This window comes from Taudactylus pleione, unplaced genomic scaffold (assembly GCF_031769625.1).
Source record: "Taudactylus pleione unplaced genomic scaffold, aTauple2 ptg000547l, whole genome shotgun sequence".
NCBI classification, from domain to species: Eukaryota; Metazoa; Chordata; class Amphibia; order Anura; family Myobatrachidae; genus Taudactylus; species Taudactylus pleione.
The window spans coordinates 3596981-3713325 of NW_028284949.1; the positions used below are offsets into that span (position 1 = coordinate 3596981).

Here is a 116345-nt window from a genome sequence, read left to right on the forward strand (position 1 = left end):
CCTAACCCTAAATCCCCCCGGGGGTGCCTAATCCTAACCTCTCATCCCCGACTAAGCTTGCATATTTACCGCCGTTCGGGCTTCCGGTGGTCAGTATGCCGACGCCGATATCATGATGTCCATCGGGCTATCGGCGTTGGTTCTATGCCGAAAGGCGGGATTCCGGCGTCAGTATTTTGACTGCCGGCATCCCGTCCGTCGGCATATCAACTTCATCCCCATTCAGGCATATCTGATCGGCCCTACAGCACAGCCAAACACGATATGTCTAGCAGATATATTGTTTCATCTGACTTACTGTACGACCGACCGACTGATAGGTCACCTGCAGAAGCTATTGAATGTGACGTCACAAGTGGGCGAGAATATTCAAATGTTCTGCTTGTCACACCTATCAGCCGGACGATTGGCCTTACAAATTATTAAATCAGTCGGTGTCTTTAGACAACCACTCTTCGACCAACCTTGAAATTACAGATGTTTTTGCAATGATCAAAAAAAAATAAATTAGCTTCAGAGAGTGCTGCCTGAAATTTCCTCCAAATTCCCCTAAGTCGTATTGCAGGTATCTTAATGGTAGAATACTCTGACTGCAGATTCTGAAGGGAAGAGGCCTTTAGGTGAAGTCCTTATACAAGAAAAAACAGTGATGTGCCAGATGAAAAATAAGGAGAGTTATTGTGAAGCTGATTCAGAGATGGACGCAGTTGCACAGCCATTGTCTTTTATGCAGTGGCTGTGCTACAATATGCAAAAGTCACAGCAAGCATCGTAAGTAATAAGATGGCCACTGCTGGCTCCTTTGATCCTATGCTGCATCCGGAGATGCAGCCATAGGATCAACTGCGTGACAATCGGACATCTGAGTAACCCTCAGGTTACCCACGGTGTCTGGTGTAATCATGCTGTAGAGGCTAGTTTGTCTGTGTTGGAAGACACGGATCCTGACCTCCGCACGCCCACAAAACGAGGCTGACAACGTCCTAGTTTTGTAAAACTGTTGCCCCCAAATGGCTGCAGCATCCAGGGCACTGTGAGCGATATCGCACCCATGTAATTTCTGGAGTGCTTTAAGGTTCCGAGGCTTCACCTAGTCATGTATAACCTGGACCTCAACTGGATCCATGAAGAAACCCTGAGCCGATATCACAATCCTAAGAAGGAAATTTGAGATCACACTTCTCCAGTTTGGAATAACGTTGGCTGTCACTCAACTTTGACAAGACCTGATGACGGTGCTCTTTCTGGGATGACCAGTAAATCAGTACGTCATCAAGATAGACTACCATGAATCTCCCCAAAAAAAATCTCTGAGTACATCTTGGAACATTGCGGGTGCATTTCCCAGGCTGAACGGCATCACTAACTACTCATATTGGCTAGTATGACTGTTGAAGGAAGTCTTTCATCCCCTGCAAAAATCGGCATGAAATTGTAGGCTCCTCTGGCACACATTAGATGATATGTCACCCGATTTGGTGGATCGGGCTGACATATCTTCCACATTGGCAAATGTGTACCCACTATGTTGGACCCTGTTCATCAATCTGTCAATGTGATGAACAACCCCATGCAGTCAGTGGAGCCGGTGCCTGACTTATCGGGCGGGCGGCCACCAGAATGTGTAATGTGTACTAGCCGCCTGATATGTCATCCGTTGCATCGTGAGTCAGCATTGTTTTCTGTTGCATTGTGGGTCGTCTGATGTGTACCCATCTTAAGATCAATTTTCAAAAATAGTAACGCCTTTTAATTGGTGGAACTGAGGAAGCAAAGGCAAGGTGTATTTATTTTACTGTCTATACAAGGTCTGAGACCTCAAACTTTTTAGGCCACAAAGAACAATCCTGGAGAACAATCCTGGAGTTTTGCTCTGGGAGCAAGGTTTTTGGAGAAATAATAAGGCTAGTACAGGGAAAGAGAATCAGCTCATTCTTACTGTAGACCCTGGCAATCTTAGGAAACCCATTAAGAGAGACTGTTTGGATGGGCAATGTTAGACAACCTTTGGAACAGTTGACTACCCATCAAATAATTATTCCAGCAGCTCAGTCAATTGTTGGTTTATGCAAGGATAGCCACAGGAAACCCTAACATCATAAGGCTACTAGGAGAATGAATTATGCAAAAGGAACTAAACTCTGAATGTAAACATCACACAAACAGTTCAAGAGGAGCAATCTTGACCCTAATTGGCCCTCCGGAGAGTAAATTATTGTCCAACCCAACAATGGAGATAGAGGAGATGAGAGACAACTTCTCAGTGAATAATGTTGCCTGCTGCACCATTGTAAATCAAGGCTGCCAGATCACTGTGTCCATGCGTAGTAGATAGTTTGACTGGCAACTATGAGGAACTAGTTGCAGAATGCGGACGGTAAACATCAGACACTTTCCTCCTGTTTCCCATTTTATTTGGGCAGTTGTGGACCATGTGCTCATTTTTGGATCAGTAAAGACATAGACCATGATGTGTCTAATTTGTTCCTCAAAGGAGAGCAGTGGGGACCCTATCTGCAAAGGTGAGGCACAGAAGGACTCCCATTAATCAAAGTGTTATGCGAAGTCTCTCCCTTAACCAACTATCAATACGGATGGCCAGATGCATGAGTTTCTCCAGAGAAGTTGGCACATGGTATTGAAACAGTGCATCCTTAATCTGCTCAGATTACTCGAGTCTAAACTGGCTTCTGAGAGCAAGGTCACTCCATCCGCAATCTGTTGCCCAGTCCTGGATTTTGTTACAAAACTTCTCTACAGGTTTATGCCCCTGGCGAAGTGCCCAAAGATTCACCTCTGTAGATGCTACTTTGTGAGGAATATCATATACTGTAGTTGGCCAAAAGTAGTAAAAAAATGTATCCATAGAGCGAAGAGCAGGAGGTCTGGAATCCAGACTGAAAACACAAATCTAAGCAGGGAGATTACTATTACTCCTTGCTGCTCTTCAGATCCTGAGGAACTGGGTTATCACTTGAAATACAATTTACAGCTCTCCCTAAAGTTGCAGAACCGCCTCCTATCTGCAGCAAACCTAATTTGGCAAATTCAGTTAAGGCTCAGCAGCGAGAACAATGACAGACAAGACAACACTGAGAAGCTAGTTCCTGTGATATCACTCACTGCGACAAACTGAACCGCTTCCATGAGTTCTTGCGCCTGAATTGTAAACATCTGACCAAAAGTGATAGCTTCCATTTCCATGGCGTTGGACCCAGAGTAGGCTGGTTATAATGTTATGAACCACTGACCTTGTACATGGTTCAGAAAACTTCTCAGCCTGGTTTGGTACCACCTATTTCAAGGGTGCAGAGTCTAACATAGCGTAGGTGTTCACCAATGATGCCATAAGGGAGCTGCTGTGACTCAACCAGCAGGAGCGCAGGTCCACAGTGCAGAAGATTCTGAGTTAAAATCCCACTGAACACACGTGTTTTTAAAATTTTTTATTGCAGAACCATATTCCACATAACCAGCTTCTGATGTCTGTAAGGTGACCATGGCATATGTTGGTACAGATATGTGGCCTTAATCGCTATTATTCAATTTATCTACCTTACATAGGAAATCTTTCCAGGATGGCATGGCGGCCTACTTATTCCACGACATGGGATAGTATAGAGTTAGGAAGGACAATGTTTAAACTATGCTACCAATATACCATTTCCTTCCCATGCCATTTTTTAATGACTTGCTGTTATTGCCCAGCCAAACTTGAACTTGATCATCTAAGGAATTAACTTTCGGAATAATTTTTTTTATATATAATATACCATTGGATACCCATCAGAACCAAGGGCTTACATTGATTTTTGTGTCTTTATTTCTATTTTGATCTCTTAGTACCAGATCTTGATTGAGCCTCTGAGAGGAAGCTTCACTTAATTTAGGTAATTTGAATGATGACAAATCCAGCTGAGTCCTGGAAGAGGTGATAACTATTTAGGAGGCCGACTCAAATGTGGACACAGCCCTTCTGTGGCTTTATGCAAATGCTGCTAGAAAGTCCTTCCCTGGTGTACATCCGTGTGTGTATGAATGTACATCAGGGGCAGTACACGCTGAAGCACCACATGGCGTGTCCTTAGATGCCATCATCAGCCGCAGCATCCAAACTTGCACCAGCTCTATGGCAGGTGCAGATTTATCATCTGAGTATGGCCTCCAAATGTAAAGGATTGAGCGTCTGTGTACGGAAACACTTCAGCAACATGTCCATAAGACAGACCATCTCTGTGCTTCTGTTTAGCCACCGTCCAAGAAAGCCCAGCACTTTTCTAAGACAACTGATACCGTGCGTCTCAATAACAGCGCCTTTGTGTTTACACTCTGTGTAATGCATGCGCCTCATCTCTTTCACGATCAGCATTGCCAGTGGCAAGGACTGTAGTGTGCTTATAATCCAAGCCTTCCATGTATGCTACTTTACAATTTCCTTTACAACCAAATTCTCTTATATAAGTAATTTGAGGATTATACTAGAATTCTATTTCAGTCATTCTGACTAATGACCTAAACTTGGATCCGCCAATGTTCCGCAATAGCACAGGACAGGGATGCCATTTATACCTATTCATTTTCACTTTCTCTATTTAATCTCTGCAAGTGAAGACAGCTGAAGAACCAGGCAGGAATCCTATGTTTGTAGAGTAAGTATTTTGTTGGACTGGTTTTCTATCATTGATACAGAGCAAAGTTGTTATTTTTCTGCTGTGGAAAAACACCGAATAGGATATTGTAGTGGTTTTAGTTTTTCCAAAAATTGTGTTGGAGACTAATCGAACCTTATTCAAGGTAACATGCTTAAAAGTAAACCAAATGAACTGTCAATGAACCTATACACTTTGCATCGCCAAAAATAGTTGAGTTGTTCGAAGATAAATTTTAAGGAGTTCTCATTATAACAGTGTACACTATCTTTTTTCTTTCCAGTTCTACTGCACCAAGTAGATCCCATTTTCCCTGTTCCCATTGGAAGGGTGGCTAGATACCCTTCTTCTCGTCATAGGCTGCAACCAGTAACCAGACTTATACAGTGACTCTGTATCACCAACTACTCCCTCTGGTGAGCAGGCAGAGGTTACCTTTTCTAAAATGTCTGGTCAGCTATATGGTAATGATGAGAATTAAATGGAGTTTCATAGGAATTATCAATGCTTTGGTTTCGATGGTTTACTGCAAGATGATGAGGTTCCAATGTTTTGCCACAATCAATAGTTTTGTTCTGTTGGCTCACTGTAATTGGCTCCCACAGCTGCCTTTCCCTACCTAATGCAGAGAATTTTCTATCAGACATGCAGCACAGGAGCGGGTAGCTTGGCCGGCGGGCGGTGGCTCTGAGTCTGTCACTGTGTCTATGATGTGACGGTGACACTCAGCATATACCTGCGGACAGACTGCCTACCGATGACTAAGTGCCCTGCTGATAGGCTAAGCTCAGAGACAGTCGGGGCAGTCACAGGTCGTGAAGCAATGTGTGATCACTGTTGAGCATGAAGCACAGCAACAGCAAGCCCAGCACTGCGACAGGAGAAGAGAGTCAGCTCAGCCAGCCCTGCCGAAACGACGAGGTGTCTATGGTGGAAACACTCCAGCAAATATACACAGCATCTTCCTCCAGTATTCAGGACATAGCTGCAGAATTTGCAGAGAGATCTGTACATTTGTCCATGTATAAGGTGGAACTGTCCTATCAGTTCTGGATGACTGACAAAGACCAGCTAGAACAGATTACAGACATACGAAGACACTGATCCATCAGAAAGCCCCTCCATAACCATTAAATGATTCAAAATAGAGGCTTTAATTAACCACATGTGGCAGTGTCTTCCTCCATGGAATACATTTCCTGATTACTGACCATTACCATCAGATACATCACCATAACAATATAATTAGAGGTATATAAACTACTTCCTGTCTTATATCACCTTCTTCATCATTTCCTCCCCATACCATTTCCTTTACATGCAAGTGATCACTAACACAGCAGATGTGTCTACATCAGTCAATTTATTGCAAGTTTACAAGAGTATGATTTCACTCTGTTGTAAGACTCGTAATGTAATTTATTGAATATTTAATACTTTAGTTAACTTTATATTAGGTATTATTGTGTGAATGTTTTGCTGATAGAATTAATGGATTAAAACAATAATGTGGGTGGTGCTGGTAATCTGTACCTAATAAGAGTCAGAATGGTAACAGCAGCACAGAGTATTCCAGCTCATCCAACTCCAGTTGACATGGATGCAGCTAGGTAACAGTACAGAGTAATGATGTGAGGCTCCTGCCATACTGGTGCAGTAACGCTGTGCTGTGTCGTGCGCCTGTATATGGGTAAGAGATCATACATCCAATGTTTAGAGATATGAAGCATCCTGGCATGTTCCATTATGTGTAGTCTGTACGTATTAGAGTCATCCAATTGCTGTCCTGGATTACTGCTGTGGTATAATATGGTCCTTTCATAAAATGTAAATCGTAAACATAACAGTCCTGTGACGTCCAGTTATTCAAAGTCATCCCTTTTATTATTGTTTTATACAAAGTATTATAAAACATTTAATTTTGTGTTACGTATTATAATTTGCAGGATACAAATACTCGCACAGTGCTGTAATTCATTCCCTGACACATACATACAATAGAGATGACACATTATCGAAGACATGTGTACCCACAAAATGCAAAACTGTTTCTTGAGAAGAGATAATGACTGGACAGACCAGTGTACCCATACAGGTATTTATCTGAGAGCAAATCCCCAACATCACAGCAGCGTCACAATGACAGGAGAAAAGTGTGGAACACATGGAAGACAAAATCTTTTTAGTTTGATTTTGAGAAATGGAATATTAAGACAGTCACAGCATAAAAATACTAAAAGCGTAATATGATTTGGCTTCCTTACATTTGGCTAAACTTAATCTTTTAATACACGATGACCCTCCCCTTTCCCCCCTATCTGATACTCCTGTATTTTTCTTTCTTTATTATATCTTCCTTTTGTTATTCAATATAATTATTGTTTCTTATATAACTTTGAAATACTGGTTTCCAATCTGTATACATTTTGAAACTGATATGTTGGCATTTTTATGCTTCTGTAGATTTGGACGTTTGCTCTTTGGAACCTTTAATAAACACAGATTGCAAAAAAAAAATACTAAAAGCAAAGTTATTAAAAAAAAAAAAAAATACTAAAAGCAAAGTTATTAAAAAAATAAAAAATAAATACTAAAAGCAAAGTTATTAAAAAAAAAAAAAAAAAACCTGCTGAACCAGAGCCCAGGAATACAAAGAGCTTGTGCAGCCCCAATACATACCTGTAATTTCTAATACCCAAAGTGACAGCATAATACAGCTTTAAGTTAGTTTATATCCAATTCTCAAAGAATCATAGTAATTGTCGTGTCTGACTAATCAATATTGACCCGGATTATGCGTATCATTATTACTTACCTTGCTCACATCTGTACTCATTACTCTTCTAGGGATATTGGGAGTTTAAAGCACTTAATGGACTTTACCGTTAGTTAGCTATAACCAGACCAACAGCCAGCAGCTTCCTGTGTCCCAGCACATTAAAAGATCTAATAATGTACAAAATAAGTAACCATGATTTTAATGTCCTTTTGGAATAATCCAAATACAGAGGATCTAATTAGAAGGAACAAGATATCTGACAGCTCTATGGAGATTAGAAATCCATGTTCCAGGGAACAGGGCTGGTTATTTAAAATGTTAAAAATAAAACAAAAAAAACCCTTTTTTTTTAATTATGCTGTGACTACAGGCACGGTGCAGTGACTTGTTAAAAAAAATCCTATTATAAGGGAATCCCCCAGGTAATATTTTACATTCTTTTTGCTTGTGGTCTTCATTTAAGTGAGCTGAACCAATACAGTAAATTTACACACATGCGCAACAGAGAAATAATGGGAGGGTGAACCAGATCAGAGAGATGCTAAATCTGCCTAGTATCAGCTAAGACTCCACAAACTCCTCACCTAACAATGTTATAGGACAGGAGAAAACCACAACGAACATTCTCAATCTTAAAGGGTACACAACTATAACACATTAAAGAGGCAATGCAGAGAGAAACACCTCATGGTTTAATCTCCTTCATGTTTAATTCAATTCAGAACCTTCAGTCCTACTGAGATGAGTGGAAGGAAGTAAAATTTAGGGGCTTATGTAATAGGGTGCTAGCTTGTGCCGCTACGGGAATGCGAGTGATCCCGAATTTTTAAAGCAACAATAATTTTAAAGGCAAAACCAAGCTGGTGTCGCTTTTAAAATTATTGCCGTTTTCAAAATAAGGAAAACACTTGCATGTATTTCCGCAGCGGCTCAAGCTTGCACACTATTACATAAGTCCCTTAGTATGGCTCTCTTTTGACAACATAAAAATATCCTAATAAATTTGGATTGCTAATGTTGGAAAGCATTAAAGCGTGGTTGATCAAGGTTTCTAGTACATATCAATGTTTCACAGTATTAATGTAATAAGCAGAATTCATTTTTCATTAAAACATTAATAGAAAAAAATATATAAAAAAGTTTTTTTTTCTTTTCCAACCTTGCCAGGGGAACACAACCAGAGAATATTGGATCAAGTGAAATCATTTTATAGATTACATATCTTATTACATGACCCATCTCACACTGACAATTACAGCCAAGTGATCACATGATTTATAGTTTTCCACTTCCAATATTACATCCCCAGCAAATTGTCAAGATGACAGACTACTTAGGACCCTATATTTTACAGCAAGTGGTCTAATAAAATCTAATAGAATAAGGAAACAAAGTCATTTACATGGGGAATATGCTGCAGCCTTATGTTGGTAATATTCATTCCAGCTAGGAGTGGGTTTTATCTAAATTGTGATATATTAATATTTAGTATGAAAATGTAAGTTGTCCCTCATTAAGCAGTTACAGCAATCTAAAAGATTGTATTCATGCTTTAAAAATGTTCAATAAAATTATATTACTGCAAATACCGCTGCAATTTCTATATTTCTAGACACTCATATACTGTACATAGTTTTTCTCCTGTGTGAAGTTTCTGATGACTAAAAAGAGCGGATTTCTGTGTAAAACATTTCTCACACTCAGAACATGGAAATGGCCTCTCACCTGTGTGAGTTCTCTGATGGTCATCAAGTGTTCCCTGACGTGCAAAACATTTCCCACATTCAGAACATGAATATGGCCTCTCACCTGTGTGAGTTCTCTTATGTGCAACAAGTACTGACTGCTGCGTAAATAATTTCCCACATTCAGAACATGAATATGGCTTTTCACCTGTGTGGACTCTTTGATGATTAATAAGCTTTGATTTCACTCTAAAACATTTCCCACATTCAGAACATAGAAATGGCCTCTCACCTGTGTGAAGTCTCAGATGTTTATTAAGATCTCCTTTCTTTGTAAAACATTTTCCACACTCAGAACATGGAAATGGTCTTTCACTTGAGTGATTTTTCTGATGCTTATCAAGTGTTCGCTGACGTACAAAACATTTTCCACATTTGGAACACTGAAATGGTTTCTCACCTTTGTGCACTCTCTGATGTGCAGCAAGTGTTCCCTGACGTGCAAAACATTTCCCACATTCAGAACATGAAAATGGCCTCTCACCTGTGTGAATCCTTGTATGTCTAGTAAGATCTCCTTTCAGTTTAAAACATTTCCCACATTCAGAACACAGAAAAGGCCTTCCAACTGTGTGAATCCTCTTCTGATGTATAGAAAGACTTAACTGCTTTGTAAAACTTTTCCCACATTCAGAACATGAAAATGGTTTTTCACCGGTATGGACTGAACTGTGTGTAACAATACAGGAACTATCAAGGGAACACTTTTCAGTATTAGAAGGATCAGATGGTATAGCTACACTGTGATATGCTGGGTGTATACTTGGGGTAATGGTGTTTTCTCCTGGACAATCCTGTGAGAAGTTGTTATAGTCAATTTCACAATCTGGAGATAATATGAGATGTCTTCTCGAGTTATTCCTGCTGTTGTGTCCATCTGCTGGGAACAGAATAAATATATGGGAATTAGCATCCCTGCAGCACTATACCATACTGTGTTACTATAATAAGGCGTGCATTGCTGTACCCCAACATTACCATACAGTCAGTGACCTCATCATTGTCATGTCTCAGTCTGTGGCTGAGGAAGTCAGAGAGTAACTAGGTCCTATTACATGCTATGGTGTAACACTGCTGTTTGCCTTATGTTACATGTTATGATAAGTAGTGATCACACTAGACACAGGCATGTATTTGCTGATGTTTGTCATGAGGAGGTTTAGGGTGTAGGAGTAACACTGGCCGGGGAGTAGTCACTAAATAGGTCACAGGGGGAGATGTATCAAACCTTAGAGAGAGATAAAATGGGAAAGTTGGCCATAGCAACCAAACAGCTTCTGTCATTTTACAGGTTGTGATAAATTATAGAAGCTGACTTGTTGGTACCTTATCTCTCTCTAAGGCGTTATACACCTCCCTATAATGCTTGATTTATCTCCACCCCAATACCTTTTATTACATACTGTGTATGATGGGTGCAACATCTGGGCTTGGCACTGAGAGCTCTTGCACTGACCCATCTGCTAAACTGTAATAAAAGATACAAGTAGCTAAAACATTCACTTTTAACAAAGTACAGGCATGGTCTATACATTACCTTACACACAGGTCATACCAGCTGTATCCTGCTATGTCCTCACACTCTCCGTATCTCCATCTCAGTATATGTAACAGAGTGCACACATGGTCTATACATTATATCACACACAGGTCATACTAGCTGTATCCTGCTGTGTCCTCACACTCTCCGGATCTCCATCTCAGTATATGTAACAGAGTGCATGCATGGTCTATACATTATATCACACACAGGTCATACTAGCTGTATCCTGTTATGTCCTCACACTCTCTGGATCTCCATCTCAGTATATGTAAGAGTGCATGAATGGTCTATACATTATATCACACACAGGTCATACTAGCTGCATCCTGCTATGTCCTCACACTCTCCGGATCTCCATCTCAGTATGTGTAACAGAGTGCAGGCATGGTCTATACATTATATCACACACAGGTCATACTAGCTGTATCCTGCTGTGTCCTCACACTCTCCGGATCTCCATCTCATTATATGTAACAGAGTGCATGCATGGTCTATACATTATATCACACACAGGTCATACTAGCTGTATCCTGCTATGTCCTCACACTCTCCGTATCTCCATCTCAGTATATGTAACAGAGTGCACACATGGTCTATACATTATATCACACACAGGTCATACTAGCTGCATCCTGCTATGTCCTCACACTCTCCGTATCTCCATCTCAGTATATGTAACAGAGTGCAGGCATGGTCTATACATTATATCACACACAGGTCATACTAGCTGCATCCTGCTGTGTCCTCACACTCTCCGTATCTCCATCTCAGTATATGTAACAGAGTGCACACATGGTCTATACATTATATCACACACAGGTCATACTAGCTGCATCCTGCTGTGTCCTCACACTCTCCGTATCTCCATCTCAGTATATGTAAGAGTGCATGAATGGTCTATACATTATATCACACACAGGTCATACTAGCTGTATCCTGTGGTAACCTCACACTCTCCAGATCTCCATCTCAGTATATGTAACAGAGTGCACGCATGGTCTATACATTATATCACACACACGTCATACTAGCTGCATCCTGTGGTAACCTCACACTCTCCAGATCTCCATCTCAGTATATGTAACAGAGTGCATGAATGGTCTATACATTATATCACACACAGGTCATACTAGCTGCATCCTGTGGTAACCTCACACTCTCCAGATTCTCCATCTCAGTATCTGTAAAAGATTGCACGCATGGTTTATGGTGTTCATTCTAGCACCCTGCACCTGTTTTTCCTGCCTGGGGTGTCACTCTCTGCTCTGGTGCTTCCATCACACTCTGGTCTCTATCTAAAAAGTTTGTTGAATCAGCTGAGTGTGTTAGAAGCATCAGAGCAGAGAGCAACACCCCAGGCAGGAAATAGGAACTGCACGGATTCTGATAGGTGCAGGGTCTCAGAATGAACACTGATCTAGTCATTATCTCACACATAGGTCAGATTGGCTGCATCCTGCTGTGACCTCACGCTTTCCGGATCTCCATCTCCGTATCTGCAACAACACCTGCTTGTATCTCTCTAGCAAGGGACATCTCGACTGGAGGTCAGATACACTTAAGAATCTAAGGGCACTAATGTGAACAGGCAAATGAACAAGCCAGATTCAAATGAACCACCAAAAACCCACTGGAACACAAAGATCAACTTTTTAAATCCTTGGGTCCCACCAGTGCTGTCGCCGTGGACCTCCAGGCAGTAAATGTATTACAGATGGGTCCTCATACACTGTGGCTCTAGTTGTGGAAAACAGCCCCACTTGGCATGCCAGGCAGGTCCCGTGTGACTTGGTCACGGGAATGTTCTAATCTGAATGTATTATTGAATGTAGATACCACTCGAGGAAAATTTACAGAAAAAGGAAGCATCATTTAATAAAATAGACAATCCCGGTATTATGTGTTTTGCTAAAAGTGCACAAGAATATTGAGAAACCACCAGGGAATGCGATAGTGGGAAGCATTAACTGTGTCACTACTAACTTGTAATGTCTTCAAACCATCATCTCCAACCTTTACTAATTAAGACCCGGACTTATTTGGAAGACACCATTTCGTTGTTAATAACTTATCTAATGTAGAATAGGAATCAGTTTGATTGTTAGTAACAAGGGCTGTGACCACATTATATACCATAATATAACATTATCTTGGTTTACGAGGGGTTGGTGTATTTTTTAAACAAAAATAGCTCTGACCAGAAAACAGACAATTTATTTTGGAGTAGACTGCCTTTACCCTTTGGAATAACTTTCTGGTAGGAAAGACATTTCTACCTTCAACTAACCGGCATGGCGATGGGCACTATACTAGCTCCCAGATATGCTATTTTATTTATGGCACACTGAGAAGATTGATCAGTATTCATTTAGAGGGGTGATAGGACATATTTAGATGCATTTTGTACTCAACTTAATTTGAACAACAGAAATATTGAAATAACCTTTAAGCCAAGAGGTCAATTTCTTTAACTATATACATAGAGAATAATAGTCGTCACACTAAAAACTACATCAAACTATATGGGATATGGCCTACGGTTTCTAAATTTTGCTGGCGTTTATGCCACTCTGAAGGTACGATTTTTCATATTTTTTTGGGACTGCCCCTCTTTACGCCCTTTTTGGACAGAAGTATTTTCCCTTATACAGGAAGTTTAAGGTCTCACATTGCCTCTAGATCCCTCTCTAGCCCTTTTACATTGGTACCCTCCCACTATTCCCAAACCTGCTCGTTATGTTCTTGGTCATATTTTAATATCTGCTAGGGCTACAATAGCCCAACATTGGAAGTCCCCTCCCCCCCCCATTTGCCAAAGTTGTTGCAAAAACTCAATTTCATTCCGAAATGGAGACTAGGGATGCTAGTTACTCTAAGGCTCCATCTTCACCTATTGTAAAGTGGTACCCATGGCATATCTATGTCACTGATGGTAGAGGTGCCCCCTCTGCGAGAATTAGCCCTCTGGACCCGTCTTCCCCTTGCAATCTAAATGAACCTCCCTCGGGAGATTCAGATGTTTAGTCTATCTATTTGCTATATTTTGTATTTTACCCCCTATGCCCCCTTTTCTCTGTACCCCATTTTTTCTATTTTATTCTCAATAAAAAATTATTGATGGAAAAAAAAAAAAAAAAACACATCAAACCAACAGACTGCAATTCATACATTAATTATGACAGTAACCATCACCATAATTGGTATAGAAGCATTCCCAATCGTCAATTTGAAAGACTCAAGCGGAACTGTTCAGATTTAAGGGTTTTTGACAGTGAATTAATAAAAATTATGGTTGGGCAATTCATCGATAAATGATATAGTCCTAAAACTGTACGTCAAGCCCTGGAAAGAGAAGGGATATGGAAAGGGAGCAAGCCCTAAATGGTCAACAAAGGAAGAAAGAAACCAGCCCACTCAAGTGAGCATTCATTAATATATATACTAGCAACCCGCCCCTGGCTTCACACGGGAACAATTTCATCTCACCACAGCCCCCTGCATCTCATAACAACCTATGCAATGTCACCCTGCATCTCACCACAACCCCCTGCATCTCATAACAACCTATGCAATGTCACCATACATCTCACCACAACCCCCTGCATCTCATAACAACCTATGCAATGTCACCCTACATCTCACCACAGCCCCCTGCATCTCATAACAACCTATGCAATGTCACCCTGCATCTCACCACAACCCCTTGCATCTCACAAGTGTCACCACAACCTCTACTGCTGCTGCCCTGCAGCTGGCTGGGACTTGGCCACAAGGACAGGAGGATCATAGATGAGAGATTTGTATTGCAGCTACCGTGAGTATTATCAGCATGTCCCCGGGCCTGGGGCACCTGTGTATCTTTCCGCAGCCTCCATGCACACCCATCCCAGCTGCCAAATATGGAGATGAACAATGTCCTTTTTGCACAATGTACCCTGTACTTCCTGGGCTTCCTGTTGAGCTTCTTCGCCACGGTGCCCCCTTTCCAAGAACAGAGCTGACTTCCATGGGAGGTGCCTCTTGTCCATCGAGGGTGTGTGGCTGAATGGGAACATCACGCTGGACAGGGAGCACTTCACGATGGAGAAGTGGTGGCCAGAGTCCGCCTGCGAGTTCAGTGTAGGGATGAACATCGGAATCGGATGGTTACTAACCATCAATGCTATTGTTCTGATGGTAGTGTTTTTACCATTTGCTGTGCTCTCGCAACCGGGACGATGGTGGACCAGTGCGCATGTGAACGATGGAGCCGGCTCCGTATTGCGCATGTGCGAGACCCGGATAGCAACGGGCACTCCGTTGCTCCAGGTCTCGCAACAAAGGGGGCGAGCTGTCGATGTTGAGTGACAGCTCGCCCCCTTTGGTGGGCGGGCCGGGGGAGTGCCTGCCCAAACGGAGGCGTTCCCATGTGACCGCCTCCGTTTGGGGGCGGCCACACTGACATCACGAGTCTTGACCATCGCGACCATCTTCCTGGCCACTCGCTATAGCTGTGGGTGGTCACCCACAGCTATGCGAGCTGCCAGGAGGCCGTTCTAAAAAAAAAAACAGCACGGCCCTGATTCAGAGCGAGCGCTCTGTCAGAGCGTCCGCCTCTGAATCAGGGCATATATCCGAAGAGGAAACCGCAAACTAAGAAGAACCAAAAAGGTGGCTGACTGGGGATATCAGACTTGTTATATACCGAAGCGGTGATCAGGATTCCAATCAGCTTAAAGAAACCTTAATGAGCTCAGAAACGTGAGTGCGATTACCAGTAACCTTAAGCCGGGTATCCACTACCCAATTAAACAGAGCGATTGAATGATAACGACATCGTTATCGTTCAATCGCTTCTTAATCGGGCAGTTTAATGTAAAAAATGACCAGCGATGCGCGCTCCCGCTGGTCGTTTTTGACATCTATCATCACCCGAACATGCTGATCAATCTGACGATAACGACAGATTGGCCATGTTCGGGGATGAGGGAAGGTGCCTACACTGAACGACTGATCGTACAGTGTAGGCACAGCACAGACTGTGAAACGACTACAATGTCATAATCGTGCAGTCGTTTCACAGTCTGCTAGTGGATGTGCCCCTTTACACATAATTAAAGGAAAAAAAGATCTCACTATGGTGCAGATTCAATTAACTGCGATAGGCTGTGGTTTTGTGAAAAGTTTACACTAGTGCAACCACGGTTTTTGCACGTGCAAATTCTCCATAGACAAAAACCAGCGAAAAGTTTTCACATCTCAGAGTAGGTGAAAAATTGTGCAAAACCCCTATTTTTTCCTAAAAACTTTGGGACCTGGGGCCTGATTCAGACCCGCTCGCAAGCGGGTCGTTGGTGGGGTGCCGCGCGCATGTGCAAGCCCCGGAGCGAGAGAGAAATTCTCTCGCTCTGGGACTCACTACAAAAGGGGCGGCTGTCGATGTTGATCGACAGCTCGCCCCATTTTGTAGGCGGTTAGAGGGGGGGTGGATACACAAACGGAGGCGTTCCCGAAGGAACGCCTGCCATTTGTGGGAGGCACCAACACAGATAGCAGCGCTATTGATATATACACATACAAATAAATATTGAAATTCAATTGGTACCAGTAAAATGAACAGTATATATTTATTAAAAATTATACGATATTTACCATATCAATTGAAATGTAAAGTGAACATGTGCAATAAAAACATACAATCTCACCCACAACTTTGGATTAGAATGTCCCGATGGTGGCCGACTGATGGGTAAGTGGATAGGCCCTTATAAGGTTTGCAAAAATGAGGAATGCAGATCTTTATAGCAGCCTATTTCTCCTGGTATCCGCTTGAGGAATGTCCCTTGATCCAATCACTGGGTCCTCAATGGTACGGTATCCATAGGCAACACGCTGTAGTCCGATGTATTATGCCTCCTTTTTGGGCTGATCTCTTCAACTGCAGGGAGCTCAATTGGGACAGAGTACTGCGCTTGTATAGGTGTCCGCTAGAGGAAATTCCCTTGAGATAGTGGATCAATATAGCATGTCCTCAAATGGTGCGGCATCCATCAGCAAGCAGCTGACTGTAGATGATAAACAGTTGCTCCGTAATTCAGTTATTTAGTCCCAAGAACTCAATAAAGCAGTGGATTGAGTCCACATCAAAGTCGGTGGTGAGATAGGTAATGGAATGAGTTCTAACGCGTTTCACTGCATCCAGGTGCAACTTTATCAAAGGGACTAAATAACTGAATTACGGAGCAACTGTTTATCATCTACAGTCAGCTGCTTGCTGATGGATGCCGCACCATTTGAGGACATGCTATATTGATCCACTATCTCAAGGGAATTTCCTCTAGCGGACACCTATACAAGCGCAGTACTCTGTCCCAATTGAGCTCCCTGCAGTTGAAGAGATCAGCCCAAAAAGGAAGCATAATACATCGGACTACAGCGTGTTGCCTATGGATACCGCACCATTGAGGACCCAGTGACTGGATCAAGGGACATTCCTCTAGCGGATACCAGGAGAAATAGGCTGCTATAAAGATCTGCATTCCTCATTTTTGCAAACCTTATAAGGGCTTATCCACCTACCTATCAGTCTGCCACCATCGGGACATTCTAATCCAAAGTTGTGGGTGAGATTGTATGTTTTTATTGCACATGTTCACTTTACATTTCAATTGATATGGTAAATATCGTATAATTTTTAATAAATATATACTGTTCATTTTACTGGTACCAATTGAATTTCAATATTTATTTGTATGTGTATATATCAATAGCGCTGCTATCTGTGTTGGTGTTTTCTATTGTGTAGGGATTGACGATCCCATATCTCAGCAGCTGCTAGATTAACAGCTCATTCCAGCGCATACCCATTTGGGTATCCCTCCCTTTCTCATTTGTGGGAGGCACCCTGACATCACTAGTGATGTCAGTCACTCTCCACTCTCCACCAGTGATGTCCACTCTCCACCAGTGACATCACTGGTGTCACTCTCCACCAGTGATGTCAGTGGAGAGCTACCTGCTCTGTTAGAGCAGGAAGCTCTCTGGGGCTTGCGACGGACTAGACCCTACCACAAGGGTCTCGTCGCAAGCCTCGATGGTCGCGACCATCATCTGGCCGCTCGCAAAAGCTGTGGGTGGTCACCCACAGCTTAGCGAGCGCCCAGGAGGCCGCAACCCAAAAAAATGCCCTGATTCAGAGTGAGCGCTCTTAAAGAGCGTCCGGCTCTGAATCAGGCCCTTGGTTCAGAACCCCTTGGACACCGTCCTTAATGGTTAATTAGGGAAAAATCTTTTTTTTTTAATCAGCCTAATTTTCCCAATAATGAAATGTCATTTTTGGGATGAAAAAGTTAAAAAAAGTGTTGAAAAATGGGTTTAAATCAGGGCTTGACAAATTTTTCTAAAATCTAGGAGCCAGGATGAAATTGTACGAGCCAGACCACCGCCCCCCCAAAAAAACTTACCGGAGTAAGTATGGAGCACAGCTCTGTGTGTTATGCAACCTTTATACACACTATACTAGTCCACAAAATGGTCACAGTTGAATGGATACAGTAAAATGGAGGCTCCCTCACTGCTCTGCACAGCTCCCCTGCTCCAACGCCCAGCCCCCAGTAATAACGGACCACATTTCACATAAAACTATGGTGCCAGAAAGTACAACAAAAGCCCCCTCCCCTCATAGTCACTCTACTATCCCTCTGAAGCCACTCCGCAATCCTTGGCCACACATAGACCCTACTACCGGAGAGCTCTATGCAGCCGGAGATAGCAGGGATCAGAGCAGGCCAGGATGGAGAGGAGTAGAACAGGCTGGGACGGACAGAGGCACAGCAGTCACCGCTGGCAACACTCAGCACATGCACTCCCTGTGCATGATATGAACACCGCAATACTATAGGCACGAATCTCTGCCGGAGCTGATGACGATCTGCTTCCTCCCTCACTGCAAAATCTGGTAGCCAGGCAGCAACATCTGGTAGCCATGGCGACCTGGCTCCCGGGATTTGTCGAGCCCTGGTTTAAATGACTGGGATAGGTATTTTGGGGGCTACACGGATGGCCCAGGTGTTTTTGGGATTGCAGGTGCACTTTCACTACAGCATTTATTTATTTAAAAATGAATTTATTTATTTATGAAATCCCGGCTGTCGGGTTAACGCTGATCAGAATACTGATGGCAGCATCCCGACAGCCAGAATCCCAACACCCATAGAAAGTATTTTTCTAACCTCTACCCCAACCCACCCCCCCGGGTCTGACCCTAACCTCCCTCCCTAGTGTCTATACCTAACCTCCCCCTCCCCGCACCCTAATCCTAACACTCCCTACCCGGTGCCCAACCCTAACCCCGCTACCTAACCCTAACCTCCCCCTGACACCCAGATACTTACCTTCAGGATGCTGGCAGTCGGAACACTGGTGCCGGGATGCCGACTATATTCCTGTTACCAGGTGTTTGCCTTTTTATGAGATACAAGCTGATTTCCCCAATTTCAGCTGTACTTTTCGCACATTAATCAATGAAGAATTACCGGGTGAGTGTCACTTTGCCTCTTTTGTGATAGCAGGAATGCGTCACAAGTGTCACATTTGGATGAAGGGTGCGAAAATTTTGCACATGCGAAAACTTTACGTTTTGTCATCTAATTGAATCCGGCCCTCAGTATATAACTTTCTATTCATATATCATCTGAGAGACTGAAGGCTACTCTGATCCACACAGACATGGAGTGGTCGTAAAGCACAAGGTTCGGATTGTTTGTATTAAAATCTGCATTGCTGGTTTGCACTAATCAATCTGATGTGCAACATTAGTATATCTGTGCGCCCTCGGTATACGAAGGGTTACGATACAGCGCCCGCGGCTTTTTCTCACGCCAAGTTCTGTTGCGCTTCACCTGCGACTTTGTACATGTTTAAACCTAATTCCTGTGCGGTTAAAGCTGCAACCCAGCGTCTCTAGTGACTGAGAAAAAGACGTTGCGCTACACCTCTCGGAGCGGCTCATTCACAACGTATGGCGTATGGACACATAGAGTATAATGACACCTATGTAAATATGCAAAATAGGGAGCTGAGTTTAGATATGTAAGCAGATGTGGTTTATAGCTCAGGAAAAACAGTTATTATTACCATCCATGATCATTGATAATGTCAGGCAGTAGTTGTCGGGAAGGCTCGTGTGTAACATCAAACAGAATAGCACTCAGTAAGGATCATGGTTAATGTCACATGGTAGGACATGGGGAGGATCATGGGCAAATGTCATATTTGTAAGTGACAGGGAAGAACAACGATATCATGTGAGAGGGAGAGCAGGAGTATAATAGGGGCTGATGGCTCCTGATGTATGAGATACACCAGAGTGTGGGGAGGAGACTGGTCAGATCTCTGGGCTGGTAACACACAGTGACATGATGTGAGGGGGATAGCAGGAGTATAATAGGGGCTGATGGCACGTGATGTATGAGATACACCAGAGAGTGTGGGGAGGAGACTGGTCAGATCTCTGGGCTGGTAACACACAGTGACATGATGTGAGGGGGAGAGCAGGAGTATAATAGAGGCTGATGGATCCTGATGTAGGAGATACACCAGAGAGTGTGGGGAGGAGACTGGTCAGATCTCTGGGCTGGTAACACATAGTGACATAAGATGGCTCCTGACTCTCCCACTGGGCAGATACTTTTCCTATTTAGTCTGTAGTGACAGAGGAGGGTGTAGGATAAGAGATTGCTGTAGTGACAGAGGAGGGTGTAGGATAAGAGATGGCTGTAGTGACAGAGGAGAGTGTAGGATAAGAGACTGCTGTAGTGACAGAGGAGGGTGTAGGATAAGAGACGGCTGTAGTGACAGAGGAGGGTGTAGGATAAGAGACGGCTGTAGTGACAGAGGAGAGTGTAGGATAAGAGACGGCTGTAGTGACAGAGGAGGATGTAGGATAAGAGATTGCTGTAGTGACAGAGGAGGGTGTAGGATAAGAGATGGCTGCAGTGACAGAGGAGGGTGTAGGATAAGAGATTACTGTAGTGACAGAGGAGGATGTAGGATAAGAGATGGCTGTAGTGACAGAGGAGGATGTAGGATAAGAGATGGCTGTAGTGACAGAGGAGGATGTAGGATAAGAGAATGCTGTAGTGACAGAGGAGGATGTAGGATAAGAGAATGCTGTAGTGACAGAGGAGGATGTAGGATAAGAGAATGCTGTAGTGACAGAGGAGGATGTAGGATAAGAGAATGCTGTAGTGACAGAGGAGGATGTAGGATAAGAGATGGCTGTAGTGACAGAGGAGGATGTAGGATAAGAGATGGCTGTAGTGACAGAGGAGGATGTAGGATAAGAGATGGCTGTAGTGACAGAGGAGGATGTAGGATAAGAGAATGCTGTAGTGACAGAGGAGGATGTAGGATAAGAGATGGCTGTAGTGACAGAGGAGGATGTAGGATAAGAGATGGCTGTAGTGACAGAGGAGGATGTAGGATAAGAGATGGCTGTAGTGACAGAGGAGGATGTAGGATAAGAGAATGCTGTAGTGACAGAGGAGGATGTAGGATAAGAGATTGCTGTAGTGACAGAGGAGGATGTAGGATAAGAGATTGCTGTAGTGACAGAGGAGGGTGTAGGATAAGAGATTGCTGTAGTGACAGAGGAGAGTGTAGGATAAGAGATTGCTGTAGTGACAGAGGAGGGTGTAGGATAAGAGATTGCTGTAGTGACAGAGGAGAGTGTAGGATAAGAGATGGCTGTAGTGACAGAGGAGGATGTAGGATAAGAGATGGCTGTAGTGACAGAGGAGGATGTAGGATAAGAGATGGCTGTAGTGACAGAGGAGAGTGTAGGATAAGAGATGGCTGTAGTGACAGAGGAGGATGTAGGATAAGAGAATGCTGTAGTGACAGAGGAGGATGTAGGATAAGAGAATGCTGTAGTGACAGAGGAGGATGTAGGATAAGAGATTGCTGTAGTGACAGAGGAGGGTGTAGGATAAGAGATTGCTGTAGTGACAGAGGAGAGTGTAGGATAAGAGATTGCTGTAGTGACAGAGGAGGATGTAGGATAAGAGATTGCTGTAGTGACAGAGGAGGGTGTAGGATAAGAGACTGCTGTAGTGACAGAGGAGAGTGTAGGATAAGAGATTGCTGTAGTGACAGAGGATGGTGTAGGATAAGAGATTGCTGTAGTGACAGAGGAGGGTGTAGGATAAGAGATTGCTGTAGTGACAGAGGAGAGTGTAGGATAAGAGATGGCTGTAGTGACAGAGGAGGATGTAGGATAAGAGATGGCTGTAGTGACAGAGGAGGATGTAGGATAAGAGATGGCTGTAGTGACAGAGGAGGGTGTAGGATAAGAGATTGCTGTAGTGACAGAGGAGAGTGTAGGATAAGAGATGGCTGTAGTGACAGAGGAGGATGTAGGATAAGAGATGGCTGTAGTGACAGAGGAGGGTGTAGGATAAGAGATGGCTGTAGTGACAGAGGAGGGTGTAGGATAAGAGATTGCTGTAGTGACAGAGGAGGGTGTAGGATAAGAGATTGCTGTAGTGACAGAGGAGAGTGTAGGATAAGAGATGGCTGTAGTGACAGAGGAGGATGTAGGATAAGAGATGGCTGTAGTGACAGAGGAGAGTGTAGGATAAGAGATGGCTGTAGTGACAGAGGAGAGTGTAGGATAAGAGATGGCTGTAGTGACAGAGGAGGATGTAGGATAAGAGATGGCTGTAGTGACAGAGGAGGGTGTAGGATAAGAGAATGCTGTAGTGACAGAGGAGGATGTAGGATAAGAGAATGCTGTAGTGACAGAGGAGGATGTAGGATAAGAGATGGCTGTAGTGACAGAGGAGGATGTAGGATAAGAGATGGCTGTAGTGACAGAGGAGGATGTAGGATAAGAGATGGCTGTAGTGACAGAGGAGGGTGTAGGATAAGAGATTGCTGTAGTGACAGAGGAGAGTGTAGGATAAGAGATTGCTGTAGTGACAGAGGAGGATGTAGGATAAGAGATGGCTGTAGTGACAGAGGAGGGTGTAGGATAAGAGATTGCTGTAGTGACAGAGGAGAGTGTAGGATAAGAGAGTGCTGTAGTGACAGAGGAGGGTGTAGGATAAGAGATTGCTGTAGTGACAGAACAAGGAGAATATGTGACTGTTCTGTACTTAGTGATTATTACTCACCTGTGCTGATAGCTGTAGGGATTTCCTCCTCCTTACACTGATAATCACTAATCACATACGTCTCTTCTTCCTCTTTTATATCTTCAAGTTTAATAATAATTAGGTCTTTCCCCTAGAATAGTAAATATATCAATGTAAGAAATCTTGAGTTACAGAACAGAGGGGCTGATTCAAACCCGCTCGCAAGCGGGTCAATGTTGGCCCAGTGCGCATACGTACGACGGAGCCGGCTCCGTCGTGCGCATGCGCGAGACCCGGATAGCGACGGGCAAGCTGTCGCTCCGGGTCTCGTACCAGAGGCGGCGTGCTGTCGATGGTGAGTGACAGCACACCCCCTTTGGTGGGCGTGCCAGGGGCGTGGCTGCCCAGACGGAGGCGTTCCCGTGGGAACGCCTACCGTCTAGGGCTGGCCCATCTGACATCACAAGTGATGTCAGTGGGAGTGCTCTCGGCTTTGATAGAGCCGAAAGCACTCCAGGGCTTGCGGAAACGAGACCCTACCACAAGGGTCTCGTCGCAAGCCCGATGGTCGCGATGGTCTTGACCATCGCGACCATCTTCCTGGCCGCTCGTTATAGATGTGGGTGGTCACCCACAGCGGCCTCCTGGCTGCTCGTTATAGATGTGGGTGGTTACCCACAGCTATACGAGCGGCCAGGAGGCCGCTCTAAAAATGAAGGACGGCCCTGATTCAGAGCGAGCGCTCTGTCAGAGCGTCTGGCCCTGAATCAGGGCCAGAGACCATACAGAAGAATATCAATGTATAATAATATCAGACCCACACAGCTGCTGTACAGATGATACATTGCGGAGTCCCTCTGGTATCTGGGGGTTATGGGGTAAGTAACAAGCATTACACGTGGTAATGACCATACTGCACTGAGGAACTGATAGGACAAAGCCCGACTGAGCTGGGTATATATGTTCACATGTTATACACACAAATACAAAGGCGGAACTGTGGGATGTGACCTTGGAGTCCTAGTATCAGATGATATGGAGGTCAGCGGGCAATGTAGTCATTAGGAGACAGTCTCAGCAGGTAGTGTAGTCAACGGGGAAAGTGGGGGGCGTAGGAGTATACTCGGTTATATTATATATCAGTAGCAGGAAGCTGGAGGTTATATGATCACTGTATAGGTCACTGGGAAGATGAGAAATCTATGTGCCTAAGAATATACTGGTTTGTGTTATAGGAATGGGTGGATCCAGTAACTGTGACTGGTAAAGGAGAGATTGGGAGATGTGTTATGCATTATTACTGGGACCACTCGGAGCTGTGTGGGACCCCCTGTACTCATATTTACAGCTGCTGGACACAATTCCCACCCACTGCTGAGGTAAGTGTCTGACAGGATGCTAGGAAGTAGCCAACTAAATATACATTATATATATATATACCTACCTGATCCTCCTGTAGGACACTGTGATTCTCCGCTGCATCATCCTGGGAATGAAGAGGACGGGGACATCTCTCTGGGGTATTCCTGTTACTGGCTCCATCTGTAGGAGACACACAGTGACTGATTACATTGTATATATGTGATTATCAGATGCTGTGTATGTAAGTGGCCCCACAGCTGCTCTCCCCATTACAGTACATGACAGTCTCCTCTTACCCAGTGATGTGAGGGTCCGGTGATTCTCCATCATCACGTCCTTGTACAGACCCCTGTGTTCTTCTATATACTCCCACTCCTCCATGGAGAAATAGACAGTGACATCCTCACACCTTATAGGAACCTGACACACACAATGATACAGTCATCACCCAGACACATCCCCTGGTGTTACTGTATAATGTCCCATTCCCAGCAGTCACCTCTCCAGTCATCACCCAGACACATCCCCTGGTGTTACTGTATAATGTCCCGTTCCCAGCAGTCACCTCTCCAGTCATCACCCAGACACATCCCCTGGTGTTACTGTATAATGTCCTATTCCCAGCAGTCACCTCTCCAGTCATCACCCAGACACATCCCCTGGTGTTACTGTATAATGTCCTATTCCCAGCAGTCACCTCTCCAGTCATCACCCAGACACATCCCCTGGTGTTACTGTATAATGTCCCATTCCCAGCAGTCACCTCCCCAGTCATCACCCAGACACATCCCCTGGTGTTACTGTATAATGTCCCATTCCCAGCAGTCACCTCTCATCCCCTGGTGTTACTGTATAATGTCCCGTTCCCAGCAGTCACCTCTCCAGTCATCACCCAGACACATCCCCTGGTGTTACTGTATAATGTCCCATTCCCAGCAGTCACCTCTCCAGTCATCACCCAGACACATCCCCTGGTGTTACTGTATAATGTCCCGTTCCCAGCAGTCACCTCTCCAGTCATCACCCAGACACATCCCCTGGTGTTACTGTATAATGTCCCATTCCCAGCAGTTACCTCTCCAGTCATCACCCAGACACATCCCCTGGTGTTACTGTATAATGTCCCATTCCCAGCAGTCACCTCTCCAGTCATCACCCAGACACATCCCCTGGTGTTACTGTATAATGTCCCATTCCCAGCAGTCACCTCTCCAGTCAGCAGCTGAATGATCTTGTTGGTGAGTTCCAGGATCTTCTGGTCATTGTGTCTCTCATGTATCAGTGAGTGAGGTGGAGGCAACGTGATGGGGCTCTGGGTCCTGCTCAGTCCTCCTGACAAACCGGGATGTCTGCTGTTTTTCTCCCGCCAACCAGATGTCTTCATTACTATATTATCCTTTGTATTGAGACAGACCGTAATAAATATCACTTTATAAATTACCAAAAAAACTCTCCTCTCCAGTCAGGTCCCTATGTTAATAATATAAATAAGAGTGATATAGTGATGTCACTGTGACACTCCCAGACTCCCCTCACATCCCCAGTCAGGTCCCTGTTTTAGTAATAGAGATAATAGTGATGTCACTGTGACACTCCCAGACTCCCTCACCTCCCCAGTCAGGTCCCTGTTTTAGTAATAGAGATAATAGTGATGTCACTGTGACACTCCCAGACTCCCTCACCTCCCCAGTCAGGTCCCTGTGTTAGTAATAGAGATAATAGTGATGTCACTGTGACACTCCCAGACTCCCTCACCTCCCCAGTCAGGTCCCTGTGTTAGTAATAGAGATAATAGTGATGTCACTGTGACACTCCCAGACTCCCTCACCTCCCCAGTCAGCAGGAAGATGATCTCCAGGGTCAGGTTTAATATTCTCTCAGTCATGTGATGTCTGTCCATCCTCAGCGAGACAGATGAGCTACACAGTATACTCTGTACATAGGACAGAAATTGACAATCAATAACAGAGATAAAGGCAGGTTTCTCACTGGTCTACACCATTATTATGCAACAATTTAGTGCGGCCGCGCCCTTCCTAATTTGAAAAGGGCAAAATGCTCTCTGCCCTTTTAGCGGCACCCTGCTAAAACAGCCTGCCCTGAGCACTCCCCACCTGCAGGACGCAGTGTCCCGCGGGTGGGAAAATCTGCGGCGATTAATCACAGCCGGGTGAATAGATGCAGTACGTATGTGAGGGGAGAGCTTGGGGGAAGCCCAGCACCTCTGTAAGTGCTATGCATTCCCCCAAGTATATCAATTTGGAGGCAGGTCACAAGGACATCCCTATGGCGTGCACAGGGGCTCTCCCCCGACACCCTCAGCGTCCTGCTCTGCACGCAGTCTAGCGGGAACACTAACAATTGGGCATTGACTGATCAACTCCCAGCCCAAATGCCTGGACCTAGAAACATGAAAATCGGGGAGTACTGTAAATGCCTACCATGACGTAGGTGCCCACTAAGAAGGGATTTTTCTAAATACGACTCCTAAGGGGGTGAAAGGGGCAAAAATGTTTGCTCCCCCTGCAATGTCCTGTCTGTGGCTGCAGAACAGTTCATATTCAAACACAGTCACACCAAGTGCTGCCAAACATCACTGGCAGTTGGTGTGGCTCCCCTTTTTGAATAGTGAGGGAAGGGAATGTGTTACTACACAGGTGTGGGAGGGTAATGTGTTACTATAGCAGTGAGGTAGGAGATGCATTACTGTAGAGCTGAAGGATTAATGTGTTACTGGAGTGGTGAGATGGAAACAGTAAATATCTAAGGTCTACCAGGGTGAAGCCGGGTACATCAGCTAGAATATACTAATAGAATGTATCTTTCACCCACTATTTGCCTAGTTAACTATTTAAACCATGTTGAATGGCAGGGGTGACGCACAAGTCTGGCCTACTGGCAGGGAGAAAAGTTCACATTACCCAGGTATTCTCACACTGTGACCCCGGAAACACAGACCTCCCACCCACTAAGACCTCCTACCCAATCCAACCTCCCACCTTCACTGCACACAGCCCGACAGACCTATCATCCATTCCGCACACAGCCAGACAGACGTTACACCCACTACGCACACAGCCAGACATACCCCCACCCACAGCAAGGCAGACCTCCTACCCTCTCTGCAAACAGACCTCCCACTCACTCTGCACACTGCCAGACCTCCCACCTACCCCGCACACACAGCCAGACAGACATCCCACTCACTCTGCACACAGCCAGACAGATCTCCCACTCACTATATACACAGCCAGACTTCCTACCCACAGCCAGACAGACCTCCCACTCACTCTGCACACAGCCAGACAGATCTCCCACCTACCCCGCACACAGCCAGACAGACCGCCCACCTACCCAGCACACAGCCAGACAGACCTCCCACCCACTCTGCACACAGCCAGACAGACCTCCCACCCACTCTGCACACAGCTAGACAGACCTCCCACCCACTCTGCACACAGCTAGACAGACCTCCCACCCACTCTGCACACAGCTAGACAGACCTCCCACCCACTTCGCATGCAGCCAGACAGACCTACCACTTACTCCACACAGTCAGACAGAGCTCCCACCCACTCTGGACACAGTAAGACAGCCCCCCACCCATTCTGCATGTAGCCAGACAGACCTCCCACCCAGTCCGCACACAGCCAGAGAGACCTCCCACCCAAAGCCTGACAGGCTCCATGCCCATTCTATAAACTCACTCGCTTCTACATTACAAATTCAGCCCCCATGTCTTTGTAGCAGGTTGGGTACGTTATGTAGACACTCACTATCTCCACAGTGAGTATGCATGCACGGTTACAATACCCAAAGTATCCTTACATCAGGGTTGGGATCCCGGCGGTGGCATTGTTATGTCGGCAAACTCACTGTTGACATAGTGAGTGACAACGTGCTGACCGCATCAATTTAGGGGCTCATATACCCTCACTCCGCTATTTTTACTGATCCCTTCCTCAAACTTTACACTGTACAGCCCTAGGTGACCCCTATCCTCTATCAGTACAGGGCACCACCCCCTGCAACGTGAAGAGGTCACAGCACCAAAGATCCATACAGAGGTGACCATCTTCCTATATGTTACATGTCATAGATTTATTCCCAGAGAGAGGAGAGAGGACAGACTATGCCCCCATACACCACTGACCACCCTGCAATAATAACAGCTGGCTCCCTGCAGTAAGAGGGGGATGTACTGGCATAATGTACAGGTTACACAGCACCAGTACATGTGTGACATCCCTGCTGCTCTCATACTACGTACATGAGCCATTAGTTATGCATTGCAATATGGATATGGGGGAATAACAAGGCACAGACAGATAATAATTGCCAATTATAGATGTATTACCCTTCTGCCAGTCGCATGAATGACTCCTCACTGCTTCCTCCTACTCACCTCTGACACAGGAAATGTTATTTCTAACTTCCGGTGTATGCGTTCCACAGGATCTGAGCGTTCAACATAACATTCGGTTTGTGCGTTCCAACTGGCTCGAGGATTACAGTACAGGGAAAGCGGTGTGTTATGGGAGATGTAGCCCAGGTCTCTGGTGCCATTAATATTCAGTAACAGACAGACTTCAACTCCCAGAATGCATTGCGATTAGAGAAATATTTGCCCTCTCACACAGCGCCCTCTATAGCGGTACTGCAGCCTTCTCCCAAACATCATTACTCCGCCATCTAGTGTCCAACTAGATAACTGCAAATAATAATAATAATACACCCGGTGCTCTGTTTCTGAGCCACACCTCCTCTCCCTGATAGTTACATCATTTATTAATTTTTATGCTCATCATCATCATCATGTGACCCCTCCAGGTCATACTTACCTACTTTTAAAAAATCTTTTCCGAGAGATTGTGGAAGCACAACCTATGAGCGTAGCGTTAAAGTGGGCGTGTACTGCTACATCCGAGAGGCGTGTCATAAAATCGACTTACATCCAAATGTAAATGACCCCGAAAGCAGTTAGAAAGATCTACGCGTTGATGAAAACACACTGGTTAAATGCCACAGACTAACGGAGCATTGTTGCATGCTTTTATGGCCACAGTCTACCCATCTCCTAATGACTACATCCAGCAGGATACTACGCCATGTTATAAGCCACAGGTCATCTCAAGCTGTTTCCACGAATGTGACAATGGAGTCAGTGTACTCCAATGGCCTCCACAATCGCCAGGTCTCAACCCTATAGCGCAAATTTGGGTTGTGGTGAAATGGGAGATTTGAGGTATGATTGTGCTAACAACAGTTCTACAGTAAACATGTGATGCTATCATGTCAACATGGAATAGAATCTCTATGGAATGTTTCCAAGACCTTGTATCCATGCCACAAATATTTCAGGCTGTTCTGGGAACTAAAGGGTGCCCTTACCCAGTACTAGAAAGGTGTACCTAATAAAATGGCAAATGTGTGTGTGAATGTTTATTTATAAATATTCTGTAAGTCCCAGCGGTCCACAGGGCAAGATATGATCATGTGTTGTCTCATGAGATCATGGAGCTCATTCAGAGTCGGTCATGAGCGCTCACAACCAACTCGATATTGCCCCACAGCGCATGCGCGAGACCCGGCTAACAAAGGGCGTTTCGTCGTTAGGGTCTCGTAGGAAACGGGGCAAGCTGTCGATGTTGAGCGACAGCTCGCCCCGTTTGCTGGGTGGGCCGAGGGCGCGCCCGGCCAAACGGAGACGTTCCAGTCGGAACGCTTGCCATTAGGGGGCGGCCGCACTGACATCATTGCTGATGTCAGTGGGGAACTTCCTGCTCGAACAGAGCAGGAAGCTCCCTGGGGCTTACGAGTGCCTAGGGTCTGGTCGTAATCCCCGATGGTCGCGATGGTCAAGACCATCACCCATGTCGGTCGTTAGAGCTGTGGGTGTTAACCCACAGCTTAACGATCAACAAGGAGGCGGCCGTTCAGGATGCAAGCGGCCGCCCTAATTCAGAGCGACCACTTGCATCTAACAACCGCCTCTGAATGAGGCCCCATGTCTCCTTGTAATTCTAGACAAGAATATTTCTTGAGTACTTGTTACTGTAACTCTTAAATGAAAGCTTAAAGTGCTCGTCATTTACTGTTACATAATAATCATGTTATTCTTAAGTAGAGTAATTCTGCCATCTACTGTTTATCTCATAAAAAATTTTATGTTATCAGGAACCTATATAAGGTGTGGGTTAGATTATTGGGAAATGTATAATAGTATCCTGATCCTCTGCAATGGGGGGTGGCTTGGAGGTTAGATAGTTTTGACTGTGATTTTTGCACAGAGCCATATGTATTCAACTGTATTCATATCTGTAATCAAGGTAAGTTCATCGATTACTAAATTTTAACTTTTCCCATGGGTCCACCAACACCCTAAATACCAATGGCAAGAAACCAGAAAAAAGTGGCAGCATCTACTCTTTAACCAAACAATAATCTCCAATCCCCAAATATGGAATAGGAATTAATTAAATGATCATGCATTGTGAAAACCATACAATAATATAAATACTGGCATACAAGTTATAGTAACCAATTCATGTATCAAAATAAAAAAGCACAATGTGTCCAAGTGATATAAAAATCCCACTGCTGAGAATACAAACACTGGGGGAGATTCAATTGTTCTGCCAGCGGATTGTTTTTTTTTTTAGACGCCCGACAGAGCAATTCAATTGTTGCTCTGTCGGGGCGCGATAGCCGCCGGCGCCGGCATTTCTGCACGCACTCAGGAGTGCATGAGCAGAAATGTGACTGAAACACCCTGGTTAGGGCAATAGTACCTGGAAGCCCAGTGTTAATAATCCAGAGCATAACTGAGGGCGCAAATCTCCTGTTCATAAACTGTGATAGTCGTTCCAATAATAAGGGTGGCTCCACTGACCATCCAAAATGTCCCAGAGTTTCACAAAGCCGATACTCAATCAGGGTAAGATGACAATGTAGCAATCTACAGACACTTCTATACAGTGCTCCTATTAGACATTAAGCCCAGCGGGTGTTCTGCCACTTACTGCCGCACCTGCCATAGAAGCTCCCGTCAGGTCCGTGCGGCCATACACGTAGGCCCCGGCAGGCTTGCTGTGGGCGCCTCACCTCAGGAGGAAGCCGGAAAGGAGATGAAGCAGCTGCGTTTAACAGGAGGTCTGATGGTAGCAACAAGTTTCTCACTGAGAATTTCTTCAGAAGGAAAACATTACCTAAGGTCAGGGCAGACCACCAGTATCACTGAATAGCATACAAGCAGGTCAGGGCAGGCAGAGTTCAATTGTAGTCAATGATTCAGGCCTAGTTGGTATGGAGACAAATGTCAATATAACAACCAGTATATAGAGACTTGGACCTATGACAGGCAATAAGTGTCAGGATATGCTCCTATTACATAGACACTAATGGGCCCAATGCACCTGCTCATTCAACTAGGCCCCAGAGACAAAGCAGCCAGCGGGACACATAAATCCCAGCCAGAAATGCACATTACTACCCCGAGATGTTAGTTACTATCAGGTGTACACGGCTAGGTAATTTAAGACAAGGCCACTCTTCATCAATTGCTAGCGGTATAGTGGGTCTAAATCCGGACTTGCCACAGCAAAATAGAAAATATTTAGCGAACAAGCTTTGTGCCACAGGAGCCCCCTTTCATACTTCCAGTAGTAAGAGAGTGTGGGGTGTCCCCTTATCAGTAGCCCCCTCACACAATCTTCTTCATAGTCCCTGTACAGGCCACAGTAAACAATATATGAGGTATTATAAGACACAGGCCAGGAACGTACCAGAACTTGCATAGGAAGAGAGGCAGACAATGAGAGATATGGTAAGACCTTACCTTTGTTATCTCTCTTTCTTCGAAGTCCATAGGGTCCACAGGGTTGACCTTGGGGTATAGCTGGATCTGGATCCACGGGCACCACGCAGTTAAAGCGTTAGCTCCCAGGATGCACTGGGTCCATCCTCCTCTATACTCCGCCCCTGAGCCACAGGAACCTCAGTTGGTAAGTAGCCAAGGCCGGAGGAGGAAAAACAGAGAGAAGGAAGACTGGGACACACAAGAAACCATACTCACAGAAAGGGAGACGGAAAACCGGTGACCAGCCACACAGCCCATATGAAGCCAGGTGCGTCAGGGCACAAAATAGCTGCCCACGAGGGGCCCACAGACCAAGTAAAATGAGCCTTAACAGAGGCTGGAACAGGCAAACCCCCCTGTGTATGAGCCTCACAAATAACCAAACTAAGCCAACGGGCCAAAGTTTCTTTGTTGGCAGGCCAACCCCTCTTGTGAAAACCAAAGAGGACGAACAAAGAATCAGACTTCCGAATGGAACTAGTCCGGTCCACATAAACTTTGAGAGCACGGACCACATCCAAGGAAGCCTCACCAGCCGAGAGATCAGGTGACTGAAAGGCCAAAACAACAATTTCCTGATTAATGTGGAACTTAGAAACCACTTTAGGTAGAAAACCTGGACGAGTGCGAAGCACCGCCCTACCCTGGTGAAATATCAGAAATGGAGGACGACAGGAAAGCGCTCCCAATTCTGACACCCTCCCGGCTGAAGCAATCGCCAGGAGAAAAAGTCTTAACAGTCAACCACTTGAGTTCCACCGACTCAAGCGGTTCGAATGGAAGAACCTGGAGGGCCCGAAATACAACCACCAAATCCCAAGGAACCACTGGGGGAACAAAGGGAGGCTGAATCCTGAGAACACCCTGGAAAAAGGTGTGCGGACATCTGGTAGTGGAGATATCCTTCTTTGAAACCACACAGATCGTGCAGACACATGAACCTTCAAGGAAGCTAGGCGTAAAGCTAGGTCCAACCAGACTGAAGGAACGCCAAAATCCTAGAAACACGAAACACCTAAGGATCATAGTTCCTTGACTCACACCACCGGAAATAAGTATGCCATACTCTGTGGTAAATCCTGGCGGAGGCAGACTTACGCACCTGCAGCAACGTGCTGAGGACTGAGCTGGAAAAACCCCGGGACCTTAAGACGGCTGTCTCAAGAGCCACGCCGTCAAAGACAGATGACCCAGATCAGGGTAAAGGCAGAGACCATGAGACAACAGGTCCCGACGTTGAGGTAGAAGGAACGGAGCGTTGATGGCGAGGCTCCGAAGATCGGAGTACCAAGGATGTCTGGGCCAAGCCGGAGCCACCAGCAGAAGCTTGCTGCCGTCCTGTTTGAATTGCCAAAGGACCCAAGGAAGTAGGGATATCAGAGGCAATAGATATGCCAACTGAAAGGTCCATTGCACCGACAGCGCGTCCACCAGGCTTGCGTCGGCATCTCTTGTCCTGGACCCGTACACATGCAACTTGTGATTGTGTCAGGAGGCCATGAGTCCCCACTTGTCCACGAGTAATTGAAACACCTCTGGGAGCAGCGACCATTCCCCGTGATGCACGTCGTGATGGCTGAAGAAGTCCACCTCCCAACTGAGGACTCCTGGAATGAAGACTGCTGAGATGGCCAGAAGGTGGCACTCCGCCCAAGACAGGATGCGTGACACATGACATCGCTGCTCGACTGCGAGTCCCCCCTTGATGGTTGATGTACGCCACCATGGTGGCGTTGTCAGACTGAACTTGCACGGCCCTTCCTCGAAGAGCGTGACTGGACAACTGGAAGGCCCTGTACACAGCCCGAAATTCCAGAATGTTGATCGGGAAAACTGCTTCTTCCGCATTCCACCGGCCCTGAAGTGAGTGGGCCTGTCACCCCAACCACGGAGACTGGCATCTGTCGTGAGCAGAACCCAGTCCGGGATCCAAAAGGGGCGACCCTTGGTGAGGTGAGATGTCTGAAGCCATCAAGCTAGCGACAGGCGCACCTCCGGAGACAATACCAGCATCTGAGTTTGGATATGGTGTGGTAACCCGTTCCATTTGGATAGAATCAGTCCCTGCAGGGGCCTGGAATGGAACTGGACATACTCCAACATGTTGAACGCCGACACCATGGACCCTAGAACCCTCATAGCCGAGTGAACAGACACCCGGCAACTCCTCAGGCAACTGCGCACTCTTAGCTGTAGGGAGGAAATCTTTTCTGGAGTCAGAAAGATCCTTTGCTGACGAGAATCCAGAAGGGCTCCCAAATGAACCATCCTTTGTGACGGAATCAGGGAGGACTTTTTTCAGATAATCAGACACCCGTGCGCTTGCAGACAAGCGATCGTCAGGTGCAGATGTTGTAGAAGTACCTCCGGAGAGCTTGCCAACAATAGGAGGTCGTAGAGATATGGCAGAAGCCGTATACCCTGGCTCCACAGATGGGCCGCCATGACAGGCATAATTTTGGTGAATACCCTTGGAGCCGTGGAGAGGCCAAAGGGCAGAGTCTGAAATTGGAAGTGGTGCTGACGTATAGCAAACCGCAGATACCGCTGGTGTGAAGGCGATATAGCAACATGGAGGTAAGTGTCCTGGATGTCCAGGGAGACCATGTAATCTCCCGGTTCCTTAGCCAGAATGATGGAACGTAAAGTTTCCATCCTGAATTTGGGCACTCTGAGGAACTTGTTCAGCGACTTTAGGTTGAGGATAGGCCGATGAGACCCACTTCTCATACCCAAGCATCTGTGGTGGTAGTGCACTAGCACTGGGCGAATTAACGAAGTTGGCCTCCCACTCTGGGATCCCCCAGAGGGAGGCCCATCCCATCAGACTGAAGATTTATCCTCTGGCTTGGAAGCAGGGCGTTTAGCGCTCCAGGTTTGCTTCTTTGGTTTAGGGGCGGCCTTGGTTGCCGACTGCCTCGGGAAGGACTGACACTTGGACTTCCCTTGACTTCGAAAGGACCGAAAAGCAGAGTCCTAGCCTTAGAAGGCGCAGCCGCCGATATTAGAAAAGCTGACAGACTTTGCCAGGGTATCTACAATTTTGTCCAGGTCTGGGCCAAACAATATTTCCCCATAAAAGGTAAGGCCTTCAGGCCCTTCTTGGAATCCGCATCCGCTCTCCAAGAACATAGCCACAAAGACCGGCGAGCAGACACAGCTGCAGCTGATACTCTGGAAGTCAGAAGACTGGCATTCGAAGTCGCTTCATCAATATAGGAAGCGGCATCCCTCATCTGTCCCACTAAAGCTCTCTGAACCTCCGGAGCTTCCTCAGGAAAGGTATCTTCCAGTACATTAGCCCAGCTCTCAATGGCTTTGGCCACCCAAGAGATGGTCATGGACGGACGGACCACCACCCCCCCTGAGAATAGATTGATTTTAAACCTATCTGTGGTATCCTTTAGGGATGAAATGGAAGGCATAGGCAAGATAGCACTCTTGATTAAGCGAGTAGCATGAGAATCCACCGCAGGCGGAGTTTCCCACTTTTTGCAATGACTTACAGGAAACTGATAACTTAAGACGCTAAACGTTTCTGCGGCTGGAACCTTTTACTAGGTGACTGACAGGCCTCCATCATATGTTCAGTCAGTTGGTCAGATAGAGGAAAAACAGCCAAAGTCACTTTTGCCTGTTTGAAATTTGGGTATTTGGATTTAGGGGCTGGTGCATCATCCTCTAAATCAAGAAATGATAGCACTGCCCTTACAAATGCCGGCACATCAATGAAAGATTTAGTTTCCACTTCCCAGACAGGGGAATCCGAGTCAGAGTCCTCAGGCAAATTCCCATCATCTGAGGACGCATCCGAGTCTGACAGTTGCGTAGACTGGGACGACATAACATGGCGTTTAGATGCCTTCTGAGGCTTGTCACTCCGTAGCATAGTTTGAAAGGCTGAAGATGAAGCCGCCAAACTCTGGACTGAACTGGAGAAGACATCCACCCAAGGTGGTTGACCCGCCTGAGGGAGTCCCTGAAAGGGAATGACGGACTGCTGAGTCATTGGAGGAGACTAAATTTATATAGGTAACCCCGTATATGGACTAACAGTCTAAGGCCCAGGGGAAGACTGCAATAATTGCGGTATACCCTGAGAAGGGAGGATGGCTGGTTGGGGTAACCCCATATGGTGGACAGCAGCCGGGACCGCCAAACGGTCCGCGATGGATGCCAGCACCTGAGAAAACGCCGCCCAAGGAGGGTCCTGTCCCGAATTTGGGGGGTTCAAGGGGCCAGGTAACTGATGGCACTTCACACACAGCCCATCCTGTGATAAATCCTCATTTACCCCTGCTACGCAGCGTCTGCAGGAGAACAGAGTGGGAGCCGCAGAGCGCTCAACTTCCTCATCAGACATATATATACACACTGTATATAAATCCAGAGTATTTCCCAATATAGGAAAAAACAGAGGGCACTCACCAAAGTAGTAACGCTTTTCATGTAATCATGTAGAGACAATCCAAGCAGCACCATAGTATCGTCAACGTTTGATTCCTGTAAGACCTTAGTCAAGACTGCAGCATATTATTCATCGTATAGCCAAACAGCAGCACACATCCAGGAGCATGCTTGTCGGACATAGTTTTCCCTATATTGGGAAATACTCTGGATTTATAGAAGGACCGGTTTACTGGTTTGGGAGGCTGCACCCTGCTGCTGGGGCTCTGTGATTTTATATATATATATATATATATATATATATATATTATATATATATATTATATATATACATATACACACACACATTCAAAAGTTTGGGGTCACTTAGAAATGTCCTTATTTTTGATAGAAAAGCACTGTTTTTTTTCAATGAAGATAACATTAAATCAATCTATGCATTGTTAAAGTGGTAAATGACTATACTACCTGCAAATGTCTGGTTTTTGAAGGAATATCTACATAGGTGTATAGAGGCCCATTTCCAGCAACCATCACTCCAGTGTTCTAATGGTACATTGTGTTTGCTAAGCATGTTAGAAGACTAATGGATGATTAGAAAACCCTTGTGCAATTATGTTAGCACAGCTGCAAACAGGTTTGCTCGTTAGAGAAGCTATAAAACTGGCCTTCCTTTGAGCTAGTTGAGTATCTGGAGCATCACATTTGTAGGTTTGATTATGCTCTCCAAATGGCCAGAAAAAGAGAACTGTTATGTGAAACTCGACAGTCTATTCTTGTTCTTAGAAATGAAGGCTATTCCATGCGAGAAATTGCCAAGAAACTGAACACTACCTACAATGGTGTGTACTACTCCCTTCAGAGAACAGCACATACAGGCTCTAACCAGAGTAGAAAGAGAAGTGGGAGGCCCCGGTGCACAACTGTGCAAGAAGACAAGTACATTAGTCTCTGGTTTGAGAAATAAAGACGCCTCACAAGTCCTCAACTAGCAGCTTCATGAAATGGTACCCACAAGACGCCAGTGTCAATTGATACAGTGGAGAGGCAAATCCGGGATGCTGTCTTTCTAAGCAGGTTGGCAAAGAGAAAGCCATATCTGAGACTGGCCAATAAAAGGAAGAGATTAATATGGGCAAACGAACACAGACATTGGACAGAGGAAGATTGGAAAAAAGTGTTATGGACAGACGAATTGAAGTTTGAGGTGTTTGATTTGAAGTGTTTGGATCACACAGAAGAACATGTGACTGTACATATTCCTTCAGCAATTCACGAATATATGCATGCTTAGGTCTTTCATTATTATTTTCATTGCAATTAAGAGTATAAAGAAATGATTCAGAATATATATAGAAGTTGTAAGTTGCAGAGGACCGTCACATGTGTCGAATGGCCTCAGGCCTAGAGATGAGGTCTACCCTCTCTCTAAAGTAGGCAGGTGTGTGTCTGAAGCAACAGTAATTATCGGTTAATATTGTATAATCTAAAGGTATAAGTGTTATTACAGAAATAGGTATAAATTAGAACTGATGAAAAGCATTTCTTCTCTAGCAAGACAGAATAATGGGTTAGTTGAATATGAACAGACTAGGAGACAGTAGGTCCCAGATCCGTATAAACAAGAAGGGAGTTAATCAAGATAGCCTTGGTTTGTAAGAAGCGGTCACCAGTATTTTGAGAACGTAGAAAGGAGATTATAGGTTTTGTTATGATTAAAACATATTATCAGTGAAATGTTTAGTGTGCATGAATATTGAATTAATTAATATTCGCCATTTTTAGAATATGTCAGTAGCAGAGAGGAAAAAAGTATAAAAGATTGATCAAAGAGGGGAGGGGTCGGTCAGTCAGGTTGAGCAGGAGAGATCGTAGGTCGAGAGAGTCGCGGGGCGCTGGGGTGTAAGTATAAACAGGGCTGACTGTCACCTTGTGGGTCTAGGCTAGGCATTAAAAATAATCAGTTTGTCACTGCTGCTGAACTTATGTTTTTTTTATGTTGTAAGTCTGCTTTGACAATAATACATGTATAATAACTTGCTTTTAAGTAAAACATTGTCATTTATTTTAGAGTTGGTATTGGAGTGAATTATTTCATTTCTTCTTATAATAAGTAAGGTTTATAAATAATATCCAAAACACATCGCGCTATCAAACATTTGTGAGACGCAGAACAAGTGAAAAGATGCTGGAAGAGTGCTTGACGCCATCTGTCAAGCATGGTGGAGGTAATGTGATGGTCTGGGGCTGCTTTGGTGCTGGTAAAGTGGGAGATATGTACAAGGTAAAAGGGATTTCGAATAAGGAAGGCTATCACTCCATTTTGCAACGCCATGCCATACCCTGTGGACAGCGCTTGATTGGAGCCAATTTCCTCCTCCAACAGGACAATGACCCAAAGCACACCTCCAAATTATGCAAGAACTATTCAGGGAAGAAGCAGGCAGCTGGTATTCTGTCTGTAATGGAGTGGCCAGCGCAGTCACCAGAACTCAACACGATTGAGCTGTTGTGGGAGCAGCTTGACCGTATGGTACGCAAGACGTAACCCATCAAGCCAATCCAACTTGTGGGAGGTGCTTCAGGAAGCGTGGGGTGACATTTCTTCAGATTACCTCAACAAATTAGCAGCTAGAATGCCAAAGGTCTGCAATGCTGTAATTGCTGCAAAAGGAGCATTCTGTGACAAAAGCAAAGTCTGAAGGACAAAATTATTATTTCAAATAAATAACCTTGCCAATGTCTTGACTATATGTTCTATTCATTTTGTAACTTATTTGATAAATAAGTCAGTTTTCATGTAAAACACAAAATTGTCTGGGTGACCCCAAACTTTTGAACGGTAGTGTGTATATATACACACACACACACACACACACAGGTATATATAAACACTATTGGGAAGTCCAGTGGCTCACTCCTGGCGCACCCACAAGCATGCAACACACTGGTCCACAGATATGGTACCGTGTAGCACACAACTGTATGTGACTTACCTCACAAATACATTAATTTATATAAGTGAGATCAGAGAAAAGCCCTTCCCACACACACCTGCCAGGGCCATAGGAGAAGAAAAGGGATAGGTATAGACTGACAGTATATTGAAAAAAAGCACAGTCAGCACTAGCAAAAGTCACATAGAAGTTAATACTCACTGAACCTTGTCACTACAATCAACCTGCCCTTATTCAGTGTCTGGGAGGGCTATAGTGCTGTGTACGCTGTCCTAGCAGGGGAGAGGTACACCAGGGGAACCGGTCCACGCGCTGCCCGAGAGATCTGCGCTGCCACTATGAGAGTAGGATGGCCGCCGGAGACCTCAGAGGAGGAGTGGTTGAAGGAGGAAGCAGTTCAGCGACGCCACACCCGAGCGGAAAGGCGCGCTGAGCTGAGGGGAGTAGCCGCTAGACAGGGAAAGCTGCCTCCCCTGGCTAGCAATTAACACCCGGGACGCCGGCTCCCGCTGCCAGCCTAACTCCCTGGTGGTCTAGTGGACAGGTGGGGTATGCCTCCAGAGAGGGGGAGCCCGCCGCCACTGCTAGCGCCTTCGGTCTGTCCCCAGAGACCGGAGGCAGGAGACTGCATGCACTCGCAAGCGGTGCCCCGCGTCTTCCCTCTCCCCGGCGATCTGGCAGCAGTCATGGGATTCCCCCAGAGCCCGGCTAGTATAGACATTGGGGTCCCGCCGTGATCCCCAGATCTGTACTGGCATCGCGGCGCCGGCGTGGTGTAGGAGCGGCGGCTTGGACGTCCAATGGACAGTCCAACGCTGCCGCTCTGAAGAGTTAAAAAACAAATAAAATTAAAAAACTCTTAAAATAAATTAAGCTTAGGGGCTGCTAATCAGCCCCCCTGCGCTAACGGTGATCCGACTCTGGCCGGGCACCAACTTAAACTGAGGTGCCTGTGGCTCGGAGGCGGGGTATAGAGGAGGATGGACCCAGTGCATACTGGGAGCTAAAGCTTTAACTGCGTGGTGCCCGTGGATCCAGATCCAGCTGTACCCCAAGGTCAAGCCTGTGGACCCCCTATGGACCCTAAAGAAGAAATAAGATTTAATAATGATGTCTGTGTAAGGCGTTACATATATTACACATACTGCAACTCTCTCCCAACATATCCCATTAAGTCGGTAACTGGAGGGTACAGGTGGTATGCTATATAACAATATAGGTCAGATGTCTGATCTTTGCCAGCTGCAAACATGCAACAAAGACCGAGCTCTTTTTCTGGACCAAGTACTAAACTAAGAAAGCCCCTGTAATATGCAATTAGCACTCATTAAGCCCACATCCTGCATAACATAATTATCATGGTGCTCTTACAATCTGGTATGATTTCTCAGCTTTGTAACTTCCTCCTCCTCCTCTTCTCAGTAGAACCTTTTGTTGTGAATCCCAGTGGAAGAGGATTTGGGTGTGTGTGTCCCCTTTTTTTAATATTTTTCTGTGATTTTACGATCATCCTTTCGGGCAATTTCTCCTCCCCCTCTTGTCCTAAATGTCTAAAAAGTAGAGATGGGCATTTCGGTTCTACTCTGTTCCGGATCTGAAAAATTGCACTTGATTGGCTGACTCTCACATGTTTTGGACAGCCAATTGGATAAATCCGAACTAGCGCTTATTTGGCAAAAAGAACCAAGTAGAACCGAACCACATATCTCTACTAAAAAGTGTTTTCCGTATATGGTTTACATATTTCTTTCAAGTATTTTTATTGAAAGGTTTTCAATAACAAAACAACAAAGTATATGGTTCATATTTACAATTTTTTATTCCCTTTTGTTCTTGAGACTATGTTAGTTTTATATATTTTGTTGTTTCAATTGCTGTTTGGGATGGACCTGTTTCAGTTTTGTTTGTTTTTTTATGTTGTGTTATTTCCTTTGCAAGTGTGTCAGTCTGTCCCCTTGCTTTTATTTTTTTTCTATTTAAAACTATAGAAAAAAAAAAATCTCATGGAACTTAGACCATACTTACTAAGGAATGTCCTGAGGTGCCAACTCCCACCCATCAAAAGCTATGCCATCTGCAGACACATCTATGCCCATTAACCCACACGAATACCAGCACAAATGGCAACGTGTTCACAAAAACGTTGCTCGGCATAACAAACTTTCTACTTCAGGGTCCATAGGGGGTCCACAGGGTTGACCTTGGGGTATAGGTTGGGAACCAAATCCGGGCACCACGCAGTTAAAGCTTTTAGCTCCCAGGATGCACTGGGTCCACTCTCCCTATAACCCCACCCCCAAGCCAGAGGCACCTCAGTTTAAGTTGGTGCCCGGCCGGAGTCGGGTCACCGTTAGCGCAGGGGGAGCTGATTAGCAGCCCCTAAGCTTATTTTATTTTTTTAGGGACAAAGTTTTTTCATGGACTTTGGACTCTTCAGAGCGGCAGCGTCGGACTGTCCATAGGACGTCTAAGCTGCCGCTCCGTCACCCCGCTGGCGCTGAGACGCCAGTACAGATCTGGGGATCTCAGCGGGACCCCAGAGTCTGTACTAGCCGGACTCTGCGGGCGCCCAGGACTGCTGCCGGATCCACGGGGAGCAGGTAAGGTCGCGGATCACCGCTTGCGGTGATCCGCGCATTTCAAATGCAGTCCTGTGCCTCCGGTCTCAGGGGACAGACCGGAGGCGCCGGCAGTGGCGGCGGGCCCCCCATACCCCGTGTGTCCACTAGACCACCAGGGACTTAACGATCGGTGCAGGGAGCCGGCGTCCCGGGGGTTAATAGCCGGCCAGGGGAGGCAGCCTTCCCTGTTACAGCGGCTCCTCCCCTCAGCTCAGCGCGCCTTTCAGTATCCATAGTCTGGCGTCGCTGAGCTGCTTCCTCCGCGGGCCACGCTTCCTCTGAGGTCTCCAGCGGCCATTTTATCTCTGTGGTGCAGCAGAAATCTCTCAGGATGGCAGTGAGTCCAGTCCCCCTGCGTACCTCACCATCAGGTCAGTGTACACAGCGCTGTAGCCTTCCCAGACACTGAATCTGGGCAGTTGAATGCAGTGTAATAGTGCAGTATATTATATGACATGTTTATGTATATATGTATATATCTGCATTGTATGTGACTTATGCTAGTGCTGACTGTACTTTATTCTCTCACCTGTCAGTGTATATCTATCCCTTTTCTTTATCTGCCCTAATACAGCTGTACTTAGGGTGGTTCTGAGACCTCACATTTATATACTTGTTAATATTTGTGTGGTTTGTCACATACTGTTGCGTGCTGCACGTTGCCATATTTTAGATGGAACTGTGTGTTGCATACGCTGAAAATGGGTCCCTGCAGCTAATTTTTGGCATCAGTCAGGACCAGTATAGTGCTGCTTAATATTTCCGCCAAGATTGGTCAGATATGTCTGACCAGGAGATAGAGCGTTATACTGCACCCATTTTTACTATCCTGCAAGTCATGTGCTGCAGGTGTTAGTGCGGAGGATTTGACTCATAAAGGGTTCTGTATGTGGCGTCATCTGGTGCCGGCCTCTTTCACGACCCCCTTGGGCGGTTTGTTTTCTCGGGATCCTCTCAATTGCGGATCGCCGGGCGGGCCCCATTGTTGTACCTCACTTGGGGTTACTTCACCATACTGCCCTTTTCATCTCAGGGTATCTCGCAGCTTCTTGCACTCTTCCCCTGTGACACAGACTACCGCTCCCTGCAGGGGTTTTTCGCAGTATATGAATTCCCCCTGGTGCCACAATAGTCTGTCATTCCCCTTGCAGGGATTACCACAACAGCCACCCTGGGTGGATGTCGTTTTCTACGAAACGCTAATTGGCGTGGTTGACGCCCTGTGGTTACTTCCCAGTTGGCTCTGCCGTGAACTGGGTACTGTTCGGGGCTCTTTCCCTCTTACACGGGGGGAAGCCTATTTCAGGTATTATTATCCCTGCTTTAGGGCTGGTAGCAGGTCCATTCTGGTTAGAGTGAATGTTGACCTGCACCTGTATCATACACCCTCAGTATTGCGTGCCTTCGGGTTACCTGTTGCTGACTAGCGGGTGGATCGCATAGCGGGACTCTGGCTGTTGCCAGATAGGAGGTGTTACAACAGTGTTTGGCCTCCTGTCCCAAATTCCCTGAGGGTCATCACGAGCCCCTCCTGGGGGGGATGGGCGTGTTACTCGTCTGATTACAGACGTTACTACGCCTCCCATTCCTGCGTGGTCGGATTCTTCGGATCCGTAGGTGGTAACTCTGCCTGAAATCAGTATACTTGCTTTCAGGAGTTGTTACCCATCCTACCATGGCTATAGCATGGTTGGTTAATACTATTGCATATTGGGTTGATGCATTTGTAACGTTTTTTCCCCTCCAACACGTCGGGGGTTCAAATGTATTTGGTCGCTCATGTAATATATGCAGTTGTCATAGGTGGACATGCCTATATTGGATACCAGTCTCCTAACTTTCAGAGTTCCGGCTGCGACTGTATCCTCCGTAATACCCTATGGCTGCGCTCTGAGAATGCAGAGGTGCAGATACCATCTTTAGGGTTGATATTGTTTGGTCCTGACCTTGACAAGATTGTAGTAACATTGGCAGGATTACTAACGACAAGTTTACCGCTTTCAGCTATGCACACTACAAGGCCTCAGACTAAGTCTGTTAAGTCTTTTTTGTCCTCTGGGTCAGCCTAAAGGTCTGTTTCTTCGTAGACTGTCGGCATCTACAAGGGCCGACATATCCAGTACCGAGCAGGCCTGGACTGCCAGCCGATCCTGCTTCTGAACCTACGGATATCTCTTCAGTCTGACGGGACAGGCCTACAACTGGGAGATACCGATTTTCTCAGTTCGCCCGGTATTAGTGTCAAGTTGCCGCGGCTACATGGGTAGGAGGGTACGCCCTCTTTACAAGGGCCTTACAGATCCAGAAAGCTATGCAGTTGTTGCGGTAAGCGGAGCTAATTGGGCCATCCCCACTATCTCAGTGAGGGACTGGTTGTTCTGTTTTCTTTCTGGTGCGGTGGCTGAATGGTCCTCTTTGGCCTGTTCTCTGTCTCAATTCCCTGAACCAGTTCCTAAAGCTACCTGGGCTCAGGAGGAAATCCCTATGCTCCATCATACGATGTTTGGAACCTGGGGACTTTAGGGTATCACTGGATATACAGGACGCGTGCCTACGGGTACTTACAGAGACCTTTCCTCAGCATGGGCTGTTTGCTGTATCACAGCAACACTTACAATTTTTCGGGCTCTGCCTGTTGGGACTGTCCTCAGCCCCACAGGGGTTTACCAGCGTTTTGGATTTTCTGACAGTTCTTCTGTTCAGTATATCCCAATGCTCCTGTACCTGGACGGCCTCCTGCTCTTAGCGGGATCACCGGGGTACTTTACGGCCAGGTCAGGATGACTGTGGCTTCTTCAGGGTGCAGACGTTTAATCAACGGGGAAAAAGTCCTCCCTGCATCCCTCTCTGGGTATTCTTCATCTAGGATCCCTGCTGGATTCTCAGAATCTGAGAATTCTTCTGGCGTAAGACGGAATCTCCTCTCTTCCATTAGGAGTACATGGTTGTCTGCGCAGTCGACAGATGTCTTTACACTCTGGGATGCATGGTGGAATGGGCTCAGTTCCATTCCAGGCCTTTCCATAATTGGCTCATCTCCAGATGGAATGAGTTTTTTCTGTCGGATAACTGTTCAAACGATGATGCTCTCTCCGGAGGCAAGTCGGTCCCTGTCCGGGTGGCTATGGCCATCTCGTCCAGGGTTTTCTTTGCTAGGGACAGTGTCTGGACCGAATCCTTTTCAGTGCAGTTGGACATCTGTCGATTCCACCCTGTCAATTAACTTACTCTGGCATAACTCTTGTTTCCCGGTGAACCTGAAAAGGTTCAGTCCGACAGGGTCAGGACAGTGGCTTCCTTTTTAGCAACACTGTTCGTTGGGTGGCAATGACAGGTATGTCACATATTCGGACATAGTCCGAGGGTCTCCTCCCAACCATCTCTGCAGCGTTCATTTCAGGAGCTCTCCATTGGGAAGCGGGAGTCCTCAGCCGTCACGACGTGCATCCCGGGGACTAGTCTCTTCCCCAAGAGAGGTTTCATCTCCTGGTGAGCAGGGGGGGCCCCCCTGAGGTGACCCTCATGGCCTTCTGACTCTATCACACTATGGTGTTACAGTTCAGCTCTGGGGATTCTGAAGCAAACTTCAGCGACTCTTTGTCGGTGAAGTGGTCCTTCCACTTTGTGTACCTGTGTTCTCCGGTTTCCCTTCTTCCTCGAGGTCTTTGGAAGTGTTTTCAATCGAGACGGAGATGCTTTCCTGCTGGTGGCTCCTGATTGCCCCAGATGTCAGGGGTACTTGGATCTTCGGAGTCTCTACATCGATACTCCATCCCTGATGCTTCACTGCCCGGACCTGTTGTCTCAGGGTCCTTGGTTTTGCCTTGGACCTGGGTCGTTTGTCTTTGACTGTGTCCTTACAGTGGTCTTACGGCTTCCCTGGCTTTGTCATCGTTGGAATGATTAGAGCACATGGATCAGCTTTTGCTGGGACCTACCACAAACTGTGGCAGCCATAAATCTTATGGTATTGTACCTGTCGATACGATCCTCCGGTGTCCAGGATCTCCAGATATTCTGGCATTCCTTCCGGCTGGCTTGGGTTTCACACTTGGCCTGGTCTTCCTGACAGTGCGGATCTCTACACTGTCAGTATGGTTAAGATATGGAATTGCTTCACTCTGGTATCCAGTTCATCCTTTGGAGTGTTTTCTTGATTATGCCTCCATTTGTCCTCCCTAGGGACTCCTTGGGAGTAAGTAGTGGTTCTTCGTTACCTCCGGGGACAGTCAATGGAACCGCTGGTTGTGATAGCCATTACATGGTCTATTGCTTAGGCTCTCTCTTTCTCTCAGGGTGTTTATATCAACCAGGAGAGTGTCTGAATTGGGAGCGTTCTCATGTGGCTCCCTCTTCTGGAGGGCATCATGTCAGGGTGGGAGTTGCTCTCGCCCTGTGTTTCTTCTTAGTGGTTTTCAGGTTCCATATTATTCTGGAACTTATGGTACGGCCATTCTGTCCCCAGTCCTCTCGGCTGGTGTGGCCTCATTGACTGTGGTCTGGCCTCTTTGGATTTATGTGATCCGTTCAGGTTCCTTACGGAAATCGGACTCCTTATTGGTGGTCTGAGATTTCTGGTTTTCACAGGAAAGGATGGCCGGCCTATAACCAAATGTTGACTTGGATGGCCTCGTAGGTCTTCCTCAGGGGCCTACCCATGGGTAGGCCTTCCTGTTGTTGATGCTTGTTTTTTCTCGGGCCATGTGACCCTCGTGTGCGGCTCGCTGTGGCGCCTCGGCTGTTTTGCCTTACTAGGTGGCCACGTGGTCTTCTGTCCACACCTTTTTAAGGTTCTAGGCATTGGTTTCCTTTGCCTCTCAGGATGCTTCCTTTTTGGCGACGGATTCTCCTCTCAGCACAGGAGCGTCCCCACCCTTGGTTGAACTGCTTTGGGACATCCCCAAGGTCAACCCTGTGGACCCCTATGGACCCTGAAGTAGAAAACAAGAGATATGGTAAGAACTTACCTTTGTTATCTCTGTTTCTACGAAGTCCATAGGGTCCACAGGGCGCCCGCCCTGACGCACCTGGCTTCATATGGGCTGTGTGGCTGGTCACCGGTTTTCCGTCTCCCATTTCGGTGAGTATGGTTATTGAGTGTTCCAGTTTTCTCTCTCTTTTTCTCTCCTCCTCCGGCCTTTGGCTACTTACAAACTGAGGTGCCTCTGGCTTGGGGGTGGGGTTATAGGGAGAGTGGACCCAGTGCATCCTGGGAGCTAAAAGCTTTAACTGCGTGGTGCCCGGATTTGGTTCCCAACCTATACCCCAAGGTCAACCCTGTGGACCCTATGGACTTCGTAGAAACAGAGATAACAAAGGTAAGTTCTTACCATATCTCTTGTTTTTGTTTGGTGCTTTCCAAATATCCACCTGTGTGACAGTAATTTGGAGACTACAGACTAATCAAAGGAACCATTTTACATCTTCAGTTACAGCATGACCAAACATGGTGTATTATATGTTAGGACCCAATATCTAAAATACTTCCAGCGATTCCGTTCAAGGTCTATCAGCTCATTGGAATGGTTTGTCACTGGTGTGAGCTCTCTGATGTTTAACAAGATCTGTTTTCTGTGTAAAACATTTCCCACATTCAGAGCATATAAACGGCCTCTCACCGGTGTGAGCTCTCTGATGTTTAACAAGCTCGGATTTCTGTGTAAAACATTTCCCGCAAAAAGAACACAGAAATGGTTTTTCTCTTGTGTGAGTTCTTCGGTGTATAATAAGATGCGATGGGTACGTAAAACATTTCCCACACTCGAAGCATGGAAACAGATTCTCACCCGTGTGAATTCGCTGATGCGCAGACAGTTCTGATTTCTGTGCAAAACATTTCCCACACTCAGAGCATGAAAATGGCTTCTGAACCATGTGAGTTCTCTGATGTCTGACAAGGCCCGATTTAATTACAAAGCATTTCCCGCACTCGGAGCAAGAAAATGGCCTCTGGCCCGTGTGATTTCTCTGATGTCGGACAAGGCCTGATTTCTGTACAAAACATTTCCCGCAGTCGAAGCATAAAAATGGCTTCTCCCCCGTGTGACTTCTCCGATGTCTGACCAAGAGAGAATAATGTCTAAAGCATTTACCACACTCAGGACAGGGAAATAGGTTATCCCCTGTATGAGCTGTACCCTGTGTAACATTATTAAAGTTATCTGGAGAACATTCCCCATGATTAGAGGAGTCAGATGATCTATGTGCACTGTGATGTGCTGGATATACAGTTAGGGTAAGTGGATTTTCTTCTGGAGATTGTCCTGTGATGTCATCTTCTATTATAGAACCTGGATATAAAAGGAGATGTTCCTCCGAGGTATTCCTACCTTTGTGTCCATCTGCAGGAAAGAAAGAAAATGTAATGAAATAGACCTTCTTATACTGGGGTAGGATCTTGGGGGGGGAGGGATGTATGAAAAGGCGAAGCAGCATCACCGCATGTTATGTGCACTGATACCGCTTCTCCCCGATGTATGATCGGGGGGTTGCGCGGTAAATGACATTATCAGCACTGCTATCTACAAGCGCTGATCAGCAGGGCATGTACTGTATGAACGGTCAGTTCGCCTGACCGTTTCATCCGCTGTTAACAGCTACAACCTAGCACTGCCCTATTCCCACAGCAGGTGTACTTGCTGTTGGCTCCAGTGCTGCGCACGGGGATCTCGCGCATGCTCAGTGGAGTCGACCGTGACTGAGACACAGCGCATCAGCACTAGGCTGATGCGCTATGGCCTCAGACAGGGATCACCGGAGGAGAGGTTAACACTCCCTCGCTCCGGCCGATGAGATATTCATACATCTCATCGTTACTGCTTCCTGCTGAGACCGTGGTAAAGAGGCGAAGCAGGAAGCGAAATAGCGGCACGTTAGGTGTTGCTATAATACATCTCCCCCATAATGCCCTAAGCTGTCCATATGGTGAGTCTGTGATGTACAGTTGTTACATATGCAAAGTACAAAACACTTTATTACCACTATAAATGCAGAATATAGTAAATATGACTTTTTGTTGCATAGACAACACATTGCCTTAAAAGTGAACACAACTTTATTACTAAGAACACTGCACACAAAGTGTCACCCACATTGCAAACTGACATTGGATAACTCCGGCCAATTTACAGACCTTATCGTGTAACAATTTTGATTGGTACACCAGCCAGCGTCATAGGACAGGAAGCCCCACTAACCAGTAACATTGTAGCACCAAAGTACCCAACTACAGATGCTCTCGTGAGAGTTTTTCAAGTTCTTTACTTTGACTCATTTTTATTGTGTTTTCCAATGGTGTATGCAATAGTGTGCGAGTTCAGTTGTGTTGTGCCCAAATTCTATAGATGACCCTGTAAGCAGCATGTTTGCAGAAGCCTGCACAGATCAGTGTGATCCGTGCGGTGCTGTTCTGTGTGTACATGTACAGAAAGATACAAATCTTGAAAAATATTTGCATGGGGTCTGTCCTCCTCCTCCCCTCCCAAAAGCATAACCAGCACCAGGCTCTGAGTCGGTCTTGGTCCTAAAAATAAGGAGAATCATTTGCGTAGTGGTGCCCCTGTATTTTAAGAATCAGTACCGGGCTCAACTAGCACGGGGTAATGTCACAGACAGGGGACACACTTGACGGGGTCACCCGAGCCATAGCATTAACCACTCCCCTTCCCCCAACTAGTCAGTCCATGCCGGGGATTCCTCGGGAAGTGGGGATACCACCAATAAATGGACCCTCCAATGTCTACTCCAGGTGTGGGATGAAGCCCAGGGCTATCCCACGCACCCCTGGGCAATGGGTGTGGGGTTGATGAATATCAATATTAGATATAAAGTAATATTGTCACGGGATCAACAAAATGAGACTGAAGCCCCTGTACTGGGATGTACAGAGGTGTCCTCATACACCTAGCCTCAAAACGCCATACGAAGTGAGACACTCAACGCAACTGAGACGCACTAAGAGGGATTTGCGTACCTCCTTTTTCTTTAAATTTTGCATCTTACTCGCATACAAGACACAGCTAAATACCACTCACAGTGTACTAGAGATGCTGCTCTGCAACTTTAACCACACAGGAATTAGTTTTAAACACGCAGATGAAGCACAACGGAACTTGATGTTAGAAAAAGCTGCGGCCGCTGCGTCGTAGCACTTCTTACACAGATGCACAAGTGTCGCCAATCAAATTGATTAGTGCAATCTTGCACTGTCGTTTTGTCGCGTAAAGTTCTTTTATTTTGACGTGCTGCAGAGTCGCCTGAGACCTGGTGACCCAAGAGGGGCGGTTTGCCACGACTAAAGCCACAGTGTACGAGGACACATCTGTATGAGATACACCAGTGTATGGAGAAGGAATACACCAAAGAGTGTGGGGAGGAGACATGTCAGACCTCTGGGCTGGTAACACAGTGATGATGGGAGGGGGAGAGCAGGGGGTATATTTACTAAAATGCAGGATTTTAGAAGTGGAGATGTTGCCCATAGCTACCAATCAGATGCTAGCTATTATCTTCTAGAAGGTGCTAGCTAAATGTTTGGTTGCAATGGGCAACATCTCCACTTCTAAAAACCCGCAGGAGGGACTTATAGTTCCTGATGTATGAGATACACCAGAGAGTGTGGGGACGAGACTGGTTAGATCTCTGGGCTGATAACACACAGTGACATGATGTGAGGGGGAGAGCAGGAGTATAATAGGGGCTGATGGTTCCTGACTCTCCGACTGGGCAGATACTTCCCTTATTAGTCTGTAGTGACAGGAGGGTGTAGGATAAGAGATTGCTGTAGTGACAGAGGAGGGTGTAGGATAAGAGATTGCTGTAGTGACAGAGGAGGGTGTAGGATAAGAGATTACTGTAGTGAAAGAGGAGGGTGTAGGATAAGAGATTACTGTAGTGACAGAGGAGGGTGTAGGATAAGAGAGTGCTGTAGTGACAGAGGAGGGTGTAGGATAAGAGATTGCTGTAGTGACAGAGGAGGGTGTAGGATAAGAGATTACTGTAATGAAAGAGGAGGGTGTAGGATAAGAGATTACTGTAGTGACAGAGGAGGGTGTAGGATAAGAGAGTGCTGTAGTGACAGAGGAGGGTGTAGGATAAGAGATTGCTGTAGTGACAGAGGAGGGTGTGGGATAAGAGATTGCTGTAGTGACAGAGGAGGGTGTAGGATAAGAGATGGCTGTAGTGACAGAGGAGGGTGTAGGATAAGAGATTGCTGTAGTGACAGAGGAGGGTGTAGGATAAGAGATTGCTGTAGTGACAGAGGAGGGTGTAGGATAAGAGATTGCTGTAGTGACAGAGGAGGGTGTAGGATAAGAGATGGCTGTAGTGACAGAGGAGGGTGTAGGATAAGAGATGGCTGTAGTGACAGAGGAGGGTGTAGGATAAGAGATTGCTGTAGTGACAGAGGAGGGTGTAGGATAAGAGATTGCTGTAGTGACAGAGGAGGGTGTAGGATAAGAGATTGCTGTAGTGACAGAGGAGGGTGTAGGATAAGAGAGTGCTGTAGTGACAGAGGAGGGTGTAGGATAAGAGATTGCTGTAGTGACAGAGGAGGGTGTAGGATAAGAGATTGTTGTAGTGACAGAACAAGGAGAATATGTGACTGTTCTGTACTTAGTGATTATTACTCACCTGTGCTGATAGCTGTAGGGATTTCCTCCTCCTTACACTGCTGATCACCCATCACATACGTCTCCTCTTCTCCCTCTATATCTTCTATTGTATCATCATTCAGATGTTCACCCTAAATAATCCACAACACATGAATATTGTCCGATTTATTAGAATCAGATTAAACCCTCAATGACCGAAGTATATAGGACCAGACAGTGTTTCATGTTTTCTATGTCAGTTATAATAAACTTTATTGTGTAACTACTTCTGCTCGTCATAGCGATTTGGTCATTGAGGCACTGGGACAAATGAGGCTCTTTTATTAGAAAAGATGAATATAATGTGCATTGTACAGGGGGAGGAGGGAGACTTGGCAACAACAAACAGGTTTCCATGGTTTTTACTTTAATATAGACAGTATGTATAAATACTCAGGTTATTTATTGCACATTATTAAGCTCAGTAATACACAGCCTTCATTTACAGAAATGCCAGATGCAACATTTACTTGCTTAATATCTCTCTATATAACTTTACCTTAATATCAATCTGCCCCCACCCTTAAGGGCCCACAAAATAATGAAATAACACATTTGACAAGGTTTGGTGTGATGAACTGAGATTACACAGAAGAATATCCGCACAAGTAGTCTAAAGATCACATAGTGATCATCATTAGTCTATAAGGCGTTAGATGCCATAGTCAGCATGACAAGCCACAATGCAGATTAAACATAGTAACAAGTATATGCAAGGAAACTAAACACATGAGACAGAATACAAAGAAGGCCCTACCTGTTACAGCTTATAGTCTAGTGGTAGAGTAGACAAAATTAGAGCTAATTGTATAAGAATGGATGAACAGCGATAGGGAGTAGTCTCAAGGGGTTTTGAGGAACTGCCTGAAATATTTGAGGTTGGGAGAGTCTGGTCAGCCATAATAAGGAAAGTGGGGACCTGCTCGAGAGAAGTCTTGCAGGCTGGAGAGGTGGTTATCAAAGGGGAGGACAGGACCAGGTCAGAGGCTGATAGGAGAAAGGTAAGGTTATAGTGTATATCATGACGCAAGTTCTGGAGGTAATGTGGAGCCAGTAACAGGATTTAGAGATTGCTCTGCAGATGAAGAGAGGCGGGATAAAAAGATCAATCTTTCTATTGCAGTTATGATGGACTGTAAAGGATACATACAGATGAGGGGGAAGAGGTTGCAGTAGTCAAAACAGGAAATAATGAGAGAATGAACAAGGGTTTGGGAATGTCCTGAGTCAGGAAGAGGCAAATTTTGTCAAATTATGAAAGAGTGAAAAGGACTGTGTGAGGGACTGGATTTGTGGGGTGATGCTGAGGGCAGAGGTGATAATGACACCAAGGCAGTAAGCTTGGATTACAGGGAAGAGCATGATATTTTTGACAAACAGGCAGTGGGGGAGTATAGGAGGAGCACAATAAGCACCATTTTGAACATAGTGAGTACGAGGCAGACAATCTAATGGAGATGTCAATGAGGCAGAGATGGGACAATTAGATGGAAATGGCAGTGAGGCAGAGATGGGACAATCAGATGGAGACGGCAGTGAGGCAGAGATGGGACAATCAGACGGAGATGGCAGTGAGGCAGAGATGGGACAATCAGATGGAGATGACAGACATGGGACAATCAGATGGAGATGAGAGTGAGGAAGAGATGGGACAATCAGATAGAGATGAGAGTGAGGCAGAGATGGGACAATCAGATGGAGATGAGAGTGAGGCAGAGATGGGACAATCAAATGGAGATGAGAGTGAGGAAGAGATGGGACAATCAGATGGAGATGAGAGTGAGGCAGAGATGGGACAATCAGATGGAGATGAGAGTGAGGCAGAGATGGGACAAATCAGATGGAGATGGCAGTGATGCAGAGATGGGACAATCAGATGGAGATGGCAGTGAGGCAGAGATGGGACAATCAGATGGAAATGGCAGTGAGGCAGTTGGACACAGATAAGAGAGGAGGAGATAAGTCAGGGGAGGTAGAGTTGAGTGTTATCTGCATAGAGGTTGTAGTGGAGGCCATAGGAGCGTATGAGATTACTAATTAAATATGTAAAAAGGAGAAGAGCAGAGGGGCGAGAACAGATCAATGAGGGACCCCAAGAGATAAGAGGAAGAAGAGGGAGCACGAGTCAGAAGTAGAGACACTGAAGGACTGTGAAAAGACATAGGTGAACCAGAAGAGGACAGTGCTATGAAGGCCAATGGTTTAAAGGGGGTCTATAAGAAGAGGGTGTTTGACTGTGATGAAAGTGGCAGAAAGGCCAAAGGATATGAGCGGGGAGAAGTGATCTTTTGTCGTAGCCAAAAGGAGATCATCAGTCACTTTGTTGAGTGCAGTATTTGTGGAGTTTAGAGGACGGGAACTTGGTTGCTAAAGGCTGAGAAGGGAATCGCTAAAGAGAAATGGGGTCATGTGCTGGTAGAAAAGCTGTACAAGCAATTTGGTAGAGAAGGGGAGCAGATAGATGGTACAGTAGCTGAAGAGCGGTACATCTGAATCTTGGTATATGGTGAGACCCTCAGTTCCATCTACCTGATTCCACTGTGGGATACTGTGTTTTTCCTCTGTATGGTCCTGCGAACAAAGAGGACGGGGACATCTCCCTGGAGTATTTCTGTTACTAAATACATCTGTAGGAAACACAGTGACTGTTACATTGTATATATGTTTATTTACACATAAGGCTATTAACCAAACTACACTAACATACATCTCTTCACTTATCTCTAAATATCTCCCAAGTCGACCTCCTCGCTCATCCACACTAAGACTTTCCTCTAGACTCTAAACCTTCCAGCGTTCCCTGGAATCTCACCTCTTCAGGCAGCTTATCAGATCCCAGAATCACCGACATAACCTCCTTAAGCTATCATTCCTGTGTGACTGGATCATACAATCCACCAAGAACTACTGCAATCTGGCTGGACCAATATGCAATATGTAGCACTTATCCTTGTGCATCAGAGCCTATTTCTCCAATAGATTGTAAGCTTGTGAGCAGGGCCCTTCTTTGCCTGGCTGTTATTACCCAGACTTGTTTTATTATTGTTTTGTTCCCAATTGTAAAGAGCAACAGAATATACTGGCGCTACATAAGTAACTTATAATAATAATAAATGTGATTATCAGATGATGTGTATGTAGGTGGCCCCTATAGCTGCTCTCTCCATTACAATAAATGGCTGTCTCCTCTTACCTTGAGATGTGAGGAGCTGGCGATTCTCCATCATCACGTCCTTGTACAGACCCCTGTGTCCTTCTATATACTCCCACTCCTCCATGGAGAAATAGACAGTGACGTCCTCAAACCTTAAAGGAACCTGACACACACAATGATACACACACCAGACACATCCCCTGGTGTTACTGTATAATGTCCCATTCCCAGCAGTCACCTCTTCAGTCATCACCCAGACACATCCCCTGGTGTTACTGTATAATGTCCCATTCCCAGCAGTCACCTCTCCAGTCATCACCCAGACACATCCCCTGTGTTACTGTATAATGTCCCATTCCCAGCAGTCACCTCTCCAGTCATCACCCAGACACATCCCCTGGTGTTACTGTATAATGTCCCATTCCCAGCAGTCACCTCTCCAGTCATCACCCAGACACATCGCCTGGTGTTACTGTATAATGTCCCATTCCCAGCAGTCACCTCCCCAGTCATCGCCCAGACACATCGCCTGGTGTTACTGTATAATGTCCCATTCCCAGCAGTCACCTCCCCAGTCATCACCCAGACACATCGCCTGGTGTTACTGTATAATGTCCCATTCCCAGCAGTCACCTCCCCAGTCATCACCCAGACACATCCCCTGGTGTTACTGTATAATGTCCCATTCCCAGCAGTCACCTCTCCAGTCATCGCCCAGACACATCCCCTGGTGTTACTGTATAATGTCCCATTCCCAGCAGTCACCTCTCCAGTCAGCAGCTGAATGATCTTGTTGGTGAGTTCCAGGATCTTCTGGTCATTCTGTCTCTCATGTATCAGTGAGTGAGGTGGAGGCACCATTATGGGGCTCTGGGTCCTGCTCAGTCCTCCTGACACACAGAGACGGCTGTTGGGTGTCTCACACTCTACAGATGTCTTTTTCATTACTGTATGATCCTGTGTATTGAAGGAAAATAAAAGCACAAAAAGTAAATGCCTTTCATCGGTTCATAGATCCACCACTTAAGGCTTATATACCAAAATAAACATATACTCTCATGCATTAGTACTTCCAAAAAGTAAAAATGAGTACTACATAAAGCATAAATCACAAGTAAGGGGCTGCTCCACAATCTTCTTGGTTCATAATCCTGGCCTAAACCCTGAGCTATGTGATGCTATGAACTGGGAGGAGTGGAGAATGGGAACAGTTGCATGAACCAATAATAAGAAACACTTTTTCTCATTGGTCCTGCTACTCAGACCCTCTTCGGCTGCCATATAAAAGTGCTGAACAGAGAAACTCCAATGGCCATGTGAAAGCAAAGTTCTACCAAGCTCAGAACCAGCGAGGGGGACCGATGATTTATGGTTTGTATCATTTAATACATCTTGCGTGCAATCTTTCTTGAATATAATTGTCCTTGAAGTATATGGATTGGTTAATTTACTGGGAATAACTGTGCAAGTAAGTTTAAAGGTATAGCATTAGTTAGAATTATTAAGGTATTAAATAATCAAAATAGAATATTTGCTACAAGAGTATGCTATTAATACTGGAAACAAAGCACCCCCCTTCCCCAGACTTTCATTCCTTTCAACTGTCATGTAGCTAATAGGTCTGACTTACTGCATCACTGCTTCAATGTGATTATTACATCGCCATTACTAAACTGTCATTAATTAATTTACTGGTCTCTAAAATCACACAAAATACAAAGTTAACAGACTAAAAGTAATAGAGATAATAGTGAGGTCATTGTGATATTCACAGACTCCCTCACCTCCCCAGTCAGGTCCCTGTGTTAGTAATAGAGATAAGAGTGATGTCACTGTGACACTCCAAGACTCCCTCACCTCCCCAGTCAGGTCCCTGTGTTAGTAATAGAGATAATAGTGATGTCACTGTGACACTCCAAGACTCCCTCACCTCCCCAGTCAGGTCCCTGTGTTAGTAATATAGATAATAGTGATGTCACTGTGACACTCCAAGACTCCCTCACCTCCCCAGTCAGGTCCCTGTATTAGTAATAGAGATAATAGTGATGTCACTGTGACACTCTCAGACTCTCTCACCTCCCCAGTCACCTCCCTGTTAGTAATAGAGATAATAGTGATGTCACTAAGACACTCCAGAATCCCTCACCTCCCCAGTCACCTCCTTGTGTTAGTAATAGAGATACGAGTGATGTCACTGTGACAATCCCAGACTCCTACACCTCCCCAGTCAGGTCCTTGTGTTAGTAATAGAGATAATAGTGATGTCACTGTGACACTCCCAGACTCCCTTGCCTGCCCAGTCAGGTCCCTGTGTTAGTAATAGAGATAGTAGTGATGTCACTGTGACACTCCCAGACTCCCCTCACCTCCCCAGTCAGGTCCTTGTGTTAGTAATAGAGATAATAGTGATGTCACTGTGACACTCCCAGACTCCCTCACCTCCCCAGTCAGGTCCCTGTGTTAGTAATAGAGATAATAGTGATGTCACTGTGACACTCCCAGACTCCCTCACCTCCCCAGTCACGTCCCTGTGTTAGTAATAGAGATAAGAGTGATGTCACTGTGACACTCCCAGACTCCCTCACCTCTCCAGTCAGGTCCCTGTGTTAGTAATAGAGATAATAGTGATGTCACTATGACACTCCCAGACTCCCTCACCTCCCCAGTCAGGTCCCTGTGTTAGTAATAGAGATAAGAGTGATGTCACTGTGACACTCCCAGACTCCCTCACCTCCCCAGTCAGGTCCCTGTGTTAGTAATAGAGATAAGAGTGATGTCACTGTGACACTCCCAGACTCCCTCACCTCCCCAGTCAGCAGGTAGATGATCTCCAGGGTGAGCCTTAATATCTCCTCAGTCATGTGATTTTTGTCCTCGCCCATCCTCCTTTAGACAGAAGATATAAATACAGATCTGCCTACAGACGGGATAAATATAGAGAACAAATTAGATAAAGACATTTATACAAAACTATAAGAGGAACATTTTGTTCGAGCTATATGGGGGCATTATGTGTTGATAGAATTAGTCAGTGGATGTTCTGGACAAGGCAAATTATGGTAATTTGTGTATAATGTGCACAGGATTTACAGTGTTGTCGTCTCACTTGTTACAAAATGACATATTTAACAAAACACAGGACTATGAAACATCCAGTTTTATCACGGTGTGTCATACCATGCATCTACACCATTTCCCAGTGTACTAATCTCCACCTTCCCAATGCACTACTGTCTTGTTTTTTCCTGTCACTGTAAGCTCCAACTGTGCACCAGTTGTAGGGGAATAGTGTCTGCCACCACCAGGCAACCTCATCAGCACCAGGAACTGCTTCCTCTCCTGGGCAGTGTGTGTGCAGCCTGCAGCAGCTCCCCTCTTCTGCAGGGAGCGCGACGTGACGTCACGGGGTCAGCGTCGCACTCCCCAGCAATCCTGCAAGTAGGAAGAACTGTCCCACGCCGCCGAACTCTATGGTCTTGCTCGGCAGCGCAGTGGCAACCCCCACTGCTGATGGCGGCCCTGTGACCCAAGTGCAGCTGCTGCAGCACCTCTTTGCTGGTGATCTTGGTTGGTTCCCTCCGACTGCATACTTAGGACAGACAACGGACTCAGGATGCTGGGTTCAACAAAGAACTGCCAGGTAATGAATCAGAGTTTGCTCTTCTGATCTGCGCTAACTTGTGCATCTATGTCTATTGCCTGCTGCATGTTATTTGTGACACACGTTGTTATATACTCTATATATTAAGTATTCTGAATCGTTGACATGTTGGCTCTCTACATTTTTTGTTATTTGCTCTACTTTCCACACTGTACAGTGCTGCAGACTTTGGTGCCACTTTATAAACATTAATAAATGTGAATGTGTATATAGAAAAAAACAGGACAGTGATAGGGAAGGTATATGTAATATATTAATACCATGTGTACAGTGACCCCCTTACCCAACACATAGAGAAGAGTCAGAGGACCCATCTACCATTAATCACTAATATTCCCACATAGGAGGACAGATCACATATTGACACTTCCACAGGACACCATAGTCTGCTCCACCTGTATTACATAAGGACATTATAGTCTGCTCCACTTGTATTATATTCTTAGGACATGATAGTCTGCTCCACCTGCGTTACATTATCAGGACAACATATAGTAACATGGCACTACAACCTGCTCCACGTCTGTTCTAAAAACAGAACATAGTCTGCACCAGCTTGATCATATTCGCATATATGATATGCTGTGGTGTGTAGCAGGACACCACAGTCTGCTCTACCTGCTATGACGTGCACTAGAGTATGCTCCACCTGCTATTATCCTATAATAATAATAAATGTCAATATTAGCTGCTGTTACCGATGATAGCAGTATTCAGATGCTTTCTCCAATTCCTATTTTAGTGGGGTGCTTGCATATTACCCGGAACCGAAAAACGACATCCACACTTCCTATATGTGCGTTCCAGCTGTTCTCCTGAGCTCTGATTGGGCAGAACTCTGACAAAAGGTCAGCCACGCCCCCATTTATCTCCGCCCCCTGTACACCAAACATGGGCACTTGACGTCACCGGGGTAGAGCTCCGCTAATAGTTTCCCTGGATACAGACACTAGAGGTACCGTTTGATCTCAGAATTGTCCTAACAGCTGTCCTTCATACCAGAGAGAGACCGGCCATTTTCTTGTGGTACGCATCCTCTGCAGGACATGAATGAAGGAGAAACACAGAGGCACTCTCTCATTCTGCAGTCGTCACTGAAATGCATCATCTAACCGGGTAAATACAAAAGGCTATATTTCATATACACCAAGACCACAGTGGTCTTTTATATGGTGGTAATAAGAGGGGTGTCATACAGGGGCATTGTGAGGCGAGGTGTTGGGAATATATATCAATGGGCAGCAGATTCCTAGCTGTTATATAACAAATGCTCTGCTCCTGAACTTAACAAACATCCTCCTGTTCCAGTTCAATGGCCTGGACTCCTCACCAATGGGTTAGTGGAACCTTAGTGCTCTGGGTAAATTGTATGCGGAGCTTTGTGTAATGGGTCATTGGGTCACATTGTGTGTCAGGTATATGGTAACGAATGCTATGTGGCTATGCGGTGGCATGATGACGTATATTGCGGCATTGGATAATGCATGTATTATATTTTGGGGACCTTGTTCTATAGTATATGGGTGGGTCCACCATACAATCCGTTTAAACCAGGACACTCATGGATCACACAGGTTCTGTAGCTGATTACAGGCAGGTGAATCGCAGGCTTGAGATCAGACAGCCTCGCAACCTGTGTAATTCACAAATATATCAGTTTAAAAGGTTAGTATAGTAAGCATATATGTGATAGACAGCTGGGTCTAATATGTACAATTGAATTTTATTTTTACCATTCATTTGTATTACTGTTATGCTTCATCTATCTATACTATAGTTTGTAGTACAATATATATTGTTGCGTCATATTTGCGCAGACCTTATTTTTTGGTAGCCAATGTTCAACACCGACCTTGAAATCTAGTGGCTAGTGTACAGTATAGTTCCCATTTTCTTGTTGCTGGTTCTACTCAGCCATCAGTCTGGGTTTGCTGATACATAATTAATACACAATTCTTCTACTGGCCAATAAAGTTCATTCTCTGGAGGCTAGTAGTCAATGCAGACCCAATAATCACAAATTTTGATCTCCATCTCCAAGACACATTGGGGGAGATTGAATTGTTTTATTGCACCTTATCTCCTGTCTAAAGTGACACTGGAGATTGGGGTGCGATATTCAATTGATTTTGGGCGCCCATGCATGTCGGGACAGGGTGTAGCCGGTTTTAGCTAAACCCATCTAAAGTCCTGCTTTGCCCAAATTGCAGATTTATCACACATTTCTGATCGCCTGCCCACAGCTGTGCGTGCCCGAACAGAGCAACAATTGAATTGCTCTGTTGGGTGCCCAGCACCATCAGCCGAGGGCGAAAACAATTGAATTCCTTCCATTGGGCCTAATTCACAGGTGGACACAGTGGAGACGTTGGACGCAAGCAGCTGATGTTTTCAATATGCGTATGAGTTACCACTCTTAGGCCTGTATTTAATTTGAAGCGAAAAGTCCAGATCCGCGATACTTTTTCGCCGATGACGTAATTTTCGCCTGTTTTGCTTTTACCCCGTATTCAAGTTGAAAGACTTTTTGTCTAGGCGGAAAGTCAATGCGCAATGTACTAGGTGAAAAAGTTTCGCCTATGAATAGCAGGTGGTAAAAAGTGCAGAATTGGGGTTTTGGGGTGCAACGTTGCGGGAACCCTGCAGCCTTCAGACAGTCCCCCAAAGGTAAACTGTGTCAAAAAAAAAAAAAAAAACACTTAAGGACACCCCAAAAAATGACTTTGAAAAAGGGGGCAAAAAAAAAAAAATAGTTGGGGTGCAAAGTTAAAAATTAGCGAACTTGACTCTGGGGGGTCCCCAAGTATGCCCCAAGTGTTTTTTTCATTGCAGGTGCTTGTGGCAGGTGGATTTTTCACGATTTTTTTCAACTTCACTTTAGCAACTTTTAAGTATGCTGACCTCCATTTTCAAGGACCCCAAATTTGCTGGGATAAGTTATTTTCTGGATAAAATACTCCTGAATACTATTTTGCACTACGTATAGAAAAACGCTATTTAGCAGCTATTGAGCCCGTTTAAAAACACCAAATACCTTCAGCAAGCCAAATCGGGGAGTACCATAGTGAACCCCCATGTCAGAACATCTTTTAGGGGGTGTTGGGCTGATTTCCCCACTTCTGACAGTACTTTCCGCCTGTTCGAGTTTCGCCGGGTCCCGTTTTTGTGTACTTTCAAATTGAATACGGGGATGCGCGCGATACTTTTCCGCTTGCAAAACAGGCAAAGTAGGCGAAAAGTCCAGGCCGCGAAAAAGTATCGCGGCTCGGCTCATATTGAATACGGGCCTAAGACGCAGATGAAAATTGCGTGCAGAGAGATGCGATTTTGGTAGTTGTTTCTTTAGGAAATATGTGTTTACAGTCTTGAGGATGTAGCAGAGTTTCTGTACACACGAGTGAATGCCTTACAACTACGAACAGCCCAGAGGAGTGGCTTTATTGAAGATAAAACAGGTACTGCCGTACTCACTGTTATACACACCTGTAGTGGAGCAGAGCGGGGTGTCATATAGCTCACCAGTCGGTGAGTGTATGTAGGTTGCGGTGCAGGATGCTGGAACAGCAGTTATATCGCAGATAGACACGGGTATCACTGGAGCTAAGTGGAAGACATCTGTCTTCCACTGTAGTACTCTAATCACCCCCCAAAAAAACAAGATGGCCCTGCACATGCTCAGTAGTAACCTCAGTGGCCATCTTGGTACAGTGAATGAAGCTTCCCTGGGGAAGCAGCAACATGGAGTCTCCGCAGTAGCGCACTCCACCTTCAACTGGTTCAGGGAGGTAACCGGAACGGGGCTAGCTAGACGTGTGGTGTGTTATGGTCAGCGACTGCATCTAAAGGCGCAGTTGTAATGACACGGACGACCATGTTTAGATAGAGAAATTGCAGTTGCCCTGTGGTGTTCAATTCAATGTTGCGACTGATGGTGCACTTTAGCATGCCCTGGGACCGAATAGAGCTGCTGCTAGTGGACGCCTCAGTAGGCTGATCATCTATTCTAGAATCCTATATTTATTTTTGTTATTCTCTGTTCTTAGATAAAGCAGTAAAGTCATGTGAAAGTCATACCCACTTAAATGGAAAGGGCCCTGTATGCACCACATGATGGAGTCGATGGACCAGGGCAGTCACATAACTGAGAGGATATTAAATCTCACCTTCGAGATCATCTACCTGCTGAGTGGGGAGGTGAGTTAGTCTGTGACTGTCACAGTGACCTCATTTGTTTATATTACCAGAGCAGATACTTCGCTGGAGATGAGAGATTCCTGGATGGTCACAGTGATGTCACTCTTCTGTCTATTAATAAAACAAGAACCTGATTGTTGAGGTAAAGGATTCTGGGAGAATGACCGTGACACACTCTAAACTCCCCTACTACAATCGTCCTATTCTGGATGCAATCACAAAGGTGTTATAACTCCAGTGGGATACAAAGTTGTTCCAGTCATATTATATGTTTGTCACATAAGTAAGACATCTGGGATGGTGGCTCATGCCAGGAGCTAAACTTCCCTGTGAGCCCGATATTTTTTCCTTATAATGTTGCTTTTTTTTCAATACACAGGATTACACAGTAGTGAAGAAGACATTTGGTGAGCCTGCGGCACCCAGCATCCGTCCCCGTGTGTCAGGAGGACTGAGCAGAACCCAGAGCCCCATCATGGTGCCTCCATCTCCCTCAATGATACATGAGAGACACAATGACCAGAAGATCCTGGAACTCACCAACAAGATCATTCAGCTGCTGACTGGAGAGGTGACTGCTGGGAATGGGACATTATACAGTAACACCAGGGGATGTGTCTGTGTGATGACTGTATCATTGTTTGTGTCAGGTCCCTATAAGGTGTGAGGACGTCACTGTCTATTTCTCTATGGAGGAGTGGGAGTATATAGAAGGACACAGGGGTCTGTACAAGGACGTGATGATGGAGAATCACCGGCCCCTCACATCACTGGGTAAGAGGAGACTGTCATTTATTGTAATGGGGAGAGCAGCTATGGGGCCACCTATATACACATCATCTGATAATCACATATATACAGTGTAATCAGTCACTGTGTGTCTCCTACAGATGGGGCCAGTAACAGGAATATCCCAGAGAGATGTCCCCGTCCTCTTTATTCCCAGGATCATACAGAAAAGAATCACAGTGTCCCACAGGAGGATCAGGTAGGTGGATTTGGGGATCTAATCAAACTCCAAAGTGACTCTTTACTATAGAATCTGTATAAACACTGATGTATGATTTTGTTTTTTGGATATTTAGGGTAAATCTCTATTTAATATTAAAGTAGAAGTTATAAAGGGAGACGAGACATATGAGAGAAGTGATCAGCTGTGTAAGAAGGAGAAAATCCCTACAGATATCAGCACAGGTGAGTAATAATCACTAAGTACAGACCAGTCACATATTCTCCTTGTTCTGTCACTACAATCTCTTATCCTACACCCTCCTCTGTCACTACAGCCATCTCTTATCCTACATCCTCCTCTGTCACTACAGCAATCTCTTATCCTACACCCTCCTCTGTCACTACAGCATTCTCTTATCCTACATCCTCCTCTGTCACTACAGCATTCTCTTATCCTACATCCTCCTCTGTCACTACAGCCATCTCTTATCCTACATCCTCCTCTGTCACTACAGCCATCTCTTATCCTACATCCTCCTCTGTCACTACAGCAATCTCTTATTCTACACCCTCCTCTGTCACTACAGCCATCTCTTATCCTACACCCTCCTCTGTCACTACAGCAATCTCTTATCCTACATCCTCCTCTGTCACTACAGCCATCTCTTATCCTACACTCTCCTCTGTCACTACAGCAATCTCTTATCCTACACTCTCCTCTGTCACTACAGCAATCTCTTATCCTACACCCTCCTCTGTCACTACAGCAATCTCTTATCCTACACCCTCCTCTGTCACTACAGCAATCTCTTATCCTACACCTTCCTCTGTCACTACAGCAATCTCTTATCCTACACCCTCCTCTGTCACTACAGCAATCTTTTATCCTACACCCTCCTCTGTCACTACAGCAATCTCTTATCCTACAACAATCTCTTATCCTACACCCTCCTCTGTCACTACAGCAATCTCTTATCCTACACCTTCCTCTGTCACTACAGCAATCTCTTATCCTACACCCTCCTCTGTCACTACAGCAATCTTTTATCCTACAACAATGTCTTATCCTACACCCTCCTCTGTCACTACAGCAATCTCTTATCCTACACCCTCCTCTGTCACTACAGCAATCTCTTATCCTACAACAATGTCTTATCCTACACCCTCCTCTGTCACTACAGCAATCTCTTATCCTACACCCTCCTCTGTCACTACAGCAATCTCTTATCCTACACCCTCCTCTGTCACTACAGCAATTTCTTATCCTACACCTTCCTCTGTCACTACAGCAATCTCTTATCCTACACCCTCCTCTGTCACTACAGCCATCTCTTATCCTACACCCTCCTCTGTCACTACAGCAATCTCTTATCCTACACCCTCCTCTGTCACTACAGCAATCTCTTATCCTACACCCTCCTCTGTCACTACAGCCATCTCTTATCCTACACCCTCCTCTGTCACTACAGCCATCTCTTATCCTACACTCTACTCTGTCACTACAGCCATCTCTTATCCTACACTCTACTCTGTCACTACAGCCATCTCTTATCCTACACTCTACTCTGTCACTACAGCCATCTCTTATCCTACACTCTACTCTGTCACTACAGCAATCTCTTATCCTACACCCTCCTCTGTCACTACAGCAGTCTCTTATCCTACACCCTCCTCTGCCACTACAGCAATTTCTTATCCTACACCCTCCTCTGCCATTACAGCAATCTCTTATCCTACACCCTCCTCTGTCACTACAGCAATCTCTTATCCTACACCCTCCTCTGTCACTACAGCAATCTCTTATCCTACACCCTCCTCTGTCACTACAGCAATCTCTTATCCTACACCCTCCGCTGTCACTACAGACTAATAAGGACAATGTATAGTGAGGAAGTCAGGAGCCATCAGCCCCTATTATACTCCTGTTCTCCCCCTCACATCATGTCACTGTGTGTTACCAGCTCAGAGATCTGACCAGTCTCCTCCCCACACTCTCTGGTGTATCTCATACATCAGGAGCCATTAGCCCCTATTATACTCCTGCTATCCCCCTCACATCATGTCACTGTGTGTTACCAGCCCAGAGATCTGACCAGTCTCCTCCCCACACTCTCTGGTGTATCTCATACATTAGGAGCCATCAGCCCCTATTATACTCCTGCTCTCCTCCTCACATCATGTCACTGTGTGTTACCAGCCCAGAGATCTGACCAGTCTCCTCCCCACACTCTCTGGTGTATCTCATACATTAGGAGCCATCAGCCCCTATTATACTCCTGCTCTCCCCCTCACATCATGTCACTGTGTGTTACCACCCCAGAGATCTGACCATTATCCTCTCCCCACACTCTCTGGTGTATCTCATACATTAGGAGCCATCAGCCCCTATTATACTCCTGCTCTCCTCCTCACATCATGTCACTGTGTGTTACCAGCCCAGAGATCTGACCAGTCTCCTCCCCACACTCTCTGGTGTATCTCATACATCTCAGTTCAGGCCAGGGAGCTTCAGTCTGAAGAGAAGATGATATTTATGGGCGAAATATTGTTAAAAATATTTTGCCCCAAAAAATCTTCTTCTGTTAGTTGGACAATCATATTTTTAAACAGTAATTTATAAAGATTTAATATTTTAGATATATTTTTCCAGAGAACTCCTGAAGGATTACAAATACTGAATCAAATAGTGCATTTGACATCAAAATCTTGCCTTGTTTTCTTTGTTCTTCTAAATAATTGTTTTCAAGATTGTCGAATAGCACCTCCATAGATATACTATTAGATATATGTAATAATCATATACTATGGGGAATTATTAGAACCTACTAACAGATACAACAAACTCTGGTTTTGAAATTAATAGCACAATCGGTGCGGGACCATCCAATATTGTTTGCATAATTGACTCACAACTGTCAGTATAAAATCTTACCCATGGTGGTCCCCGGTTACTTTAGCTACTATGTGTTTTTTACAGATGGATCCAGTAACAGAAATACCCCAGAGCGATGTCCCCATCCTCCTAATTCACTGGATTGCATAGAGGAAAAATACAATATCCCACAGGATACACAGGTAGATGAAATTACAAAATAGTATTTCATAGTATAAATAAAACTAAAATACCAAAGTTATAGACACTCTATGAACACAAAACTATACTTGTACTCTCAAATATGCATCTGCACACTTTTGGTTTTCTCGTCTGGTTCTTGGGTTGCTTGTATCTCAAGAGATGTCCAACTTAAACTCTGGCGTATAGTTCTACTTAACCGACGGACAACGAGCATATAATAGAGACTAGCAGCCAGCGAGGGCAGGGTCACTAAAGTGCGTCTTTACATAAATGGGAGGTGTTGCTTAGATCAGCCAATCAGATTCTGGCTATCATATATTCGGTACATGCTAGAAAATGACAGCAAGTATGTGATTGCTATAGGCAACCCTCTTCACTTTTGTAATCTTGCACTTTAGTAAATCTGCCCTCAAGCTTAATTGCCAGTGGGTGAGTAGCCATACTGCGGGGTGGCCCACATTACATGACCAGATTTGCTGATGAGCAGTGCCCCTAAATAAAGGAAAATAGGTGCTGCAGCATCTCCTCAGACCATTCAGAGCCCTAAACTGTTCCTTTTGCTGTTGAATTAGCCTTGATTACGTTAAGAGGGAGATTTATCAGATCTTCTAAATAAAGGCCCCCATACATCAGAGATTGATTGCAGCAAATCGTGCAATTTGCAATCGATTGTGTATAAAAATCTTTCCCTTTTTCAATCGATTGCAGATTGCAGAATTGCCACAATCGATTGAAAAAGGGAAAGATTTTTATACACAATCGATTGCAAATTGCACGATTGCTGCAATCAGTCTCTGATGTATGGGGGCCTTAAGGCAAGTGTAGGTGTTGCCCATAGCAACCAATCAGATTGTAGCTGTCATTTATCTAGCGCATAAAGTGACAGCTAAGATCTGATTGGCTGCTACTAGCAACACCTAAACTTGTCCTCTTTCGAAGGTTTGATCAATGCCCCCCACATTTGGAGTCTGGCTTGATATGTACCACGTGATGACCTGCATCATAAACTGAGCTTGTGATGTCACTCAGCTTTGGCTAGTACAGTTACTTAGCTGTATGTGAGCAAGATGTTTATTGAGTGTTTCTCTCTCCCACTATACTATATCTGCATGCTCTGATCACAAATGCTAGGATAAGCTTAATCTAGCCAACATTGTATAACTATAGAATACAAAAATAGTCGTCCAATAAAAATTAGGTCTGTGCAGGCTCGGATTAGTTCGGATTTTCCCGTCAAAAATCGGGTCTTAGAAAGAGGCAAAATGTCATCTTTTATGGACAAACATCATCATTCCTGGACAAAAGTCCATGAAAGATGACGTTTTGCCTCTTTATGAGACTCAATTTTTGGCTGGAAAAATCGGAATTTGGCGGGGTAATCCAAACTAATCCGAGCCTGCACATCCTGAATAAAAATGCACTTTGATATAAAGGAAAATATAGTTTATTGGCATTATCTGATGACGTTAAGCTTAATCATTACAGTTAAATATTATGAGGTCTCTGCGGGTCACCAGATGAATGTGTAGGGTTATAACTAGATTCTACTTATATGCAAGGTGAGTTGATACCACCTGGGAATGTCCTCAATTATTTGTCCAGGATAATACTATTTGGAATAGAAGAGCTGCATTATAGAGATTAATAGGCCCTCATTCCCATTCAGAATACCGAAGAGGTCATTTGTAATTGCATCCGAAAATGTAATAGTGTCCCTAAAGTATAGCGTATGTCAGGAGAGCCGAACAAGTGTGAAAATATAGATTTACTTAACATTTCCACAGACACAGACCATATGGTCCCGGTTATCTTATGAACTACTGTATGAAGGTATAAAACTGTAGCACAAATTGCTGTCCTGTAACACCTTATTCCTAGACAGGCGTGGCTATGGTGTGTGTGAGTGTATATGTGTATGTGTATATATATATATATATATATATATATATATATATATATATATATATTATTTATAAAAAAGTTTTCACTGGCAGGCATTGGCGTAGATATAGTGTGTGGAGGGGGTGCTGTTGCTATTGGGCCCAAAGGCTTAGGGGCCCCCAGACCCAGCTCATATAGTTGTCTACCAAGTTCTCATAATTGCCTGCTAAGCAGTAGGGGCTGGCCAATTGCCCGCCTTGAAAAGGGGGACTCATCAGCGCTTATATAGATGGCGATCTCTGGCCCTGATTCAGAGCCGGACGCTCTGACAGAGCGCTCGCTCTGAATCAGGGCCGGTGTTTTTTTGTTTTGTTTTTTAGAACGGACTCCTGGCCGCTTGCATAGCTGTGGGTGACCACCCACAGCTATAGCGAGCAGCCAGGAAGATGGTCTTGTGGTAGGGTCTCGTGGCCGCAAGACCCAGAGAGATTTCGGCTCTAACAGAGCCGAAATCTCTCCCACTGACATCACTCGTGATTCAGTGGGGCCGCCCCCAAACGGAAGCGTTCACATGGGAACACCTCCGTTTGGGCAGCCACTACCCCGGCCCACCCACCAAAGGGGGCGAGCTGTCACTAAACATCGACAGCTCGCCCCCTTTGTTGCGAGACCCGGAGCGACGGAGTGCCCGTCGCTATCCGGGTCTCGCGCATGCGCACGACGGAGCCGGCTCCGTCGTGCGCATGCGCACTGGATAACCATCGACCCGGTTGCGAGCGCACAGCGCTTGCTACCGGGTATGAATCAGGCCCTCTGTCTTTACCTCTCAGTAAAGCTCCACACTGATATGATGCATCTCCCGCAATCCCGTTTCACCTTCACGGCAGACGGCTCTGCATTGTCGGAGAGTAGGCTTCTGGTTGATTACAGCTTTTATGAAGTGAGCTGGGAGTGAGGATCGAGTGTCGAGATAAGGACTGTCCCAGAAAGGGACAGTGTGCTGAAATTAGGATCTCCACAAAGTGGTTTCTCCTACATTAGGAAGTGCCCCCTCAGGTAGTAGCTGGTTGGTCATAGAGGTAGGAATTTTTCTGCTATTCTTGTTTTGAAAAACACTCCAATTTGTGGACAATCATTGCTCATTATATCATCCTATTTCAATAATGTACTGAGCATTGAGACAACCCCTGATGAAGTCTCATACGAAGATGAAACGCATAGGGTAAAGAGGCTTTGAGATCCACTAAGTATACACGATCAAACTCTGAACCCTAGGATAAGGGTGGAAAAATCTTATACGTTGAGAGTGGAACGTCGGCAACTAACTGTGATGTCATTTGAATTGTGAAAAGTGTGTTTTATACAAATACATTTTTAAAAAAGATTTTTTTCAAATTGAAGTACAGCCCTACGGTATTATCTACTGTATTTTGGGTATAGTACCGTTGGTATTCTTATTTGTTGGGGCAGGTTATGTAACTTCTAGATACTAGATACCCCCTAGAACAATTTAATCTTTGTCAGTCACCACAAAAGTTCCAGATAATCAGAAACAGAGAGTTTTAGTTTGTATATGCGCCCTCTAGTGGTTTGTTTGTGAAAAAAAAAATAAAATTCTATATATTTATATTGTACCTAGCAGGTCATTGTGACATAATTGCTGATTCTGATGGGCCTAGTTACGCACCTTCTGATGGGCCTAGTTACGCACCTTCTGATGGGCCTAGTTACGCACCTTCTGATGGGCCTAGTTACGCACCTTCTGATGGGCCTAGTTACGCACCTTCTGATGGGCCTAGTTACGCACCTTCTGATGGGCCTAGTTACGCACCTTCTGATGGGCCTAGTTACGCACCTTCTGATGGGCCTAGTTACGCACCTTCTGATGGGTCTAGTTACGCACCTTCTGATGGGTCTAGTTACGCACCTTCTGATGGGCCTAGTTACGCACCTTCTGATGGGCCTAGTTACGCACCTTCTAATTGGCCTCTTCTCCTTTGTCTCCTTGTCCCCTTCCGCAACTCTGCTACTGCACCACTACCTGCTTCTACAAGAAACGAGTTTCTATCCCAACCTATCTATCTATAGTTTATCCATACTCTGTACTTAAGCGATGGATGGCTGTTGTGTATTGTACTTAAGCTATTTATTTGTTTTTAGATCTGCCCCATGTACAGTGCTACATAACTTTAGGATGCCTAATAAAATACAACTTAACTATAGTAATAATAAATCTGTGTGCAGTGATACTGTCTTTGTGCACTGATCTGGCCACCTTGTTTCAAAGAAGTTTGTCCCAATACTCACAGCTGCGCAGAGTATGTCAGGAGCCAGGTATGCTAATCTTGTGACCTGTCAGCTTATATCAGTGAGGACTGTGCTGCCCGTGACGGGGGCCGTGATGTGAGGAGGGAAAGCAGGAAGCCACAGGCCGGGCTCTAGTTAGCGCAAGGAGCAGGGTCCTCCAACAGCACCAAATAGGGATGTGAGGCTCCTGAAGAAATTAGATTGTGGTTGTCAGACCTCTGTCTTGTTATACATTTTATTTAATTGTCTGTCTGTTCTGCCTGTACTATTTAAAATAAAAATAATGAATAAAATAATGAAGTTATTTTTGATTAAAGTAAATTTTACTCTGCTGTGTTTATTTAGGGTGAACAACTGATTGTTATTAAAGTAGAGGGAGAAGAAGAGACATATGTGATGGGTGATCAGCAGTGTAAGGAGGAGGAAATCCCTACAGCTATCAGCACAGGTGAGTAATAATCACTAAGTACTGAACAGAGGGCCTAATTGGGACTGCGATCTCAATGGCTACGCAGACCCATCGCAGAGTGACAGGAAGTGCCATTTGTGGGGGATGAGGGTGATGGGGGGTCAGGGAAACGCAGGCGTGCCAGTGCGTTCGAACGCCATGGCAAGGACGTGCATAAATTATCCACTGCGATGCCTTACGCAGCCTGAGGCCTAATAGCTTTCGCTGAAGTTAGCAATTTCATAGTAAGACTAGAGCTTGTGCAAGTGTGCGTGATGCTGCGATGGTGCCATGGGTGGGACATGAGGTGAGACTGAAGGAAATGAGGTTGTGGTTGGAGAAGCAGGAAGTTGGCGAAACTAGGCGCAGCGCAGGAGAAGATTGACACTACCTTGACTCTATGTCAGTGATTGGCAGATGAAACCTACAAAGAGGATACTTGAATTGTCTACAATTAAAGTAACATATTTTTTAAATGATATTGCTATATACTAGGAATGGGAATCGATGGGAAAAAATCCATAGGAATAATTGTTTTCCTATCTTATGGTGGCAAAAATATTCGTCGATGTTGAGGAATCAATCGTTCTTCACCATCGATTTTTTTATTTTATTTTTTCCAACTCCGATTATAACGCAACACAATGATGGTTTTTGGCAACCTTAAGTCTCTCCCTGCAAGAAGGAGCCAGGAGCGCCGGGCAAATGTGGCTGCAGTGACCGTTTGTCAGCAGCTGGAGCACACACTGACTGACTGGCCGGTCCAGGGAAGGGGGAGGAGCAGGCAGCAACAGAGAGACTGGCTGACCTGAAGCTGATTGGTCAAGTCAGTCATGTGATAGAGTATGGTACAGAATGAAATCATGATTGATAACTTAAGCCAAGTCATGAGCGTGTCAATGCAAGTAACTGTATTCCCCATACCTCCCAACTTTTCATCCTGCAAAGGAGGGACAGGTCGCGCTTGTGGCCGAAAGGGGGCGTGGCTTGATTGAAATGGGTGGAGCTTGCAGAAAATGGGGCAGAGCCTCGGGGCTTCCCCCGTTTTCGTCACTTTGTCACGCTGGGCAGCCCTCAGGTTCTCCCTACATAAGAGAACAGATGCCGCATGCGCACGTCATCTGTTTTCCTACTGCACACCCGCTGCTCTGCATAACAGAGCAGCGGTTTGTGCTCTCCCAACTCCCCCCCCCACCGCAGGACACTGCGGCCCGCGGGCGGGACAGTCCAAGAAAAACGGGACTGTCCCGCTGGAAGCGGGACAGTTGGGAGGTATGGTTCCCTGAAGCGGAGCCGCAAGCATAGGAGGCCGGGGGTTAGAGGGAGAAACTGCCCCTGCCATAGGGCTGGTGCAAATTTCAATGGTGTTGCATAATTGTGTCACAAGGGAAAGACTAGTGGCAATTGCTTAAAGTTTCGGACTGGTGACCGCCAATAGACACTGCTGCATGCGCTTAGAATCAGGACTACAATGTTTTGCACTTTAAACAATGATTATAATTTATTTATTTTTTTTAGCAATTCCTGGAAATTTTCAACTATTGATTTTTTTTATATACATTTAATATTTTTATATATTCATTCCCATCCTGGGTGGGCATAATTAAATTCCCCTATTCAGAGCCGGCTGTAGCTAACAACCAGAATGTCACCAAATGTGGTAAGGAGACTAATTAGGACATGGGAACAGGATTAGTGCAAAAAATAGCTGATAGGTGGAATGTGGCGCTCTACAACATGAAAACCGCATCAAAATGGCCTCAACAGATGTTTTATTGCTGTTATTATAATTAAGGTTATCGTTCATTACCTTTTAGTCTTGTTATTCATTTTTCTGTCCATTTTCACAGTGTTCTCACATTGTAAAGCGCCATGTTCCCCCTATCAGCCCCTTTTTGCACTAATATATTTTTCCCGCCAAATTCTGCTTCCCGGGTCCCAAATAGTCTCCCTTACAAATTTGGTGACATTCTGGTTATCAGATTGAACTACAGACGGCTCTGAATAAGGGACGTTCAATTATGGCCACCCTGTAAATAAATAATTTTTTTTAGCATATCATATTCTATAGGCATCTTCAGTAATTGTGGGGTCCTTTGTGAGATTATAATCTGCTTCTTGTTGCTAAATCATGTTTAATGCATATATCTATTCTCCATACGTTTATTCCCAGCAGATGGACACAACAGCAGGAATAACTTGGGGAGACATCTCATATCTCCAGACTGTGAAATCGAAGATAACGATATCTCACGAGTTTCGCCAGGAGAAAACCCCATTACCCCAAATATACACCCAGCATATCGCGGTGCAGATGTATCGTCTGATCCTTCCAATCATGTGGAGTGTTCCCCTGATAACTCCGATACTGTTACGCATAGAACAGATCAGTCAGGCGACAGACTGTTTCCATTCTTTGAAAGCGCTAAATGTTTTGCCGAAATAGCGAATCTCATTTCCCGCCACACAGGCGAGAAACCATTTTGCTCTTGTGAGCAGGGTCAGTGCTTCTCGCCGGACTCGGTGATTGCTAACCAACAGACAGTTCACATCGACGAGCGGCCGTTTCAGTGCGCTGAGTGCGGCAAATGTTTTACACAGAAGTCCCACCTTGTCAAACACCACAGGACTCACACGGGCGAGAAGCCGTTTTCCTGCTCCGAGTGCGGGAAATGCTTCAAGCAGAAATCGACTCTGGTGGAACATCAGCGAATTCACACCGGCGAGAAGCCGTTTCTGTGTCTCGACTGCGGGAAATGTTTCACAAAGAAATCCGGCCTCACGAAGCATCAGAGAATTCACACGGGGGAGAAGCCATTTCCGTGTTCCGAGTGCGGGAGATGCTTTTCGCAGAAATCAAGTCTCTGCAACCACCGGAGACTTCACACAGGAGAGAAGCCGTATGCGTGCTCTGATTGCGGGAAGTGTTTTGCGCAGAAATCGATACTTGTTAAACATCAGGTAGTTCACACACATTTACAGAAGTGAAGTAGTCCTTACTGTGGATTGCCTCCATGTGTAATCTTAACGTTAAACAGGAAACTATTGATATGTCCTGCTTCCCAAACCCTGGCTCGTTGCATGATTTGCTTCTGTGTTGCTGTAAATTTAACAGGTCACTCAGTGTCCGATGCTGCTGATGAAAAATTATTAAACTGAGTAGTGGACAACTGCCAATGATTGACAATCACCCCAGTTCAAAAATGTATGGATTCATTCTAAAATGTGCAGCTTACTTCCTCCCTAAACTTTCAGCATGGGTCTGGTTTCCATTGTAATTGTATGCCGCCAGCCTCCTAGTAAACCATTAGAACATAAGTTTGTTCTTTACCCCATAGCAGTATCTTTTGTCTCATAGTGCGGTATGTTACTCGGTTGCGTGGTAGTATAGGTTTAAATAGGGCCTGGTGCAGACAAAGATACATGGGACACTAAACCACAGAGTAGTACAGAACAAGGGCTGTAGGACTTGGCTAGCAGAAGCTAAATCAGGACATCAGTAAATGGTCAGGTAACCATCCAGAATCAGTGCTTTTGAGGCTCTCAATATAGTCATGTCGCAAGTAGAGGTCAAGGCTGGTGGCAGACAGAGTAGTCTATATAAAAGCATTGGTCAAGGCAGGCAGCAAATAAAGGTAATCCAGGTAATCAAAGTCAGTAATGAGCAGTTGACAACTAAAAAGTGTCACAGGAAGCATGAGTGCCACCGATTAGCCTCATAAGCACACCAGTGACCAATCCCAATTAGGCAACCGATCAAACCCTCACAGCAATGTAGAGAAAATTCCTAGCAGCTGGCCACTTGTGGAACATCCATAGATCCGTGAAGGTGACCAATAGCAACAGTCAAAATAGCCTGGGCTGCAGTAGTAACCCTGAGTCTGCCACTGCTCCTAACCAGGAGAACACAAGAATAGCATCGACTATAGTCAAAGCTTATCAGCGCAGGATTGGTGCCTCTACAAGGGGGAAACAGCATATAGCTCAAAGAACCTGCCAATCTCCAACTATAAAACTCCCCGGTAATTACCAGATTGGAATCCCGAGACTGGCAATTTACGAACCTATGATCCCAGCCCAAGAGTTAAAAAAGAAAAACTAAACACAATTGTAAAATATATATAGTTTAATTGCCTAAGATACTGCACTGTGTCTCCAGCCATTTACTGGTTTTCGCTATAGCAGGGGTGACCCACGTGCATGGTCTCCCTGTTAACGTGTAAACCAACCCAGGATACGTAATGGTAGTTGAGGATTTGTAGCAGGGGCACAATGTCTTTTTCATCAAATTATGTTTTGATTACAGAGTGGCAGTAACTGTCATAAAGCTGGGTACACTCCAGACCAGGGCCCGACAAGTCCTGGGGGCCAGGTCGCCATGGCTACCAGATTTTGCTGCCTGGTTACTAGATTTTGCAGTGAGGGAGGAAGCAGATCCTCATCAGCTCCGGCGGAGATTCGTGCCTATAGTATTGCGGTGTTCATATTATGCGGTATGCAATCGGGAAGCCGACTGCCTAAATACCGGCAGCCGGCTTCCCGACTGTCATATCCCGGCTACATCTAGACGCCCGGCATTTCACCGGCGCCCGGCATCCCGATCGTAGTGATGCCGGGCGCTGCGGGGGGGGGGATTGTTAGGTTTAGGGCTCCCGGGGGGGAACTTAAGGTTAGGCACCCCGCCGGGAGGGTTAGGGTTAGGGTTAGGCTAGGGGGAGGGAGGGTTAGGGTTAGGCACCCCCGGGGGGGGACTTAGGGTTAGGCACCCCCCCGGGGGACTTAGGTTTAGGCAGCGGGGAAGGGGGTGGTTAGGGTTAGGCACTTGGGGGGGAAGTTAGGGTTAGGCACCCCTAAGGAGGGTTAGGTTAGGTTAGTAGATACCTATCCACGATCGGGATTTCCAGTGCTGTTGGGCTTCCGCTGCTCGGAACTCTGCTCATGTCGGGCTGAAGCTGACGGGATTCGAAGCGCCGGCCATGCGGCCGGCGGTATTTCATACAGATTCCATATTATGCACAGGAGTGCATGTGCTGAGTGTCGCCTGCAGTGACTGCTGTGCCTGTGTCCGTCCCGGCCTGCCCTGACGTCTCCTCTCCATCCTGGCCTGCTCTGATCCCTGCTGTCTGTCCCAGTCTACGCTGATCCTCCTGTACGTCCCGGCTGTCTACTGTCTCCCATCTCCGGCCGCATAGAGCTCTCCGGTAGTAGGGTCTATGTGTGGCCAGGGATTGTGGCGCAGCTTCAGAGGGATAGTGGTGTGACCAAGAGGGGAGGGGGGTTTTGTTGTACTTTCTGGCACCATTATTTTATGTGAAATGTGGTCCATTATTACTGGAGGGTGGAGCAGGGGAGCTGTGAAGAGCAGTGAGGGGGCCTCCATTTTACTGTATCCATTCAACTGACCATTTAGTGGACTAGTATAGTGTGTATAACACACAGAGCTGTGCTACTCACTGCTGTAATTTTTTTGGGGGGACGGTGGTCTGGCTCCTACACTTTCATCCTTGCGCCTAGATTTTAGAAAAAATTGTCAAGCCCTGCTCTAGACGATATATTGCCATTTTGGGATGAATCGGATCGACAAATCGTCCACATCATCCAGTGTGTATGCACTATTGCACTCTCCCACGCGTCGTTCGTTGCATCTTCGGATCCGCCTGCGGTGCAGGCCAATCTGAAGATCTGACAGCTGACACCATGGTTCTGGATGTGGCGGGGGAGGACATATCGGGCAGTCCTACACCAAATCATGCAGTATGTACGTGTGATTTCTTAGGGGTTTTTGTTTTAAAGTTGCAAAAATCTAAAAAAAAACCTTTTTAGGCATTGTCATTATGGGGTATTGTGTGTAGAATTTTGAGGACAAAAATTAATTTATTCCATTTTGGAATAAGGCTGTAACATAATAAAATGTGGAAAAAGTGAAGCGCTGTGAATACTTTCCGGATGCATTATATATGACATGCGTAGTACGATTCTCTCAAAGTGCCATTGATGGCAGAAAAATAGACTACAGTCACTATCAATATTGCTCTTTGGGAAAGACACTTGACATAATGGGATGTACTTACCTAAAGCTGCATCACATGGAAGATTAAGGTAATCCCTCATTGCTGGAAGACAATACAATGCATGCCACATCTGTAATTCAATATTATCTATATATTAAAAAAATTAAACCAACTACTTCTCAACATACCCTGCTATGATCTCTGCCAATTTTTATTTCCTAATGGTAAAGGTTTGTTTTTTTGCTATAAAGGTTTGTGTTTTGTTGTAGTTTTTGTACTGTATTTCTTATATAAAAACATGTTCTATTATTATAATAGATATAGATCAACAATCTCGAATGTTGTTTTAGAATTTTGGCACAGTCTCTCCAGGCTTTCGGGGATAACTTGCAATCTGTAATGATAATCTTCACTCAAATGTAATCACCCAATCACTAATATTCAGCTCTTAGATCTAATTATTGTGTTAAGCTATATTTTACCCCTTTTCTATAAGTTTCAGGGCCTTGTGATTTCATGTCCTTGTGTCCTTCTATATACTCCCACTCCTCCATGGAGAAATAGACAGTGACGTCCTCACACCTTATAGGAACCTGACACACAATGATACAGTCATCACCCAGACAGATCCCCTGGTGTTACTGTATAATGTCCCATTCCCAGCAGTCACCTCTCCAGTCATCACCCAGACACATCCCCTGGTGTTACTGTATAATGTCCCATTCCCAGCAGTCACCTCTCCAGTCATCACCCAGACACATCCCCTGGTGTTACTGTATAATGTCCCATTCCCAGCAGTCACCACCCAGACACATCCCCTGGTGTTACTGTATAATGTCCCATTCCCAGCAGTCACCTCTCTAGTCAGCAGCTGAATGATCTTGTTGGTGAGTTCCAGGATCTTCTGGTCATTGTGTCTTTCATGTATCAGTGAGTGAGGTGGAGGCACCGTGACCTGCTCACAGCTGACACCATTGGACGGCTGCTGCATTTTTCAAACTCCCCAGATGTCTTCTTCACAGCTGTGTATTTAAAGCGTTTCGGCCTTGAGGTGATGCAGGAGGAGGAACACAGTGATTGGTCAGTGAGTCAAATGATCTTCATACACTATCCTGTATCACAGCATAACGAGTGCATTTGTGAGAACTGTAATAGGAGTACAGAGGATAGGAGACTCTATCCCTGGACCAGGCAATGATTTTAGCCATTTGTCCACTTGTCATGCCTAACCGGGTTGGTTACGGGATTCCGGCATCCGGACACCTGTCAGTAGGTATCCTAACCTTTCCCCCTGCAGCCTAAGCCTAACCACCCCCTCACGCAGCCTAGACCTAACCCTTCCTCTTGTGCCAAACCCTTCTAAACCCACTACTTACCTTCAGGATGCAGGCGTTTGGGAAGCTGGCTCCGGGATTCTGTTAAGTGTCGGGATTCCGGCACTGGTATTCTAAGCACTGGCATCCCATGTGCTGGGATTATGACTGCATCCCGCCTAACCAATCTGCAGAGGGCCACATCGAGGGGGAACTATGAGAGCTGGGCTGGACTTGGAGCAGATGCGTATCTCTGCTGATTGTGGTCTCAGCCATGGAGGAACTGTGTGATGCCAATCACGTCCCATTGAAACTGGAGTGGAGAAGGGAAAGTGACTGGGCACAATTGCCTTGTGGTATGTTTTTTACCCATCTCTGTTGTACTCTCACTATTATGCTCCTCATACACCAATACACCTCATACACCAATATTGCAGCAGTGTTCTTCACTGACCGATGATCATGCCTTGAAGGTGTTATGAAAGCATTCTAATTATTCACAAGTTACCAAGAGTGGGATCTGAGAAGTTTCCAACAGAAAGAATGACTGTGAGCCTGTCCGACCCATATTCACAATGGTCCATCCGTTACCCTGACTAGAGACAAAACAGCTTTTGCAGGAGGGTTCATGAGCAACAGATAAGCACTTTGTGACCCGTTCGTGAGATATTTGAAGATTGTATGCACCTGCGATCATGTTTTATCTGAAGAAAACAGGTTGCATCTGAAGGTCAGGTTTTATGGGTGTTTTATGCGATGTTACTGTGTTGGACAAACCTGGTAGTGTGTATGCACTACTGACTGTTCAGTCTGATGCTGCCCCTATAGTCACAACCTTTCCATAGATGGTTTTCGAGACTTGAGGATCACAGATCGAATGGCATATTGTAGTAGTGTGCACCCCCTCTGTTAATTTAAGGGGGCGAGACAGTACACTTACGGAATAGGAAAGCACCTCATCAGAACGGACTATATTGGGACTATTGAGACTGACATCAGATAGTACACCTAATCACCTAAGAACACCCTACCCATAGCGACCACCTGATTACTATCCATCCATCATAAGAACACCCTACACACAGTTTACAAGTCAATAGACTGTGGGACCGATTCAGACCCGGACACTAAGCCGCGATCGCACACTATGGTCGTTAGTCGCCCGTCTACGCATGCGTATGTCGCAGTGCGCGTGCGCAAGCCAGTCATTGAGATCGGGAATTGTGCGCTCGTAGTACACAGACTGAGCGCTGCTTTGAGTGACAGACAGTGCCATTTGTGGGTGGTAACGCGAAGGTGCTTGTGCACTGGGGCATGGTGCTGCGAACGCAGGAATGTCTGGGCGTCAAAATGGAGTTTAATGGGCGTCCATAATTAGCATGGAGGTATCCTTGTACACGTCACTTGGTTGTATTTCAGCCTGCAGTGCTTGCGGTGGGGTAGAGTCTACCTCAAGTGCTGCGTGCAGCTCCGATGGCTCTCGATGTTACTGAAATGTGGGAGTCATATCACCGGCGTACGCTCACTCTGTCGTCGCTCTCTAAGACATAGGGCAAGATACAATTGGACGCGAGGTTTAACGAGGAAAAAACCTTGCCCCTTCGTGCCCAATTTTGGAATATCGCTGGTATGCGCACTCCCAATACCCACGGTATCCAATTTAAAAAATAGAGGTTGCGGGGTTTCATCTCTGAAAACTAAGCACTGTGTAAAAAAAAAAAAAGCACTTACCTGCCCTGTGGTCTCTGCGGCTCCCGGTGGCCTCCCCTCTATCTTCTTACTGGAGAGGGGGCTGCTGGGAGATGTAGTTCTTCCAACGCCCATTCCGGGGGGTGCCACACATACTCATACACACTTACAAACACCACACACACTGACATACTCACCCTGCTGCAGAAGAGCCGTCTCCCGACTCTGGATGCAGAAGACAGCGCTGAAGCTAATTAAGGACTAATTAAGCTAATTGGAAACTTCCAATTGCTTAATTAGTCCTAAGAGGGGGTGCCGCTGGGATCCCAGAGCAAGTCCCACTGATTTTTCCTAAAATTTACGATTTTAGATAAAATCACACTTGCTCTGGAGGTGCGTGAAAAAAAACCCTGCACCTTATTGAATATCAAAAATCCTGCACCTGCAAGAAAAACCTCGCAGGTGCGGGATTTTTGATAGTCTTGCACCCAATTGAATATCCGTCCTTAAGCCAGACAGTGCGATGGCGGAATTTGCATACCCAGACCAACGGCTGCGAAAGAGCGCAGCTTAGCGTCCTGGCTGAATCGGCCCCTGTGTTTGATCATCCCTGTGGTATTGCACACAGTACTTTTTTGGACTGTGATTGGATTACTATATCTGTTAATATCTTTCATGTTCACACTGTGATATAACACTATGGATAGTGTGGTTCATATTAGCACTCATACATTCTAGGACCTCAGAGCACTTCAGACATTTCTTTTGTACAAATTAATTTACGCCTATCAGTTTCTTTACCGCCACTCCAAATTCCATATAGACCACTGGTTGCTTCAATAATTAACGGCCTCATACCATAATAAATCAGACAGTATAGACCAGGGATGCCATCCCTGGAATGAGATAGATATTATCACACAGCCCACGAGGAGGTGATCAGTCAGCTGCTTCTAAACAACCTTTAACAGCTTGTGGGTCCCATCAGTAGCTCGGACGCTCAGTTTGTGGACTGTGCAGGAGGAGAGGGGAGCAGAACAGGAGGAGGCGGAGACAAGTTGCGCTGTTATGTCCGATTATTCAATTGAATGAACTTTACTCTAATCTGTATTATTGTGCATATTACTTCTGGTTAGAGCTGGGTGGGCAGGAAGGGGCACCACTGGCTTGTGGGCCCATGAGGACTGCACACCCTGCGCCCATTGCTATCACCCCACTGGACCTCCTGGTAGCTTTTCTTATCAACCAACAGTCAGGTGCGTAAATTAAGAAAACAACAGACATAATATAGTAAATTAAATTCTTTAATAAATAATATTTATAAACATACATAAAATAATATAAACATACATAAAATAATATAAACATACATAAAATGAAGCAATAGATCGGCTTATATGAAAAATAGGTTTATAGGTATACATAAATCGTTATGTAGTCTTAACGACATTCAAAATGACGACACTAATGTCGACTGGTTCTGAATGTCGACATCAGAATTTCCACCTTTTCAAAATGTTGGGATTATTCATGTTATCATTTATTGACCGTATCAGCGTTAGCCTGCAGTTAGGGTTAGAAAGCATTGCTGACATTTGCACCGTCATAATGCATAATGTTGACACAAGGTCAGTGTTGACAGTCGCCTGTCGACATTCAGACCATGTTGACAACTATGAATGTAGATCTTGTATACTGCGCCCAATAAATCTGCAAACTGATAGCCACTGTAGTCTAGAAGTATAAGTAGAAAAAAATGGAACACTCCAGGGAATAATGCTTTCCGGGTGTGGTATAAAAGATAGACCGTTAAATGGTCAAAAGGTTGACACACAAATGGCCGACACATGGTTTTATTTTAATCTTCACCCTAACCCTCCCTCTTGGTGCCTAACTCTAACCCCCCCTCCTGGTGCCTAACTCTAACCATCTGTGTAGGTGCCTGACCCTAACCGTCCATTCTAGTGTCTAACCCTTCCTCCTGGTGCCTAACCCTAACCTTCGGGGTGCATAACCCAACCCTCCTGATGCCTAACTCTAATCGTCTGTGAAGGTGCCTGACCCTAGCCGGCCCTCCTGGTGCCTAACCCTAACCGTCGGGGTAAGTGCATAACCCAACCCTCCTGGTGCCTAACCCTAACCGTCAGGGTAAGTGCCTAACCCTCCCTCCTGGTGACTAAAACCAAAACATGTGTCGTCATTTTGACACTGTTGACCATATGTGTCGATCTTTTGTCCCTGTCAACATATTGTTGTCTAACATCTACACCAGTGTTTCCCAACCTCAGTCCTCAAGGCACACTAACAGTCCAGGTTTTAAGGTTAGCCATACTTAAGCACAGGTGACTTAATTAGTACCTTATTGTGATTTAATCATCTGTGCTCCAGCATGGAGAACCTTAAATCATGGACTGTTAAGCCCCGTACACACTGGGCGATTTATTTGAACGATATATCGTTAAAATCGTCCAGTGTGTAAGCGATGAACGATGTGTGCACTCGCGGGTCGTTAACGATGTCCCCAGTCGGCTGCTCCCCCCCGCGCCATCGTTGCCGGCATCGGCAAGTGTGTATGCACTTGCCGATGCTGGCACTCCCATCGCATCCAACATCCAGTGTGTACGGGGCTTTAGTGTGTCTTGAGGACAGAGGTTGGGAAACACTGATCTAGACATTGTTGATCTTTTACCTATCTACAGTCCGGATACCATGTGCTCCAGGGTCTTCCAATACTTTTTAGACTTTCATTTTTTTTTTCTTTTAATAATTTGTTTGCCAGGTAATCTGTGAGGGATACAGAAGTGAAGAATAGAGGGGGGAGGGGGTGAAGGATGAGACAAGGGGTACATTGGTAAAATAAATGTTGTATACCTATTACAAATTAACCATTATTGCAAGATACCATAATAATTGAAGCTGCAAATGGAACAAATGTAGATGGAAAGGGTGGTGTTGGGGGGGGATTGGGCACAACAATGTGTTAGCTTGTTAAATCCAAAGGGGGAATGTCTGTAGGAAGGAAAGAGGATAATCAAGTGGAGGAGGGGGAGGACGGTATGAAGTGTAACATACAGTATGCGCACAGGGCTGCAGGCATATTAAATGTCAGCGATGATCGCGGAGTCTGATAGCAGGAATGCCAGGCTGACCATGAACGGTTACATCTTATAGGTGAATGATGCTTGTTCCATCTTCTATTGACTAACTTTGTTGATCACTGGTCTGAGCGGAGAACGATGAGTTATCCATTGGGACAACTATGAGCAATTCTGCTGCATTCGGAATATCCCCATTGACTTTCACTGTATATTTGGCAATGTCCAGAGTAGGTCAAGGGAGGAGCGAGTACCAGAGACATACAGGCAAGGGAATTATCAACTGTATACGGTTACCCACTTCCCACCAGAACCTGGTCTTGGGCCAACTCCATCATACATGGGGTCAGTTGACTTCCAAACCACAGTCCCTCCAGCAGCTGGTGACAGAGGTTGAATAAATTGCAAGGAGCTGGGTGGGTGGAAGATACCATATAAAGTATACAGATGCTTATAGGTGTTCTCTTTTATTGTAAGGTATATAGAGCTCCAGGCTACGGCTTGTCAAATTCTGCTCCACTCCCTTTACAACTTCAGGTCAAGTGGGTCTTTAACCGTTTTGTCATAGGATACCAATAGGAGAGGACAAGAGGAGTTATGCAACAGGTTCTGATTTTACGGAAGCCGGCCTGTTTTCAGCAAGACTGTTGCTAAATTTAAAGCAGCAATCAGTTAGAAGCCTTGTAACTGGCGGCCGCTTTAAATTTAATCAGAACCCGTTATAGAACATCCGAGGAAGGAAGATTATATAGGAAGATTACTGATTTGGGGTTCATTTTACCATCACTGTGTTGAAAAGGTGTCTTATTTGTATTAGAAGAAGTAGTTGGGAAAGATTAGGTGGCGCTCTTGAATCTTGATAGATTTAGGAAAATTTGGGAATGGTGCTAGGTTGGAGATAAGGGTTAGGCACCCTGGAGGCCGGCAATACATACCGATTCCCCATGGCGTGCCTACAAGTACGAAGTAGCGATTTAGGAGAAGGATATGTATGGGACATTACTGGGATGTGACTAGGAGGAAACAGGGTGGTGGCAATATAGGCGCGTACAGAGATGGCGTGTAATGGGTGTCACTGAAAGCTCACATTGGAGGCCATAATAGGGTTGGAACAAGTTTGGATGGTGCAACTGATGTTGGGGCCTTTACGCACCAGACGGTAAGGCAGCAGGTATGGACACTGTCAGTTGGCGTTCCAGTCCTTGCACATTAATATGCATGGATGTACAGCAGGGAAAGGCTCTCTAGTGGCAAGCCGCAGGTGCGAATACAGGAAAGACACTAAAGTGGCCACTGCTGCGTCCACCTGTGGATCAGACCCTTCCTATCAATTACTGAAACTCATACTGGGATATAGACAAAATCCTAGATAAGGGTATTCATCTTTATTGCAGCTATCCTGCAACTCCAGTATATAAATTGTCCCAGTCTAGTCAATTTCTCCGTATAATTTCCAATGGCTTGGGAAATTTGTAGAATAAAGCAATACATAGGGTTTGGTTGTTACCTATGATGTACTAGCGCTTATGGGATTGCCACCGGAAACTGCTTTTAAAAAAAAAAAATTAAAGTTCTTTGACGACGGATTCAGAGTCAAAATTTGCACAAATATTCCGTTTGGTCCTCTGTAAAATGGCGGCACCCTATAAATATAAAATGATAGTTAATTTTTAACTGATTTCCCAAAATTCACAATATGAAAATGTCCCGATGAATCCTCTGGTGTCTTATAAGAATTCCTTTCTGTGTAAAGCATTTCCCACACTCAGGGCACAGAAACGGTCTCTCGCCTGTGTGAATCCTCTGGTGCCTAAGCAGATCAAATTTCTTGGTAAAACATTTCCCACACTCAGAGCAGGTAAAAGGCTTCTCGGCGGTGTGAATTGCCTGGTGTTCTACCAAACTTGATCTCTGAGTAAAATACTTCCCGCACTCAGAACATGGAAATGGTTTCTCCCCTGTGTGAATTCTCTGATGTCTAATAAGATGCGACATGCGCAGGAAACATTTTCCACACTCGGCACACGAAACTGGCTTCTCCCCCGGGTGGATTATTTGTTGACTAACGAGATCCGGCTGAGGCAAAAAATAGTTCTCATTGTCAGGGCATCTAAACCGCCTCTCATCCATGTGGATTCTCTGATGATCGACACAATCTGACTTCTGTGTAAAGCATTTGCCGCAGTCAGGACATGAAAATGGCTTCTCGCCCGTGTGAATTCTCTGATGCGTAATAAGGTTGGATTTCTGTGTAAAGCATTTCCCACAACCCGAGCATGAAAATGGTTTTTCCCCCGTGTGAATTCTCTGATGCCGAACGAGATCTGACTTCTTCAGGAAACATTTCCCACACTCAGAACATGAAAATGGCCTCCCACCCATGCGGATTATTTGTTGACTAACAGGACCTGACTTCTGCGTAAGACATTTCCCACTGTCAGAGCGTCTAAGTCTTTTCTCGTCCATGTGGGTCCTCTGTTGGTCAATACGACCCGATTTCTGTACATAAAACTTTCCACCGTCCAAATATCTAATGGCCGTCTCATCCTTGTGGATTCTCTGATGGTCAAAACGATCTGATTTCTGTGTAGAGCATTTCCCCCGCTCTGAACTTGATAATGGCTTCTCGCATGAATGTGTCCTCTGATGGGTAAAAAGGTTGGATTTCTGGGCAAAACCTTTCCCACAAACCGAACAGGAAAATGGCTTCTCACCCGTGTGAATCCTGTGATGCCGAACCAGATCTGACTTCTTCAGAAAACATTTCCCGCACTCGGAACAAGAAAATGGCTTCCCACCGATGTGGAGAACTTGTTGACTAACAGGACCCGACTTCTGCGTAAGACATTTCCCACTGTCAGAGTTTCTAAGTCTCTTCTCCTCCATGTGAGTCCTCTGGTGGTCAATACGACCTGATTTCTGTGCAAAACATTTCCCGCACTCAGAACAAGAAAACGGTTTCTCGCCGGTGTGAATCCTTTGGTGTGTGAGGAGGTTGGATTTCTGCGTAAAGCATTTCCCACAATCCGCGCATGAAAATGGCTTCTCGCCGGTGTGAATTCTGTGATGTCGAACAAGATCCGACTTCTTCAGAAAACATTTTCCGCACTGAAAGCATGCGTATGGCTTCCCAGCTGCGTGCAGTTTCTGAACAATAAAAACATTTGTATTCTGGGTAAACCATTTCCCCCGTTCAGGGCATGGAAATATTGCATCTCCTCTAGGGGCTATGCCATGTGTGGCAGTATCCGATTTATCAGGTGAACTTGCTTCATAATACGGATTATATGATACATCTGCACTATGAAGTAATGGATTTATATACGCGGTAAGGAGATTTTCTGCCGGAGTGTCACATGTGATGATGTTCTCTTCTATTTCACAATCTGGAGAAGTATTCTCGCTGCTGTGTCCATCTGTTGGGTATAAATAAAGATCTGGAAATATCAATGCAATTGAAATGATGGTTCTACCATAATGAACTGTATTGGGCGAAAACCGAAAATCTGGAGAAGTATTCTCGCTGCTGTGTCCATCTGTTGGGTATAAATAAAGATCTGGAAATATCAATGCAATTGAAATGATGGTTCTACCATAATGAACTGTATTGGGCGAAAACCTTCCAGACTGTGGGCCTCATAGAAGGGGAGATGTATCAAGACTTGGAGAGAGATAAAGTGGAGTAGCTGCCTAAAGTAACCAATCAGCTCCTGTCATTTCAAAGATTGTGAAGGATGACATCAAGAAGCTGACTGGTTGCTTTGCATAATTTCTGCACTTTACCTCTCTCCAAGGCTTGATACAGCTCCCCCACAGAGTTTTACCTATGTGCATTTCCGTGTCCATATTTAGAGTATATTTTAGTTGTGGTCCCATGTCCTTAGTTGTGGAACATACCGTGGGCATGAGAGTATCGATCATCGATGCATATGCAGTATGTGAAAACCTGAATCGGCGTCAGAGCTAATTATTAGGACTGTTTGAGGCCAGATTAAAGACAATATACCGCTTGCACTGTAAGTAGTTTGTATGTGTAACATCTATTCAAGACTATTATCCTGGGAGTGGCCCATATATAGTGCTGTCCTACATTAAGCCATAATCCCTCAGTGCCATAGCTCTCAACACTTCAAAAGGAAAACAAAACGAAAAATCAGACAACAATTATCCCCATCCGGAGCTCCGTAAGCTCCGCCAGCGAGACCCCTGACCAAACTACAACTTTTCCATTTAGCTACGTCCGCACCTATTTCAGCAGACTCTTGGGAGCACAAAAGTAGGCATGTCTAGCGAGATAAAGAAAAACTGGGCAGTAACCACAAAGGGGCATGTTGCCAAATAAGTGTGTAATTCCCTTTAAGCTTCACCATCAGCTGGTGGGGTAATTATATTATTTATTTATGCTTATTGAATTCACCGATTATGGGAATAATTTTTTTGGAATATAGAATATAGAGAATGTGCTCTCATGTATATTAATTGGATCCTTATATAGGGGGAAACACTATAATATATCCTCCATAATGAAGGATATAATATAAATGGATAATCATACAATCATAATACAATAATACAATACTACAATCATAATCATACAACATTGATATAAGCTTGTCTAAAATATGGCAGAACTGTAGCTTTGTCCCAATAGTGATGTTTAGATTAATACTAGTTAGCAGCCCGGCAAAATGACGGGACATTGTTGCGCCCGCGAAAAAGTCCCATTTCAGCGCTCAAACTGATCACTTTTCGGGGGGGGCTGCGAGTAGAAATGTCAGCGTCAGAGGCTGTGCGCCCCCGAACGGAGCAACAATTGAATTGCTCCGTTGGGCGCCATCTAGTGGCTGCCGGCGTGCAACACACGTGAATTATTCCCATAGAGGTGAGGAGCAGTGTTAGCCTTTTATATAAGTAGTTAAGGAGCCTCCAATATGGATGCTTTGGCCACTGACAAATATGATGAATGTACTTCCTATGATGGGTGCGGTATATTGATATACAAAGTTGTGTAAATACTACATCCTAAGAGACTGTCCCAGGGATTATTCTCTGTAATGCCTGCGACAGACACACTGAGCATATGTGGGCCTCATTTGGAGTGATGGATAGATGGTGTATTATACTAATTGAGGTTTCTGTCTCCTAGTTTGATTTAAAACACCCCCAAATATGGCCACGATATGCATGCAGAGCATGGGCGCAGTGGCGTAACTAGAACTTTGTGGGCCCCATAGCAGAACTTCTAGAGACACTTCTCTTTAGAAGACAATAGAGAAAACAGAATATACATAAAGCAGGGACATACAAGGTAGTCAGGGTAAATGCAGAGCAGAAAACAAATGGTAGCCAGGGCCCGGCTCAGCAGAGCTTACAATCTAATGGGAAAATGACAGAGCTGTGGCATGAGGAGAGGATGGGAATTAAAGTGGATAATGGAACAGTAATGAGGGTGAATGCGGTAGTATAGTGGAGGTAGCTTAAGCTTTAATTAAGAGATGGATTTCCAGAGAATGTTAAAAGATGTAAAGGCTGGGGAAGAGTCTCCATTGGGTGTGGCAGGGAATTCTATAAGCAGGTAGTCGTATGGGAGAAGTCTTGTAGGTAGAAGTGAGTCGTAGGTATTTGTCAGAAAGCACACAAGCTACGGGACATGTGGCAGAGTATTTCATAGGGAACAAGAGTAGGGATTTTAGGTGCACATGGGGAAAAAAAAAACAAGAGATATGGTAAGAACTTACCTTTGTTATCTCTGTTTCTACGAAGTCCATAGGGTCCACAGGGTTGACCTTGGGGTTATAGCTGGAACAGGATCCATGGGCACCACACAGTTAAGCTTTTAGCTCCCAGGATGCACTTGGGTCCTCCTCTATACCCCGCCCCCGAGCCACAGGCACCTCAGTTGGTAAGCAGCCTAGGCCGGAGGAGAATATGGAACAGAGAGAAGGAAGACTGGAACACACAAGAAACCATACTCACAGCAATAGGAGACGGAAAACCGGTGACCAGCCACACAGCCCATGTGAAGCCAGGTGCGTCAGGGCGGGCGCCCTGTGGACCCTATGGACTTCGTAGAAACAGAGATAACAAAGGTAAGTTCTTACCATATCTCTTGTTTTCTACTTCAGGGTCCATAGGGGGTCCACAGGGTTGACCTTGGGGATGTCCCAAAGCAGTTCAACTAAGGGCGGGGACGCTCCTGTGCTGAAAGGAGCACCCGGCGCCCAAAGGAAGCATCCTGAGAGGCGAAGGTGTCAAACGCATAGAACCTCAAAAACGTTTGAATAGAAGACCAAGTGGCCGCCTTACACAGCTGAACAGCAGAAGCGCCACGTCTAGCAGCCCAAGAGGGACCCACAGAACGAGTGGAATGAGCCTTAACAGAGGCTGGCACAGGTAAACCCTCTTGTGCATAAGCCTCACAAATAACGGAACGAAGCCAACGGGCTAACGTTTGTTTGTTGGCAGGCCAACCCCTCTTGTGAAAACCAAAGAGGATAAACAAGGAATCAGACTTCCTAACCGAAGCCGTCCGGTCTACATAAATTCTAAGCGCCCGGACCACATCTAAGGAAGTCTCACCAGCTGAAAGATCAGGGGACTGAAAAGCTGGCACAACAAGTTCCTGATTAATGTGGAACTTCGAGACCACTTTGGGCAAAAACTCAGGACGAGTGCGGAGCACCGCTCTGTCCTGGTGAAAAATCAGGAAAGGAGGGCGACAGGAAAGCGCCCCCAATTCAGACACCCTCCTGGCCGAAGCAATTGCCAGGAGAAAAACCGTCTTAAATGTCAGCCACTTGAGCTCCACCACCTCAAGAGGCTCAAACGGAGGACCCTGCAAGACCCGTAGCACCACCGCCAAGTCCCAAGGAGCCACAGGAGGCACAAAGGGAGGCTGGATCCTGAGAACACCCTGGAAAAAGGTGTGAACGTCTGGTAGTATTGCAATCCGCCGTTGAAACCACACGGACAAGGCGGACACATGAACCTTCAGAGATGCAAGGCGTAAGCCGAGATCCAATCCTGACTGAAGAAATTCCAAGATCCTAGAAACTCGGAACACCTGAGGATCATAATGTCTGGACTCACACCACTGAAAGTAAGTGTGCCACACTCTGTGATAAATCCGTGCTGAAGCAGGCTTGCGTGCCCTGAGCATGGTACCAATAACCGAACTGGAGAAGCCCCGAGACCTCAAGACGGCTGTCTCAAGAGCCACGCCGTCAAAGACAGCCGACCCAGATCCGGGTAAAGGCAGGGCCCCTGAGACAACAGGTCCCGACGCTGAGATCGGAGTACCAAGGACGTCTGGGCCACGCCGGAGCTACCAGCACGAGCATGCCGCCGTCCTGCTTGAATTTCCGCAGAACCCGAGGAAGCAGGGATAGCGGAGGAAACAGATACGCCAGGTGAAACGTCCATTTCACCGACAGCGCGTCCACCAGACATGCGCCTGCGTCTCTTGTCCTTGACCCGTAAACGGGCAACTTGTGATTGTGACGGGAGGCCATCAAGTCCAGCTCCGGCAGTCCCCACCTGTCCACGAGTAGCTGAAACACCTCTGGGTGAAGCGACCATTCCCCGGGATGCACGTCGTGACGGCTGAGGAAGTCCGCCTCCCAATTGAGGACTCCGGGGATGAAGACCGCCGAGATCGCCGGAATGTGACCCTCCGCCCAAGTCAGGATACGAGACACCTCCGACATCGCTGCCTGACTGCGAGTTCCGCCTTGGTGGTTGATATACGCCACCGTGGTGGCGTTGTCGGACTGCACCTGTACCGCCCTTCCGTGAAGAGCGGGGCCGGACGACTGCAGGGCCCTGTATACTGCCCGCAGTTCCAGGATGTTGATGGGGAGAAGTGCTTCTTCCGCTGACCAACGACCCTGAAGCGACAAAGAGCCGGTCACTGCCCCCCAACCCCGGAGACTGGCATCCGTCGTGAGCAGGACCCAGTCCGGGATCCAAAATGGGCGCCCCTCGACCAGATGAGCTGTCTGAAGCCACCAAGCCAAAGATTGCCGAACGTCCGGAGACAACACCAGCACCTGAGAGCGGATCCGGTGAGGTAACCCGTTCCATTCTTATAGAATCAGCCCCTGCAGGGGCCGGGAATGGAACTGGGCAAATTCCACCATGTCGAATGTCGACACCATGGACCCCAGAACTCTCATAGCCGAATGGACCGACAGGCGGCAACGGCTCGGGCAACTGTGTATCCGCAGCTGTAGGGAGGCCACCTTCTCCGGAGTCAGGAAGATCCTTTGCTGACGCGAATCCAGCAGGGCTCCCAAATGAACCATCCGCTGTGATGGAATCAGGGAGGACTTTTTCCAATTTATCAACCACCCGTGTGCTTGCAGGCAAGCGATCGTCAGGTGGAGATGTTGAAGCAGTACCTCCGGGGAGCTCGCCAGCAACAGGAGGTCGTCCAGGTACGGCAGCAGCCGTACATTCTGGTTCCGAAGATGTGCGGCCATGACCGCCATAATCTTCGTGAACACCCTCGGTGCCGTGGAGAGACCAAAGGGTAGCGCCCGGAACTGATAGTGGTGTTGAAGGATAGCGAACCTCAGATACCGCTGGTGTGAAGATGCTATCGGAACATGGAGGTAGGCGTCCTGGATGTCCAGGGACACCATGTAATCCCCCGGTTCCATCGCCAGAATGATGGAACGTAACGTTTCCATCCTGAACTTGGGAACTCTGAGGAATTTGTTCAGAGACTTCAAGTTGAGGATAGGGCGATGAAAACCATTGGGTTTCTGCACCAGAAACAGAGACGAATAATACCCCGTCCCTCGTTATGATAGAGGAACGGGAACAATGACCCCTGCTTTCAGCAAGGACTCTATAGCCTCCTGAACCTGTAACGCCTTGGTCTTGTCCTGAGAAGGACTTGTGCAGAAAAACTGGTGGGGTGGTCTGTGCCGAAAAGACAGGGCGTACCCCTGGGAGACCACTTCTCGAACCCAGGCATCCGTGGTGGTATTGTGCCAGCACTGGGCAAATAGAAGAAGTCGGCCTCCCACTCTGAGGTCCCCCAGAGGGAGGCCCGTCCCATCAGGCCGCAGGTTTATCTTCCTGCTTGGAAGAAGGGCGCCGAGCACTCCAGGCTTGCTTCTTGGGTTTAGAGGCAGTCTTACTCGCAGACTGTCTCGGGAAGGACTGACCTTTCGCCTTACCCTGAACCCGAAAGGAACGAAAAGCCGAACTCCGAACCTTAGCAGGCAGTGCCGCCGAAGGGAGGAAGGCCGACTTGGATTTAGCCAGGGTGTCCACTATTTTGTCCAAGTCCGGACCAAATAGTAATTCCCCATTGAAAGGTAAGGCCTCCAGACCCTTCTTTGAATCAGAGTCCGCTCTCCAGGACCGCAACCACAAGGATCGGCGGCCAGACACCGCTGCAGCCGATACCCGTGAGGTCAGCAGACTAGCATCTAAAGAAGCTTCACCAATGTAAGAAGCAGCGTCCCTCATTTGTCCCAACAACGCCCGCTGGACATCCGGAGCGTCGTCTGGGAAGGTATCTTCCAATGCATTGGCCCACCCCTCAATGGCCTTGGCCACCCAGGAGATGGCCATGGACGGTCGGGCCACCGCCCCGGAGAGGGAGTAAATAGACTTTAAGCAAGTCTCAACTTTCCTGTCCGTGGGATCCTTCAGCGAGGATATCGACGGTAATGGTAAGGTGGCGCCCCGAGTTAAACGGGTGACATGGGAATCCACCGCCGGTGGAGTTTCCCATTTTTTACAATGTGCCTCAGGGAAGGGGTAATTAGAAGCCAACCGCTTCTGAGGAAGGAATCTCTTACTGGGCGCCTGCCAAGCTACCGCCATATGATCCGTCAACTGATCCGACAGGGGAAACACCGCAGAAGCCACCTTCGTTTTTTTGAAACTAGGAAACTTCGACTTAGGAACCGGTGCCTCATCCTCTATAAGAAGAATAGCTCGCACCGCCCTAACTAGTGCTCGCACATTAATGGACGACTTGGTATCCATTTCCTGGACCGAGGCGTCCGAGTCAGTGTCATCAGGGACCTCCCCATCATCTGAGGAACCCTCTGAGTCCGATACCTGAGCAGCCCGTGTCATGAGTGGGCGTTTTGAAATCCTAGAAGGCATGTCAGTCTGCAACATTGACTGAAAAGCCGAGGAAGCGGCCGCCAAATTTTGCACGGAGTTGGAGAGCACATCCACCCATGGTGGAGGAGTCGCCATAGGGGCCTGAAAAGGTACCACAGGCTGCTGCGGCACAGGGGAAGCCTGTATATACATAGGCAACCCCGCATAGGGACCTACTGATTGAGACCCAGGAGGACTCCGCAATAACTGCGGACACCCGTGGAATGGGGATGGTCGGCTGGGGCACCGCCCTAGTAGGGAGAGCAGTCGGGACCGACAGACGGTCCACAATAGACACCAGCACTTGAGAAAACATCGCCCACGGTGGTTCCTGCGCCAGAGAAGGTCTGGATGGGCCAGGAGCCACCTGGCATCGACTACACAGGCCATCCTGTGACAAATCCTCCCTATCTACTCCTGCAGAACAGCGTCCGCAGGAGGCCAACACCGGAGCCACTGAGCGCTCAACCTCCTCGTCTGACATGACAGAATATATTATATATCTGGCACCAGGGTAGAAGTAAAACGCACTCACCGGTGTGCTGAACAACAGCCCACAATATGGCACTGAGTAGCACACAACTGTATGTGACGGACCTCACAAATACGTGATCTATATAAGTGAGGTCAGTAGAAACGCCCCTCCCCCACACACCTGTAGGGCTTGTAGGAGAAGTAAAGGGATAGGTATAAGCTGACAGTAAGTAGAAAATAAGCACAGACAGGCAGCACTAGCAAAAGTCACATACCATGCAGGAAGATATACTCACTGCACCTTTACACTACAATCAACCTGCCCAGATTCAGTGTCTGGGAGGGCTATAGTGCTGTGTACGCTGTCCTTAATCAGGGGAGAGGTACACAGGGGGACCGGTCCGCGTGCTCCCTGAGATCTGCGCTGCCACTGGGAAAATGGCCGCTGGAGACCTCAGAGGAGGAGTGGCCGTGTAACTGCAGCTCAGCGACGCCAGACTGCGTGCTGAAAGGCGCGCTGAGCTGAGGGGAGGAGCCGCTGACAGGGAAGGCTTCCTCCCCTGGCTGGCCATAACCCCAGGGATGCTGGCTTCCCGCTTGCCCCTTTATCCCTGGTGGTCTAGTGGTCCCACGGGTTATGGGGGGGGCCCGCCGCCACTGCCAGCAGCCTCCGTGCTGTCCCCAGGACCGGAGGCTAAAGGACTGCATTTAAGGCATTCCGCGCGCCGCCGCTAGCCAGCGACGCGCGGCTTACCTGAATCCCCGGCGACTCCGGCAGCAGTCCTGGGAGGTAGACAGAGTCCGGCTAGTACGGACTCTGCCCTCCCGCCGCGATCCCCAGATCAGTACTGGCGTCGCGGCGCCAGTCGGGGATCAGAGCGGCAGCGTGGGCGTCTGTACAGACAGCCCTTCGCTGCCGTCTGTAGTAAAAAGAGATTAAAATAAATAAAATCTAACTTAAAATAAAACGCTTCTGGGGGCTGCTCCTGCAGCCCCCCTGCGCGGTGACCGACTCCGGCCGGGCACCAGCTTACACTGAGGTGCCTGTGGCTCGGGGGCGGGGTATAGAGGAGGACCCAAGTGCATCCTGGGAGCTAAAAGCTTAACTGTGTGGTGCCCATGGATCCTGTTCCAGCTATAACCCCAAGGTCAACCCTGTGGACCCCCTATGGACCCTGAAGTAGAAATCGGAATTACTAAGGAAGTTGTAGGGAAATTGTGGGGTTGGCTGACAGTGAGGGAGGGTTATGGGTAGGTGATGTCTCTGCGAGGGGGGGAAGATGATAAGTTGATCTTCAGGTAACATTACGACAACCATGAGAAAGCAGAGAGACAGTCGGCTACAGAAGGTAGTATAGAACAGAAGTCAGGGGACAAGTGGTAGATTTGGGTGTTGTCCGAGTACTGGTGACATCGGAGGCCGAATTAGTGAATTTGTCCACCTAGAGCAGATGTGTACAGTCAGAAAATCGAGGTCAGAAGACAGTCTTGTGGGGCCCCAACAGATAGAGGGAGGGGATGATGTGCCAGAGGCCAGAGACATTAAAGGTGCACGTGGACAGGTAGGAACTAGGAAGTGACCTAGGAAAGAACTGAGGACAACTGGAATGAACGGCTATCAACAGTGTCGAAAGCAGTAGAGAAATCTGTCCGGATGAGAATGGAGAAGTAACTCTTAGGGGTATATTTAGTAAAATTAGAGTTTTTAGAAGTGGAGATGTTGCCCATAGCAACCAATCAGATTCTAGCTATTATCTTCTAGAAGGTGCAGTTATATGTAAGTAGAATCTGACTGGTTGCTATGGGCAACATCTCCACTTCTAAAAACTCTAATTTTACTAAATATACCCATTAGTCTTTGCTAAATGTGGAATGTTGGGGGGAGAAGCCAGATAGAAAGTTGTACCCAAGTCTCTTAAGAAGTTTGGAGGAGGAGTAAAGGAGACCTACATCACAGCAGCTGGAGAGAGATGATGGTTGAGAGATGGTTTCTTGGCGAGTGGAGAAAGGCATTTTGAAATGGTGACCTCAAAGTATCTGACAAAATCATGGTCAGTGAGAGAGGTAGGAGGTGGAGCAACGGATCCCTGGGTTCTGCTCAGTGCTTTGGAACAATGGATGATGCATCAGGATATGGGCTTAGAAACCGACAGGGATGGGCAGTGGGTTCTTTCTGAAGCTCAAACCAACCTTCAGTGAATGCTGTATTTTGGGATTAGAACTAACCCGCAGCAGGTCCCGTTGGTTTCTAAAACCTGCAGTTTAGTAAATAATCTTGCCACAGGAGTCTAATAGGGGCTCATCCTCACACATGATCGCTCTCACAAACCCGTCACCTTAACCTTTCAAATATTATTAGTATACGCCCTTTTCTTATCTAAGATGCAGCAAACACTCTCATGCTGCCCATCCATTAGGCGATTAAATTGAGCGATTGAACGAAAACGACGTCGTTAACGTTCAATCGTTCATTAATCGTTTGAAGATCGTTCACTAAAATGTGCTCGCTCCCGCTGGTCATTGAAAAAAATCTGTCATCATGCAAACAAGCTGGTCAACCTGACGATAACGTCAGGTTGAGCATGTTTGCAGATGATTGATGAACAATGTTCAGTGCAGGCTCATCACAGACTGACAAACGACTGCACGATTACAATGTCGTAATCGTGCAGTAATTTTCAGCTCGTCTAGTGGACGGGCAGCATTACTGCAACTCACTATCTGGAATTCCCCTAAACGATATGTTCCCGCTTCAGGCAAGACGGATATTTTGTCTCTGACCGCGTTCATTGGACGCTCCGAGCAGTACTGAAGCTGCACTTCTAGACACCCTGCTAGCCAGATGCAGGGACCGTGTGGCAACGCCCTGCTTCCTGTGACGGGACCGGCTGCCCATCCTTCCCTACAGCCCTGGGGTAGGTTAAGTAATTGCTATAGTGATTGAACAAGGAGACTATGTGACCCAATAGTTAGTGAATATTACTCACCTGTGCTGATGTCTGTAGGGAATTCCTGCTCCTTACACTGCTGATCACCCATCATATACATCTCTTCTTCTTCCTCTATATCTTCAACTTTAATAACAATCATGTCTTCACCCTAATATAATACCCAATGTAAAGAGATTAAACAGAGGTATATGATTTTGCGATTCACACAGTGGGTCTCATTCAGACCCAGTCGCAAGCGCCGATGCGCTCGCAACCGGGTCGATGGTCCCCAGAGAGCATGCGCACGACGGAGCCGGCCCCGTCATGCGCATGCGCGAGACCCGGCTAACGACGGGCGCTCCGTCGCTAGGGGTCTCGTAGCAGACGGGGCGAGCTGTCGATGTTGAGTGACAGCTCGCCCCGTTTGCTGGGCGGGCCAGAGCCGTGCCCGGCCAAACGGAGGCATTCCAGTCGGAACGCTTGCCGTTTGGGGGCAGCCCCACTGACATCATTGATGATGTCAGTGGGGAACTTCCTGCTCAAACAGAGCAGGTAGTTCCCTGGGGCTTACGAGAGCCCAGACCCAACCTTAGGGTCTGGTCGTAAGCCCCGATGGTCACGATGGTGATGACCATCGCGACCATCACCCTGGTCGGTCGCTAGAGCTGTGGGTGGTAACCCGCAGCCTAGCGATCGACCAGAAGGCGGCTCTTAAAAAAGTAAGTGGCCACCCTCATTCAGAGCGATCGCTTGCAGCAAGCGATCGACTCTGAATGAGGTCCAGTGTCTCTACGGGATGCGGACATAATCCCGACCACGGGAGTACTGCCGTCGGAATCCCAACACTTGTCAGAATCCCGGCGGGGGAGGGTTAGGGTTAGGCACTAGGGGGTGGGTTAGGGTTAGGCACTAGGGGGTGGGTTAGGGTTAGGCACTAGGGGGAGGGTTAGGCACTAAGGGGAGGGTTAGGCACTAGGGAGAGAGTGGGGCACTAGGGGGTGGGTTAGGAACTAGGGGTGGGTTAGGGTTAGGCACTAGGGGGAGGGTTAGGGTTAGGCACTAGGGGTGGGTTAGTGTTAGGCACTAGGGGGAGGGTTAGGCACTAGGGAAAGGGTTGGGTTTAGGGTGAGGGGAGATTAAATTCAGGCACCAGGGAGGGAGGAGTAGGGAGAAGGGGAAGGTTAGGATACTGACCGTCAGGTGTCGGTATACTAACCCTGACATGATGCCGACAACGGGATACTGGCTGCCGGGATCCTGAGCGCTGGCATCCCGTACCCAACCCGTCTCTACAGATCACATGGGGCCTGATTCTAAGGTGGACGCTGCTGCAATAATATGCACATGATAGTGTCAGCCCTTCCCCTGGTGTACTAGCCAACGTCTGAATGTGCAAGCCCTGAGACGCCCACTTTCTGCATCTCTGCACGTTGTAATCCTGCCGATGATCCTATAGCCGCCACCATCGGTGCACCATGGACACTTGCACCAGCTCTATGGCAGGTGCAGTTTCTCTGTCTGAACATGACTCTGTGGCTGTGCATCTGAGAACGCAGCCACCGTTACTGACACACCCATGAGACTGACAGGTTTTTTATGTTCACTTCAGGCCACATCCCAGTCACTGCCCAGGAGAGCGCATCACTTTGCTGCCCCATATCTGACATCATCTGCCCAATGCGCACTCTATGTATACGCAGTTGCAAATATTCGCTCAACTACGGCAACATCTGCATTGCGTGCGGATTGTGTGAGACTCGGGCCCATAACGTAGAGTAAGTTTGGTATTTAGTGAGACCCCCAATCCCACCTACCTGATCCTCCTGTAGGACACTGTGATTCTCCTCTGTATCATCCTGGGAATAAAGAGGACGGGGACATCTCTCTGGGGTATTCCTGTTACTGGCTCCATCTGTAGGAGACACACAGTGACTGATTACACTGTATATATGTGATTATCAGACTAGTTTATACTGCATTTCTCCTGTACTTACAACGTGCACCCATCAGTAATGTCAATGACCCCTTTGGTGGAAGGAGAAATAGTCTGGTTAATTAATATAATTATTTACAATGTAATTAGGATGTCAGGTCAGCTTCTGGTAAGGATGATTTCTATATACTGCTGAATGTATACACCTCTGTATGACACCATCTTTTTTTTTTTTTCAAATATCTTTTTATTTTAGTTTTCAGACAAGAAGAAAATACAAAAAGGTAACAAAATACTCGAGTAAGTATAACAATAATAAGTCATTAAATATGACTGAGTAAATACAAACATACTGCTCAATGATATAAAGACATAAAAGTCGACCAGGAAACAAACAGTCATTACCAAGTATCTCAGACTGAATACAAATGAGTTCGAACAATGTAGAAACAAGGAACTCTAAAAGAAGTTCCCATTTCAAAAATCACATAAAAACTGTAACGATTGAGAACTTCAAGGCTCCAGCTTCTGGTATTCTATTAGATATAAACACTTTATATCCTTAGCCAACTAATACAAAATAATACAATAATATAAAGAAAAACTAAAATAAATAAATAGACAATATGCATAATGAAGAAGAAGAAAGAGAGGGAATAGAATAGGGGGGGGGAGGGGAGAGATAAGTACCCATATTTTTAGGAGTTTCTAGGACTGAGTCTTCTATAGTAGAGACCTTTTAATAATTTAATACTGAAAATTTGCACAAAAGTCTTCCAAAATCCTCAAGGAAAACAGACATAATATATGAGTTAAACCAATTTTTGGTGTAGGTACCATGAAGTGGTTTCAAAAATGTTGTTAATATGGGTTTGAGTGGAGTTATCCAAGTGAGATATATAAAAGCCCCATTTTCTCTGGAAACGTTCCACCCCCTTCTCTATATCCGGGAGAGTATCTCGCCGGTCAAAATAAAGCACTTGAAGTATCATACGTTTAACATCACCAAGAAAAGGAGGGGTCCTTACTGTCCAATTCATGAGAATAGCTTTCTTAGCGATCGTCACTATTGTCGCAAGGAGTGGAATAACTGTTTTCTTATTATGAGGGAATACATTCCAATTACTAAAATTCGCAAGAATTAAAGCTAAGGGATCTTTTAGTAGACGTAGTGATAACAAATCATTTATAAAGCACATAAGTTTATCCCAAAATTTGCGGATGCGTCCACATTCCCATATATTGTGCCAGAAAGTGGCTTTAGAGGCTTTGCACTTCACACACTGTCCAGTCTCCTCTACTACCATATGAGCTCTGTTACTCTGTGAAATATAAGCCCTGTGTAAAATCTTCAGATGGACTTCCTGTAGGCGTGCCGAGTGGAAAATTTTCAGGGTGGATTCATAATAACTTAAAAGAATTTCAGGAGAATCTATTGTGGGGATATCTACGGCCCATCTCATCGCGCATTTATGCCATAGAGATTTTGCTTAAGATGAAGTGAATTCAGTCGTCAAAAATTTAGTTTTGTAATTATTTTGCATTGTGAATGTAAATATGGAATCTAATGCATCTTTTGCATTTGGGTCCGTCAAAGCAGGAGATATGTGTTGAATAAAATGTCTGACTTGGAGGTATGACACCATCTTAAACGACAAACACAGTGTGAATAAAACTGCTGTTAAATATTCTACATGCTGGTCTTAAACTTATTAAAGTTATAGTTTAGTATTTTCCAAGCATGGATGAGGACACAATGTGTCTATTTGGCCTCTTAGTTTTGCCAGAGATTCCATGGCTAAATGTAACTGCCCCTCTTCTATTGAACTCCTGACTATGAGCTATGAAACGGAGCGCCTGATTCAGCAAGGACCGCAACTGTGGCCGATTGTTGCGTTCTGCGCATGCATATGGATCGCAGTGCACTTCACTGCGATTGGGACTACGCACACCCATCGCAAAGTGATTGACAGGAAGTACCGTTTGAGGGAGGGGACGGAGGACGGGTCGGCGATACGCAGGCGTGCCAGTGCATTTGAGCGCCGTTGCAGGGGCGTGCATAAATTATCCACTGCGATGCCACACGTAGCCTGAGCTTTCACTGCGTGCGATGAGGTTAGCAATTCCCGAGTAATGTCAGAGCTTGTGCAAGTGTGCGTGAGGCTCCGATGGTACTCAATGTTACCGATGGTTTCGCAGTCTTGCAAAGTATTACGGATGTGTGTAAGGTAAGGTGGGCGTCCATATGTTGTGCTGCGACGGCATAGTGATCGCAGTGGATTAGCATATCATCGCAGTGAGACTGCGTGCGTAATTGCAGTTGTGATCCGAACTGAATCAGACCCAGAGTCTAATAGGCTATTAACTCCCCCACTTGGCAGATACTTTGTTCTCATTCGTCTGTACTGTCAGAGAAGGGTGTAGGCATTACTAGGTGAATATGTGACTGTTCTGTACATAGTGATTATTAGTCACCTGTGCGGATACCTTTAGGGATTTCCTCCTCCTTACACTGCTGATCACCTATCACATACGTTTCCTCTTCTTCTTCCTCTATATCTTCAACAGTAACATCAGTCTGGTCTTCACTCTAAATAACCAAAACATTCTAATTTATAGATAAAAAAACAGAAAAATAAAAACTTCTCTACAAGTCATTTGTGTACTGCCACTCTGGTATTAGGACAGACCCTAAATCCCACCTGATCTACCTGTGGGACACTGTGATTCTCCTCTGTATCATCCTGGGAATAAAGAGGACGGGGACATCTCTCTGGGGTATTCCTGTTACTGGCTCCATCTGTAGGAGACACACAGTGACTGATTACACTGTATATATGTGATTATCAGATGATGTGTATATAGGTGGCCCCATAGTTGCTCTCTTCATTACAATACATGACAGTCTCATCTTACCCAGTGATGTGAGGGGCCGGTGATTCTCCATCATCACGTCCTTGTACAGACTCCTGTGTCCTTCTATATACTCCCACTCCTCCATGGAGAAATAGACAGTGACGTCCTCACACCTTATAGGAACCTGACACACACAATGATACGGTCATCACCCAGACACATCCCTTGGTGTTACTGTATAATCTCCCATTCCCAGCAGTCACCTCTCCAGTCAGCAGCTGAATGATCTTGTTGGTGAGTTCCAGGATCTTCTGGTCATTGTGTCTCTTATGTATCAGTGAGTGAGGTGGAGGCACCGTTATGGGGCTGTGGGTTCTGGTCAGTTTTCCAGACACTTGGGGACAGCTGCTTGGTGTCTCACATTTACCAGACTTCTTCACTACTGTGTAATCCTGTGTATTAGGAAAAGCACTGCTGTTTTTGCTTCTGGATCTGATGGCCTATTTTGTGAAAAAGACTTGAAACTATAGTCGTGTACATATTATAAATAAGTTAATATGTTTATTACTTGAATTGACCACTTCCTTCTCCATAACCTCTACTCCGCTGGTCTACCTGACTCGGGACTCTCACGGTTCACCCGCTCCTCGTCTAACCGCTCCTCTTCTGTCTTCACACCCACCTCCATTTCCCCACCCTCTTAAAGTCCCTCAAGAACCTGTCTTTGGCTCCATTCTTTTCTCCCTCTACATCTTTCCTCAGGAAGCTACAATACCACTTGTGTGCAGATGACACCCAAATGTAATGGTCTTCCCTGACCTCTACCCGTGTCAACTCTCTGTCGGCCATCTCAACTTAGATGAAGTCATTGTCTTTCCCCCACCAAGGTTCCCTCTCCTTCTCCGTTGACAATATCTCCCTCTTTTCTGTTTCCAAGTTCATTGTCTAGGACTCTAGGTATCATTCTCAACTCTGCTAACTTTCTCTTTTCCACATTCAGTTCACCATCCAATTTCTGCTTCTTCTGTCTCCACAGTAGCTCCAGGAGAAAGCTCTTACTAAAACCCTCATCCACGTCCTCATCATCTCCAACATAGATCACTGCAATCTACTTATCTCAGGCCTCCTGAACTCCTGCCTCATCCCTCCTTAATCAAGACTTAAGTATGCTGTCCACCTCATTTTCCTCTCGTCACTCTATCTCTGCTGCCCCCCCCCTCTGCCAGTCCCTTCCCTGGCTCCCTGTCCCTCACAGAATGAAACTGCATCGCATCACACTCACCTACAAAACACTCAACCACACCTCCCCCTTATAGCTCCAACCTCGTTTGTACTCACGCTCCTTCCCACCCACATTGCTCTGCCAGTGATCACCTCTTCTACTCCCTCCACTCTCACCTTCAGGATTGCTCACGCGCCAACCCGACCAAAGGGGTGTAGTATGAAAAGTCGACTATAGGAATGTCAACATGTGCTTTAGGTTGACAACCAAAATGTCGACATTCATAAATGGCAAAACTGGAAAAAGGCAGCAGCCGCTGCATCGTAGCACTTTGTATACATTCAGACCTAGTTACACATAGATATACAAGTGTTGCATATCAAATTAATCAGTGCAGTCTTGTGAAGTAATTTGTCACATCCGATTGCAACTAAGGGCCTGATTCAGCTAGTAACGCAAGTGTGCACACGCACGCACTGGGCCGATGAGAATATATGCTAATTAATGCATACGCACGGCAGCCGCAGCATAAGATGCAGACGCCCAGCACTGCACAATGCCGCCCACTTCCCTTTGCTCAAAGCCTGAGTAGTCCTAAGACAGCGGAAACATTGGTAACATCGAGAACCATCGGATCCATACACACAATAGAGGATGACCTGATCTCGTGCAGGATTTTGGCCACTTCCTGCGTGCATGCCCCTATAACGGCATCCCAACGCACACGAACGCCTGCTTTCGCCCAACCACCCCGTCACCACCCACAAACGGCACTTCCTGTCAAATATCGGAAGGGTCTGCGTACACACTGCGTGTAGTCTACGTACCTTTACCTGCTCGCACTGGCTAGTTTGCGCTCACACGAAGTGAGATGCCTACGCATGCGCAGTGCGAAAACATCAGCCGAGTGCGTGCGTTCGCTCACTTACGTTCCTTGCTGAATCAGGCCCTAAGACGCATTTTCAAGCAAAAAAAGATGCTTGCCGCAAGTTATGTCGCATGGTGCCTGGTGCACTGAGGAGGACAGTTTGGCGACACTGCAGCAATAGTGTATGAAGACACATCTGCAAGTACAGAGATGTGAAGCCCTCGTGGCGCAAAATAACAAGTTATAAAACATCTGTCTCCTTTACATGCTTGTTATATTTCCTTTGTGTTACCAGCTCTATTAGCACAGACGGTGTAATGGTAGCATTACTGCGTCACAGCACTGAGGTCGTGGGTTCAATTCCCACCACGGCCCTAACTGTGTGGAGTTTGTATATTCTTCCTGTGCTGGCGTGGGTTTCCTCCGGGTACTCCGGTTTCCTCCCACACTCCAAAGATATACTGGTAGGTTAATTGGCTCCCAACAAAAATTAACCCTAGTGTGTATGTGTGTGAGCATGTGATAGGGAATATAGAGTGCAAGCTCCACTGGGGCAGGGGCTGATGTGAATGGCTATTCTCTGTAAAGTGCTGCGGAATATGTGTGCGCTATATAAATAACTGGTAATAAATAAATAAATTATTTTATGAAAGGGTGATTGTACATTGTTGGTCTTGAAGTATGATTAAATATGTATATTAATAAAAATGACCTCACTAAAATATTTTTGAAGGGTTTCAATCACTAGGGAGACAGACAGTATTTGTTTAAATAAAATATTGTAGTATAATTGCATACACCAAAGTGATAATCATCTTCTGTATAGTGAATTCACTTACATTTGAAAAACACCTTGTGTAAAACAGAAAGGTGGGAGGCTTCATGTTTTAACAATGAGAAATGAAAAATATTACAGATAATGATAACAGTGATCAGTAGCGTCACAAAGGGGGTGCAGGCCACACCCGGGTGTCACCCGCCGAGGGGTGACAGCAAGTTGCAGACTCCCCCTCAGTGACAGGAGGCAGGTGCTGCACTGTATAATTAAGTGCAGCACTCGGCTCCTGACACTGTGAGGGAGCCAGCCGGTACTGTACACACTCCCGACACCCCCTTCCTACCTCCCAGTGATAACGGGGCCATGGGGGTACGGCCGCAAGGCCACACCCCCTTCCTGTGAGACCACGCCCCCTTATGGAGCCGCGCAACACAACATCCCTCCCCGCACCGGGTGACACCGTGGGGAGGGATGCCACTGTGACACTCTCTCACCTCCCCAGTCAGGTCCCTGTGTTAGTAATAGAGATAATAGTGATGTCAGTGTGACACTCCCAGACTCCTTCACCTCCCCAGTCAGGTTCCTGTGTTAGTAATAGAGATAATAGTGATGTCACTGTGACACTTCCAGACTCCCTCACCTCCCCAGTCAGGTCCCTGTGTTAGTAATAGAGATAATCGTGATGTCACGGTGACACTCCCAGACTCCCTCACCTCCCCAGTCAGCAGGTAGATGATCTGCAGGGTGAGGTTTAATATCCTCTCAGTCATCTTGTTACTGTCCTTGTCCATCCTCCGTGGATCACTTGGGAAGTGACGGATGAGATGTTCACCTAATCCAACAGAACCAATGTAAATAAGAAGATTGAAATCTATTAATATAATTATACTCTGAATCAGTGCCAAAAATAACAGAGAAATAACATGTTCTACACAGGGTGGAAAGGCATAAGAGCAGATATCATTCTATTGGTATCAATATAAAAATACATTGAGTAGTGATTTTATTAGATAAAACAAAAGGGCAAATCTAGATTTATTTTGAGCAGAGCCTGAATTTGTAGGGAGCCTGTACACAAGGAGGTATATTTACCTAAGCTCTATTTTGGTTCATTTTTTGATGTTGGGTTGATTTTTGGTCGATTTTGTGTTTCAGGGTCTAAATCACACATTCGCTAACAGATTATTTTTTACATCTTTTTTTTTAAACAATGTAAAAAAAAAAATCATCTCTAAGTGAATCTGTGATTTAGACCCTGAAACACAAAATGAAACAAGAATCGACATTAACTGACTTCCAGTATATATACCCCTAAATCACACGTTTACTAACAGATGATTCTTGACATTGTTTAAAAAAAATTATGTCAAAAATCATCTGTTAGTAAATAAATGATTTAGACCCTGAAATACAAAATTGCCCAAAAATCGACCTTTAGTAAATATACCCCAAGGAGTGCTGCATAGGGATTATGAGCCCACGTTGACTGATATATGTCCCATGTGTGTTGGAAATTGCGTAGTCCCTACTCCAAATAGATTGTTCAATCTGATCCCACAGTTGCTCAATAGGATTGAGTGACCAGAATTAGTGTTCCTTGAACCCCTGCAACTTTGTGGTTTACCCTTGAGAGGAGTGGAACTTGGCGAGCTGCCATAACTCATCCATGACACGCAGGGCTGCCATCAGAAATTGTGGGGCCCGGGACTGACAAACTTGCCGGGGCCCCCCTTCCCCCACTACCTTATTCCTACAAAAAAATTTGCCCAAATATATCAAACCTGCTCTCTTTATGTGCATCCAGCTAACCCCACCTTATGTGTGTCCAGACAGCCCCCCTTATGATCATCCAGCAAGACCCCCTTTATGTGCACCCAGCAAGGCCCCCCTTATGTGCATCCAGCCAGGCCCCTCTTGTGTACATACATCCAGTCCCCCGTATGTGTGTTTCCAGCCAGCCCCCCTCATGTGTCCAACCAGCCCTTCTGTGTGTGTCCAACCAGCCCTTCTGTGTGTGTCCAGCCAGCCCCCTTTCTGTGTGTGTCCAGCCAGGCCCCTCTTATGTGTCCAACCAGCCCCCCTTCTGTTTGTGTCCTGTGTCCAGCCAGGCCCCCCTTATTTGTCCAACCAGCCCCCTTCTGTGTGTATCCAGCCAGGCCCCCATTCTGTGTGTGTCCAGCCAGGCCCCGTTCTGTGTCCAGCTGGGCCCCCCTTCTGTGTCCAGCCAGGTCCCCCTTCTGTGTGTGTCCAGCCAGGCCCCCCTTCTGTGTGTGTCCAGCCAGGTCCCCATTCTGTGTGTGTCCAGCCAGGCCACCTTCTGTGTCCAGCCAGGCCCCCCTGCTGTGTGTGTCCAGCCAGGCCCCCCTTCTGTGTCCAGCCAGGCCCCCCTTCTGTGTGTGTCCAGCCAGGCCCCCCTTCTGTGTGTGTCCAGCCAGGCCCCCCTTCTGTGTGTGTCCAGCATAGCCCCCCTTCTGTGTGTGTCCAGCATAGCCCCCCTTCTGTGTGTGTCCAGCTAGGCCCCCCTTCTGTGTGTGTCCAGTCAGGCCCCCCTTCTGTGTGTGTCCAGTCAGGCCCCCCTTCTGTGTGTGTCCAGCCAGGCCCCCCTTCTGTGTGTTTCTAGCCAGGCCACCTTCTGTGTCCAGCCAGGCCCCCCTTCTGTATGTGTCCAGCCAGGCCCCCCTTCTGTGTGTTTCTAGCCAGGCCACCTTTTGTGTCCAGCCAGGCCCCCCTTCTGTATGTGTCCAGCCAGGCCCCCTTCTGTGTCCAGCCAGGCCCCCCTTCTGTGTGTGTCCAGCTAGGCCCCTCTTCTGTGTGTTTCCAGCCAGGCCACCTTCTGTGTCCAGCTAGGCCCCCCTTCTGTGTGTGTCCAGCTAGGCCCCTCTTCTGTGTCCATCCAGGCAGGCCCCCCCTTCTGTGTGTGTCCAGCTAGGCCCCTCTTCTGTGTGTTTCCAGCCAGGCCCCCCTTCTGTGTCCAGCTAGGACCCCCTTCTGTGTGTGTCCAGCTAGGCCCCTCTTCTGTGTCCATCCAGGGAGGCCCCCCCTTCTGTGTCCAGCCAGCCAGGCCCCCCTTCTGTGTCCAGCCAGGCCCCCTCTCCTCCGCTTTCACTAGCACAGTACATTTAACTTACCGTCGGCTGCTGTGCTGTCTCAGTGTCTTCTCTGCTGAGTCCCGGCCCCTGAATACTGACGCGCCTGCACGTGTTCCCGGGCAGCAGGAGCAAGACTGAGAGCCGCGGCGGGTCCTAGCGCCCACCAGCTCAACTTAATATGAGAGAGACAGCAGCAGCGCTGCTGCTTCTCTCCGTGAATTTTTTTTTTAAAATGCTAGAAACGACGGGTGAGTGGAGCGGGCCCTCCCCTTTCTGCCAGGTGTCCGGGCCCGGGACTCCAGTCCCGGCAGTCCCCCCCTGATGGCGGCCCTGATGACACGTACAGCGACCTGTGTGTACTTACTCTATATAAGCCTCATTCGAGATCAGTGTTGCACTCTGCAATTACTATGACTCACTGTATGCATTTTATATCTGCTACTTTGTACAAACAGCATCGGTCTCCTGCAGCCTCGTTCATTAGCAGCCTGTGATACATGAAGCCATCCATTGGTTGTTGCTGTTCGGATAGCGACCGAGGGCCTGATTCAGAGCCGTACACTCTTGAAGAGCGCTCGCTCTGAATCAGGGCGTGTTTTTTTTTTGCGGCCTCCTGGCCACTAACTAAGCTGTGGCGGCTTGCGACGAGACCCTTGTGGTAGGGTCTCGTCCGTCGCAAGCCCAGAGAGCTTCCTGCTCTAACAGAGCAGGAAGCTCTCCACTGAAATCACTGGTGATGTCAGTGGTGCCTCCCACAAACGGCAGGCGTTCCTTTGGGAATCAGACCCCGAGTCCAGCCACACCCAAGTCTGTCACGTGTAAAAACCCCAGCAGTGATGAGAGTTCCTGATACAACCCATGCCACGTCTAAACTTACTCTTGCATTGCCCATTCTCTCTTCCAATAGCAGATACACGATTTGCTGGTAGTTGCCCGAAAGAGCAATATTCGTACGACCAGGGTTCTTCACCATGCGGCCTTCCAGCTGCTGTAGAACTACACTTTCCAGCATGCCTTGCCACAGTTTTATCATGCCCTAAAAGCAAAATAGTGGCAGGACATGCTGGGATGTGTAGTTTCACAGCAGCTGGGAACCTGCATGCTGAAGTCTCCTGGTACAGACAATGTGGTCACTGAGGGTGCACTTAGTAGCCATGAGATAACATCTTAAAAAAAACAAGCAGCTGGGTGAGGGTGATGTAAGGCTCCTATATGGTTTGAGTATCCTAACACTCCCTTCCTGCACCCTAAACTTAACCTCCCCTCTAGTGCCTAAACCTAACCCTCCCCCTAGTGCCAAACCCTAACCATGCCCCTAACCCCAATACTTACCGTCAGATTTCAACTACCTCCCCTGGAATCATGCAGGTCATGGTTAGGGCTTGCTTGTGGATGAAGGCTAGGAGTTATGTAAGTTATAGGATATGTGGGAAGACCACACCAAGGAGGTATAATAAACCACCTTCCTAAGTACATAGATCTATCGGTGGATCCTGTGCGCACAAATTAGTTCCATACCAAACAGTGCGGTGAATCTCCGAACCTGGGGCAAGAAGCTTTAATTCATAGGCACTCCAACCGGCAATTGGTAAAATCGACCTTAGAAGAGCCAAACTTCGGACAGGAGCCATCAGTCCTACTTTAATGCCACAATATGGGAACAAATAAGCATTGTGGTAACCATTTTTTTGAGGGGAGCTTTTTCAAACCTTCTAAATAGGACAAGTTGTGGTGTTGCCCATAGCAACCAATCAGGGTATACCTATCACTTTATAGAATGTAGTAGATAAATGATAGCTATTATCTGTTCGATTTCTATGGGCATTGCCTCCACTTTTCCTCCTTTGAAGATTTGATACATCTCCCCCAGTAGTGCTTGAACTACTGGTGTCTTGAGTACGGGACTTTCAAAGTTCAGCTAGTTGAAGGAGGTGGCTTCAAGGGGGGGGTAGGGGGAAAAGTTTTAGGCTGGAAGTCTCTTTTGATATCATGTTAGATATGAGCGGTAAGGATTACAGACACTTGTTAAAGTTAGGGATTGTGCGTGGCGAGTTGGAGCCATCACCTCCCAACTCATAGTTCAAAAAGTGCAGTTCCTGAGCACCACCTCACCTAACCAGCACTGACTCCTTCCTTCTATAGGGCTATAACCACCAATAAGACCATCAGACCACCAAATCACACAAGTTGGTTCTAACATGGACATAACCTGTGGCATTATCTAAGATCTACGTGTCTCGGTACTTCCTAACGAGTTCACAACTGGCATGATCTCGGCGTACTTGGCCTTGATACCAGTTGGGCTTCCCTCCCCTGGTAGAGGGGAGGGAAGCCTGGTAGAGGGGAGGAAACATTAATATTAACTCACATATCTCAAAACATCGCTATCACCAGGACCAAAGTTCACGTCTGTAGACCAGTGATTCTCAACCATGGCCCTCAATGCACACTAACAGTCCTGGTTTTAGTGATATCCATGTTTCAGCACAGGTGGTTAAATCAAAATAACTGAAGTACTAATTGAGTCACCTGTGCTAAAGTGTGGCTATCCTTAAAACATGGACCGTTAGTGTGCCTTGAGGACCGTGGTTGGGAACCTCTGCTGTAGACTATGATTTCTGGATGACTTTGGGAAGAGTCTCCTATGGGAGGATACATAGGTTGAGTTTATACATCCAATTGAAAATTCAAACAAAGAAACCCAGCAAAGAAAGCTGGGTAATCGGGAACACAGATTAGAATTAGTATTGTTGTTTTTCCGATAAGGGTAACATAATTTGGGAATGGCATCAAAGACCTAAAATAAACGTTACTGTTAAAAATAAGGGCCGTTGGGGGCATGTTAAGAAGAGCGATGGGGCTGTTAAGCCAGGTACACACGATGGGTTTAAAGAGTGACGGCAGATGCGTCCGCCCGCTATATCGTTCCCCTGCCACATCCAGAAGCATGGTGTCGGACACCAGATCTTGAGATGTGCCTGCAGGCAGATCTGAAGATGCGATGAATGACGCACAGGAGCGCACAATAGTACACACTGGACGATATGGACAATTTGTCGTTCCGATCCGCCTCTAAACGACAAATCGTTCAATATATCATCTAGTGTGTACCCAGCTTTAGTCTTGTTCAGGACTTGGAGCCTGATTCAGCATGGATCACAACCACAAAAGCGTACACAGGCGGCCAATTGTTGCGTGCTGCACATCTTAGCAGTGCGCCAAGATAGTTCTGCGATCGCTTTCCGATTTTGCAGACCACAGAGAGCCATTGCAGAGAGAGTGCGTTTGGGGATGGTGACCGGGGGGGTTGTAGAAACACAGGCTTGCCTGGCCGTTTGAACGACGTGCATAAATTAGCCACAACGACGGCATATGCAGCTTGAGTACTCACTGCGTACAGAAAGGTTAGCAATTTCTGAGTAAGGTCTGACCTGCTGTAATTGTGCGTGAAGACGGATGCGAGACAGTGGTAGTGGGCGATTCTATACTACTGTCCAACTGCTTTGCGATTGCAAGCAATAGAATATATTCAAAGCGGCCCTTGATCACGGTTGGGTATCAGCAAAAACAGGAACAATAAATACTATAAACAATACTTCTTTTGATTTAGTATTGGGTATTGGGGACAGCGATTGGCATGGACTGTGATAGCGATATTAGGATTAAGGGTGTAGGTGGGAGATTAGGGGAGGGGGAATGGGTTAGAGGTTAGGATTTCTGCAGTCGGTGACATTGTTTATATCAAATCACTTCAATAGATGCAAATTAGTATTTCTTAGAAATTTGAGTTAAAGCACTAATACAATGAGTCCAGTATTAATCAATCTCACTGTGGAAACCCTGTCAGAGAGCTATGCAACCCTCAATACTGCTGGTATAATACCAATATCCTCCAGATTATTACAAAATAATGATGATATAATCACATAATTACCTGTTCCAGGTGACAGGAGGTCAGTAAAGATGTTACACCCCCTGCAACTCTGCCCTATACCAGGAAATAATCAGAGACTGCTGCAGGGGATACTGGGATTTGTAGTCGTGTATCATTACAGTTCAGGATTATTCACCTGGTGGGCCACTACAAAATGGCCGCCGATCTCTTCTGCATTATATTGTGTAAACCTAGTAACCTTGCGCGTAGACGTATTCCTTCTCTTCGTCTACCCAAAAAAGTCACAGTGTAAAGATGTGGAGGGAGATGAAGATCCCGTGTTTCACCTTCATGCCCCATCTTGCGGTTAAGTGGACCACTAGAAAATGGCCGCCGCCCTCCTGTACTGCGGTCACAAGACTGGGGCTCGTCTGTCACTTCAGGGCGTTCCTGTAGTCCTGATGACGTATAAGGGGTTCCTACCAATTAGATCCATTGGAAGGGTGGGTGATATGATTGGTTGCTTGTCTGAATAATTTAGTACAGTATTGACAGCATGGATGGGAGTGAGTGGGCAAGGCTCACCTGGCTCAGCCAGGGGGGTGAGAGAGAGGGGCAGTGACTGATAGAGGGTGCCCTCCCATTGCATGTCATATACATACATGTAACATATACTGTATACATATGTCACCATGGGCAAACGCAGGATATGTAGGCAGGATTCTGTGGATGGATGGATGATATTTATCTAGCTATATACTGTATATATAGATGTGTGTCAGTTTATTTATGTACCTGTCATGCTATGTTTTTCCCTCTCTGCTTGTGTTACATATCAATAGCTCCACACTGTTATCTAAGGGTGTTATTTGTACAGGTTCATATTGATATTTGCCTGTTTAACCTAACAAGCGATCCTACATTACCACTCTCCTCCAGCATTGGTCCGAGGCAGGGCCATATATCTTATTACGCTTAGTAGGGAACAGATACCACATAAAGGGCCGATGTTCACGTCATTGAGCGATTATTTATAACTGCGTGAATAGTTCTGAATGCCACTAAAGCGCAGGCGTTATAGAAAGGTGCTGTTGCGATTGATTTCGATGGCATTAGAAAAGTGGCAGGAAAGTGATGGCCTGGTGACCACTTGTGCACGCAAAAAGTGGACGCACAGCAGTAAGCATAGTCTAGTGCTCTCTATGCAATATAGAAAGTCTTGTGATCTCTATACAATACAAAGAGCTGTCTAGTGATCTCACGGCCTTATTCAGCAGTGCACTGAACGCAGATTCCTGATGATCAGGAATCTGCACAGGTGCATGACCCATTCTGCACATGTGCAGAACTACTATGCGATCCCGCACGGAGCCTGGCAGCAGATTGTCAGTGATTGACAGTCTGCTGCAAGTTGTGGGTGGGGAGGGGGCGGCGTTTCCCTCCATTTCCTGAAACGGAGGTGTGTCGCTGACATTGGGGGGGAGGGAAGAAGCCAGGAGATTTTTCGTGGCTTCTTCCTGATCTGCGGCGGCGGCGGTCTGCGTGACCCCATGGGTCACCTTAGCAGGCCGATGTTCTGCAAAGTATCCGATTCTGCATTGGACAACGCAGTTCGGATACGTAATGTGGCGGGAGGCGTGATGCCTCCTGCTGCATTACTATATCAGCACAGACGGTATTGTAAAGCTGCTTGCGAGCAGCTTTGCAATTCCGTCTGTAGCCGAATCAGGCCCTCTATACAATACAGAGAGCTGACTAGTGATCTCTATACAATACAGAGAGCTGTCTAGTGATCTCTCTACAATACCGAGAGCAGTCTTGTCATCTCCAAACATTACAGTGAGCAGTCTAGTGATCTCTATATAATAGAGCAGTCTTGTCGCCACCATACATTCTACAGTCTAGTGATCTCTATACAATATAGAGAGCAGTCTTGTGATCTAAACACAATACACAGAGCAGTCTAAATACAAACTGACCTATTGCTTGACACTCTCAAGGAAATGGGCGAAGAGACAGGCTGAGTTTGTAAATTCACAATATCTTAAACGTATAACAAATATTTCTATGGTATTCCATTTACAGCCATGCTACTTTAAAACTGATAATGACAGTGGCAGATGACTTATATTTTATTGGTGTATTACAATGTTGATAACATTTTTTTTTCCTTTTTTGTTACTACAATCTCTTATAACCTTTTGTCTGTTTTCCTACAGCATTGGCACACCATGTGCCCAGCGGAGGTACCGGACACATTACAGAGGATGGTCACTCTGCTCATCAGCTTTTGCCAAATTTCGATGGACTCACCTACAATTAAGCAACTGGATACATTTACACCCATATGAAAGTTATCCAATAGTAACAGAAAGTGGATACCATGACGCTGTATGGCTTACTTACTACTGCCGGTATTACTGCTGTCACTCCCCTTTACGTTAACTTGGAGTCACGCTACGACACAAAAGCGAGATTAGAGCTGGTAGAGCCTATATACTCTATACTACATTGTTTTCTATTACATGATGAATCATTACATTATTATACTGTGTAGCTTTCCCGCTAGGCTGTTTTAACGGGGCGCCGTTCCTGCACTTTTTCAAAAGGGCAGAATGCCCATCCGCGGGCTTAGAGATAACACTGCTGTGTACAAATAGGGTAATGTGACTTTAGCATTACCAGTACCACTGTCAAGTTACATATCTTACCTATACTCATACTTCAGTGTATTCACACTTGTACACCTGATGTATGTCTGAGGCAAATATACTGGTTTTTGAGCTGGGCACCAGTTGAGATACATCCAACTCAACATACAAATGCAAGTGTGCTTTTTTTGTGCCTTTTTCGGTGTACGCTCAAAGAACACCTGTGTCTAAAACTGGGTATGCACTAGTGTACCCAGTCCGACATCGCCCGGCGACGGAACCCGGCATCGGCAAGTGCATACACACTTGTGTACCCAGCCCGACATTGCCGGCAACGAGACCGATGCAGGCAGCAACGGCAAGGGCCATGCTGCATTCGCCAACGACATCCCCTGTCGGCCCTGCATGTATCGTCAACAACAAAGTGGGTACACGCTAGACCAGGGTTGGGGAACCTCAGGTCCGGGGGCCGTATAAAGCCCCCAAAATCATTTGGTCTAGCCCTCTGAGCTTTTTTCTGCTAGCCTCATCTGGCTAGCAGGGTGCCTAGAATGGCAAACAGGAGACTGAGTGGACAGGACCGGATCAACCTGTAGAAAATCAGAGCATTATATAGCTTAACAGCAGCACAGAGAATATCAGCTCAGCTAACTAATGCATGTCCATGTGTGGAAAAATTTTAAGACTAGGCCAGAGGTTTCCAAACTCCTTCATTACAGTCCAGGTTTTAAAAATATCCATGCTTGAGCACAGGTGACCTAATGAGCACCTCAGTTTGAATAACAAACTGGGCTAAGACATGGACATCCTTAAAACCTGGACTGTAATGGCAGAGTTTGGGAACCTCTGGACTAGACCAACATTTAGCCAATACAAGCATCTACACCATAGTTTCCCAAACTCTGCCAATACAGTAAGGATATCCATGCTTGAGCACAGGCGACTTAATTAGCACCACAGTCAATTTGATTTAACCATCTGGACTCAAGCATGGATAACCAGGTTTGTAATGGTGGCGTTTGGGAAACTCAGAATAAGTAACTAGGATCACAGTGTAACGATGTCAGGCTTCTATCACGCTCCTGTGAGAAGACTGCTTAATAGTGTGGAAGATACCACAAACTTCACCGATACATCTTGCTCCATATGTCATGTTTAATGAGTCTCTGCGAGGCACAATACAAAATACACAAACAGTGCAATCGTTACAGTAACCGCTAATACATTCCAAATACAAAATTACAAATCTTCAAAGCAATAGACACAATAGCTGTTAAAATGTTATAGTAAACAATCAATAAATAACATGTAAATTAATCACCAGACATATTTAGTAACTGGTTTGCTTCCAACACATGCTTTACAACAGCCAGAACCATTGTATTGTACATCTACAGACTTGTAGCAGTCATTCTAATGTTAAAGAGCAGAGGGGCATGGTAAAGTAGGGAGGACAGTGGGGACTGGATACTGTATAGACTCAATCAGTCCACATATGTTACACAAAACTTTTTTTCTTTGAAATGAATTACCGGTCAGACATCACTTTCCATAATAAAAGTGTCTCTGAGGCGGTCTCTAAGATGCAGCCCCCCTCTCCTGCAACTTACACATTACAACGAGAACATTTGCAATATTGCAGGTACCACAGCTACTCTCACTATAATAAATACTAACTATACAAACCACTAAGCTTTTGCAGCAAAACAATGAACCATGTTTAGGAATCTCCAACGTCTTACTGGAAAAAAAACAGTATGTAATCATTATGTCGGCAGTCAGAATGTGGACGTGGTCGAAATGACAGTGAACAAGTTGACATCCGCAATGTCGACATTTTCAGGTTTAGGGTTAGGCTTCTGATAGGGCTAGGGTAAAGGAGTTAGGTTTAGGGTAAAGCTGGGCATCCACTATACAATTTTCTGTCAGATATCTGTCCAATCTGGCTGGTTGGAATGAAAACCTGGTAATGTATGGGAGCAAATGACAGTCCATTTTCTCACAAACACTGGAAAATAGCCAAAAATTGTTGTTCAGATAAATTGGTTAAAACACACAAATGTAACCAATTTGAACAA

At 46.1% G+C, this 116345-nt stretch overlaps 3 protein-coding genes across 6 annotated transcripts; 1 reads left to right on the plus strand and 2 right to left on the minus strand.

Moving 5' to 3' along the window:
* Nucleotides 1–8364: 8364 nt before the first annotated feature.
* Nucleotides 8365–58222, minus strand: LOC148500791 (uncharacterized). The gene is made up of 15 exons (XM_088451433.1): nt 58016–58222; nt 57643–57755; nt 55604–55795; nt 54878–55001; nt 54214–54311; nt 51665–51776; nt 47551–48375; nt 37435–37561; nt 28597–28747; nt 26020–26124; nt 25399–25587; nt 24488–24611; nt 24274–24371; nt 22869–22980; nt 8365–10053 (listed from the first exon to the last, which is right to left on the minus strand). Exons 2-15 carry the CDS (start codon nt 57718–57720, stop codon nt 9029–9031), a joined length of 3360 nt encoding a protein of 1119 aa, XP_088307559.1. The 5' UTR covers nt 57721–57755; nt 58016–58222; the 3' UTR covers nt 8365–9028.
* Nucleotides 58223–58315: 93 nt separating this feature from the next.
* LOC148500792 (uncharacterized) lies at nt 58316–74546 on the plus strand. Of its 2 annotated transcripts, none has more exons than XM_088451388.1 (10): nt 58316–58478; nt 59242–59615; nt 62543–62693; nt 63073–63264; nt 63344–63467; nt 63584–63681; nt 63779–63887; nt 66622–66719; nt 71254–71356; nt 73530–74546. In XM_088451388.1, exons 3-10 carry the CDS (start codon nt 62598–62600, stop codon nt 74342–74344), a joined length of 1635 nt encoding a protein of 544 aa, XP_088307514.1. In that variant the 5' UTR covers nt 58316–58478; nt 59242–59615; nt 62543–62597; the 3' UTR covers nt 74345–74546. The 2 variants fall into 2 exon arrangements, with proteins under 2 accessions (XP_088307514.1, XP_088307515.1); XM_088451389.1 differs by having other exon boundaries at nt 73533–74546.
* Nucleotides 74547–81754: 7208 nt separating this feature from the next.
* Nucleotides 81755–105447, minus strand: LOC148500793 (uncharacterized). 3 transcript variants are annotated; one of them, XM_088451328.1, is made up of 8 exons: nt 105367–105447; nt 102049–102237; nt 101846–101969; nt 101632–101729; nt 101405–101519; nt 98811–98908; nt 97054–97165; nt 81755–87000 (listed from the first exon to the last, which is right to left on the minus strand). In XM_088451328.1, exons 1-8 carry the CDS (start codon nt 105442–105444, stop codon nt 85154–85156), a joined length of 2661 nt encoding a protein of 886 aa, XP_088307454.1. In that variant the 5' UTR covers nt 105445–105447; the 3' UTR covers nt 81755–85153. The 3 variants fall into 3 exon arrangements, with proteins under 3 accessions (XP_088307454.1, XP_088307452.1, XP_088307453.1); XM_088451326.1 differs by lacking the exons at nt 102049–102237; nt 105367–105447 and having other exon boundaries at nt 101417–101519; nt 101846–101915; XM_088451327.1 differs by lacking the exons at nt 102049–102237; nt 105367–105447 and having other exon boundaries at nt 81755–86880; nt 101846–101915.
* Between the last annotated feature and the right edge of the window lie 10898 nt (nt 105448–116345).

Bases quoted from the DNA above. Each gene is read 5' to 3' on its own strand.
- LOC148500791 (XM_088451433.1), bottom strand. From the start codon at position 57,720: ATGGGCGAGGACAAAAATCACATGACTGAGGAGATATTAAGGCTCACC. The intron at 51,777-54,213 runs GTAGATGGAACT...TGGATTATTTAG, and splicing joins GTATCCCACAGTGGAATCAG to GGTGAACATCTGAATGATGA. The intron at 22,981-24,273 runs GTAGGTATATAT...TTACTATTCTAG, and splicing joins GTGTCCTACAGGAGGATCAG to GGGAAAGACCTAATTATTAT.
- LOC148500792 (XM_088451388.1), top strand. From the start codon at position 62,598: ATGCACCACATGATGGAGTCGATGGACCAGGGCAGTCACATAACTGAG. The intron at 63,468-63,583 runs GTAAGAGGAGAC...TGTCTCCTACAG, and splicing joins CCGGCCCCTCACATCACTGG to ATGGGGCCAGTAACAGGAAT. The intron at 66,720-71,253 runs GTAGATGAAATT...GTGTTTATTTAG, and splicing joins ATATCCCACAGGATACACAG to GGTGAACAACTGATTGTTAT.
- LOC148500793 (XM_088451328.1), bottom strand. From the start codon at position 105,444: ATGGACAAGGACAGTAACAAGATGACTGAGAGGATATTAAACCTCACC. The intron at 101,970-102,048 runs GTGACTGCTGGG...TGTGTGTGTCAG, and splicing joins TTCAGCTGCTGACTGGAGAG to GTTCCTATAAGGTGTGAGGA. The intron at 101,730-101,845 runs GTAAGATGAGAC...TGTCTCCTACAG, and splicing joins CCGGCCCCTCACATCACTGG to ATGGAGCCAGTAACAGGAAT.